Source organism: Eupeodes corollae, chromosome 2 (assembly GCF_945859685.1).
Source record: "Eupeodes corollae chromosome 2, idEupCoro1.1, whole genome shotgun sequence".
Taxonomy (NCBI): Eukaryota; Metazoa; Arthropoda; class Insecta; order Diptera; family Syrphidae; genus Eupeodes; species Eupeodes corollae.
This window is the reverse complement of record NC_079148.1, coordinates 116,376,003-116,520,181: the sequence shown is the minus strand read 5'-3', so window position 1 is coordinate 116,520,181 and position 144,179 is coordinate 116,376,003. Positions and strand designations below refer to the sequence as shown.

At 33.5% G+C, this 144,179-nt stretch overlaps 5 protein-coding genes across 6 annotated transcripts; 3 read left to right on the top strand and 2 right to left on the bottom strand.

Annotated features, from left to right (window-relative positions):
• Window positions 1–29,181: 29,181 nt before the first annotated feature.
• On the bottom strand, window positions 29,182–33,534 carry LOC129944272 (protein hairy). Its single transcript, XM_056053601.1, has 3 exons — window positions 32,943–33,534; window positions 31,543–31,638; window positions 29,182–31,354 (listed from the first exon to the last, which is right to left on the bottom strand). The coding sequence occupies exons 1-3, from the start codon at window positions 33,039–33,041 to the stop codon at window positions 30,482–30,484; spliced, it is 1,068 nt and encodes a 355-aa protein (XP_055909576.1). The 5' UTR covers window positions 33,042–33,534; the 3' UTR covers window positions 29,182–30,481.
• Window positions 33,535–33,761: 227 nt separating this feature from the next.
• On the top strand, window positions 33,762–128,438 carry LOC129944274 (uncharacterized). Of its 2 annotated transcripts, XM_056053603.1 has the most exons (4): window positions 60,829–60,953; window positions 121,060–121,745; window positions 121,820–121,937; window positions 128,188–128,438. In XM_056053603.1, the coding sequence occupies exons 2-4, from the start codon at window positions 121,108–121,110 to the stop codon at window positions 128,254–128,256; spliced, it is 825 nt and encodes a 274-aa protein (XP_055909578.1). In that variant the 5' UTR covers window positions 60,829–60,953; window positions 121,060–121,107; the 3' UTR covers window positions 128,257–128,438. The 2 variants fall into 2 exon arrangements, 1 of the variants encoding a protein (XP_055909578.1); XR_008781410.1 differs by lacking the exons at window positions 121,060–121,745; window positions 121,820–121,937 and adding an exon at window positions 33,762–34,372 and having other exon boundaries at window positions 60,705–60,953.
• On the bottom strand, window positions 110,292–120,429 carry LOC129944273 (peroxisomal targeting signal 2 receptor). Its single transcript, XM_056053602.1, has 3 exons — window positions 120,248–120,429; window positions 110,547–111,390; window positions 110,292–110,490 (listed from the first exon to the last, which is right to left on the bottom strand). Exons 2-3 carry the CDS (start codon window positions 111,350–111,352, stop codon window positions 110,316–110,318), a joined length of 981 nt encoding a protein of 326 aa, XP_055909577.1. The 5' UTR covers window positions 111,353–111,390; window positions 120,248–120,429; the 3' UTR covers window positions 110,292–110,315.
• On the top strand, window positions 117,092–118,888 carry LOC129944271 (phosrestin-1). The gene is made up of 3 exons (XM_056053600.1): window positions 117,092–118,145; window positions 118,214–118,408; window positions 118,473–118,888. Exons 1-3 carry the CDS (start codon window positions 117,290–117,292, stop codon window positions 118,625–118,627), a joined length of 1,206 nt encoding a protein of 401 aa, XP_055909575.1. The 5' UTR covers window positions 117,092–117,289; the 3' UTR covers window positions 118,628–118,888.
• A 5,292-nt stretch (window positions 128,439–133,730) lies between the features above and the next one.
• On the top strand, window positions 133,731–139,918 carry LOC129948357 (adenylate cyclase, terminal-differentiation specific). Its single transcript, XM_056059324.1, has 4 exons — window positions 133,731–134,168; window positions 134,247–134,342; window positions 134,466–134,603; window positions 139,318–139,918. Exons 1-4 carry the CDS (start codon window positions 133,923–133,925, stop codon window positions 139,651–139,653), a joined length of 816 nt encoding a protein of 271 aa, XP_055915299.1. The 5' UTR covers window positions 133,731–133,922; the 3' UTR covers window positions 139,654–139,918.
• The last annotated feature ends 4,261 nt before the right edge of the window (window positions 139,919–144,179 follow it).

Genomic DNA, 144,179 nt, shown 5'->3' with positions numbered 1-144,179 from the left:
CTCTATTTTTAATAACCCAATACTGTTAGCTGTCAAATTGCTTTTTTTCAGGGTTGCCAACACTTCACTGCACAAATGGCGGCAAATTCAAATCTTGCGTTAATTTTGGGACACCCTATATTGACAGAAAAGAGCATAATCTTCAGTTCTGGATCACATAGATTTCAAAGTTGTTTTAATGAAAAATTGGTTTACTCTATTTAAAGAGCTTCAATGAGAACTTATCAGTATGAGACGGGTCCTTGCCTTTTTTTATTTTAATCCAATTATTAGCAATTAAACAACAATTTTGTTGCTAAAAACATTTTTCTCTCATACAAAATATTTGAACCCCCAAAGGAAAAAACTTTTAACTATTTTTCAAGTACGTGCGTTTTATTTTTATCAAAAACAAAGTAGATAGCAATAAAAATAAAACGCATTTAAGTATATTTAATTTAAGAGCAAACAATTTTGTATTTTAAGTAAATATTTTTGTTATTGTTGCCAGGTAAGCGTCCGGTTTGGATTGTCAGAAAACCAAAGTTTGCAATTCCTGACCTCTCACTCTTTGCGCACAGCCAGGGCAGCCGACCTAGTTACAAATATTTATTGACATAAAGGAATGTGGGTTATATGACACCATCCATTTTTCTTCTTTTTGTTTTAAATGCCATAATAACAAAATACAAATAAAAATATTTTGTTTTTGTGACAACAACGTGTTGATATAACTCCGACGAATGGACGAATTGAGTTAAAACGGAAACTGTCCCGTGCTATAAACAAACCGTTCATATGAAAATATATCGAAATGCAAACGTTGTCAAAATTGAAAATATATAAAAAGAAAAATAAACTGTGATATGACAAGCATAGCGAAGCGACTAACACGCGCCAAAAATCAAAGTCCAAGACTATAAACAAAGCTCATGGAAGTGAACAACAAAACAATTATTGCAATTTCGACAGAATTTATAGGTTTGAAAAAATATAGCCAATGTCTCACTTCTTCTGTGAGTGAGAGGGTACAAAGATTGCTTATTTCATAACTTAATTTTAAAATCTGGCGAACGTTAAAAACCCAAACCCTCAACAAAGAAGAAGAAACTCTCAAGATTCTAATCATCGTCTTGAGTAAAAATGCCATTCTTTTCCTTCATTTAATAAACCATTTTTAATTGGGACATCTCACTTGACTTACGGACTCAAACTATTCTTTTTTTAATTTTTCAAATCTAATGATTGGTTATCGTTTTGAAAATCACAGCCACTGCACCACAACAAAGTCCACTCATATTATAAGGTCTGCTGATGCTGATATATCTTTATACCGCACCCGGTATCATCAGGGTCTGGCTTTGGCTCACTGGAATCTTTATAAGGCGCTCGGACCATCGCATCGCGTCGTCCAAGACCGACAGGGATTAATTGTTTGCATCCTCTCACATGTAAATTGTATCTTCTATACCACCGGCGAACATATTTTAATGGAGATCGCATAAATGCCAGGCATCGCGTCTTCATGCATCACTATATGTTATGTTGCCTTACCGTATAGCCATAGCCATGACTAAATCCACATGTTCCATTCTTTAATAACCACAAAAATCTTCTCTCTTTTCTAGAACCAAGGCGAACGCAACCAACACTGAAAGCAAATATTGACCAAGCTAACAAAAAAAAGCTATAACAAAGATCTGTATCGACAACAAAGCCAAAACGACACGACGACATACAACGACGACGGCGGTGACGGCGTCGACGACGACGACGCATGGTTCCTTAATTAGTCTGGTGCTGCTGATGCTTGCAAACATATAGAGGGGGCGAAGAAAGATGAAGACTGGCATCAGGGTGCAGAGCAGCAGAGTAGCAGACCAGATACCACCACATCACTTCAGTCTCCCCATATGCCGAAATTGAGCAATTTGAAATTCAATCAGTAGCCCCTCCAATAGGGGCAAATTATAGCAATTCACTTGGCCACCAACCGCACAGCAAGAACTGATCGTCGAACTCCACTCCATAACTCCATCAGCATACAGTTCCATGGACATACATAGATATGAATATATAGTGATAGTCGTGTCGGTCGTCAGTCGTTCGACCCTTCCCGGCTGTCCATGTATAGTATAAGTTTTGTTGATAAGAGGGTTTGTCGGTCGAATGGCCTGGTCTGGCCAACTGCAAAATGGAAATCACAGCCCACCACGCCTGCGCCTGTGAAGATCATTCAGAAGGTCCTCCTCGGTGGTCTCGCTGCGAAGCGCTGTTTGTGGTTTTAGAGCGAGAGAGATGTGGTGGTCTGGCTGAAGTCCTCGTCGTGAGTTATATATCAGTTAGGTTTTGGTACAATAAAATGATTAATAGTTGGCTCTAAAAATTTCATAATTTTGGGGGTCTCTCACTCAGCATATAGAATACGCGTGTAAATTCCCCCTCAAGCCTTCAATTTTTGATTTTTTTCTCGTGTTGGTAAAATTCGCACAATCGGGACAGATTTACATTTTACTTAGTGACGACGACGACGCACGGTGACGGTATAGTGGCGAGACGATGCATGGTATGACGACCTGAAAGAGACGCACGTTCCAACTCGTGTTCATATTTGATCAACCAATCCACGGACACGGCACGAAGCAGGCAGGAGTATATGGACTCTCTTGGTGGTCATCGTCATATTTAAACTAAAGTCTGCGTGTGTTCTCTTCTTAGCGTGAAAAGCTTAACGCTGCTGATGTCATTGCAATGTCTAGCCTAAGGGCTACAAGTATAAAGTATAAAGATACCAATCAATAACGGGTCTAAACCATCATCAGTGGTTCTCGTGATCATCAGTGGTGAAAACTGATAGTTTTGTCTGTTGATGATGTCTGCAATTGCAGCTCTGTACTGTACCTACATATTATTGGGTCAATCGAAATAAATTGATGTTTAATTAAGACATCATCTGGGAGTGGTATAGCTTTTGAAAGTAAAAAAGAAACAGGTAGCTATAAATGCATACAGATGTTTCGAAATTAAGAGAAACTTCATTAAAATGTCTTGAAAAATGGAAAAGCAAATATTAAATTGGGTGGAGCTTCAACACAGACATTCAATGAGGTTTTAGCATGAACTTAATAAAAATGAAGTTTTGAAACAGTTATTTTTTAAATCGTTGTTCAGATCTGTCAAAACAACAACTTTGACAATGTTGCTCAGGCATTATGCCATAAATGTTGCTTTTTGTTTTGCTTATAGGAAATCAGTTTGCAGATCTGGATATTTCGTTAGATTTGACACTTTTTCAATAAGACCATAATCATATGTATGTGAAAATATTTATATTCCGGAAACTATAGACAAAAAGTAACAATAAACAAAGGAATATCACTTTGATCGAAAAGAAAATTATTTTCATTTCCAAATCTGAATTTGAATTTGATCCTATTCGGATTCTTCATTCGTAGATTTTAATTTCAGATCAAAACTGGTTTTCATAGATTTTTTCGATGTAGTTGTCAAAACTTTGATTCAAATTTATTTTTCCTTAATCCATTTCAGAAGAAGCTGATAAGCTAAAGTTATTTATGTGAAACTGCGTAAGGTCATTAATGTAAAAATGCAGCAGTAACGCAAGATTTGCGTTCATAAATGTAAATACACATTATCGCAGTCGGTAACTCTGTTCAAAAAAAAACAATATGACAGCTGAAATGCGATCAAACCTGCAGTCATTTTATTTCTGTTGCCGCTCTGCAGGAAAATGTCAGAACAATGTCAGAGTAGGTAAAATAATTGAATATTTATTAAATATTTGTCCCAAAATAAAATAATTTCTTATTAATAAGTTGAAATATAATATTTATACTTAGAAATGTTTAATTTGTTCCATTCAAAACATTTTAAATAACTTCTTATAAATATTTGTATTGAACATTTTGAAAGAATTTTGTTAAGACACTAAAAAACCATAAACCGCGTAACTCAAAGAAAAAAACTTAATTATTTCTGTCATACTTCTTTATAGGCGCCTAATTTGATGACATTTATTAACTGGTTATGGGAATTGTATATCTGCCGTATTTTTGCAGTAGTTTTTCTGTTCATAAATGCATTGCATTAATTTTGTCGGCATGGCTTGTGCAACTAGTTGCATTTTGAACTCAGACACTGTCTTCATTGTAGCATATGAATATTTTAAACATCATAAATAATTACAATAATAATAATAAGTTTAAGAAACAATGAAAAGTGTTCAGTGACATCTTTTAAGATGATTTATGTTGACCTTGAAACTGGTTCATTCATTCCTAAATTTGTCCTATGTTTAGGATGGAAAAGAAAGTATTTACTCGTATCTCTCAATGGTCTAATCGGGGCATAAATTTAAATTAACGATAGAAGTAGGACACTTTATACGGTAACATAAAACATCTCGCACAAATATTATATCATTAATAGTTCTTCGAGATTTGAGATATTTCAGACCCAGAAGATTACGTCGAGCTTGAGAATCTGGACAGAAATTCCAGCGCATTTTACAAAACACATATTTTGTGAAACGATTCTGAACTTTCTCAATTCTATCGGTAAATGTTTGTTGGAAATGATTCCATATGGCATCAGCATACTCAAGTATGGATCTAACTAATGAGATATATAGAAATGTAAGCGTATTTGGATCCGAAAAGTCAGTTGACTTTAGCGATAATAGCATCCATGTGCGGAACAAATGTAAACTTGGAATCAAATCCTTTACTGTAGCAGTTCTCTGAAGAGGGATACGATCAAGAGAATACGCAAACTCATAAGTTGAAAGTTTCCTAGAGACAGAGATATCGAAACATTTCTTGACACTAAGTTTAAGATAGTTAACCAAACACCAGTTTGATAAATGATCGAGGTCTATTTGGAGATTATAGCAATCATAAATGGATTTCTCTATGAGACATTGGCTGAATTTTATGTTTTTGCAAATATCATCGATAAAGATTATAAATAAAAGTGGGCCAACTCTTGAGGTACATTTAATAGAATTCGAGGTTTAATTGTCAAGTTTTACTTTTTGTACACTATCAGTTAAAAAAGATCAAATCCATTGAAGGAGATTAGAGTGAACCCCAAAGTTATGAAGCTTACAAAGCAGTATGTTGTGGCATACAAAATCAAATGCCTTACTAAAATCCGTGTAGATATAGCGTCTACTTGATTTTGACCTTCTATACAATTAATAACGAAAGAGGAAAAACATGCGAGATTAGTGACAGTTGGTCTAACCTAATACAAACTCATGTTGGGCATCACTTACATGTTCTTTTACAAAAAAATCCAGTTTAGTCTTTTCTAAACTTTAGAGCAATTTAGGAATTGTGGACAGCTTACAAATGTCTCTGTAATTTTCAACATCATTTTTTGAACCAGACTTGTAAATTGGGATCAGAAAAGAAGATTTTTATTCGTCCAGAAATATTCCCGACGATAAAGATAAGTTTAATATAATTTGCAATGGAAAGCACACGGATCTAGAGCATTTTTTTTAAAGACAAGAGCAGGAATGCCATCGGCACCAGGAATGTGATTGGATTGAAGATTCTGAAGGTCATTTAATACTTCAGATAATTCTAAATGTATTGATCCAATATCTAATATATGTAATATATGAAAGAAAATCCTTACTTGTGTTTCCTTGTGAAGTAATAAACTGATTCAAAAAACTGAGCAAAAAGATCAAAGAGTTTTATTAATGGCTCTAAAATTCAACGTAGTTGGAATGCCAATTGATTTTCTTTTAGAATTAATAACACTCTAGAATCCTTTCAGATCACTTTTTAAATTAAGCTCCATATTCGAACCATGATTTTTTTACAAAGTTTACAAAATGAATGTTTGTCATCCAACACGTTTGACATTTTATACCTGGCAAATGATTTATTTTTTTTATTTTTTAAATGAGCTAGCCTCTTGTTATACCACGGAGGTTTTGAGATATTCTTTTCAATCCTATAAGGTAGAAATATGTTAAAAATAATTATCGAGTTCTATGAAGATTGATTTTAAGAAGTTAAATGATTTTGGATTGTTGTAGTTAAATTTTAAATATTTATGTAATTTTATTTCAATATATAATTGCTAATGGTGGATTGAATTGTTTAACAAACTATACGGAACAGTGTCTGCGATTGAAATTTTCAATTTATCTTGTGATGTAAAAACTAAATCAAGAATTGTATCTAAATTATTAATAATACTATTAATTTGATATAAGTTTAAAGCAAACAAAACATCAATAAAAGTTAATTCAGAATCTTTTTTTAAATAACATGGGAAAAGCATATTTTCAATTAAAGAATATGACCAATTTATATCGGATAAGTTCAAATCACGAATAATACAAATTTTGTGCAAATTATTGTTGAAATTATTAACAAAATCAATGTAAATAAGATGTTTTTCATAAAGTTCAATATTGATTTTTGGCGGTATATAACTAACGATGACGTACATTAACATACCAGGTTCAAGACTGATGGAAACACAAATTTGTTCAATAACGTCAAAAATGTCAGAATCATAAATACCACAATTAGGATTGGATGGAGAAACATTTGGGTCTTTACATTGTTACCTCGATCCAACACTTCAAAATTTTAAATTATTGTGCTTTAACTTCAAACTATATGAAATCGATTTAATTCCATCCAAGATGGCGCAACAGTCAAAACTCAATAAACACCCTATTTTTGCAAATGGCGGTAAATGTCAATTATAGTTTAACGTTTTTAACTCAATACGTAATGTATAAGGATACGTCAATAAAACGAATGATAAATCGCTATAAATTATGTACAAAAATAACTGCCATTTTTCAGAATTTCGTTGAAAATATGATATTATGAATTATATTGCCTAGACTAAAATTTGAAAACAAGTCGACTGAGATGAAGCTTTCCAAACAAAAATAATTTTAATATGGCAAACATATTAAAATATGATCGACTCAACAAAACGTCTTATGGCTTTTCTGTGCACGTTTTTAAAATGTGTGGCAGTAAATTCTTATCAGAGTAGAAGGTCAATTATATCTTTATCAAATTGCTAAATCATAAAAATAAAAACAACCAAACAAATTTCTTAACAAAAATAAACTCCTAAATTAAGTAAATCACAAAAATTCCACTTAATTTTTTCAATAAACAAAAAATAACCATAACTGATAAAACTTTTCCAATATCTAAAAATAAAACATTCATTTACCTATGGTACACAGGTTCAATATTATTTCCCAAAGGTATCGGTACTTGAGTTGTATGAGAAAAAACCCTACAATATATTTGATTTTTTAACTTTCGATACTGATAAAAACAAAAAACATGGAAAAACACACTTGAAATTCTTGTATCTTTTTATTTATCTTTCTTAAAAAATCTGATGTACAATGGTTGAAATAATCAAGTGCACGCGAAATAACGTGTACCTACCTTAACAAACAATTCTAAAAACTCCATTATCATCATGTGCTATCTTATAATATGAGTGTTCGAGTATTTCCGGTTCTTAAAATCATGATATGAGTATTTGAAAACAAAATTTAAGGACATTTAAAAAACCATCATGTCGTTGAGTTGCGTAGGTATATATTGTCAACAAGAGAGGAAGTAACTCAATTTTGTCACCCTGTTCCGATCCTCATTGGCAAACATTGGCACGTACAATGGCAAGGAATTGTTATCATCGGTTCCATCGATGCCGCACCGCCTGACGTGTGTGATCGCAAGCCACACGTTAGAAAAACGACTATAAATTCGTATATACACTTTGCTCAACAGGGTTGTTATTACTTTATGCTTACACTTATATTTCTAGTTAAGTTATGTTGCATTTAAAATTAACTGAGAAAGTTTACAAAAAAATTGACAGTGTTTCTCCTCAATAATGGATATTTCCAACAATTCATAATGCGATGCTTTTTGACGTTTCATCTTTATATCTATCTTTAAGTCACTTTACAAGCGTTTTTTTTAAGCTCAGAAAACAATTCTGAACAGAGTCTGATGATATCAAACATGCTCTGAAAATCCTCTGAACTTAGTCTGTTCTGAGCGATCAAAATAATTTTTGAAACACACCTGAACACTAAGCTTTCACTGTTTAACATTTGTTCATTTATTTTTTGTCATTTTCTTCTACAGAAACAAAAAGTAAGATTCAAAACTTGAATGAAAATGAAAAAAACACTTCTCATAATAAAACAATCACTTGTCAAATTCTTGTGTTCAGCATATAACTCGTTTTCTTCAGTTATTTAATTCTAAGCTCATAGAACGCACTCTGAAAACGTTCAGAATGATAACGCGAACAAATAAATACAAATTTGAAGGTCTGAACACAATTTTTTGTTTGACAGTTCAGGCTGTGTTCTAAAATAAAAAGTAATATGATATATATATGATGTTATTTTAATAATAAGATGAGCTGTCATCTGTCAGATTTGACATTTTCATATTCATGTGAAATTGCATTTCTATTACTACAGACTTTATTGATGAAGTTCCAAAAAAACCTTGACTCATTTCATAATTCAAAATTCTGCAAAATCTTTATACAAAAATAAATATTCAGCAAAATGGCCGCTCCTTGCCTCCGTTAGAAAAAAAAGTCAAGTGTCAAATACGACAAAACAATCAAAGTGACTCATCGCTCGGCCAATTAAATTCTAAGAATCACTACAATTCAGTCTCGTTTTTAGACACTGTTTTTTTTTTTGTTTTAAAGCTGATTATCACATTCCGTGACAAATAATGTTCATAAATGCCTAAAGTTGTTTTGATTGTCGCTGTCGTCAGTCTAATTTGATGGTGTTGTTGTTGAGTGATAAAACGAAAACGAACAAACGACGATCGATAATCATCTCGTGCGTCAGAGAATATTTTAGTGGACTTTGATTTTTATTAAGATCTTGCGGTTTTTTGCTGTCAAAAACTGTAAATTTTAATAATTTCTTATCGATTAGGGTTATTTTCCAAAACTTTACTGATACAATCGAACTGTGCTGTTCCCAAAAAAAAATCAGCTAAAAATAGGTATAAATAAAAACACCTGATACTTGAATCGCCTGTTTTTAAAAATAACAATGTCAACAAAAAAATAAAACACTTTACTATTTCAGAGATAAGCGGAAAAGTCTTTTTTAGGGGTAAACATAAGTACCTTACCCACCTATTCCTATTTGCGACTTGACACGTGCTTATTGCGCACCCCAGAGCTGTGCTATTTTTGAACCTTCAACGGATCGAATCGGCTTGGTGCTGCTATATAGACGATAAGATAAAGTTCACTGGAGTCAAACACTAATAGATAAGATTACCTTACTTCAAAAATAGGTACTTGTAACGCTACCTGTTTGATTTCAATTGAAACCAGACGGAATGCTGTATACAAACGCCAAACGCTAAACGCGTCTAATCGGAAATAACAAGATTATGTATATATGGTTTTTTAATAATCTCAATCTTGCAAGTGCAATTAAGTTGCTTGCAATCGGCGTTATATAGCAGAGGCAGAGGCAGAGGCAGCCGCAGTGAGTTTTTATTGTTTTTTTTTTATTTTTGTAATTTATTTGACGTCAAGAGCAGCAAGCCAGTATAGCTCGTGCAATTTATTGACATGATAATGAGCAAAGCTGACTGATAGCTCGATCGGTCCAAGCCGAGCTAAACAATATAAGTATATAGCCACCCGTCCGCTGGCTGGCCGGCTGGGGCGACTGCTTGTGCCGACGACGACGCTGGTTCTGGTACTGTGTTATAATGCTATTTTTATATTAATCGTCGCTCATCGTAGCTACTATAATGGAACAACGAACGGCACGAGAAGGCTAGAACTTTTGCAAAAAATTTCCATTCGATTATAGAAAAGATTGTCAGCGTTAGCGTCAGCGTCACGTTGTTGTGTGTTGCGGCTTTGCGTCTGAATGATTGATGTTTATCAGATTAATTATTAGACACACCACCGATTCACATTTATCATGACATGACTACCTTCCGCTGCTTCTGTGGTGATATGTACCAAACACGCGTCCGTCACTGCCCTTACCGCTGCCTCTGATGCTGACGCTGAGGATGAATGGAAATGTTTTCGTTTTTTTTTTTTTCTAAATTCCCAGCCCAGTTTTAAATAATAATATGATTATGTATTTTTTTTATAGAACATTTTTTTTCTCTCTATAAATGTCACACCAGTTTATTGGCTTTTAAAGCACTTGCCGGTTGCCGCCAGGCAGAGCCGCGTGCCGACAGCAGCGCCGCCACCGCTTCATCGCATAAACAATATGATATTAGCTGCAATAGAGCACGTAGTATTGTAATAATTATTGTTCTATTGTATGAAAAATAATGAACAACTTGATTTGGCTAGCCAACTGCTCTTAGATTTTTCTGTGGATCATTATAATCTGTTGTTGACGTTTTTGTTTATGTATTTTATAGAATTTGATGATTTTGTTTTTCATAAACATTTCATTTGCATTATTATCATAAGAAAAGTCAATAAAAGTCTGGTGCTTTGATTTTGATTGTTGCTAGGGGTGTTATTGTTGATTTAAATGATGATGTTTGTGTAATTTGAAGTATTTTTTATGAAATAGTTAAGTCTGTCAATAAAGGTTAGAAGCTTGAGGCACTTGAGGATAATAAACACATAACTTAAAAATGAAGAATCAGTTTGGTTAAAGCCTTTTTAAAGAGATTCTAAAAAACTTAAGGAAATTACTTTATAAGAAAGTGTTTCCTCAAATCAAAATGAAAGTCAAAATCAGACTATTCCAGTTTACGAGGCGAGTTGAAGCCGAATTGAATCAGGATTTAGGACCTTATATAATTGGATCTGATCGAAATAGGATTATTTGATCCAATACCAGAAAACGAGGTGCATTAAACTGAAATTGATTTGTAAACCTGAATCGGGGAATTGAGTTGTTGGTGTTTGAGGTTTTGCATGTCCGTGTCTTATGTTTAATCTTCCTTGTTTGTTTTCAGATCAGTTTATTTTTGTGCCCGTTTTTGTGTTGTAAGCATTATTTTATTTTCATTTTAAAACTACGCAAATTGTTATTTTTATCTATAAAAATAGAATTTCATTTCGATTCCAATTAGATTCGATTCCTGGATCCACTGACGACGTATACTTGGATTAAAATCTCAATTCAATTTCGATTCGATTCCTCTCGTATATTTTAGGAAACAAACAAATCTGCTTTTTGACATTTGATCTTGTTGGGATTAGACATTTGTATTTCAAGTAACACGTGAACTCATACGTTTTTGTCCAGAGATACTTGTTACATTATTGACTTAAAATATAAGACACATATAAAATTTAAAAAAGATTACTCCAAATTTGGAAATTTAGCATTTTGACATGGATTTTAACAAAAAAGTTGGAACATTTTCTCTACTGAATACAAGTTTTTATCTTAAATGTCTTATGTTTTTTGACCTGAATTCTGTAGTCTATTCAAAATAAATATCTAAATCTAACTAACCTCAATTTAAACGAGAACTGTCAGAGTAAACAGTGTTGCCAATTATTAAATAACTAAAATAAAATCAATAAATAAGCGAAATTATTTCCTGCACTTCCTGAGATATAATATACAGGAGGAGTTCTTTTTAGTTAAAGTTTCGTAGCTTTTCGCAAATTTCTTGGTTAAGTTAAGAAAAGAATGGTGTATGGAAAGAAAAGCAAGATCATTACCTATTACGTTTTTATGAGTATAAAATAGTATTTCGCCTTTATAGTAGTATTTGTAGTATTTAAAGTAGTATTTGTCAAAATTGGAAATAAAGTAAAAAAAATTCATCGGAATAGAAATTTCTATTCTTTTATTTCTTTGACATTTATGACAGAATAAGATGTACAATACATACATATAAAAAATACCAAAATTGTAATATGTACAAGCTAAAATGTCAAAACTAAATTAAAATCGATTAACATATACATAACTGAATTTCAATATACAAGGTCCTTTTTTTGGAAAATGCTATAAAAACATCGAATGTAGCTTCGGCTGTGTGGCGTAGTGCCGTCCTGTTGAAACCAAATGTTGCCAATACCTTCCACTTCAAATTTTTTGAACACAAATTTGTTCAAAATGGCCCGTTATCTCGTTGCTCATTTTTGAGCAATTATGATTCTGGACCAAAATCCGCAGCAGAAAGTGACTCGTTCTGGGTGCATCGGCTTTTCAGTGCATGCGTTCGGGTTTACTAAGCCGCAAAGATCAAAATGAGCTTCATCTGAAAAGATGATTTTTTTGGTAAAATCGGCATCTCCTCTAATTGTTGTTCCCAGCGCTGTTCAAGCGTAAACACAACTATGTAGATAAAACTAATCATCTATCAAATCAGACATGAACTAAGTGTTACCATTCACGAATTAAGCACTAGTTGACAAAAAAACCAAAACCAAAATGCGGCTATCTTTACAGGCTGTCCAAGCCATTAATTTGGACACATCCTCATCTAAATTGGTCCAGCAATGTCGAGCTTGCGAGCCTGAGTATTAATCTCGGTGTCACCCTGATCTGGGTTCTGGACCATAGTGGTATCGTGGGAAATGAACGGGCTAACTAGCTAGCCAGGCAAATATCGGCCCTTTATAGCTCACTTGCGGGAATGGTTAACATTCCTCTTGGTGCTATGAAGGCTAAATCTTTTCTATCTACCAAACTGAATCAAACCGAAAGTGGAGCCATTTACCCAACTGCATTTTATGTAGGAAGATATGGCCCACCTATAATAAAACCCGTACAAACGATCTTCTGTGCAGGCCAAGGCAAGACATAGCCAGGATTGTTGCGGTTTGTATCGGACATTAGGCCAATATAGAAGAGATCATGCGGAGAAGTTGGGTATCTCCTACAACATCTTTTGCTCGATAATCCATTTCCTCTGCAAATGTCCTGCTTTGGCAAACACTAGAATGAAATACTTTGGAAAAGCATTCTTTTATGAACTTGATGAGCTATCTGGGACAAAGGGAGACCTAATCTTTTTTCTTAATGCGACAAAATGGCTCTAACATAATCGCTATGAATCTTCTCTATAAATCTGTCCCTTTCAATCACAGGTCAAGCGAGTTTTTGGTATCAAAACGGCTAGGTTGCTTTGAGATCGCCATTTCTACCTACCTACAAAAAGACGTAAGGTGCGGACCCTATCCATTGGCTCCCATTACAAATCAGACACAAGCATTATAAATTTTCGCAATGCATATTTATTTATTAATTCAGCTTAATACATGCTATAACTTAAATTAACACTAGCTTAACATTTTTTATTTAAGTTCTTGTTATCAGTTTTCAATATTAACACATAAAAGCTCTTTAATGTACAAGAACTAACAATTTTGATTTTATAAGATTTAAAATTAAAAAGGACGAGGAATTCGGACTCAAAAAGGAAAAAGTAAAGGCTATCTTTCAGATGGGTTTTGGAAATGTTAAGGCAAATCGAACGAAAAGTCTTTGAACACTTTGAATTCTGAGTGAATCGTTTTCATAAAAGGGAAACCATACTTGGAATGCATATTCAAGATCAAGACGGACTGTTGAAATGTAAAGCGCTTTAGTTACATAGGGGTTGGAAAATTTTGTTGACCATCTTTTAATAAAACCGAGAGATAACCTTAAAAATATTTAATAATCATCCACAAATATTAGGATATCTGAGTTTTTTAATTTAAGACGCTACATCGTTAACAGATAAGACGAAGAGAAGGGGGCCTAGGTGACTACCTTGTGGGACTCCAGAAGTTGCATTTATAGGACTGGAGATAGGAGCTTATCCAGTTTATAAATATAAATGGAAAGCCTAGGGCTCTTAGTTTGAGATAAATTATCTTATGGGATATTTTATCAAGCCAACATCAACTTATTTGCCATTCTGGAGGGCTGACAAAACATTGGATATAAATTCAATTAAGTTAGTCGTAGTGGATCTACCTTTAAGAATACCATGCTGAGCGGGTGCGAATAAGGCTTGCAATAAAAATAAACGGAATCATAAACTAGGCTTTCAAAAAGTTTGGGGATGCATGAAAGTTTCGCAATTGGTCTATAATTGTTAATTTCAGTTTTATTGCCTTGTTTATGAATGGGAAATATAAATGAATCTTTCCATATATGAGGAAACACACCTTGGAAAGAGAGAGTTGAAAGAGTGCAGTCAGAGGCTTTGACAGAGAATGCATACATTTTCGAGACCTCTTTAAATTGATTTGGCAACGTTTAAATTAGCTGACAGTTTAGTGTCATTAAAAGTAGATTGTTTCTTCATTATTGAACAAAAATTCAAAATTAATAAAAGCTTAGCGGCCGCAGTTCGCAATAGTTTTTTAACATTATCAACTGCGATCAATTGAAAAAATATGGGAAACAAGGTTTGACTAGAGACACTCTAGGCATCAAAAAACTAGTAGTCCAAATATCAATATCGAAGCAATGTGTGAGAGTGAAATACTTCAAATACTGCGTGAAACATCTCTAGGTCAGATACTCTCTTGTTTGGGTTAATTTATAGATCTTGTGATTTAACACCTTTATGAATCTTTTATGGAAGATTCAAAATGAAAGTTAGCCATATTTACAACAAATTGTACATTCAGGTCCTAAAAAAATGTTGCCTAAAATTAAGGGCTAATTTCCAAGCAGTGACTTAGTGCTTATATACACGCCTCTTGTTAAGAGTCCACAAGAATGATTAATTGATATTTTATTAGAATAAAAATCCTTTCAGGCTTGAATCTGATAAAAAATCCTTAGAAGCTTATAAAGAAGAAAAACAAGTTGAATATGTTATAGTTTTTATCGCTAAGAGACATGTTACAAATTATTGATTTGTTCAAATTTTATTTAAAAAGTTTTGTTTTCAAAAGTTTCTAATTATGTTCATTTATTACGAAAATAAAGATATAAACAAGAGTTATGTGCGTTTATGTTTATCAAAATCATTATATCAATTCATGATTCAATACATTCAATAATAAATGAAAAAAATACCAAAATTACAACTACAAAAGATTAAAAGTTGTACTTTCTATTCAATTCAAAACTTGCCCTTTAGGGATTACCCTATAGTTTTGAAGGAATTAAATGATAAGGGCGTTCACTTAATTTTAGAGAATTATTGGTTTTCATTTTGCTTTTCTTTATTGCATACTTTTATTATTCTTTCTAAATATGCAAACATTTTCCAAAAGAAGCTTGAATCTTTTCTCAAAAATGATCAGTAATCAGTATCAGACTCTTGACATTAAAGCCACAGAGATTCCTACGTGATATTATAAGTTTGAAAAAAAACTTCGAACTTAAATTAAATTTAAGTAATTGTTACATCGAGTTATATTTACGTTCAATAAAGTTTGAACATTTTTTGACTCTAGAATTTATAGCAAACACAATAAAAAGATTCGCAACTCATGCATTTTTAACTGAAGTGTGGACACTATCATTAAGGTTTTTATGTGGCTCTATTTAATATTAATTTTCTTGGTACAAAACATGACAACATTTTGACCTTAAGGATTGGACTAGATCAACAATCAGTACATACAAAAAAATAAGTAGCTAGTTTGTGAAATACTCTTTACATTTTCGTAGATAAACTGTTTAATACATAATAAGTCATTTAAATGCATCTGAAAACATTCTACAAACGGATGCCTACCATCATAAAATAATTTAAAAAATTTAAATATCTCTTATCTGGTTAGAAAATTATGAATCTTGCGTCATATTTATTATTTATTAAATTATCACCGACAATTATGCATATAACATACAACTCGCATCACTGAACAAAACTCTCTATAAAAATTCAACAATTTAATAAAAAAAATGTTCATTCATGTTAAAAACAAACAATCATGTTTTGCAGTTGAATATAGTAATTTATTATTAAACTATTTATAAGGGGAATTTATATTCATTTGCGAACTTATCAATGAAGTGGGGAAATACCGTGCTCCCTTAGCGTGTTTAGTTATATAGTTACCCCAACATCAAAAGAAACCCCTTTGAAAATAAATTTATAATAATATTTTTAAATAAAAACAACCTACAATATAAGTCAGTTCCGGTCTGGCATATTTTACAAATGATTTACACACGATTTCTCTGAAGAATCTGCGTTTTTTCCTTTTTGACGTGATTCTAAAAAATTAATTATGACTTGTTCAAAATCCAAATTTATCTTATATTATAATTCACATGTTCTGTTCATTGTGATTTGTGTCTCATACAAAATATTGTTATTCGCCATTGTGGCGGATATTGTGAAAGTGACATTAGCAACTAAATCATCATATGGTAACTGCGTCATGTAAATTACTCCTAAGAAGTCCTTACCTATACATATTCTTAGTTGGAAATGAATTAAACTTAATTATTTATGACATTGAAGAAACGCCCCTGCATTACCCAGCAGCGTCTCAATATTAATGCCCATATACTATAAAAATCGGCAAATTGATAACGCGAGCATAATAATTGGAAGGCCGAAATTACCAAGATTATAAATATCATCGCGATTTAATTGAAATTCCCCAAATGAAATATTGTAAACGTTACGTTTCGCTTGTTCCTTTCTGTACGTATATTAAGTGAAAAGGTATTCGAATTTATATCAAAACTAAAGGGGAGCGAAACCACTTTAAATTGGAAGACATTTTATCGATTTATAAAAGATGCCAAAAGTAATTATGCTAACGCGATTTCACGTGATCGCTGTTCACCTGTTGCCAGTTATACTGTTGTACAGTACAGAAGCTAAAGCACCGCACGCAGTTAAGAAAATTAAATTTTGTTCACAATAAATCAGCATCAATTTCTTGAAGAGCGTGAATGGTGTGCCAGAGTGTTCCGCTGATGCTGTTGCTGGTGCGATCAAGTCAAAGAGCAAGCGTCATCATCAGGCCCGCCTGCAATATTCAATTATTATTATCATCGTACCGCTTCTGCCGCCTCACTTACCACACCTCTCACAACCAAACCACAACCGGACTCTAATCAGGTTTTATAAAAATGCATTTAGCAACAGCTTAAGACCTACGTGAAGCTATCACACATCATAATGACCAGTACGAGTGGTGTGAGTAACGACAGCGAGCGCGTGCGGCGCTAAATTAAAATATCATTTTTATAAATATACGAGTACCTACTTTATAGAGTATAGACTTTGTTATAGTAGCATAAGTATGATGAGTATTTGTTGAATTTTTGTTATTGAATGTTTGGTCTATGAGCTTCTATGTTGTAGCGTGTGGAGTGTGTTTGATATGATGATGAAAACTTTAATTAAATACATGAAAGTGTAACACTCTCTGGCGATAGCTTTATTCATTTTCATAAAATGAATAAACAGCGGTTAAAAAAAGGTCAGCTAAAAGTGTGGGAATTAATGATAAGTACATGTTGATAAGAATACCACTTGAACGGGACACTTTGGACATTGACACTTGCGTCAATGTCAATTGAATGAATTAGTTGTTTTTTATATGTACTTACATTTGAAGATGATGATATTAAAATATTATAGCTACTTGGATAATTAAAAGAGTCGGCTTTTTGGAAATGTTACTTTGTGTTTAGTTATAGAGATATCATAAATGTGGTTAAACGAGTACTTTCAAATTGGTTGTCAACTGATTCGATGATATGTTATGTTCTTTGTTCGAAAGCGAATATGACTAATTTTTTAAGTGCTTTTGGAGTATTACACTGAATAATTTCACTTCACACTCTAGGGCTTGCATTAAATATGTTTAACAATATAAATATTTTTCTTTAAGAATCACCTTTTAGTTTTTCGCAAAACCTGTTAAAAATAGTTTTTAATGCACTCTTAACTGACGAAAAAAAACATTTGTTGAATTTGAATTTGTTGATTGTAATACATGAGTCAAACGAAATCCATGTTTTCTTAACAGATTTTTCACGAAGACAGAGCTCCAGTACATTTTCTATTCATTAAAGAAAAAGAAGTGAGAAGGTGTCGATGGTATGTATATCCAACATAAGACTACGACATTTACCTCTGGAAGCTATTGACATTTATACAACTCTGTTTGAAAACATTCTGATTAATGCATATTATCCAATCCGTTGGAAAACAGCTGTGGTACATACTCTCCCGAAAAAGGGAAAGGACAAATCCAATCCGGCGAATCTCCGGTCGATAAATCTGCCGTGTGGGCTGAGAACAACAAAATAATTCCGGATAATCAGTTCGGCTTTAAGGCGGCGGAACATGACACTATTCATGCTGCGTCTAAGCTTGTTTCTGATATCCAGTGGAACAAATTTAAAAGACAAATTACAAGTGCTTGTCTGGTTGACTTGGAGAAGGCCTTTGACACCGTATGGTTAGAGGGTGTGTATTTAATGTATGTTGTATATGCTTTATGACATGCTTAATGGTAGACCGTTTATTGTCGAAATTGGCAATGTAACATCTACCAAAATCTTTGATATTAAAAATGGTCTTCAACAGAGAGCGTTAAACTCGCCGATCTTATTCAGCATTCACATCAGTGATTTTATAGCAAGTCTGACTCAGGCAATAGCCGACGACCTTGCCTACAGAACGGCCTAAAAATTGAGGTTATCAAGACACTTTTGCAGGGTGACTTCGACAAGATTAAGCAAATACTGCTTACCCCTCAAGGGGTACGAGAAAGAACTGAACAAATCTAGTGGACCAAATCGACAGCCACTGGCGAATGAAAGTGTAGTAAAGTACCTTGGCATCTGGTTGGAGCAGTACTTGTATTTCCACAGACATATGAATGCTGCTTTGGCCAGAGCTTGTGGTGCATTTGTCCTGACAAAACGATTGTTTTTTAGCAGCCGTCTTTACAGCAGGGTAAAGGTAATTTGCTACTTGGCCCTTATCCGGACTATGACTGCCTATGGGTGCCCGGTATGGTTTAACGTTGCCCCATCTCAAATGGAAGAGATTCGGGTGTTTGAGAGACAATTTCTGTGACGTTGCCTTTTAATACACAGAACACCACAGTCGGATTGCAAACATTACTTTTCAAACCAGGTTTTGTACAACAGAGCCAACATAAACAGAATAGATAATTTCTTGCTGAAGCTTGGTAGAGATCACATTTCGAAAGCGATGTTATCGACTAACAGCTTAATTTTTGGGGCTTACTACCCCAACAATGAGTACTACGGAAGTGCACGTTTAAGTGGCAACATTCCAGCCGCAGCTTTCCTCTTTTTAGACAATCGAGGACTGATACAGGATATTGAGGTGGTTCCGCTAATCTACCACGACAGCCGTAAAACTGTAGATAGGCGACTCCTTTATAGTCTAGACGACGGTTCAGTAGCACTGTTTCCGATAGGGACAGAAGCGATAGGGTGAGACAGGAGGACCAAATTTTTATCCTTAGGAATTTCACGTTAATTCTTAATGTTTTATTTCAACTTTCTTGCCTCATCTACTGCATCAGTGTGGGACGGAAATAAATTCTCTAAATGGTTTAAAATAATATCAGGTGTCCCAAAAGGGTGTATATTAAGCCCGATATTATTCGCCTTGTTTATTGATGACGTTTGTGATGTACTTCCGGTTGAAATACTCTCTGCATGCCGGTATAAATCAAAGTTTTGCTCTACGCCGAAGATTTAGTCTTACTGCCTGACAATCCATCTACCCTTGAGCTGCCAATCAACAAACTTAATATATTTTGTGAATCATGCAGTATCTTCTTCAATACTAACGAGACAAAATAATGATTTTTAAACCGCGTCAGAGAAGAAGACTCGCAGAAGAAAATTGGTCCCTAAACAATGCGCCTATTTATGTCGTTCATTAATTCAAATATCTTGGAGTTTTGCCATCTTACAATCTTAAAGTTTCGAAACACGTGAAAGAAAAAAGCGAAGCCAAAGTAGTTCTAAATTTGATGTGGCCTAAGTCTTACTCTAACCAAAAAAATCGTTCTTAAATCCAAATATCGTGTTTTTCAAGCAACTGTGAACTGCTGCATGTGCTACTGTACCCAAATGTTTGGATATTTACAATTGGAGGAGTTTGAAGCCGTGCAAAGATATTTCTTCAAAGGCTTTTTCCGATTGCCTTCTTAAACGCCCAATTTTGATTTATATGTCTGGCATAACACATCCTTACATTACAAACCTTTAAACCAACTTAGACCACATATTGAAAGTTATGAGGAGGGTTGAAAGAAGCCTTCACAAATTCATTATGACAACTCTTATGCAAGCAAATGCCTTTCCATTAAAGGAATGGAACCATATACGTTTTTCAAATGGCAATAATCTATTCTTTTTGGAGTCCAATTTGAATTAATGCCACCCCATGTGCAATGATCTGATCGCCAGAACTGATGATCATATCTTTAGTGAACATCTTTCAAGAGACTCAACAACATTATCAAGAAATGTGTAACCTCAACCACCAAATAACATCACAGGCTTATTATTTCAGTAACGTGTTTTCTTATGAGACTATTAGTTACATGCTTAGAGCCCGAGTCTAAATACTGAATATTAACTCTGCATCGAACTGATCTTCCAGAAATTTGTAGCCTTTTTAATACCGTTAGAGTCTTATAATCAATTAGTTAACAGTTATTTAAACAATTCAGAAGTTTTTATTTATAATATTTTCAGCGAGTCATTAATGTTAACTGTAAAAGTAAAATATCGATACAAAAATAATGAAGACAAAAGTACGTATACGCCTAGTATGCCAAAATGTTTTATTGCAGTTTTATGAGAGATTAGTTAATTTTGGAATAGAAGTTTGGCTTTTTATACAACAAGTCAGTGTTAACAAATATTTAGAAATTTGCGGCTCTAAGAGGTTCATGATAATTTTTCCCTTATGGCTCAAAAGCGTTAAGACAACATAAAAATATTATAGTTCACCTAGGCGACCTTAAGATTTCTCCGATCTGGCTGTATTTACAAAGCCTCCATTCGCAATGTTTCAGGCCTTTCGTTGTTCTACCGATATTTTTATAAACAGTCTTACGTGGAATTAACCAGTTGCGTTCCCACCTCAAACAATTCAGGTGTAATACTCGAACTTCTAGGTATGCACATCAGTTTAACATTGAGCTCAATTTCAGACTTACTGTTAAGTACAGAGATTCTTTTTTTAACATTACATCGAGAATGTGGAATGCTTTACCCAGCTCTGTTTTTCCCTATGATTTTGATATTCAAAACTTTGAGAACAATGTGCATCGGTATCTCCTCTTTAACCCTTTCCTATTTTCCTAAAGCTAACACTGTATTGCACCTTTAAACATGTTAATGGTATTAATAACCCCTTAAGAGCATGTTAATTATAAAAAAGACAGGGCACTTCAACACTACGAAAAATTGGTGCCTTAGCAGAATTATAACTGGCTTTTGCAATATTTAAAAATTTCTCTTTTGGTTTTATGACTCATCATCTAGCAAAAACAAATGGACAAAATTTACAAAAATGTTTAATATTAATTTGTTATTTTATTCAGTTAATTTCTTAATTACTAAAATAGTAAAAACAATCTTGCAACCGACAAGACGAATGAAGGCAACGCAACGTTTGGCAATAAGGTTCTAAAGATAATTATGCTTCAAGAGCGGAATTTTTTGTTTTTAAAAGACCATAGCTAGTGTTTTATATGCCCAATTAAATACCACCAAAAGCATACGCAGTGACTTTTACTTATTGATTTTTATAAGTTGTTTTGAAGACGCATTTAATCCTTTGCGTCATTAGGAACTTAAAAAAAAAAACAATTTGCGTCATTTTAAGATTTCTTTAACATATATAATTTACGTATGAATATTTATAATATTGTTATTGTTAACATAACCATATTTCATTAAGTTAACTTTTTATTAGAAGAGACTGGAGGAAAAAAGTAAATGATAAGGTTTTATGTCATAAGCCAAAATATTATGACTCAAAGATAATATTTTTTTTGTTCATTAGAAAATCTATAAGTTCTTAATTATTTTTACTGATTGAGAAAAGGGAATTAGCAAAATCTTTAATAATGGTTTAGACGTGCGTCAATGAAGAGGTTTTATATTTATTAAATATTTTTGGGGGCTTGGGAAGTAGTTATCGAAAAAGAAGTCCAACCATTAGCACAATAGTCCTTATAGGAAAGAGTTATTTCTTAATTCAAGATAAAAAAGGATATACAAGAACCTCGCAATAACATTTTTTATCACCCAGCCAAATCATTGAAATTTGAGTCTTATGCACTTACAAACATTAAATAAATAATAAATTTGGTGGCGCAACAGTCCTTTGAGAACCAGGTCCTAGTGACTTACAACTCTCAACCATTCCTGTGTATGAGTCCTTTTGTCATAGATAGATGCACTTACATGGCCGAAGTCTTTAAGTTCTTCTGTACTAGACTTGGACCATCATTTTAACCGATTCATCCCTAGTCTGTTGGTATAATTATGTAAATACAATCAATGGATAAATTTGCTATGAAAAATTTCTTACTGTTATTTTTAACAGAATATTGAAAACATAATTTTGACAAGTTCATCAATTATTTAAGTTCGAAAGTGAATCTAAATGAAACACAAATTGAGTTACATTTTTGATGGAAATTTTATTTTATTACAAAGTTTGGACTTCGCCATTGATTGTGAAAAAAGTATGCGAATTTGGAACCACTTTTTCGCACATTTTGGACGGTATCTCGCTGTCATAATTTGAATAATATCTTGTGTAGCCCCACAGAAAAATCTAACTGGGTCAAATCGCATTATCTTGGTGAACTATTCACTTCGCCATAACGTAAAATTACGTGACCAAGAAAATTCTCTCGCAATAGAGAAATAACTTTTCGTGTTGTGCGGATTGATACTGAAAAATGATAAATTTAAATCATCAGCAACATTTCCACGAAAAACTATTATATTCTCTTGAAAATAAGTCAAAATTAACTGTTAATTGCTGGAAAAGTCAACCGATTCTGCTTTATGCTCAAAAACTCTCTTAGTTGGAATCAGCATTTTTGTAGTAAGTTCTTATAATTTTTGACTGGTTAAGCGATGCATTATCGTTAATTGGAAACATTTAACTAATATAAGGACAATTTTAATGACACTTTATTTTGACAGGTAAAGAAGGATATACTAAAAACAAAGGCACTAGTTAACTAAGAGTTACACAAAATTTCATCGAGAGGAAATACATATATGGTTACACTTTTCAAAAGCACTAAAGAGAAGTTACTAGGACTGATTAAAAAGTGCTGGGACTTTCTTGACATACAAATTACAGAAATGTGATTTTTAATAGCCTCAAAAACGTGAAACCTTTCTCTTTCAATATATCATTTAGCTTCTGGGAACAAAAAAAAGTCTGATTGGAGTTAACCACTTGGGAAACATGAGCGTCGTCGTCAGTCAACCGTCTGCGATTAATGTCAGTCTTAGTTCAACCTTTTACATCATTGGTGCCACTTTTACCGACTGAAAAATATTAATTATCAGCTGCAAAAGCGTTGCTCTTCTTTCGCTTCGAAAACGATAAAAATCAATTTACTAAAATAATTGCCATTTCGCTTTAGAATACCTAACGAACTATGTTAAAAAGCTGTTCTGGGGAGTACTTCCTTTACACAGTGTAACCAACTGCTTTTTCCTAAGAAGATCTCGTATCAGTTAGGGTCGCACGCTCCCTATTTTTGCTTCCTTTTGTATATAAATACATCATAATCTATTTATGGTGTTATTCTTTAAATATGTGTAAGTCTTTCAAAAGTCTGACCTTGATGGATTTAATCAAAAAAGTATTTTAAATAATGAGTCACAATTCGAAACTCTTCAATTCATATGAAGATTTTGTGACCACAGAAACAATTTAAGAAAATGGTTCACTTTGGCGTATACGTAATTTTATTTGCTATTTTTGTTGAAATTAATCACAGAAGTAGATCTGTTTGAAGTGAAAAATTGATTCAAATTAAAAATCAACTTTATTTGGTACACCAAGGCTGAAATTTGACATCTGTCAATCTAAGTTGTTGAACCATTTTTATTGCAGTTGAAAGTATGACATTTACGACAGCGGATCGCACAACTCATACAATTTGTATTACATAAAAAAGAGATTATGGTTTACATAATCGTGCAACTAGGCAAGAAATTATTGAAATTGTGAAGAAGTTTGAGGAGAGTGGATTGGATACAGATTTTGTGAGGCCTGTGCCTCATAGTTTCGCTCGCATTACTGAAATATCGCTGCTGTGAGTGCTTTGTCGTTCTCAGGAATCAGGACTGCGTCTTATGGCATATTTTGCATTTGGATCTGCACCTACATACCAACATATAAAGCCCAGCTCACACAACAACAACTGAAGCCAGCAACGTCGTAGACATAAAGCACTGGGCGGCAATTTTTCGAACAAAATGTTTTTTAGTGACGAAGCTGAAGGGTATGTTAATAAACAATATTTTCGTATTTGGGGTTGGGGTTCTAAGAATCCTCAAGTAATTGAAGAGAGGCCGTTACATCCACAAAAAGCCACTGTTTCTTGCGCTTTTTAGTTTGAAGGTGGAATTGGATCTTACTTCTTTCAAAACGACGATAGAACGACAGTTACCGTGCATTTGGAGCATTATGGTCATGTGATAGTCGCCTTTTTCTTGAATGCTATTGAAGAATACGACTTAGAGAATATGTGGTTTTAACAAGACGGTGCCACATGCCACACAAATGCAGCGAATATGACTTTATTGCAAATATATATTTCCTGGTCACGTAATTTCTCGTCGTGGCGATATGAACTGACAAAAAAAATTAAGCGATTTGACAACCGCTTTACTTTTTGTAAAACTACGCGAAAACAGTACTTATGCCTATAAACCTTTAACGCTCAAGCACTTAAAAGCCAACATTCTTCAAATTATGGCTAAGATACCGCCCAATATGTTTTAAAAAGTTTTCGAAAATTACCTCAAAAGAATCGATGCTTGCAACAAATCGCGTAGTTTTCATTTAAATACTGTAGTGTTTCACACATAATTTCAACGTTCAAACTGTATGATAAAAAGAAATATTATAGAAATAAATATTTCGTATGTGTTTTATATACTTTTACTTTTGAAACCTCAAAATGGTTAACCCTGTCCAATACCCGGTTGAGCCCCCAACGATTGGAGATTTTGTGCCAAGAAGAGAACTTTTGGTATCAACGGTTGTCCAAGACGACATCATCCTTTGCTGCACCATTCAAGTTTGGACCACCTAGTGCTAAATGCAGCTGCCTATTCATTTGTCCCGGAGTCTCATATTCACTCTTCTCATATTGTTACAAATAATTCCGTAATACTTCCATTATTCCGATAAGACTTCATGGACGAGACAGTAAATTTGTTGATACGTTCGCTTTCCTTGACGATGGTTCGTCCTTGACAATGCTAGAAAAAGAATTGTTTGCTGATCTTGGCCTAGAAGGAGTTCCAGAAGATTTGACTCTGCAATGGACTAAAGGTGTAACTCGTTTGGAAAATTCTTTTCGAACAACTCTGGCAGTGTCTGGTACTAACAAGTCAAAGCGGCATTTTTTGAAAAACGTGTATGCAGTGAACGATTTGGATCTACCTAGTCAATCTGTTGATGTCTCCACCTTAAAGTTGAATTATCCGCACCTTCGTGGTTTACCATTGATGGATTTGGTAAATGCTAAGCCAAAAATTTTAATTGGACTGGATCAAGCTAAATTTCTCTTGTGTCATGGACAACGTCACGGAAAAGACGATGAACCTTGTGCCCTCAAAACTCTTCTTGGGTGTATGGTGTATGGAAGGGCTAAATGACTTCAAACTCAGGTTTTTCTTGTATTCACCAAGTTTGCAGACCTGCAATGGTTTTCCCTTTTTATGATGCTGTTAAACAAGAAGATGATTCACATAATTTGGTGAAACCTCACTTTCCCACTGAAGGGTTTAGTGTTTCGCCTCCTAGCAGTGTCTTGGCAAGTCCAGAAGTCAGTCGGACAATTGATATAATGGAAAATTATCTTATGTTAGTGGGCCAACAGTATGAAATTGGTCTTCTTTGGTGTGCTGATGATATCAACTTCTATTCAGTCATTCGATGTTACTTAACAGATTTGTGGGTTTAGAAAAATCAATGAAGAAAAAACCCCTTCTTATTGAATGGAAAAATAATTATGTTCAAGGTCTGTTAGCCAAAGGATATGCTAGAATCGCATCAGCAGAACAATTGACAAAGTCCTGGCTTTGTTTTTGGTACTATTAAACTTATGTAGCTTATGTAGCTGATAAGAAAAGTACAGACAACCTTGTGCATTACATGCTGGCTTGTTTAAATTTCGTGATAGAATGATAGCTGTGTTCCATTAAATCCGAATCAAGAAGAAGGATCAGCAATATCATAGATTAGATTTGTATGGAGAGATGGTGACAGTTCACGACAGCCTACGGTATACACAATGCAAGTAATGATGATTAGTTCCAGAGGTGCAACATTTTTAGTAAACATGCGAATTTGTTTAAAGAAGATAATCTGGAAGCAGTTGATGGACTTTCTAAAGAAACATACGTTGATGGTTATTTTATCAACGGTGCAAGAAAAAGTTTCTGTAACCAGAGATGCAATCTGAATCTGCAAATCTATGAACTTGGATTTGGTTTCTGTGCAATCTAATAGTCATGGCCTACTTAATATAATTCCGGATTGTCATATCAACACGAACGCGAAGCCTATGTTTTAACACTTCTTCCTGTGGACGCCGAAGACCCAAAACCACTGACACCAAATTTGGTGCCTTTTGGCGAAGACGATAGGGATATAACTGCTCCGGAAATTTTTACAGAGAGTGATCCATAATAGAAGGTCTCAACATTTGATGTTTCAACTTGTGAAGCGGTGGTATAAAGAGTATTTTCCAGATATCACGAGAGGGATAAAATTGAACCAGAGTACAAGCGAAATTTCAATTTTGACATTGTTGTTCTTGTTGAACCAAAATGAGATTCGATCAGCTTGGCAATTGGGACGTGTGGTTAAGGTATACCCAGGACCAGATGATATTGTTAGGATTGCTGAACAGAACTGAATTGCCCAACAGAAAAATCAAACTCAAGAGATCATCAGGAAGGCTTGCTGTTCTAGATTTAAAGTCTTCAACGTAGTTTTCAGACGGTCCCGGGAATGTCATCAAGCCATATTTTTTAAAATCATTTTTCGTTAGTTCTATATCTTTTGCTTATTAGTTTTTGAATCGTAACACTTGTTCTAAAAAGTACTTGTTATTTCAATTATATCTAATCGCTTTTTCTTTTACCTTTTTTTTTTTAATTTCTTCGAAATTTTCAGAAATAATTTTCATTCTGTTTTCAAATCTTGTGAAGGAGTGTTTAGAATTGAATTTTTAAATAGTTTTTTTAAGTTAAGTAAGTTTGTTTGTCTTTAAATATTTTCTATGTTTAATTCTTATTTGTTCTAAAAAATAAGATCTTACAATTTCAGAAAAAGTTGTTTGATTTTTTGGGCGTGATATTTCTTACTTGGAAAACGTAAAGCGGTGCAACAATAGTATGAATATTCATGCATCGTCTGATTCACTTCAATCATCAGCTTTTGAAATCCAATGCACTAAATTGTGAAATATAAATGACCTTTCCCACCCTCCACCATTTGATTGGTAATTTTTGTTTATTTCATTATTAAATCACAATATTTGTAGAACGCTTCATTGCTCACGTGCGCCATTCTTATCATAAATATATATTTCACTTTACACCCTAATCTGGTAAGTATCGTGCGTAATCAAAAACGAGAGAAAGCAAATAAAAAACACAATAAGATACCAAAACGATAATACATATAAATATGTAGGTACTCCTATTTGTCATTTTATTATAACTTTTCAATGGAAATGTTTTTAGAAACTCATATAATATTCCGATAAAGACAAACATATATAATTATTATTATTATCTAAAAATAGTTCATCAAAAAAACTTTCCGCCCATATACCTACCCACCCTATATATTTTGAACCCTGAACACTTTTAAAGACAAAGAACCAACTCTCACTCTCTCTGACGTCGATCAAAGTCCCGGATGGTAACACCACAACAGCAGATACTACATAAATCATCGGTAGGGTGTTTATTGGGTCACCCCTCCATATTATCTTATCATAAAACATTTGTTTGTTGCCAATATATTTTTAGAATAAACATTTAACCGTGTGCAATAAAAAAAAACTAAATTTATAAGCACACCGTTCATAAAGTGTCTCTGTCTTTCCCAAAAAAATGTTGTTTTCTAAATTATATAACGACCTTGTCTAGAATGAATTCCAAACATACTTGATTTGTCAGCTCGTACCATCATATAATAGACGTCATTGAGAATTTGTCTGAAGGTCGGAATTGTTACGTGTAAATCCAGATCGCATACAAAACAACAAAACAATTCTAAACAACACACGACCATCAACATGAACTCTCTGAACTCCACTTAAAAAATAATAAGCTATAAGCTAATATATTAAAGCAAAATAACACCACACCAGAGACCAGAGACCAGAGACCAGACCACAATCCACAACCTTCAACTCAATATAATTCGAATCGAAAATGAATCACGTGTCCCAAAAATAAGGTGAGCATGTCACGTCCAAAAAATAAATAAAACCAAACACAAAACGAGTATTTTTGGCACTCTGTTGTTTTCGAACCTCACCTACCAGTTTCTCACCTTAGATGATTTTAGATACCAAACGAATGTTTATCACAAATACCGTAATAAATAAATAAAACAGAAAAGTTTAAATATTTGGAAGTTAATTTTTTGATTTTTTATTATTTTTAGATTTTTTGTTTTTAATTAAATAACTTATTGTTAATTTCATACATACATTCATAAAAAAAATTTAATTAAATTAAAAAATTATTAATATAATTATTAAAATTAAAATTCATTATTTTATTTACAATTTTCTTTTCTTTTCTTTCAATATTTATAAATATTGATTGAGACCATATCAATATGAATTACGTCAATATATTAAATATTTGTTGTTTTTAATTTTAATTTTAGTGCTAGTGGAAGACTTGAGGGATTTCATTGTCAATATTATTTCTCATAAGTTCTTTTTTTATTTTTTAAATTATGTTTTAAACTTAAAGTTAAGGGATTTTCTTTAAATTTGTTGTTTTGTTTATGGTTTTTTTTAAATTTATTTACATGACTTGTGCATTAAATTCAATTTTAAATTGCATAATACATTCACAGCAATTTGTACCTTCAACATTGTATAATTCACAGAGCTTAACAATTATTAATATAATTTTTATTTTTTTATGTCTGAGGTAGTGATTCTTGATTTTCTGAAGAGTTCTTTGAGTGAGTTAGTGAATGAGTGAAGTTGAGATGAAAAGTGGAAAATTGAGTGATTTTTTGTTTTTGTTTTTGTTTTTAGTGCTGTGAAATAGAGACTCTTGTTTCGTTTGAGATTTGGTCTTATGAAGAATGAGTTTTTGAAAACAGTCTCAATTTTATGAGTGATATTCTAAATAAAAATGAGTGAGTGAAATCGATTATGAGTGAAAATTTCAAAGTTAAGTCTTTTTTTTTCCAAATAAAAATTCGCAAATATTCGTGAAATTAAATGATTTAAATATTTTTAAAAAATTAATGAAATATTGATTTTGTTTAATTTTTCACTCAAGAAAGTGACTCAAGTTTTTTCTTTCTTTTTGATGAGTACTTCGTTTATATTTTCCAAAGTTTAACAATTTTTATTTTGTTTTTTTGATGAAAATATAAGGAAGATGAATGATGTTGTTATTTTGATGAGAAAGATGAGAAGAAATGAACTTTTCATGAAAAACATTTTGATCGAAGAAAACGCGTCAGAAAATTCTACATAAATTCTAATAATTCTTTAAGTCTAATTATTATAATTATTATTATTTTTAAGCACAGAGGTATACTGCGGTTCTCACAATAATTTTGAACAATGAGTTTTTTGTTTCCTTTTTTTTTAGTTCTCGACTCATTTTCTTTTAAGTTCTTTGTAAAAGGTAGGTTGGTAGGAAGGTAGGTAGGTAGGTATGTGTTAGATGTCAGCATCCTGCTCCTCTGATTTTGTTTTTTTTTCTTTGCTTCCTCCTCCTATTCCTCCTTCCTGTTCTACTCTTTTCATGTCTTGTTTTTGCTGCTGCTTCTCCAAACACTAAGCGAACGCCAATCAAGCTCCTTATTTGATACGCCACCAACTCAATTTGGTATTCAAATGAGCTGCGTGACTCTCTTCGGTTTCAGTCTTATAAGTGTGTATTAGTGTTGTATATGTATGTATGTTTGTATAGAATGGTTTGTGCATCTTTTTAGCCACCTTATTTGGTTTGTGCATTTTTATTTCTGCTGAATGCCTGACCTCTGATGTGTAAGTCTTCACTTTTTATTCACCACGGTCTCCATGGTTGTTCTTCTTCTTTGATTTTTTTCACAACCAACGATAGGGGAGCCGCTTCGGGACTGTAATGCTGGGCGGCTTGTTGCTGGTACATTTGTTGCTGAAGGTGCTGTTGTTGTTGCTGTTGTTGGTGGTGGAGTTGAGCGTGTGCTGCAGCAGCAGAAGCAGCGGCAACACCACCATGATGAATGACAGAAGGCTTGCAGTCCATGGCTTCGTATGAGTTCGCCGGACTTGGTGGTGCATAGTGAATGTTGGTGGGTGGCGAGAGAGTGCGCTCATAGCTGGATGACGTATGCGATGAAGCCGATCCGGTGGATGCTGTGCGCGATGGAATGGGCACCAGCATGGGGGGCTGATTGTGGGTGTGGGGCATCGTTTGCGGGAGGACTAGGGCAATGCTGCCGTTGGGAAGTTTTGTTGGAATAACTTGGAGGCCATTGGGTAGGAAGTATCCACCATTGATGGAGTGAATGATTTGTGGTGGATTTGATGAGTGCATCGGCTGATCTTGTTGTTCTGGTGAGCTGGGTGGCGATGGCAGCATGTGGGATGGAGGTTGTTGCACCACCACAGTGGATTGCTGCTGTTGCTGTTGTTGCCGATGATGATGATGTAATTCTGATTTAACACCATTGATGCAATTGCTTAGATGTTGCAATAGACGACGTTTGACAACAGGATCGAGGCCGGGGAAACGACTTACTTCGTTGGCACAATCGGTGAAGCCGGCTTTGAATTTGTTTATCACTTTTGGATCGGCTGCCTGAGCTAGAGCGGCCTGTTGACGTTGAAGTTCTTGGAGGTGCTTGACGGTCTTTTCGAGGATGTCAGCTTTTTCCAATTTAGAATGACGCGCTGGCTGTAATTAGAGAGAAAGAAAAAAGTGGTGAGTATATTTTATTTTTAAATATGTGATAAGTTTTGATTAATGATTGATGGAAGGTTGGAGGTGGGAAGTAAGTTTGTCATGAGGAATAAATTAATTGAAACAAAAGGAGGTTATGATGGATGAATTATGATTATTTTGATCATTTGAAAAATACTTACGTCTTTTTTTGTGGCGTCGAGGATGAGAGTTTTCAACTCATTTAAGCAATTATTAATCCTTGCACGTCGTCTTTTTTCCATTATCGGTTTATTGGACTGTAAATAAATAAAAAAAGAAAATTTATTAGATTTGAATGGCTTCAATAATTCAAAGTATTAAACAAAAATTAAAAAGACATAAAAGATCATCACCGACACAGATTCGATTTGAAATTCTTTCTACAACCTACACACAACAAAATTTCTCAAAAACAAGAAGAAAAAACTCAAAAACCTACTTCATTAAACAAAAATAGAAAATAGCAAGGAAATGTTTGCGTTTTTCGGCCCAAACCGATAACATTCTAAAAATATTTCGCATAGTAAACTTTTCGACTCGAAATTTCCTTAAAATAGAACACACGCTTGCGTGTACCTATAATTAGATTATAGTTCAAAAGAATTTTTTTTGTATATATAGAAAGAAAAGCGTTTTGTGTGTTGTTCTGGTCTGTTTGAGGCAAGGTCATATCATATGAGAACGATCTTCGAAATGACCGCGAAATCACATATGAATGCAAAATAATGTAAAGCCACTGACCCGGGGTTGTGGGTAAGATCAATATTCCTAAAAAGAGAGTTGAAGTCAACCCACATTCACGCAACGCACCGGAAAGTTGCAATCCAAATACAGTACACGGGGTTACCTACGTAAAAAACGCCCTCACTATTGCCGCCGTCGCCAAAAAATATTACCCACATGATTGCGCTAAGCGGCGCGAAGCGGTGATCGCATCAGGTAAAAGCGCAATTTAGCTTAAATGGTGACACAGACATCGTCGACGTCGTATATTCGTTTTGGTTGCTGTTTTTGTCGTCGTCGTAGTAGTCGTCGGCGACCAGCAGCAGCGAGGCGGCTATTTAGAGACACATACTTGCCTCACCTCCGCGTCTTGCATACATAAATCTAATGCGGGGTATCCGCATCAAATTGAATTCAACTTGAATTTAAAATAAAAAAAATAATAAAAGCCAACCGATCGTGCCAAATTGGTTTAATTAGACAATGTAAAATATCCACGCGCGTCGATCACTTTGGGTCGGGGCGGGCGATTTGCGACGACCACGATAGTAAATATTGTCGTCGTCTGTCTGTGTTTCTACGCTATTTTGCCATTTTAGGGGCGCCCGGCTGTATTTGTAAAAAAAATTGTAGGTTGATAGTGAGCGATCAAAACTCATCAATGTGGGCCTCTGATTTCGTATTTGGCTGCACATGATTGCCCACCGACGCATTTGCAAAACTTAGAAATATAGGTTGTTATAGAATTATTAAAACTCCAAAATCGTTAAAAGCGCGGCGAGACGGCGAGAACGGATATTGTGGGCAAGGGTAGGTGGTTTTTGTCTAAAATACATACCCGACGATCACTTTTGACTGGTGCATCCTTGATTGTTGGTTGAGATCCGATTAAGTTGGCGGTCATTGTTGCGCTTGGTGCAATAACTCCAGTAACCATTAGGAATATATTTGTGTTGTTTTTGATTAGTTTTTGTTTTTTTTTACAAAACTTTTGTTTTGTTCACTAAACTTTTTATTTTATCCTTGATTCACTTAAGAATTCACTTTTTCTTATAATTTTTAAATAGTCACTTGTTTTTTTTTAAATTGATAAATAATATTGTTCACCAGTAATCAAAGTTACTAAAAGGTATAAAAGTATTTTTGTTTTGTTATATTCCGGTAGGACGTGTATATCACTCGGCGTCCGATAAGCGAATGAGAGCTCCACAGAATAAACTAAATGTTAAAAGCAAGAAGTATTCGATTTTATTTTTAGCCGGCGAAAGTATCTTCACCTACGCGATAAGTACGTACGGATTTGTTAGGTTCTTTCTTTTTTGTTTGTTAGTCTTGTAGATCTCTAGAGTTTAGAGCTCTTTACCGTTCGAAGTTCAGAATACGACTGAATGTTGTTGATCGACGAGTCGAGAAGTACATTTAGATTTTCGTCAAGACATAATCCAAAAGCCACACGACTGAAGGAAGACTGAACCTTAATCGAGTTTCGGCGAATTCGTTTATAATCAGCTGTATTGTTGCAAACACACATACACAAGCAGGTAGACGGTGTATGTCATTCTCTTTCTCACTCTATCTTTTTGTCTCCCTCACTTAATTCAATACTAAGACAGTTATGACGGTGACGGCGATTGTTGATAAACACTTTACCCGAACGGTGGCATTCCGTTTGCTTTTGCTGTCGGACGGACCGGACAGTAATCGTCGATCGGATCGTCGCGTCGTCGTCGTCCGGTGGAGCGTGATTCATGGAATACTACGTGATTGCATAGGGTGGGGACTGTCGAACCGTAGCGTAGCGTAGTACGGCAAGTGTGGAAGTACACAGGGCAAGGTTGTTCATCGATCGTGTATCTATGAGAGGATGATCGGCGTGATCGGTTTGGCAGTGTGTGTGTAAGCTAAGGGAGGTTGTTTTTTGCTGCTGATCGGTGGCAAGGCGATCAAGGCGACGGCTACGGCGATGATTTCAGGCAAAATGCGGCGACGAGCAGGGGTTGGAATTGGAATATTCGCATTCGCTGTGCAAACACACATAGCATCACAGGTTGTTCGTTGTTCGGTTTGCCGAACACCGTTTCGCATAGTGATCGTGTCGTGTGCGGCGGTAATTTTGATTTTCTTCTCAATAAAAATAAAATACGTTTGGAGTGGGGATGAGGTTTTTAATGATCATTATGAGCTCTCAGGTAGATAGGGGAAATCTTGGTCTACCTACAGTTGTGGTGTGGACTGTGGAGATGGAATAAAAGATCTACGTTTTAACAGGTAGGTAAAGTACCTAATTTCGTCATAAGATCTCAGGGAGAGAGCGAGAGTGAGTGAGAGTGCGGCGAGTGGAGAGGTGCGGCGAAAAAAAAAACAAAATCCCCGTCCCGTTGTCGCTGACGTCTGACGGCGTCGTATAGTAGTTTTTTGCCTGCCCCATTCCTGGGTTAATTTTTGTGGTTTTGTTTTGACTCTTCGTACATGGTCTATTTTTTGTAGTTGAGTAGCCTTTGTGTGCCATGCCGATGATGCCGTTTTGATGATCCATATAATTTTCTTAGATCTAGATGAAGGTCGTTTGGCTTGATATATAGTCAGAGCTATGAGTATGGTTATTATTGTATTTTTGCTTTGATATATATATCTATTTTCTATGAATCTATTTTCTATGAATGAATGTAATTGAGATGTCATTATAGAAATCCATAGCTAGGTACCTATATACACCTCGCTATAAATGTGAGAACTAAGTAAGTTAAAAAGTTTTAATATTCAAATAAAATCATTAGCCATTTACTTAGCAGCATACTGATACCTTTTTCTGATAGCCAGACTTACAACCAATACAAATGGCAAAAAAAAACTATCTAATGGTGTCGGTGTTTTTAAATTGTTATTTTATTTTTGTTTTATAAATAATTTAGCTTTGGTTGTTGTTTGCAATGCTAATGAGAATTATTAAACTCGTCTATTAAAAAAGAAAAAATAAAACTTTTTGACGCGACTTTGAGTGAGGCTCGTTTCGCATGCGACAGCACAAACGATTGGAGTGTGGCATTTTAACTTGCATAGCAATTAGATAGATAAAGGTATAGGAAGGTAGGTATAAAATATACATATCTATATGGTAGAGCGCCGCGCCGCCGATCATTTGTGCGTTAAATTAGAATGTAGAAAAGGAAGTGATATGCAGATTTATAGAAATCTACTTCGACGATATGGTTTTGACTCTATACCTACGAAGAAGTGAATGTTATGCTATGAGGCACCAAACTTACCTACCATCATGTGGTTTATTGGAATAAAATTATACGTACTATAGAAAAAATTGCATAAATTACGAAATTCAATAAAATTTATAGGCATTATAGTAGGTACATATGAAATCTTTCTAGCCGACTTTCCGATAAATGAACTGACTGATATCTTTTGAATTTTAAGATAAGATACAAATTGAATAGGTTAGAATATCAAAACAAAATTTGCAGGAGACGAAAATTGTTGATGAATCATCTACATTTCTTTGAGGTATTGTAAAATAGAAGATCTTTAAATGTTCTGACAATTTTATGTTTGGCTTATTGAATATGTGTTTATCATTTAAACAAATTTTCTAAAAATCACAAGTTTAATGTTTGAATATCTTAATAAGTCTGACAATACGCTATAATTTCGAAATTCCGTGTATTGAAATCTTTAAAGAAAAATTTGGTAAAAATAGTTATTGTGACAGACTGCCACTTCGATTGATGTAATCAAACAATCTTACTCTGGTTGATTTACCCAAACAAGAACCTGTTGAGCAAATTTGGAATCATAATCACTTTTACCAGTAAATGTGTTATTTTATTACCTCGCTGTCAGTGGACCATCCATTTTTAATGTCAAACACACTCCAATACACAACTATTTGCAAATAGCATCAAATGTCATTTTGTTTTGACATAATTTATGTTCTTGACAGCTAGAGATTTAGTTGACAATAGACAAAAACAATGCTTATTTGATCACACATTTTGAAATCTCACACTAACCAAGAGTCTTATTTCACGCAAACATTGGAGATTAAATTGTCAATTTGAACTGCTCTTTAAAACAATATGAGTACATAGTTGTCATTTAGCGTATGTTTGAACGTAGATATAAATTAACCTTTCCTGATTAAGAACTTTTCTCTTTATTTCTAACAAAGTGTAAGCAACCATGACATAGCACTGCTTCTAAGCTTATCCTACAATTATTTTCATTATTTAAATCGAAAGATAAGAAATGACATAGAGCGCTTTTTTAATGTTTTGTTTTTATGACTAGAATGTCACTTTAGATTCTGACGTAAGTCCAATGTTGAATCTCAGGTTCTCTTAAACAGCCATTTTGTATTTCTGCGAAAATTTTGAGTAATACAAAATTGTGCTTTATCTTCACATTAAATTAATTTTATTTCTGGTGTATTTGAAATTTTGAGAACTTCAATGACTCATGAAGTTAAATTGATAAACAATCAACTTTGCAGTAAGAATCCTAGATTGCACCAGAAACATATGTATATTTTTTAATTACACAAATTCCAAAATCAAATTTAAGTCATTCATTGTCACTGACTAATTTCGAATTTCATAAGAAAACCTAGACTTGTGTTCAGAGATATTGGAGATTTTCGAATTCAGATAATATTTATTTTACAAATGTCAAATCAAAACTGACAGTTCATGTTGTTGGTAAGAGCTGAATTATTCCATAGGATGTATGGCAATATCTGTTTTTACAAATGACCTTAGCGGTCACAATTGTCAGTCACAATTTGTTAACTTCACGTAAAATAATAATTGTAAGTGTTAGATCTTTTCAGTCCTTGGTGAAATATCTCTCAGCTCAGTAATGGCTGAAACACAAACACGATTCAGCTTTGGCTTCGCGTAAAGTTAACGAGTTCAGCCATAGGAATTTAATGCATGCTATCACAATGAAGCTTCGACGTCACGTTTCATTTAACAATCATAAAGAAATAACGTAATGTTACCTAATGTGACTCGAAACGGAAGGTCTAGTTCAAATTAGCTAAACATTAGGCGTTTTTCTTTTTTACTTCAGACCTAAGAACTGAGCAGAGTCTTAGCGAACAGAGTAGAGTTCTGAGCAGAATATGTTCAGAGCTCTCTGATTTAATTATGAAACAACTTGTGTTCAAAATTTTCTTTAATCAAATTAATTAATAAAACAGTCACAGAGTTGGTCCATTTGAAGCCTGAAATAAGTTTGATTCATAAAAATGCTATCCGCACTAAAACAACCAGCCTCTTCCGCCATTTTTATTGTTTTAACGATGATTTTTTTAATTTACCGGCTTTCAAATATCAAATTGTTGGTGTTAAGAATTTTACTCCGTTTACTCTGTTATTTTATTCTGAGCTCACAGAGCGCGCTCTGAACATGTTCAGTACTAAAAAAGAAACACGAATTTGAAGCTCTGAACGATCAGAACTTCAAAGAAACACAATTATTTTATTGACAGTTCGAGTTTTGCTCTGAACTAAAAAAGTAAAACGCCAATTTGCTTTGTCTGACAGCTCAACAGCTGTAAAAAAGTCAACAAACAAAATACATTCGTTTTAAAGGGATTACCATTGGTTATTGTAGGCTCTGTAAGCTACTTTTTTTTCGATTTCAAAACTTACATTTTTTGTATTTTGAGAAAAAATAACAGCTACTAATGACAGAAGTGTCATTTTAGAAATGTCATATTAGAAGTATCATTCAAAGCAACCGCGAAGCAGGCCCAACTTAACGTAGACGAAGCCGAAGCTGAAGCATAATTGTGTTTCAGCCATAAATGTTAAGAAAAGACAGAATGGCAAGGGTCAAACTTACTTCTAACCACATTTTCTTAAAGTTATGTTCTGTGGCAATTCTGACAGACACCGCCACATCCGGAATGAAACTCCCTGATTATTTGGATGAAAAAGATTTCGGTTAGCCTGGTTTTAAAATTAAAATACCATCCTAAACTTTCTAAGCTTGAAACCTTTTTTATTTCTCCATTAAAAAAATTTAATTACTATTTCAAAAAAACACCACCTTTATTTATTTTTAATTGCATAATCATCGACAGATAGTTATCAAACTGAAAACGAACGTACTTCACCACACTTTTTAATATCGTGTTTCTCTCGTGATGTATAATGATTAAATCAATACAAAAGTCATAAAGACTTCATCATAGTCAGGGTTAAGTGACATTTTGGAAATGGACCCACATAAACCTTCCTATATCAAACTTATCTTTTACTTCGTCACAAACTGCAGATAAAAAGTCGAACAAAGGTCGCCTATCTCGAATGTTCTGCTGAATGCGTTGACTTCGTCGTTGTAGCCGCTATTGTTGATTTGGTTTTCGCAAATATTGCATAACAACTGGAAAAACTGTCACGATAGGCTATAAGAAATTATCTATTTTATTTGATCGGCGTCATTCATTGTTGACGACCGTTCGTCGTCGTCGTAGCCGTAGTCGTCATAGTCACTCCATCAGAAAAAAACACCACCAACCAGCAATACAAATATCTATAAAGCCAAAGTAGCAAACGAAGTGACTAATGTGATTCACACTGACAACGTCAACAACGTTCACAACTTACGATCGCCAACGATATGATTCACAATGACTAATTCCATACTAGAAGCTAAGGCTATATTTATACTACACGCGGGGCATTAAATAAACCTTCTCTTTTTGAATATACATTTATTATTTCCCTGGAGTCCGGATCTTGGACTCGAATAGTTCTTATCAAAATCACATTTAAACCAAATAAGTATGACTCATCATAAAGCGGAAGAAGCACACACAAAAACTTAGATCTTTGAGATATTTTCACCGTAATAGATGCGATTCGATGCGACATACGATATGATGATAAAGGAAAGTACGTTATGTACATATTTCCCCCCAGATCCTATACCTATTAGACTACCTTGTGATCAAAAGCTTTTAAAAGAGTATAATTTTGTTCAAAGTATTTTTGGCAAAACGTAGGTATACTTATCGTGTAATGGCTATTTTAAGAAACACCACGAAAGGACTCCACTTGTGTCTGACTCTATTTTAATTCACCGCCACCGCATTCCTTGGCCCATCACCATCGCCATCGCTACACAAAAACAAACAACAACCAACCTACCTAATCACGAGAATCGCATCGTTGTTCGTGATAAACAACGACCGCGAATGTGCGATGCGATTAAAAATATCTCATTGAAGTGGGCTCTCACCACTGCGCCCCACCACCGACCGCCATGCCATGCCATGCCATACCACCCGCTGCCTACACCCTTTCCTCTAATACGCTGATGATGTGCGCTGTACGCTCTCAGATCAGTCCACTGCCATACACCATAAGGTGCTCCTTGATGGTGAAACGAGCAGCCATCAGCCAAATTGCGCGCATACACTATTTTGGTCACAACTTGGGCCAAAAACCAAAAGCTTAAACGGTGGACAACGAACGGTCGCTAAAAATAAGATTTCAAAAATAATTATATCAACAAAGACGACGACACGGTGAGTAAAACGCTCCGCGGATGGTAAGTTGGGCGATTTTAATCGCTATATCGCCATCGCCATTGATCGCCATAACTAAACTTGTGATGTGAGCTATATGGCAGCGACATAAGTGGCTAGTGGCAGCGTCCAGGTAACTCTATCGTAGCGATGGCAATGAATATTGGCTACAATAAAACGGATAAACGGGCAGATGGCCCGTTGCTGTTTTCGTTAGCGATGGCTATGGCGAAGGTGTAAATGGAAAACAAGTGTTGTACCTATAAGTGGTGCCAAAACGAAAAGACGTTGCCGCACTGCTTTATTTATAGACCCAGCCGCACAGTTTTCCTAAAGGTAAATATTTAAACAGTCAGATCTTACAGCTTATAGAGCACCAACCATAAGGAAAGAGCGAGAGCGAGAGAGTGCTGATAGTGTGTCTAAGTGTGATTTGTTTGGCGGCTGTCCAAAATGCTGTCGCTTCTCTGCTGCTGCTGCTTCTGCTGATGAGGATGCCCACGTGAGAAATATTTTAATTGTTATTATACCTTGAATTGTTGCCTCAATTTCTCACATTCGACGCCGTAACTGGTGCCGCCACCACAATAACCTAAAAATACCCCATTCCACCATAATTTCATTCTATATCCACCTTCAATTCGCCGCCGCCACCACCATCACCACCGCCACGGTCCGTCTCCGTTCACCCTTTCTCTCCTGTGTCAACGTTAACGTTGTCGTCTTCATCGCATCACAGTGCTGTGCCGTTGCGCCGCCACAGATCGCCACTAGCACAGCACAGCCAGAAGCGGCCGTTGCGTTGGTCGTCGAAAATTTTATATTGAAGAAATATTTTTTCTCACGAAAACAAGGTGAGATGAATCATGCTGCTTATTATACAAGCTGCTATAGGCAATCGGGCGCTGTGGCCAGCGCGGAGTAGAACAGCGTTGTTCGATGAGCAGAGAAGAAAGGGGCAATCTAAATCTTGACTAAATCGTTCCACACGCGACTCGAAAGTGGATAACATACCTTCATACATTTGAAGCAATTTGAAAAAAATGTTCGATTTTTAGCCCGAGGAATGTTTTTGTTTGAAAAAAATAAAAGTTTTTAAGTCGTTTTGAATTTGAGGTAGATTTGTATTATTGTTGTTTTTGTTTTCTTTTTTGGCTAAAATAAAAAAATAAAGGCTAAAACAACAATAATAATAATCGGAGGCGGAAGCCAATGATATGTTTATTTATACGGCAGTGTGTCGTGTAGGTGTATCTCTCTGTACTCAGTATTCAGAAAGGAATTTCGTCTTTATTTGTTTCGGAAATTCAAATAGGTAAATAGGTTTTGAAAATGCTGCTGACTTGACTGACCTTCGAATTTTCATTGTTTGTTTTTGAGCTTAAAGAAAAGGAGCTTATTTTGGTACAATAGTCCTTAAAATCAAACAACTTTAGCTATTACTTTTCTTGAACTATACTGTATAATGTAGTCAATTTGTAAGGCTTTACATCTTATAAAATGTAGACTTTTTCATCTTCCTCTTAGTTTTATTTAACAACCAGCTTCGCCCGAGTAATCACTCGTATGTTTTGTTTTGGAACAAAAATGGTTAAAGGACTTTTTTATTAAATAATTTTAGTGAAACAATTTTGTTATAATTATTCAATCAAAACTTTAACCGTTTCCTTCGTGCATATGTACGTAGTGGAAACTCTCTAAGGGGTAACAAATCCCCATACATTCATTATTGGTACACCGCTTGTATTAGCCTTAGCGTGATGTTTTATAATTTAAAGAAAGAAATTCTAAAATCGGACAAGTAGTTCCTGAGATTCGCACGTTCAAACAAAGAAACAAACAAACAAACTCTTCACCTTTATAATATCAGTATATAGATACATAAGAAAGGTGTAAGGGTTTTAACTTTTATTGACATAGAAACAATCGTATGTCTTTAAGTATATTGGAAGCTAAAGTTTTGGTAGCCCATTTCCAATCCTTGTTAACATGTCCAGGTGACTTGCACTAGTTTAATTATGCTTCTCTAGGTACATCCTATGATGCTCTTGACTCTATACACTAGAATTTGGAACGTGCTCTTTTTAAAAGAAAGATAATAAGTCCCCAGGAAATGTTTGCATTGCCGTTGAGTTTTAATTAAGTAATCTTTATAGAATAAAATAAATAATTTCTTATGCGATAAAGTTTTAATAAAGCTAATTCATTTTCAATATTTTAGAAGCGTGATGCTAGATTACTCCAAAATTTTAATGGTATTTCGATATTAAACACTACTAAAAAAAATTTGTTCTAAAATCTTATGCAATAATAATTTATCAAACAATCGCTTTGATATGTTTCAAGCTCGTTTTCGTGAAGGGTTTTCAATGGTTGACCATATTTTTGCTTCATCGAGTATAGCTAGCAAATGTATCCAAAAAAAAGAAGATGTATGTACGTTTGTAGTACCCGTGGCATGATGGTTAGTGCGTTGGACTGTCATGCAAGGGGTCTTGGGTTCAATCCCTGCCTGTGCCACCTTAATTTAAAAAAAATAATTTGCGCGGGTACTGCCTCTTGCGAGGAATTGACAAATCCTTCAAGAGTAAATCTTGTCATGAAAAAGTGCTTTCTCAAATTAGCCGTTCGGATTCGGCCTAAAATTGTAGGTCCCTTTCATTCTTGATAACAGTACTCGCACACAGGAATGGTTGAGAGTTGTAAGTCACTAGGCCCTGGTTCACAACGGACTGTTGCGCCACCCCATTTGATTTTTGATGTACGTTTGCTTCATCGACTTATAATCTGCATTTGATGACGTCAATTAACAAGCTCTGATCTATAAAAAAGCATCAATTGGAATATCTGGAAATTTTCTAACTTCGGCAACAGTTTGGGAAGTGTTCCCCAAGGATGTATCCTCGGACCAATCTTGTTTTGCTCTATGTATAAATGATTTTCTGATATAAGTACTTAAAAATTAACTTCTTCACTCGGATGTCTTTGTTTAGAGAAGAAATTTAGTTCCTTAACAACCAGTCAGTTGAAATAGCACAGGCATATAAATATTTGTGAGCGTTGATGTCTTCTAACAATAGCTTCAATATGAATAATCAGCATAAGTGTATAGAAAGCGGAAGTAGCTATCAACATTTTTCTGAAACCAACACATACTCTTATGTTCTATTGTTCTACGGTTTTCAAGTATTTGGTCAGACCTAATTCGAAGAGTTTGAGTTAACAGAACGCATTTTTTGTATTGACACCGATTCTGTTCTTCTTTGCTATTGATGATGTTATGACTGCTACGGTGGGTGAGAGACTGGGTATCCAATGGCGCCTGCCGGAAACATTAAGCCATTTGGACTATGCTGATGACATATGATTAATGGCAAATAGAAATGGAGGCATCAGTCAAATGTGCCACTCTCTTCAACAAAATGGGGAGGTGGCTGGCTTAAGGACTAAGTTAATGCACACCACCCGGAACCAACAACAACAGGTTATTGTGAGACAAGTGGCAGTAGAAGAGGTCACCCAGTTCAACTATCTGGGAAGCTTTTTGGCACTCCATGGTGAAACGGACCTGGATGTCACCAGTAGAATAAATAAAGAAGTGCTCTGCTGACATCTCGAGAAGGTTGCAAACTTTTGTCAACCGCTGTCTATGTTACATCCTCAACATCCAGTGGCCACAAACCATATCTCACGAAGAACTGTGCCTCAGGATTGGACAAATAAAAAGATGTAGACATCGCGCGGAAGGTGGCGCTGGATTGGCCATACATTGTGGAAGCCGGATGACAACATAGCAAAGCAGTGCTTTCAATGGAATCCTCAAGGTAGAAGGCAGCCTGGAAGACCAAGAGAAACATGGAGATCATCTGTCATGAAGGAAGCTCATTCCCAAAACTTGGAGACGTATGGTCCCAGCTGAGGTATCGTGCTAGTAATAGAGGGAGGTGGAAGGAACTGGTTGCCGCCCTATGATCCTGGTTAAAGTGCTGCTACCAGCAGCCGTAAACGAAGAAGAGACATTACAAGATACAAAATGAAGGTGGTGAAAACATTGCGCTAGAAAGCGAACCAAATAAAAATGAAATAGAACCCGATATAATAGAAAGGGCTGTAAGCTTGAATGAAGCCTATCAGAAAGAAACCAAATTGTCAACAGAATACAATTACATTTATTAAGTTAAGATATGTCCAGATTTATAAGTAAAAAAGCTTAAATAAAATTATAAAAAATAACACCAATGTTTTTTCAGAACAAAGAGGTTTTAAGATAGTTCTGAGTTCTTAAAGATAAAAAATAAACATTTAAGGACCTTGTTAGTAAATCTCGCAGTCCACTTCCCTTAAAGATATCGAGCTCTATTTCCTTCTGTTTTTAAAAGAATTTCCTCTAGTCGAATTCAAATCGACCAACTTACTCTAGTCGATATCAAATCACTTGAAAATCGCAAATATTGAAATGTAGAACACGGAAATTCACTTCGTTTTGAGGTCGAAAAATATAAAATCAATATCGATAAAAATGAATTTCAGAACTGCAATTTATATTTTGAACCGATTTCAATTTATTTTCAAGTGAAATGTAGAACCTAGCTGATAGCTTGCCCTTAATGGTGGTTTTGCGTTTTCGTTAACAGGAGAACTTTATAGGAGCTGACTTTAAGACCGTTCCAAAGAGTTCTTCTGCACATAAATTAAGAAGTGTTGCTCGCAAGGTGTTTCAACTGTAAATTTTGACGTTTTAAGAAATTCATTATGGTTATAGCTTGAACCTCAAAAAATTTATATCATTGGTAGTTTTATCTTTAGGGGATTAGAAAAAAATGCTCTATTATCACTAAAGTGCCAAGTGCCAAATCACAAATGCTTACATCTTTAGTAGATTCATTCTTTCAATATTAGCTTTTAAGATAGCTGGTTTAGAAATGTCTTATCTTTAGCTAAGCTTTTAAATACTTTCTTCGTAACCACATAATAAATGCACATTGTATAATTTTCACTGAAATGCTTACAAAAAAAAAAAAAAAAAAATCAAATGGGGTGTCGCAACAGTCCATTGTGAACCAGGGCCTAGTGACTTACAACTCTCAACCATTCCTGTGTGCGAGTACTGTTGTCAGGAATGGAAGGGACCTACAATTTAAGGCCGAATCCGAACGGCTAGTTTTGAGAAAGCACTTTTTCATGACAAGAATTACTCTTGAAGGAATTGTCAATTCCTCGCAAGAGGCAGTACCCGCGAAAATTATTTTTTTAAATTATGGTGGCACAGGCAGGGATTGAACCCAAGACCTCTTGCATGACAGTCCAACGCACTAACCATCATGCTACGGGTACTACAAAATGCTTACAAAGCAACATAAAAATTGCATCAGAAGCCGAAACGACACAAATTGTTAAATGCTGATTCATGAAACCAATTATGTCTTTAGTCAGCATTAAATGTTATTAACATTACTTTAACTTCTGCGTAACAACAATTTTGATGGCATCAAGTTGTGCGGACAAATTCAATAAATGGTGTGTTTTAGAAAATGGCTGTGGGGTCCAAAATGTTCTCATTTTATAACTTTTCACTTAGAAGATTGAGTGGCACCTGACTATGGCAATTTTGAAATTGAAATAATTACTTTTCATATTGTAGTTTTAAAACATGATAAACGCTATCCTCGTTTCTACACTAACTAAAGCAATTTCCTTATTATTCTGGACTAATAAAAATATAGGGAGGGCTTAAATTTTTATAAAAGCAAAACAGGCGTACCTATTTTTAATTTTAGATCATCAGGTGTCAAGCCAGCAGGATTAAGGGAATTTAAAAATTCCTGTGGGTAGTGCACTGTATCTTCGATGTTGCACACGGTGTCAATAATAATATTTTAATAATAATTTTGTTTATCTCATTTACTGAGTCGTTTCTGGGTAACAATATCGCTCTCAAACAGAGCCAATGGAAATTCCTTGCTATGAAGGATATTTATTTTAAATCAGAGAAATTAACAATAAACTAATAACTAAGAATAAACTAATAACAATAATAATAACAAATAAAGGATTCAAGTTCAAAGGGATAGTTCTGAAAAGAACTTTTACAAATATTATAAAAAAGTGTGATTAAAAATGTGTGAAAAAACTCTAAATATTCATTTCTATCAATTTGTTAAATGTAAAAAAGTAGTTATAGTGACGTAACTACAATAGTTATAGACATATGGTCCCGCGAAGTTTTTTGTAGATATTGATATTTTCTATAATATTGTCGAGCATTTTTTCGTCCTATAATTAATACTCTTCGCAGCGTATGCGATGAAAGACATTTTATGGCTAATTTTTTCACACCTTCGGTTGGTTTTAATAGGAATTTCTAAAGATTTCTATAGTAATCTAGTACTAAATATAGCCTATGTTACTCAGTGATAATGTAGCTTTCTAATGAAAAAATAATTATTAAAATCGGTCCAGATATTTTGTATTTTATAAGTAACATACAAAAATACAAATCTTTCCTCTTTATATTATTAGTGTAGATAAAAAGAAATATTTATTCAAATCGAGGCGTATAAAAAAGAACTTGGGTGGGCTTAAAAACCCGAGTGCTTATTATTCATACTTGATTACATACATATGTATAATTGTTTTATTTCTTTTTATCAAGGCATCTTTAAATAAATAGATAAGCCCAGACATCTACTAGTATTTAAATATAGGCTTTGAATATAAAAATAACGATTACTGTTTGGTATAATTAGGCCGTAAATGCTAATAGGCCTAAAATTTGCACTAATTTTTGTATTTTTCGTGTTATATTTATAGTGTTCTACAAATTTAAATAATCGGTTTTATGTTGTCCCCTTCACATAGCTAATAAATAAAACCAACAAAAATAAAAGAAATATGAATTTAAATTTGTCCATATCACACTTACTGCTATTATAAGTTAATAAAAGAGATTAAAATTTGCAATGTGGGGATATATCGTTTAGCTCGTCTGCAAACGTCAAACACTTTCTGTGTAGACTTGACAGATTCGTTAAATTTCTTATTTTGCTCTGTATTAATTTTCCTGTTTTCATTTTGGTGTATCCACATTCCACATATGTTATGAAGTTGGAACTTAGGCACCCATTTTTATTTTTAAATCTTTCAATTTTGACAAACTTAGTAACGTTTGTACATTATGTCAGATTTGTAAATGACGGATAACGTGAAACGTCAAAAATGAATCTAGATGACACCAAATTAAACAAATCCCTTGATGAAGTTAATTTTTAACGTCTCGTAATTGACTCAAAGAACTAATTACTAGACTTGTATTGATCAAGATAAATTAATCTCGATCTGATAGTTTTATTCTTCATACATACGTCAAAATTAACAACATTAAATTTTCCAGGAATTAAATTTAAGATTAAATCAAATTACTTGACCTGGTGTATAAAATTCTTTATAAGGATCATCTTAATTCCTGAAACTATAAATTCATCCAAAAGTCATCACTGTTTGCAAATATTTTCCTTAAGCTCTTCCAAAGACCTACTTTACTTTGAAATATTCTATTCGCACGCATATCCTTTATCCATATAATCGTCGCTTAACCCACAAGCGAAAGGATTGTAATTCGGAAAAATTAGCAAAACTGCTAATCACTTTAGATATGCTTCTGTCTGGTCAACACAAAATAAACTATCCTGATGGTCATCAACGTCCATATAACCCTATTTTTGCAATCTATACCTCTGTATGTATGTAGGTAACACCCCAAAAAGATTTAATCCTTTTCCTCACCTCAATTCATATAGAACAAAGGTAGTTTTCATTTTATTAGTTGGATGATCATGCGCATCAAAGGGCTTAAACCACACACCCATAAAAACGAGAAAATCATCTTTTTCTTCTTCGATGTTTGTTTGTCATAAAAGGATTAAAAGAAACATTATCCTTTCGGCCGACGACAACGACGATGGCACAGGTACATACCTCATATAGACTCTTTTATACAATCGCGGCTGATACACGTTGATGGTGTTATAACCCTTGCCATAAAAATGAATAGGAAACCGAAGAACCCTTCCACGCTCACAGCACATCAGGTAAACCCTTTTTTTTTTGGATGAAGATGACTACTCCTTTGACAAATATTCATGAATAACTCCTTCGGTGAATCAGTGTCTTTGCTTTGAAGATCATCATAGGAAAGAAAAGGATGTTTGAAACACTTACTTTTTTAGGTAGTTTTCAGTTTTTCCAAAATATTGTAGTTTTTTTCTGAAATTTGTAATTTGTATCCTTTTTCTAAGAAGGCGAGAATTCTTCGTCAAATTCCTGTTCCTCATAAAAAACGAATTATTTTTTACGCAATTTCGCAAGGATTCTGTTTTTTTTTTGCAAAATTTGCGAAAAAAAATAAAAGAAACAGTTATAAAAAGTTACGTAAAAAACGATCAAACTCTTAGCCTCTATTCGTAGAAACAGCATTTTCGAACAATATGCATTTTTCAAAATGCATAGTAAACCGTTTATTTCTAACGGGTAAACGCGCAACATCCTTGGCCGATCCTGTGATAACAATACACATTCATTTCGAATGGTTAATTAACCAAAAGACAACGCATCATGGAAAGAGTGAGAAAGAATCCTTATTTTGCCAAAATTGTCATAAAATGATAAACTGCACATATTTTCGCAAGACCAAAATAATACTTTAATGAGTGAGACAAGGCAAAAATTCCTAGCAATTCATATACGACAGCATTCAATGAATAGATTCGTGTTGTATGTATTGTATATCCTTTGGCAGGGACATGCTTATAGTTTAGGGAGTTAAAATTGAAGGATTTTATGGTTTTATTAAGGGTTAAGACGGCTTGGTTATATTGTAGCTACCTCTATCCCTTTTCTATAGAGTTTCAAAGAAAGAGTTTTTGAAGTGATGAAAGAGGTATATGATATGATACGCGTCAAGGTGAAATCAGGTACCTTAACTACCACCAACTCGTTTATTTTATTTCGGGAACGAAGATGGGTTATGGTGGTAAACGTGTGCTGCTTAGCTGCTAAACTGATGTGTTTGTAGAGAGTTGATGTTTTTATTGTTTTACGATTGACGCATGAATATAACATTTTGGAAACAGCAACAGAAAGGTATAAAGTCTCGGTTTTTCTTATTCAAAAGTTAAAGGAGAAAGGTTAAGCAAGTATATAAGATGGTAAACGGCGATTGGGTTAATGTTTGCAACTTTTCAACAAAGTGTAGGTACAAGTTGCAAAATAGAAAAGACAAATTCCTGAGAAGGTATAGAAATAGAAGAAAAAAAGGGGAAAACAAATTCCCATTTAGATTCTATGTTTCTATGTTTTTAGCGTCGGTAGAATAAAAATGGAATATTCCGAAATTTTATTCCGACAGATGGAGTTGTATGCACATACTCGTAAAGGAAAGTAATGACATGTTAGAGTACAGAAAATCCTATATACTTTTGTCTTATAGGCAATTACAGTGTGAATATGGACCAAAGTAACCCTTTTTTTTAACTTTTAGTATCACTTTTCTAAGTTTTACTGAGCCATAGTTGAACTTTAGATTTAGTAACTTCAAAAACAAGCCATGTCGTAGCTTGAAAGCAAATTTGCTAATTGGGAAGAAATGACTAAGAAAAAATGCGACCCACACTGTTATCTTCCAATTCGTGCCTGTCTCTCGATATATCTAAACATTTTATAAAATATTAATGGCAATATTTTGTGAAAGATTGAGAAAGTTTTTTCGTCAATTAAAAAAAAATTGACAGTTGTATTTTTCTAAAAAGAAAAATGTTTTAAAAATCAACAAACATGTTAAAATAAGTTTGGTTTCAATGTCTGTTTTTTTTTTCGGCGATTTTTAAGTCGAAACTCAATTTTTACCAATTTTCAGTAGCATTTCTTAAGAGATTTTATTTCGTATAAAAATGTAGAATTCGTTTTTCTGAGAAGAGAAAACATTTTTTCAAAATGTCATTGATTTATTCTCAAGATATTCGAGCTGCAATTCAGTATTGACCAAATTTTAGTGTTTTTTTTAATTTTTGCTCCGATATTTCGATAAATTTTACAAGATGTCAAAAACTTTATTCTTTGATACTTTAAAGCATCGTTTTAAATATTCTAGGTTGCAAATATTTTTTTTTCAGGTCTCTTTGTTTATAAAACGAACCGATAGTAAATTTTTGAAGTACCCGCGGTATGATGTTTAGTGCGTTGGACTGTCATGCCAAAGGTCTTGGATTGAATTCCTTCCTGTGTCATCTAAAGTTTTTTTTTAACGGGTACTGCCTCTTTTGAGGAATTGATAAATTATTCAAGTGTAATTCTTGTCATAAAAAGTGCTTTTTCAACTCGCACATAGGAATGGTTGCGAGTTGAAGGTTACTAGGCCCTAGTTCTCAACGGATTGTTGCACAACCTAATTTATTTTATGGTAGATAATTTTTTGTCCTAACTTATTTCAATTCGGTATAACGGTATTGGTCCATGTGAAATTTTGAATCAACCAAATTCTTCTTTTGTTTCTTTTGTTTGTCTTTTTGCGTTGTTACCTGTAAAAGAATGTACATATTTCGAGTTGATATCTCCTCGAGATATGTCAAACCAAAAGAGACATCCCTTTCAAACCTTTTATTTAAATTTAAGGGACGTCGAGAAATGTCTATATTTTCATTACAAGATCTTCCTATGGAAAGTTAATAATTTGAAATTATAAACGATAGAATTTTTTTGGAATTAAAAAAACTTTGACTCCCAGAAAATCCTCCCAGAAGATTCTGTTTTTATTTTAAACGTTTTTCACAACTGTCATTTCAGAAACAATGCTAAAGAATTTAATTCGATTTGATAGAAAAAATATTAAAAACTTTATCAACGGCATTGGTCAGTTATTGTCCAAAATGAATCAACTGGACAAACAAACTTAAATAAAACAAAAATACATTGCAACAATTTCTTCAAGGAAAAATCGTGTATTGATTTAACTCATGATTTCCTGTTTAGAGTTTCGTTTTTGATTCGACCAGACGCGACGATGATCACGAAGAACGTCCATTCCATTATACTTAAGTACATAATATATATAGGTATATTGACAGACATATAACACGAAGCACGCCATTAGTTCAAACTCCAACAGACTTGGACTTGGGTCTTTCTGGAATACTACATCATCAGGCTTGCTTTAAAAATGGGAATAGGATGACCAGTCGTCTAGAGAGAGGGCTTAATCGTGTAGTGTTATCTTACACCAACAAGTCCGTTGTCCAATAATCGTGACCCACCAAAAAGAGCACTCTCGTCTGGTAGTCTGTGAGAATTTAAAAGGAAAACAAAGTGACAAACAAACAAAACCAACAAAAGTAAAGACAAACAAAAAGTTGCTTATAATCCAACCAAAGTGACGATGATCGGGACATCTCACGACTGACATCGATCCGAGTCAAAATAAGCGTGCCAACGGGCAGAAAGATACGCGTTGCTTACTAACTATTCTTATACACTACAGACTACACCATACGACATACAAACATTTATATGCCGGTAGAAGTATATACAATCTACAAGCCTGCCTATCTGGCTACTGAGTCTGAAGGAAGAGTCAAGACACTTCCATGGATAATAATTTATGCAGCAATTCTATTTTTTTTTGCTGTGTCTTCTGTTTTGAGTTTAATCCGCGACAGCTTGAATGGAAGCATTGCGTAGATATTGGATAATGTGGAATGGAATGATTGGTTCATCCAAGATTATCAAGACCAATTTTTATCAGGGTTAGGAGGCATATACCATTATATAAAAGTACCATCACTTTACTACGTATGTTTGCCATAAGTTGCATCGTTTTGTACCTATGGCATTCTCTGTGTGAAGACGTGAAGACAGCAGCGTGATGGTGATCTGCTATATGGCCAATTCGATTAGCAAAGGGGTATTGTGTGCATCCAAGCTGAATACACTATGGTCACGATTCTCTAAATGGACATACCATATACTCGTATAGTAGATGACTAAAGCTGTATAGTCGTAGTATGTAAGATTCTCTTTATAAACCAAGGCTAAATCATTTAGAGAACTGCATGTCGGAATTATATCCATGGGGAATAGAGTCTCTGTATAATGTAATGCAATATGCATCGTCATCATCATCATCGTCATCAGTGGAGTCTTGATTGAGTTAACCTTGAAAACAGTCTAATGAGAACTTATACTGATGGGGGTTGACATGAAGAAGTCGAATTAAAGAATATTACATCGATGGGACTATAAACAAGTTATTGAAGTTCTTTCGGGTTGAATCACACTATTGGAATTTAACCAACAATTTTAGCCAAACTTTAGAACAGATCTTAAATTTTGTATTCAGTTTGAATGTTTGAAGAAGATTTTTTCCAATAAATGTTATCAATCATAATGTAGTCTTAAAAAATAAGGCAATTCTAAACCAGAAAAATTCAAGATTTAATTTCATCAATAAAACCTTTCAAAAATGTCTTCATAGACGTAGTAATCAAGATAAGTGTTTTAGACAAGTAGAATTAGAATAATTCTTCCTTCGTTGGATTATAAATTACGTTTAATACCTGATTTATTGGATGAGTTCAATTGTGAAAATTACAAATGGTGTGCCTCAGGGCTCTGTTTTGTCTCCGTCACTCTTTTAATGATCACCTGTCTGCAATTTATAATATAATTAACTTTATCGCTGAAGATATTACTCTTAATTTTTTGTATTCGTTTTCAAGTAACATCCCTTATCTTGGCATGTGGAACAGTTTATTAAACTCCCACCTAAAACCAAATACTCTCCTTTATTGTTAAATCAAGATATACCACCCTTGGCAAAGCATTTTTCTCTCATTCTGATCTATGTACAATTTAAAAACCGTTTATAAGACTAAAACTTGAGTATAACTCCCATGTCAAGGTTGGTGCTACAAAAACGTTTACTTTAACTTGTTCGTAAGTGTTTAACGAATAGTTATTCGTTATTTAGCCGCACGACATGAATGTGGAATGCCTTACCAAACTCTATCTTTTAATGTCAGTACAGTGTTTAAGAATTTAAAAGAAATCTTTACCTCCTTCACCCCTCCTTTTTTTCCTAGTTCTCATCTGTGTCTGTCACAAAATTCTTTAAAAGTGTTTTCTCGAAAGAAAAATCATAATTTTTAGTGTATGGCAACTTTGATGACTTTAATCAAATTCGTATCAGTAATGCCCGAAATAATTTTAAACATTTTTGTATTTGGAACTTATACAAATTTGAGTTAGATCACAATTTACCAAATGGCTCGATTAAGCACATGTTTAATTCAATCCAGAGAAAGGATCTATTAAAACATGATTCGACCAGACTCCATAGTGATCCCCTACTTGCCTCCTCCAAGTTACAGCACTTCATCAAAGTGTGTTGAAACTTGACTTCTTTTTTGAATATATTTCAAAATAGAAGATTTTGTCATTGTCCAACTAGATTATGGTTTTCTTATATAAAAGTTATTTACTGGTTCCAAAGCCGAAAGTTAACCTATTTTTGATCAACAAATATTTTTAACGTCTTCGTTTTAAAAAAGAAACGTTTTTTTTTTGCTATAAACTGTGAAATTCTTTTGAAGGATGGCTTCGATGTCGTTTAATTAAAAAACTTCTACAAAATCAGACAATAAGAAAAGCCTTTATCCATTTTCTTGTAAAGTATTATTTACTTCTTCATTTTCACAGCCTTTCATTAATTTTTAAATTAGTTTTCGAAAATTTTTCATAACAAACTTATATTTGCTAATGAAAACTTCTCTTTGCATATTACTGAAAAGGTTTTCAAAATTCTAAATTAAATTTGCAGAGTTTATTCTTTCTGGAAACACAAAGAGCAAAAACTTATCAAAACCACAAAATTTTTCACTTGTCTAAAAAGACTTTGCACTTTGCAAAATTTGAGTTTGGTAAACCGTATTTTGCAAAAAGGAAACCTTTTCATATCAATATTTTCGTCTTTTTAATTTCGTTTATGGGAAAAGTAACTGTCTAAAGTTGCAAAGTAAATAGTTTTTCCTGAAATAGAACACAGGTTTTTGGTCTTGTCACTATATAAATTAAAATGTGTAGCTAAGCTGAAAACTCGAGATTTATCGAACCGATTCGGCTTTAATAACGTTGACTAAACATCGTGGAATTCGGCATAGCGAAATAAATAAAAATTAAAATAAATCAAAACAAAACCCAGGGGTCGTTTTTATGCAAAATTATGGACACATTGGTCTTATTTCTCAAAATAATTTGGCCTTATTTCACTTTGTCAAAGCAACCAACTATGTACTGATAACTGGATTTATTTGATGGTTCTTACTCATGGCTAACTACTTTGCAGTGTTTCTAAAAGGATTTTATTAGTATATGTCCTGGTGTATTAGTCTTTTAATGCTTTCCAAAAGGTTAGTTTAAATGGGATTTAAAGCAGAGTGTTAAATTGGTCAACAATATTACAATAAGAATTCAACTCCTGAATTTCTCGAGCGTGTGAGCTACTTTCGTTTGACTACAATATTTCCTATATTTGAAAAGGATAGTACGCGTTCACCAGAAAATTATAGAGGCGTTTCAGTTCTGAGCTCACTAAGAGAACCGTTTGCACAAATGTTGTACTATAGGCTTGTGAATTGGATTGAAAGATAATTTGATAAGTCAATCAGGCTGGTTTATGGGCGGGCCTTTCAACGATTGATCAAATTTTTGCTCTCACGGGCATTGCCAGGTGGTTAATCGACAAAAAGAAGCTCTTATACACTTTTTTCATCGACTTTAAAGCTGCTTTCAATACCATCAACAGAAGATCACTTTTATATAAGTTAGCAGTTATTGGTCTTTCAACCAAATTTATTCGGATTTATGAACTACCTTTATTAAACACGTCTGCAATGGTTTGTAATGGTATATCTATGTCAAAATCCTGTAAAACCAAAACAAGTGTTCCACAAGGCTGAATATTCAGTCCGCTGATGATCGTTCTTTGTATTAATGATGTTGAAAATAAATTACCGGGAGACGTCAACTATGGCGATTTATCTTTCAAGATTGTGCTCTATGCTGATGACCTGGTGGTGTTCTCTGATAACCCATTGAATTTGCAGCTTCAGATAAATAAACTTCAACAATATTACGATCCGTGGGATCTCCAAATCAACATTTCTAAATCTAAAATAATGATTTTTAAACCTCAAAACCATTCAGATAATAATGTACGAAATTGGACATTAGTTGGCACCACTCTTGAAGTTATCAGCGAGTATAAATATCATGGTTTTACTATCACTTATAATTTGAACATCAAAAATCATATTAAAGAGAAACTGGTACTAGCTAAATCAGCTATAAACTCGATGTGGCCACATTTGTTTTTCAAGAAGCTTCGTGGATCCTACATCGAAATTTAAGGTTTTTGAGGCTACCGAAAATAGTTGCTTTTGTTATGGGAATCAAGTGTATGGATACACTTGGAAGTATATAGAAGTTATTCAAAGACACTTTTTCAAAAGAATCTTCCGGCTTATTACGCCATATATGTTGAGCCCGGGCTTCCGAAAATATATGTTAGAAACAGAAAGGCCAAGGTTAAACCTGATAGTAATCTGCACAAGCAAATCCTGCTTATATCACTCCATTGTAGATATTCCAAAACAACAAAAAAAGAGTGGAGAAATACTTTTTACCACAGTATTTCAATGGTTGATAAAGAAATGTACAAAACTGATCTCGAAATTGCTAGGGAATCACCTTCTGGTGATTATAATTATTTCTGTGAGGACCTTTCTGCTTTTGATATAACTTCGGTATTCAAAATACGGACTGAAACTCTTGAGCTCAACTACAGGCCACATAGAAGTGACATAAATGGAATTTGTTCACTCTGCAACTCAAACTGAAAGGAAGACGTTTACCATTTTTTAGCAACTTATCCTATTTTATAAGAAATCCGTAGACTTCGTTTTGCTAAAAGCTTCTTTTCGTCGAAAGAATGTTTACGTGTTTTGAAAGGGGAGTATGGTTGAAAATAGCTGGTATGCTATGTCTCCCATGCAAATAATTACAGAAATTCTTATTTTAGTCTGTTTTGAAGTATCTACTTAAATAAAAAAAGAAAAAAAGTTTTGCCTTTTTCCGTTTTAACTAAACTAAAAGTCTATATTCTGCAAAACATTTACATATTTTCGCCATCTTCGGTTTTTTAGTTAATAAAAAAATTAAACTTGAATATTTTGAACAATCAGTTAAAGTACCTAATTGTTAATTGTTTTCTTTGTTCATAGTAAGACATTTATTGTTAAGTATTCTTTTTCTTCTTTAAATTACTTTGCCACTTTAACAAAACAACATTTAAAAAGTTGATCAAATTTTTGTAATATTATTTAAAAATGTTCTTTATTTTATATTCCAAAACCATAAACACTTTTTTCTCAATGTAAATGTTTTGATAATATTCGGCAGGACACGGCACTTAAGCCATGCTTGTAAGTTTTTTGTTTCAATTGTAAATTATTATTATGTATCGTTTTTAATATCTAAATTGGTCTACAATATTGTCATTTCATGAGTTTGGGCTATGATAACACAAATTATTATTATTATTTACTGAAAGTACGAAGTTGTGAAGCTCTCGTATTTTTTAATTAATTTAAATAACATCTAGCGAAGTTGGCTTGTTTTATAAAACCTTAAAACATTTTTGGACATTTACTATCCTGGGGCTTAAATCACGTTGTTGACAATTTGTTTTGCTTTTATAATAATTTTAAATGAAAGAACATTTGAGAACATCTTTTATCTTCTCAAAATCATAAATTGCAAAAATATTGAAAATCTGGACTTCTTGTTTATATCCTTTCTCCTTTATATATATTCCATGACACAACTGATGTTTTTAACCAGAAAGCCAAAAAAAACTAAACGATGTAAACCAACCCTTCTCTAATAAGGACGTATAAATGAACCAACCAAAGGTGGTTAATTTAAAAGACGTTAACGAATTTCACATTAACTCGTTTACAGTTCGTCTAAAGAAGTGCCAACAGATCGTTTCAATAATAACTACCTTTCAACCTTAAAGGGTTCAAAATTTCTTTTGTGCTTCTGATTCATATACCGACCTACCTACCGACCAACATAATAACACTTTCAAAACCTTACAATTTGGCTCCAATGCATCAATGAAGAAAAAATAAAAATTAGTATGCAAAATTGTAAGTACATGAATGAGTTATTTGGACCGCATTTGGAAATAAGACGAAACTACCAATTTTCTCACTTGAAGTGTTAAATCGATACCTCTACGTTGTCATTTAAGAATACAAAATCTTCATAACTGTACCCACCTTTATAAGAGTAACCAGAATTTAAGAAGACCAGTTTTGCGGCGAATTCAGAAAAAAGGAGCATTTCTCCTTCGTCGGAGTTGCTTTCGTGAAAATACACAAAAAGAGGACACACTTTTTAAAACGCATAGAAATATGTTATTTACAAGAAGTTCATAAAATATAGGTTACTATATTCTTACAACAAAAGTCTCATAACAGATCCTCATAGATATAGAAAATTCCATAGTTAAGCGTTATTGGAATATTTTTGTTCCATAATGGCAAAAGACTCAGAAAAAAGAAGAATTCTAATTTTTTGTTTCATTGAAAATTCCAAGGAAACGTGCGATTATTGCATAAGTACATTATCTAGAACTATGGATCGATAGATGGACGGTAATTGTGGCCAACCTAGATAAGTGTCCTGCCCAGAGGAAAAAAAATCATAGTAATAATTCCTTTTTGTAAATGCGATGTCCTATATTTCCGACCTTATTGTTCTGATTTTTGCGAAAATATGTTTCAAGGTAAACCAAACTATATGCGGACCTTACGTAAGAATGCGTAAGAATCGTTTTATGATCGAAATTGGATGTGATATATTGTAATATTTTATTGCAGACCATCAGTGCGAGGTAAACAAAAATTTAGACAAAGCGAAAAAATACAAAAACATTGATTTTTTCTCAAAAAATCGCGTCACGCTAAAAACAGCATGTGATCCTCGCCCTTCTTAGAAGTCATATCTAAATTCGTGCCTAAACTGCCTGCTCTCGAAAAACTCGAAGAAAAAAGTCGGGATTTCTATCGATATTTAGTGCTCTCATTTTTTGGCCTAATTATTTTTTACAAGCTGGACAATTGATCTATAGGTAAATTTTGGAACTCTCCCTCAGATGGAAAGACTCGACCCATGCAAATATTTGTTTTTTCTGTTTGTTTTTTGTTTGTTCCTTTTTTGTCGAATGTTAGTTTTTAATGACCAAAGGTTGGTGGTTTGTAATTTTTAGGGCAATTTTCTGTGATAATGGGGTCATTTTTTGGTTCCATTCAAATGTGGTTTACTTATTTTTTGTTTGAATAAGAAGAAAAATGTATGCAAAATTTCGATTTTAAGTTCTAGGTAAAAAGAAATTGAAAGTTTCAAAAATATCCTTGACGAAAACCTTGAAACCTTGGAAAATAACCCTTAAATACTTTATTTAGATTCCTTTTTTTACCCTTTCTTCTAAGGATTTTTAGCAAGAAAATTTGCAAATCATAAAGAGTTAAACGAAAGGCTTGAATCCTCCTTTGCACTACCAAGAATTCCAAAGGTGCAATAAACCAATTTATCATTATTTGCTGAATTTATATAACCACCGACTTATTACCTAATACAAAAGAATCTAACGATGTCTTAACAACGTCTTCGTTGTTGCATTTCAAAAAAGGGAACATAAAACCCTAAAATGCTACCACAACATAATTTTTTGCCATTCTCTAAAAAAAGGACTCATCTTGCTAAACAACTACCAACCCATAAGTGCCAAACAATCGACTTCATATACAAGAATGAATCCTTTTCACAAGGACAAGGGGTCTTTAAAAAAATAACCATAAAACCAAAGTTGTAATTCTTTTTATTATTTTTTGTCTATCCTTTGCAAAATATCCTTAAAAAAAGGACGACAACGATGACGATGAAAACGAGATGACGAAAAAACACATTCATTATTACCTCCTTTCATGGCATAACCTTGCAGTGTTTTGTTTTGCAATGTTTTAGTTGCATCCTTCGTTATAATCGTTGAATTTCAGAGGAATTTTGAACTATCCGCGACTATACACAGCATTTGTGTCATAAAATCCTTAGTTTGAAGACTGCTTATACCATATTCTCTTTTGTAATATTATTTCAAGGTATCATCAATGCAAATATCCTTTATTGCCAAAAAGATGAAGGAGGATTTTAACGTTTGTCGTTCGATATTTTTCGAAATGGGATTGCCAATATTTTGATTTTTACGATAAACACCACGCCTCGAAGCCAAACAAATGTAAACATATCGTCCGACGGCGGTGGCGGCGATGTGCGAGTTGAGTATCCTTGAAAAGGATTAAGCGAGACGGGATTGTTACAGATATACCTGCAAAATGGATCGTGTAATCCTTTTGATTTGAAATTAACTGGAAACAAGAAAATCACATCCGACTGATGCGATGGATCAAAGGCTTAGTTATATTTAGGTATGTTGTTATCCTTTCGTCCTTAGAGTTGAATTGCAATGAGTTTAACCATAATTAGAGAAAACAAGCAATAAAGCTATTAAGAGCGAAGAGTTTATGGTATATTTTCGAGTTAAACAACAACACTTTCTCCGTAAATGATCCTCACATTCAACAAAGACTCTCAAGGACACGTTCTAATTGCAAATGGATGTGTTTCACTTCGAATTTTTTTGAACGTGTTTATAAGTGCTGAGGTTTATATGGATGGTGAAAGTATGTATGTTAATTTTCACTCTAGATCATTCCTTAAACCGAAAAAAGGGTTAGAAAGTGAAAATTTAAATACAATTTTTATTGAAGTGTGAAATATTCCCTGTTTTTGAAATCCTTGTGATCATATAATATTTGTCCTTAAAATTTTAATATAATATCGGAAGGCTTCACTTTCAACCCTTTTGTTCTATTTACTTGACTTAATATATGCGCGCAGTGATAGAGCACCACACCGTGTCTAATAAATATAACTCTTTCGGTTTCCTTGTCTTGAGTTTGGTGTCACTTTCTCTGAATGGTGACATTTCATTAAAAGGGTTAACGAGTTCATAATAACATTTCGCGTAGTAATAAACAGATAAATGATTTTATGACAAAAACAGCGACGACAACAACGAACGGACGCGAACTTTTAAAAGACTTCATACGAAAGTATATTTTGTTCAATGGAAAAAGTAGAGCAATTTTTACAAAAGGATATTTGTTTATGCATTTTATTTTTTTAATTTTATGTTTTATGAGTGTTTTTTTGTTTTTTTTTTGTCCATTCGTTTGCCTTAGTTTGTTTTTGAGAATTATTGTTTTTAAAGTCTTTTTGTTTGTAAAAAGAAGAATTCGTAGAATTTTTTTTAAAGAATGAAAAGGGTTGAGTTGTGCTGCGAAAAACTAGATCAAATTTTGTAGCAATAGCCTTGACTAGTTTTTAGGAAAAAAACATACATTTTTAGGGTTTTGAGCCTGTTAGAGGAGTGTTCTTAGAATGTTTAACATAAAAATAGAGTTAAAGAAATATTTTATGAGCTCCAAAAAAATGTCGGCATCTGTTTTGCTTTTAAGCGTTCGTCTAAAATATATGATACACTAACAAAATGGACATTTAAATTTAACTACGCATAATGGTTTCCTTATACCAGCAGGTATTTTTTTAGTTCTAGAACAGCCTTTAAAATAATCAATTGCACCTTTCAGAATAAAAGTTTATATTTCAAAGGATCTACAAAAGTACTATTTCTTATCTTTTGGCTCTGCACACATTATGTGTTCCAAAAGCTGCGAGGGATTTCAATACTCTTGAGAAAAGAATAACATACTTAAATCAAATGAAAGGTTTAACATAGTTCTAAACATTTATCAAGCTACAGATTGAACGATATAAACCGAAGGGAGTTTTAAAGAACATAATTTATATTTTTATTTTCAGATAATTCTTGTTGCAACTGGAGCACTGAATTACATAATAGCTGGAGATCCTCCAGGCTCCAGACTTTGACTCTTTTTGTTAAAAATATTTAGTGTTATCAGCTCATAATTTCCAACTTGACACTTCCTCAATCAACAGCCAATTAGACATACAAATTATATAGATTGCTTTCTTAAGGATAATATGGATGGAAAGTGAGTGACTGAAGTTGGAACTTGTAAGAAGCATCACTCTAAAACACCTAGAATTGTAAGTTTCTTGAAAAAAAAAACGAGAAAGTAATATCAATAAAAAAAAGAACTCACGCTTGGTTTGATGTCTTTTATTATAATATTATTATATTTACCACGTTACGTTTCGTAAAGTTTTGTGTTTAGGTTTTAACTTAATATACCCCCGTTATTCACCATACGTTTTTGGCTCTTAAGATAATATGGTGTTTATAAATCATTTATTTTAATTGTGAAAACAGGGCAAAATTGATATTCTTAAATTTGTTTTTTTTTTGTAATTTATAGAGTTGCTTTTGTAAGCCCAAAATTATTCGGTATTAGACAACACACAAATTTATATCCATAAGCTATGAAAATTCAAAACACGTTTTTGGAAGTAGAACTAAAAAGCGACAAACTTTATTTGTTTTAGAACTATTTTTTTTTTTTCATTTGAATTAAAGATTTCCTTTTCAATATTAATATTTAAAGTATTTATTAAACAAATTATTTGAACAATAAATTCGACACAAACATGTTAGGTTAGGTTAGTTTTAAGTGGTTGTCCGGGATGGGTAGGACACTGCCAGTTTATTGGACCATTGTGCTACCACATGAATCTTGAGGCTTTCTTCTGAGCTCAATGAAACCAATTTGAATCCCTTACGAAACGTGAAAGACTGATTTTGTTAATGTGATTGAGATTGCTTAGGTCGTTAGGTAGGCCTTGCGTATATGCACAGAGGAGGTGAAGAACTGTTTCCTTTTCTTCATCATGCTCATCATTTGAGAATACACCTAACCGCTTGGCGTGCTTTTCTATTAGTCATTGCCCGGTTATATGGCATCGATTAACGAGCTTTTAAGCGACCTGCTAAGAGATACCAAGCACCTTGAGTGGTTTAAGTGTGGTGTACACCAGATGTTTTTCGGTTTATAGCTTTTTTTAAAGCAAAACTCCATACTGCCATACCGTACAGTAAAATCAGTCTGATTACCGATGTGAAATTGCCCCTCTGTAGACGAGTCTCCTAGCAGAAGAGTCACTAAGTTTTGAGTAAACTATTCTGGTAGTCAGAATTATATGACCTTCTACGTTCAGAGATGTGAGTGCAAATGTGATTACAGACATTTCCACGTAATTGTATCAAGAAAAGCAACCTAGTGTACCCTTTATGGTGGAGGGAGTTTTCGATGGTGCGTACTAAGGTGTAACATAGAAAGAAGTCTTGTATCAATACTTGCTCTTGATATCCATTATAAATCAGTATTTCTTTGGTCTTAAGAAGGAATGATAGGCTTTTAGGTCTTACATGTTTAGGGTTGACTTGAGAGCATTTTCCTGCTTTAGGTGTGTAAACAACTTTCACTTTTCTCCATACCGAAGAAAATTGGACCATATGTATATAATTATTATTATTATTATTTATTTATTCATCAAGCAGATTAATATAATATAATTAACAAATAAAATATAATCTTACAGACTACAGAAACAAGGTTTTAACTTTAGTAATAAAGAATTCACTTCTTAAATAAATAAAAATATCAAATTATGTAAGGCTAAAACTTGAACCACCAGTGTAGGAATTAAGAAATAAATATAATAAATATTTTTTAAAAGATTCTCGACTTTGGTAGGAAAAGAAGTCAACATGATTACAAATGATATTAGATTCTCTAATGCATCGAGTTAGAGGCTCATTGAAACCATAGTTTACTCTATGATAGGGTTCATGAAATAGAGTAGAAGATCGCGTTTGCCTATACGGAGCATATATATCGACTAAGGACAAAAGTAAAGGGCAGTTTATATGAGAAGTAATAATATCACGTATGAACACCACTGAAAAATACCGACGGCGAATATCAAGTGGTGTTAGACCAAGCAGTTTACATCTGGTTTCATAAGAAGGCATTTCAATGTTCCAATTTAGCCGATGAACTACAATTCGCGAAAACTTTTTCTGAATCCTTTCAATTCTTAAACAATGAGTTTTATAAAAAGGATTCCAAATTACTGAGCAGTATTCTAGGGAAGATCTCACATAAGCATAAAATAATGACCGAAGGGTAAATGGATCTTTAAACTCTTTTGAGTTGCGAACCACAAACCCTAGCATAGTATTTGCTTTAGCAACAACAAAATCAATATGGGAGTTGAAGTTTAGTTTGTAATCAAATATTACACCTAGGTCTTTCTTTTCTTTAAGCTTAGTAAGTTTTGTTTTATTTATTTCGTATTCGAAGCAAATTGGACTAAGACTACGAGAGAAAGATAAAGATTGGCATTTAGACACATTTAAGAAAAGCTGGTTAGCAGTGCACCATACAGATAAGCGCTCAAGGTCACTTTGAAGTAAAAGACAATCGTCCAAGGATTTGATACAGCGGAAAATTTTAATATCATCCGCAAACATTAGGCAGTGAGAATTGTAGATAACCGTTGGTATGTCATTGATTAATATCAGGAATAGAAGGGGTCCTAAGTGACTTCCTTGAGGAACACCAGAAGTTACATGAATCACTTCAGAAAGTAAATCATTAACGCGGACAAACTGTGTAATAATACATATGTACATATATTTTTAAATTGTTTGCAAACATTAGACAATTTTTAAACTCAATGAGATCCGGGATGTCATTAAAAGGTTCAAAAGTAGGGGCCCAGATGATTACCTTGCGGAAGACCCTTAAATACATTTATAAAAATAGACAAATCATTTCACATTCCAACAATCTGCTTTCGATTAGAAAAATAAGATTCCAAAAATTACAAAAAATTAAGATTGACCCCTAATTTATTAAACGCTTTTAAAAAGCATATGTACATATATAAAGAACATCTCTGCCTGTATTGAGCTGCAAGGATTTGAGGCAAACATGAAAAAGTAAAAAATTTGTATTAGTTAATTGAAAACTACCCAAAAACAACTAAAAACTAAGTTGTAGAGGTACACAATTTAATCCAAATAATACAAAAAACATATCTTGTTTCAAGCTAAATTTGTACAAAATAAAATACAATTTTGAATCTAAAAATTTGCTTAGATTCTAAAAGATATCATCATAGAAAAGCCTGGAAATGTTCTATTCAAAACTTCTCTACTTATATAAATTTAAGTTTAGACAAGAAAAAACAAAACAAAATAACCTTATGAATCTATCTAAAAATATTTTGCTTATTGTTATTAATGTTAATTCAAATTTAAAATGTTCAATACTGATATCGCCTTAAAAAACTTCTTTAAAGATGTATTTTCGGTAAGAGATAACATCAATTACGGCTTAAGGTTCAGTCTGTGACAGTGTATTAAGCACAATGGTCAATCTCCTGTAAGTATACACTTTGTATAAAGAAGAACATGTTCAAACTACTTATCGACACCAAAATCAAGCTATAGTTTTCAAATTTCATAAAAACCCTGAAAACAATTTAAATTTGATTATAAACACATATAATAAGTCACATAATGATAGCAAATTTCCACCTCATCTGATGGCTACATTGTCGTTTTTATCTTCAAAAAATGGCAACATTGTATATAATATTGTTCGCGTGTTCTTAACGTTTTTAGATCAAATCTTATTTTGATTGCCAGATAAATTGCGGCAGCACGTCCACCATAATAAAAAAAGGATTAATGGTCCTAACTTCTTGGCAAAGATTGCCTCTGTTGTTGTTGCGTATATTCATCATGATGCACTTACATCTAAGCATATATAAATTAAAAGTAAAGTGTAGATTATGTATATGTATAATATGCCCCACCTTAGGGGCATCTTTCATCAGCAACCATCTGCGCGTTAAGCAGAGCGCAATTTCAGTGTAAACTCTCTTATGAACAGATTTGATGCTGATGCTGAAGCTGATGCTAATTCTGGCTTAAACAGCTCCTTTGGAAGTGATGCGCAAAGTATCAAACCAACTTCTACCAATATACCCTTCAAAAGCCCCTCGGGGGCAGGGCAATCTAGAGTCCTGCGTTCTCAATTTGCTACCAAATTACAGGTAAATGTGTCCGCAGTTGGTAATCGCATTCTAATTACGCTTTATGACTGTGATACGAATTAATCATACAAGGTCCGGCCAATTACTGTCTTTTTCATGCGCGGAATATGTTTTTAAGCATCGGTGTGGCAGAGCGCGTAATTAAGTACGAGTGCGCGGTGTGATTTTTCACATCTCTACCAACGACGTGACTGTCTCCGGCTTCAATCACAGTTGAATGCATTGCATATGCAATAGAAGTCGGGGAGTGCCTAGAGGCATCGCAGTTGTTGCGGCCGCGAGAAGCTTTAACAAAAAACAAAAACTTTAAACACAGCCGTAGCAACCTCACACTTGCCTTGTTAAGTCAGGGACAAGGCAGGCAAGCGAAATAAAGACGCTACACGCGTAATAAACAGGTTCATCATTGGGCAAGTGATACGTGCTTATGTTGATGCTTGGCATGGATTGTTAATAAAGCATCATGGATGGCATCGCATATCAGGAATCCATTCCAAACAAGGTGCCGAAATTCTCCACGAAATTACGTTCGGCAATCAAAATTACGTATCATTAGGACTAAATCAGGCTCCGCAAGGCTATAATTTTCATATTCCTAATTATACCTTCATATAGTTAGTTATATATATGGTCCATCAGGAGCTTAGATGAAATTGCAAAAAAAAACTAGCCTGATTGAATGTTCCCTGAACTGACCGGGAAGGAGTCTATATTAATAATATTGTATAAGAGAAAGCCTCATGATAAACAGATCAAGAACTCGTTTGTAGGCTTAAGCGACTTATACTTGGAATATGTTCTCTGTTAATTGCCTTCAACTATACATAAACGAGTGTTTTTGTACTTGTGGCCCACCCTCAATTTAAGATATAAAAAAGGCTACAAAAAAGTAAAGACTTATATCTACCTACAAAAAGAAAAGTCGAACAAAAAATATTCATCTATATATATTACAAATTGATGACCTCCTTCAAGATGAAGGCAGGTGCATCTTGCCAATCGTAATCTCGACGTGAACTTAAGTGCGAAGAACATTAATTTCTTTCTTCTGTCTTCTGGTGGCTTACGGACCCATACCGTTCCCAGGCAGCATCAGAAATACCTTCACTCGTACTTAACGGACTTTTTGCCAGCAGTGGTCGCCCCGCCGTCCAATCATCCATGTTGCACGCGAAAGGGTCGGATAATTGCGCATGCGTTCCATTTATACATACCTTACGTACATATATGTGGGCAGATTGTTGGATACCTTCTTTTGATCGCAAAAAGGTGCTGATCAACAGTGTTGTTATACCAGAAGCTTCAAATTTCATGTTGCCATAATTTTTAAGCAGTTTATTTTATAGAAAAAGTTGACAAACTTACTTTAAACATTTCAACGCATCCTTCAGTAGTGACAAGCAATCATCAATACTTTTTCAGAACCATGATTTAAGACCAAGTTAAAGAACAAGGTGAACAAAAGGCAAACATTCCATGGAAATAAAATAACAACCCTGGTAGCGTGTCCAATTTAGCGGTGAAAACAACGCACGACAAAGAACCTCCGCTGTAATCATTTATCGCATTTATTTTGAAGGTTAATCGCAAGCGACGTGGTGGCTTACGCGGTTTGAGCTCGCAGGCTGTAGAGCACCTTTATAACTTATAAAACAAAATAAAAACCAACCTCCCTTCTTCAACCCGCTTACTGCGCCAGGTGAGTATTTGTTCCATAAAAATAAAACAAACCGGAATCCTATTCGAATGGAATTTCACTGCTTCTTTGCACTTATGCCCTGCGCTCCACTGTGGCTGTAACTGCGCTGCTGCACGAACCATTATACGTGCATTGTCCTTTGACGAGCTAACGATGAGCCGCGTGCTTTATGCGAAAATTTATTGTCCCATATGTGCCGATGTGGAAGCCGCAACTGGTTTACCCCAAGTCTCAAGTTTTCGCAACTGAGTGATGAGCGAGAGTGCATTATACCATCAGCATCAGCATCAGCATCAGGCTCCAACTTCAAGTAGGAAGGTATATATCTTAGGAGTTGTTAAGATGAGTTTGAAGTGCATACATTATTGCTTTTGGTGGCTGGTTGCCTGAGAGCTCGAAAGATCTTGATGTTAATTTAGTTCACAAATATATATATATCCATTGAGCCATAAGAAAAAAAAACAACAACAAACACACATAAAGTCAAATTGAAGGCATGTGGAACATAAATTGTTCAGGGTGATCAGACATTCGGACGTAACCATGAAAAGTAACGTTCACTATTTATTATATTGAAAGCAAGTTGAAATGAAATCAAGAAAGTAGGTAATACAATCTGGATGATATTTAACGTATGTACATATGAACATATACATATATATGCTATTTAATGTGGTATAGTACAAAAAGGTGCATCCAGAAGCATGTAGATCTTATCATTTCAAGATATGTCATCGTCAATGAAAAAACGAAACTGGGTTTTTCTGCAGGTGACATTTGCACTGAAATTTCGCGGTCCTGAAAATAGTTTTATTAAAATTTTTATAAAACTCAGCAAGAACGGTATTTCGATTGTTGATTACATACGAAATTGCATCATTAAGATAAAATTAGCTTGAAGGTTATTGGATCATCAAATGCCAAACAAAAGAGCTGAGAAACAAACTTGTCTTTGACAGAAAACGAATTATTTTGGTCGAGTAATTAAAATGATGGATTTATTTCTTTTTTTTTCTAGCGGAGATAATATGTTTAAGAAAACAAAATGTAAATGAATCAAGACTAATGTTTTTATACTTTTGGGAGGCTTCAACAGAAACACAAAAGTTTTGGATGTAAAATCAAAATGCATATGACAATGAAAATTTCTAAATAGGCGTATCAAATAAATATGAAATAAATTGCTTTTTGCATAATAAAAAGTAAATGTAGTAAATTGTTTTGAAACTCAATTAAATATAATGTCGGTATCATCATTCTTCAATAAGCTGTATTTTTTTGGTAACACATAATTAGTGCATTAATACAAGTACCAATAGGACGCTTTACTTACTTTTAACTTAATTTTACATTTGGTGTCATTGCCATTTTAATAAAGCACATGATACTTCAAATGTCAATTTTGGAAGGATGTGTTCAGTAGGTGTGTTTGTCGGTCAAATTGACATATTCATGTTTTGTACGTGAACGACACTTGTGCTTAAAATTAAACCACTTGACATTAATTAATTCTCTAAAATTAAAAGTATTTAATATTAGCAAATAAACTCTTTTTAATACCCTAAATAATTAAGTGTAAGTAAAAGTACCAAATTGAAAAGTAAATTTCGATGGAGCCGAAATAATTTTGAAACTTTGGTGTCTATTTATTTTCAACATACGGTAATAAAAGTCTTGCCAAAACCATCAAAATTAACACAAAATAAATATCCACAAAAATACACTTCATCTTTATTTTTTTATTGGTTCCACCTTACTGCCTCCTCAAATTCACAATCCAAAACTCTATCTTCACTAAAATATTTGTACTAACTTCTGCTTTATATTTTTTCACAAGTCCATAAGGTTTTGATTACCGTCTTAAAGTTTCCGATAACTTTTTAAATTCCTATTTAAAATTGGTTATTCCAATTAGTGATATTTGTAAATAAACAGAACAAAAGTGAAATAAAGCTTGTACATATATACAACGTCCACAAAAATTAACTCTTACGTCAAATCAATTGATTTAAGTGAAAAGTCTGCATTCAAACGACAAATTGAATTTTAAAATTGACTTAAATAACTTTATAATATCAAAACGACTGAATTCAAATTGATTTTGAGACCATTGACATCAAGTCATGAGTTTTAAAAATGCATTTTAACTGGAATTTTAATAGGCAAATCCAAAGTTTTAACTTTAAGTGAAACATTTCAGTTATTTGACATTAACTTAACTAACTCCACTAACTAAAAGACTTAAGTCCTCGATGTAAACATTTAAAAGGAGCATGTCAAAATGCTGTTATTTTAAATACTGTAAAGTCAAAATTCTGAACTATGCTGTATGATACTGTATGGTTAATATTCTGTATTTCAAAGTACTGTAAATTAAAAATAATTTATCTGAAAATACTGTATTGTCAAAATACTGTATCTCATAAAACTGTTTGATACTGGATGATTTTGACAGGGAAATTATTTGGTGTTTATGCAATAGTTGATTATGATAAGAACAATTCATGTTAAAATCCGATGAAAACTTGGGGCTTGTGACTAACAACTCTCAACCATTTCTGTGTGCGAGCACTATTGTCAGGGATCGAGGGGACCTTCAGTTTTAAGCCGAAATTTAAGAAAGCACTTTTCATGACAAGAATTACTCTTGGAGAATTTGTCAGTTCCTCGTTAGATGCAGTACCCGTGAAAAAACTTTAGATGGCATAGCCAGGGATCAAACCCAATATCTCTGGCATTACAGTACATTGCACTAACCATCATGCTGGTACTACGGTAGTAGTATTTTAAAATACAGTATTTAAAATTCAGTATTATGATCCACGCAATATTTTACCCTAACTCACATTTAAAAGCTCTCCAAAAACCAGGCCTACAAAAATGATAAGACACTATGCATTTTGCTTGCAACTGACGAGAGTTTTGTATGTCCTGAACAATGAAAATGGATTAAAATAAGCGACCAACAAATGGGAAAAACAATATGCAATTTCAAATAAACAAAGACGAAATTTTAAATGTTTTATAATCCTCTATGAATGTTTCATCAACAATTAAATTGTTCACATTCAGCACAACGTATTTAGATTTTTTTATGTTGGGCCTACCTTAACGACCACATGGATCTTGATTTTATGTTTGATTGTATCAGGCTACGACATCTTGTTGCAGTTTAACACTAAAATTATCTTCCATAATTCCATTTCATTATGTGTCCATATTCAAAAATGATGCTCTCAAACTAAGCTTTTTAACGTTGTATGTCCCATTTGTGGGCACCAGATACACAATTATTCCCATTTATTTAAACAACTGAATCGAACAAATTAAAAACTAGAATTTGCATGCTACTAAGCGAATTATCGGAAATTATTATAACATTCCATTTATTTTAGGGTTCGAAGAATCTAACCAATAATTTCAACTTAATTTTGGTGGTACACTATTCCAATAGAATTTTCCTCTAGTGTCCTATTAGGTTACATCTTTGTTTTCATACAAAAATATGACGTACTAGCTTTAAGCTACGTACAGGCTGTACAGCTATGGACAGAAAAATGGCACACTCTTTGTTTACATTCAAAAAATGATGTAGTTCTTAAAGTTCTTGCACATGAGCTGTGAACTGTCTGATCGGATATTTTGACTTTTCTTTCACATGAGCTTTATTTCTATTTGCAGACATCGACGAAAACAACAAGAGTGGTATAATTTTGAGGTTAAGTTGAGCGCGAACAATTTATTCGTTGCAGTTTTACAGTTCGTAGCAACCACACTGCAATTTGTAGTACCAAATTGTTTTTACAAAATTGTCTACTTTTAGAGAACAAAATGCAAATTTTATTATCCTAACATAAGTGTCAATTAGTTTCTTATAATTAAAATGTGTTTTTGTTTGAAATTGAATCTTTGAAATGTGTAAAATCACGTTTGTTCGTCCATTCGTTGTTCCCTCTCATGTTCAAGGCCCTTTATTTAAAAATTAAATAATTTAATATACGCACATACATATATAATGCGAACCAAAAGGGCAAATCCAAACTTATAAAAGAATACAATTAAAGTAATTTTCTTTGTAGTTATTTGGAAACCCAAAAAAACTCTATGATGACGTATTTTCTCCTGGACGTGCATATAAGTAGAACAAATTTAAATAACTGTTGAAAAAGTATACAGTTTGGGGGAAAATAAATACTTAGAAAAGAATTCCACTCAAAAGTTCCTCTAATTTTTTGAATTTTTTCTGCTGGATCTTAACCTTAACATAATTCCATAGATTTTCTATAGGGATACAATCGGGATCATTGGTAAGCCATTTCTTCATGAGTCCAGTTAACTGGCATTGACTCAAATGTAAAGGGTTCCATATTGTTTCTTAATTTCCCATAGGTGACGCAAATTTGACTTTGATAAATGGTAAAGATTTTTCGACATGTGTTACAAATATTTCACTCATAGATCTTAAAAGTCTCATGCTCAAAAGCAGGACAATAATTTCTAACATGAGAAGTTTTACTACCACCAGATCGGTGAATCGAGGCACTCCCCAAGGTGCAGTCCTTTCGCCTCTTCTATGGAACATGGTAGTAAACGACCTACTTACGTTGCGATATCCGTATCTGGGAAGCACCCCCAAGTTCTCTCGGAACTCCTACAAAATGACCTAAACAGGCTAACTAAATGGGCTAAGCAATGTGGATTGGATGTCAACCCACACAAAACAGAATTAATACTCTTTTCGAGAAGATATAAAATTCCTCAGATTAGCCCACCCAAGATGAATACCATTAAGCTTTTCCGATCAAGCTAAATATTTGGGCCTCATTTTAGACAAAAAACTAAATTTTAAGGCAAATGTTGATGAAAGAGTCAAAAAGGCTACTGTAGCGCTTTTTACTTGTAAAAAGGCCATAGGATCAAAATGGGGCTTCTCCCCAAAAATAACCCACTGGCTATACACTTCGGTAATCAGGCCGATACTCATTTATGGAGCCGTCGTATGGTCTACCGCACTGGACAAGATGGTAAATCTAAATAAGCTCATCAAAGGCCAGCGGTCAGTAGGTATGTGCATCACAGGAGCACTTCGCTCAACACCAACCGCAGCACTGGAAGTGCTTTTAAACCTAACACCACTTGACATCTTCTCTAAAAAGGTGGCAGCCAACTCATGTGTAAGACTAAGAGCCACCTCTCAATGGACCAGTAACAATACTGGACATACTACTATTCTAGACAATTTCAGATCTATCCCAGATCGCTTAGACTATACCACCCCAAAAATGGTATTTGGTAAAAGATTCCATGTGTCCATCCCTTCAAGATCCTCCTGGGAAGAAGAGAGACCCCTGAAAGACGATGCGGTACACTTCTATACTGACGGTTCAAAGACAGATCACGGAATTGTAAGTGGTTTCTTTTCAGAACAACTGAATCTCAGTCTATCCTATAGACTTCCCAATCAATGTAGTGTATTCCAGGCAGAAGTAATGGCGATTAAAGAAGCACTATCCTGGCTCAAAGAAAACGTTATATCTTGTAAGGATATACAAATCTTCTCAGACAGCCAAGCCGCTCTTAAATCTCTCGCGTCTGTCTTCACAAACTGTCAAACAGTCCACGATTGTCGATCATCTCTGAATGAGATGACGGAACAGTTTAACATTCACCTCATTTGGGTGCCGGGCCACAGAGACATTCCGGGAAATTATGTTAATCAAAAACATAACATAGGAACACAACTTGCTACATGCAAATATCTTCTCAAGCAATATGCTCTAGAAACAACAAATGCTAGATGATCACAAAGTACCACCGGCCTAGCAACCAAGCAAATATGTCCAAGTATTGACTTAAAACGGTCAAAAAGCTTGATATCACTGAGCAGACAAAGTATAAGCTCTACAATTGGGGTAATAATGGGACACTGCCTCATAGAAAGACATGCTCTGAGGCAAGGGGTCTACACAAATGACTTCTGTAGAAGCTGCATGGACGAGGAGGAAGAAGAAACGGTCCAACACCTTCTATGTACATGTCCAGCACTCTCCATTAGAAGGAATTACTTTCTCGGTAATCCCTTCTTCGATAACACCAGTGAACTGGCAACGATTGACACAAAACGTCTCTCTAACTTTATTAAAAGTACAAAATGGTTTGTTTAAATTCATTACTCTCCCATGAGTAACCTCATAAGTGGTATCACAATGGACCCTTGAGGTCTACGTGCGTCAATGACATCTGGACAGCCACTCCTACCTAACCTAACCTAACCTAACCTACAAATATTTCGTTTTTTTTTTTTAAATATATGCTCTTTGACAATGAAACAATGACATTAAATCAGAGGAAGCTCTTTAACACAAATTCAAATTCAACAAAAAACAATAGCGAAGAAGAAAGTTATTTGCAATTTTTCGCACATACGGTCACACAGACCAGTTGGTCACCATTGGCGGGTTAATACGTTTAAATATGAAAATATATTCATTGTACCATTCAACGGACCCACACCAAACCAAGAAAACCCTCTCGAAACTATCAGGCTGCCTCGTCCGTGTTTGACCGTCTTCAAAATTACATTTTTATTATAGGCTTGACCTCTAGGGCTATGTACACACGTTTTTTCGTCAGGTATCTTAGTTTCATTGGTCCATAGAAGTTTTACGGAGAGGGGCTTCGAATAGTCTTCTTATTTTAATTTTCACTGGGCGTCAGCTTGAACGGAATTAATTGCATTGTACACAATTTTCCTTGAACATTTCAACAATTGCGAAATTTGAGTTGGAATTTTACCTTGTTCACTAATATCGAAAGTTAAACTCCTTTTTTTCTGAAGGGCAATGTTGGTTTCGGCCCATATTTTGTATCAAAATTTGTATTATTCTTAAAGCAATAAAAGTGAACAAGTTTTTTGAGTAACTAATGAAAATGTATGTATGACATAAGAAATATCTTTGCTGTTTTGCTTTCCATATCTTACTAAGCTGTAAAAGACATAAAAAGGCAATAACTAATACCCGTAGGTGATATAGTCTTAAATTAAATTTATAATTGTTGTTTCAATTGCTACCAACATAAAACCACAACAAAATATTTTAAAAAAAACCTTTACTGTGACGACTTTAAATTTTTGTTTCAGTGTTTGTTCCATTACATGTGCTATTTATCTGTCCATGGCTGTATCACAATCGTTAGCTTGGTCGAAGTGTCTAAAATATAGCTCTTATGCAGGCAACCTTAGCAAACGAACCAAATCATTCTCATTCGTTCTTAAGAAGTGGTCATCGCTCGAGCACATATTGTAGTATTTTGTATAAGGATCTTAATTAACACCCATACAAGATTAAACTGCAACATTTGTAGCAAAGACGTACGTTCTCCGATTGGCAAGTTGTCAAGTCCTTATTGGAAACACTTTTACTAGAGATGTTGAAAACACAATCGATGAGATTCATTTGTACTCGTTGTATTCAGAAACGTAAAGTAAGTATAAAAATACACTACAAACCGAAACAAACCGACGTATTTTGGAGGTGAGTGCTTCTTTTTTAAGCTTTCAGAGCAGTTTTGAAGGCGGTATAAGTTGTTTCAGGATTTTCTATTATTTACTGGATTATGTATGCTTAAGTGATTTGATAGCTTACACATTTCCGTGCACTTCCTTCTTTATTAAATGTATCATCCCATACAGGCCTACACACATTCTAGGCCTTAAAATCGACTTTGAACTATTTAGGTTTTGCTTAAATGAAAAACAAAACTTTCTTTAAAAGATAAACTTCAAATTCAAATGTATTATTGTATATTTATCTGAAAAATTACGACCACAAAGTTGATGTCAATTAGTTTATTAAAGAATAAAGTTTTCATTTTATTAAAGCCAAGCAATTACACATTTCCACTTGCAAACGACCCTCAATTATAGCAAATACTTAATTTTCCTATGAATAGTCACACTTCTTCAGAGGAAATTATTTATGTGGCAATATTGATAAATGGCAAATGACTAAGGACGTACACGTTTCCAAGTCAAGTTTGTTTCTTGTTGCTTCATTCAAAAATGCACATCCGCTCTGTTATGCTAATATCGCCCGGGTGACTGTAACTCTTTTGACTGGTAGTGCGATCGACCTCATGCGTTATGATATAGACATCAGCGCACAAATATTTCTTGGAATTTCTCGAATGGCATTAAGCTAGCAGTTAGTACCCAGTATATGGCCAAATTCTAAACACCTCATTCATTTCTCTTCTTCCGCAGCAGCAACGGCTAACCAAGACGATGACTATGGCGTATCATCATCATCATACCTCAAGTCTTCAAACATACTTATATATATACGTATCATTCATTTAAAACGACGACGACGCGACGGACGACAACAGCGACACACCAAGTCTCTTCCATCAGCACATCCAACATACAACATGAAATGAATGCAAAATCAGGCTCTTATTCAATAGAAGAATGCTTTGTTCCAACCAAAAAATAAAAGAAAAAATGTGGGGCCCGTGCGATGTAGATGGTGTCTACAAACCTTAATAGCCTGCGATGATGGAGCTCTTGGATATAATCTTAAAAAGGAAGACTTTTAGGTTTTTGTTTCGTGGAGAGGTGGAGCGACGGCAAGCACACCGACAGGCACACTTGTCTGTCGCACGACACATCATGAGCGCCTCGCTAGAATAGGATTTGCATATAAATGTCTTCAGACATCAAATCATGATGTGGAAGAAGCTATATTTTCTCCATTTCTATAGATACGAGTATTTGGTTGTTTTATTTTATTTTGCGGCAGCACAGTCTGTCTCCATTGACAGCTATTCCATCCATGGCTTGTCATTTGCGATTTGCATAAACATCAAACAATGTTTGGTCAATGATATCTCAACAAAAAGACAGCTGCAGCATTTGAAAGCACCAAGGAATTTCATTCAAAATGATGAAACCGTTGTAACACACGTGGTTCCTCAGGCAGGTTTAACCAACAAAAGGATTTAATGATTCTCATTTTAAGATCTAAAAGGGTGAATTTCAAACCAAAAACAAACCCCGGTTAGATTTCTTAAATCTCGATCACAACAATGAGTCTCCTCAAATTGTCATTCCATATCTATAAGTCGCTGTCAATGCGCAATGTATCAATTTGGAAGCTGTCATAATGAACTGGTAGGTCAGCAGCCACTGAAATCGCCTTCTGCATCAGTTCCATATCATCTCGAATTGGACAGACGTCATGTTGCTAAAATGAGTTTTGCTAAAAAATTACTTAAAACCTTTTGTTAATAACCTGTAGTACCCAAATCAACTCAAAACAACAACAACAAAAATATCCTGAAGAACTTTATCCTCAATTGAAAACACCCGAGTATAGAGTAGGTATAGAGTACCTATGTGATCTGAATGACCATCATCACAACCGGTCGGTCGGGTGTAATTTGCCATGCGCTGCTGGACCTCAACCCATCAGTAAGAAGCAAGGGTATAAGGCTGGATGGATGCTGAATACCTTTTGCTCTATACAATCTTTTAGATAAATATGTACAAAAACAAAATACATATAAATTTGCTAAGAGGATTACTGCGGTAAGGAAATTGATTGTATGATTGCGAATTTGTTGTTCCTGATGTAGCCAGCGCTATAGAAGGTACGTATACATATAGAGGAGGTATGGGCTTACAAACTTTTGTTAATAAGATAAAAATGATCTGCCGCCATGGAGTGGTTTAGCATCCTTGACCAGAACACACCACACACCCATGCCGTAGTCATTTAATGTTTAATTTGCAGTAATCCTTTCACATCATCGTTACGTCTTTTTCGATCTTGTCGTTTTTGTAACTCAATGTTTTGGTCAGCCAGCCCTTTAATAAAGTTATTCTGTGTCCATTTGATCATATTAAAATGTACATAAGGGCTAGGGCGCTTGAATCTTGAATGAATATGGATTTAAGTGACATATTTGACCTTGCCTATTTATTGGCATACACAGATCGGGAAAAGATCTAACTTAAAGCTGGCAAAACGAGTTGCAATCAATTATATCTACTTTGCATAAATTGACAAGTAAAAAGATGGATTTTCAACATAAACAAAATTAGGTATGACAAGTTGACAGGAACCCCGTCATTTTTAGCAAACACCAACCACCCTTTGGTGATTGATGTCATTCTTCAAACCTTTGATGAATAAAGTGATAGTTTCCCCTAAATGTATGACAAATAAAAAATATGTAAATAAGATCGTTTATAGGGTAAACAAATCTTATTCGTTATAAGAGATCAAAGCATCGTCAACATCGTCATCATCATTATCATCACCATTGTTTGTGGTTCCGCAGCAGCATCATCTCAATAGGGGTGACTTTTTTTTGGTTGGAAAAGGTATTAATAAATTTATTACAATTAATCGTTTGATCGTCTGGGAAAGGAAAAAAGGTTATTTAAGGAAAGAAAAAATATTTAAATGTAATCAAATTACCAGACAGTAATAAAAATCAATAAAAGGAATTCTATTTAAATTAAAGCTTCAACTGTTTTTAAGCGGAAAATCCATCTTGCGTTAGATTTAAAATTATGATTGGTTTATGGTGTGTATTATGGTTAAAAAAGAGGCGCTGACTACAAAAACGTACCTACACTTTATATTTTTTGCAAAATGCCAAATTGTTAAAAAAAGAATTTCACAAACTTAAATTGAAGAATCAAGATATTCAAAACGAATTAGACAGGTGTCAATTACATTTTTCTTAAAATTTAACAAAATTTTAATCAAAGGGTCTTTAAAGGCACAGGGCCTTACCAATAATCAAATTTAGTGACGACTTAAATATTTAAGTGGACTCTAAATAATGAACCATACCAATAATCAATTTAATAGTCAGCTTAACGCTAAACGTCACTCTAAAATTTAGAGTAGAGAAACGCGCGTTTAACTTCGTGATTAAGTGTAAACGTCATGTTTGTGCTGTCATTCCGACAGGTAGCAAAAGAAATTTTTCGTTTTTCTTTTATCTGTTTCAAATTTATTTTTGGCCAATGTGACCGTGGGTTCATAAAAATAAACAAAATTAAAAAAAGGTAATTAAAATAAACAAATAGATTAATTTCTTTATTTAAATATATGTATATGTAAGTAACATTTCAATTTATTTCAGAGTAAATTGTTATGGCAACGAAGCGAAGTCGGTCCGTTAACTGGACACCAGCAATGAAGGAGTTGCTGGTTGAAGCAGTAAAGCCCTTTTCAATAACAGTGGAGAGTAAAATAAATGATCTCAAAGCCAAATTTGAAGCTTGGCAGAGCATTCAAGAAATGTTCAATGCCACTGGCTATTGCTTTACAGCAAAGCAAATAAGGAAACAATGGAATCGGCTGAAAACGCAAGCAAGGAGCAAAATAAGTGCTCAGTCGGTCGGTCTCAGAAGGAAACTGGTGGGGGAACACCCCCCAAAGAACCTTCTGAGATCGACATTGAAATATCTGCAATGTCGTCGGTCGATTTCCAATTGGATAGTGCGGAATTTGATAGTGATGCAATTCAGGCAATTCAGTCGGAACTCATAATTAATTTGTAGGTACTTTTAATAGTTTCACTTAAAAACTTTTATGCTGACATTTCATAAATAAAACAAATGTCATTTCGACAGCAGCTGTCTGTTTGGCAACAAATGTAGTAGATAATGTAATAGAGCACAGTTTAGTTAAAGACGTGTTTAATTTGGTTATTGGTTAACACACAAATAAACTCGTCTCTAAAGTTTAACGTGGCGTTTATCTAAACGCTTGTTTAGTCAATAATTATTGGTAAGGCGCACAGTGTAAGCACATATATTTCATATATTTCTTTTGAGTTGGTGGACTTTGAAATGATAGGGAAAGAGAGACGGTGGTGGTAAGGCTCACTTTGAATACTATCCATAAGAGGCTCGAGTAAGTTCTTGGAGCACCAGCCAAGAATTGAGAGTAATATTTAAGTTTTGAACGTATGTAGGTTTTGTATGTTGTAGTTAAAAATGAAGAAGGGACACATTTCTCATAAGAACCCAAACGTATTGAGGCATTTTTGGTGACATTTCGTACTTGATCTTTTAATAAGGATGGTTGCTTATGCACATACATACGGAGAACATAAAGATTTTAAGTTTTATTAATTTTGGTCGGAATTTAATAAGATTATCGTATTTTAAATCTGAAAAGAAGATATGCACATTAAAATGATAAAACTTTATTATCAAAATGAGTGTTCGTTAACGAAAACGTTGCGCCCATTTCGACAATTTTACGGTAGACTTGGTGGCCCTTCACAGTTGACTCTTTAATGTTAAGTGGCCTAATTTGAGATGATCGGTTTAGTAAAAAATTAGGCAACACCCGAACTCAAGATCCACCGAGAACATGGCCACGGTCCGTGAAAGTGTACAGCAGAACCCGAGGCAGTCTATTCCTCGCCCTGCACAAGAACTCAGCCTTTCGCAGACTTCAAGTTGGCGTATTTTGCATCAAGACTTAGGCTTACACCCGTACAAGATCCAACTGCCCTAGGAGCTCAAAGTTCATAGTCATAGACAACGCCGTTTGTTCGCTGACTTTGCTTGGAAGCATTTGAAAGAGAAACCCGATTTTGTTCAAAAAATCGTCCTTAGTGACGAGGCGCATTTTTGGATGAATGGCTGTGTATGGGACGACACCAACCCAAACGAGGTTCACCAGGTGATAATACATCCTCAAAAAGTAACCGTTTGATGTGGATTTTGGGCCGGGCGGCGCGCGGCCTTATTCCTCCGTATTTTTTTGAAAACGACGCACGTTAGTGAGGCGGTCACCGCTATCAGCGATCGCTTCATAAAGATGATAACTAATTTCTTATATCCAAAATTGAACCTGGACGACATGTGGCTCAGCAGGATGGGGCTAAGTGCCACAGAGCAAAGGCCACGACATCTACACACAACATTTACCCGCCCTTATTGAAAAACCCTACATATACAATGTAAAGCTAAAATTACTATCGTCAGCAAAACAATTACCTAGTTTTAAAATTTCAAACAGGCGATCATTTATAAAAATAAGGAAGATGTTCGGAGACAAAACGGAACCCTTGCGTAGACCAGCATTTATAACACGCATTTTCAATAAGAGAGCAAGATCCTAAACTTCAATCAAATGCCATCGAAATATCAAATACAATAATTTAACTTTCTACAAAACATTTTAAAGTTTTGTTTCACTGATTGTTAATATGAACTGTGAGATCACCAGTGCGCACCAATTGAAGGGCTTCAGAATAAAAGCGGGAATACCATTCGTTTTAGGACTCTCAACACAGTATGACTACGAAAAAATATTGGTTCCATAGAAACATTAACTCACTCAAGAAATGGGGAACTATGACACTATTATGGGCATGATGAAATCTGTTAAAAACTTCGTAACAAATAAGTTAGCTTTCAAAATGAAGCTAACTATAGGAGTATCATTGATAATAAGCAGGGTGACGGAGCAACAACGCCTTATGTTTTATTCGAATGACCAAAAATTATTTCTGGCTTTGCAATACTGCTGTATAATTTTTTTGTCATGCAAAATTTTGGTTCTAGGCAAATGGGCGTTGCAGGTTTTTCCGGTTTTCCTCAGTTGGGATTGTTCTTTAACCCATAAACTCACCATTTTGTCCTGAATTACCTGTTCGTACAATACATACAATACAATTTTCTACTCTAAATGTTAACAACAACATTTCTTTATTTGTTTCTAAGATATTTGAAGTAAGAAACATTTGACTACAAATGTGGACGTTTTTATTAAAACAATTCAAATTTCCTTAAATGTTATCACAAGTCAACAACGTCATTTTACATAATTCTTGAGATATGGAAGCCGACAAACGACATTCCGAACGAATGGTCGGAATTCCGTGTAGCAGTACAAGCATACGTACATATGTATATTTTACGGCCCTTGAAACGTAGGGAAAGTTCAAAATTTTCAATTAGACAAATCACACCGATTTCAAAAACTTCCTATCAGAAAAGACCAAATTCAGTGGCGCAACAGCTTTAATAGAACTAAATGCATCTACGTACAAATCTCAGCCAATTATGTGTGAATGCTTTTTCTCCAGAAGTATTTAATACATTTGCAGATTTTTTTATTTCTATAAAGGCATCAATTCCTCGTGTTCATAAGTAAAAACTTTTTGGTGGTGGTACACGATGAGATTCAGATCATGCCTGTAAAAGAGTCATTACTAAAAAAGTCACTTAAAAGCTTTAGGTAATACAGTTCCATTCAATTCAACAAAGCAAAACAAAAATCCTTCTGTCAGTGTCAAAAATTACTATTGAACATCTGCTGTTTGGAGAACACACAGATTTCTGTCAGATTATCCCAATATTGATGTAAAAGTTCACCACAATTGATCACTAAGTGCCCACGTTTAACACACGATATGTGGTTTGTAAACGATGCGATGGGAGGAGTAAAAGTATTCCTAAATATTGAATCCTTTTTGTAAATCTGCAACTTACTATGCTTGGACAAGTTGTTTCCTTTTTTTCTTTAATTTGAACAGCAACAAAAATTTTGCATAGCTAGGTTTATCCATATGCGTTCAAGGTCTTTTCATTGAGATTAAATAATACAATATATGATTAAATCTCGATTTCTGTCTTTTAAAGACTGTGATCTTACCGATCGAAGTTAACATTTTGTACAAAAGTTTAAAAGATTTCTCACGCAATATAAGCGCAATGTGGTGAGATTACGTTATCATGACGACTGAGACATGATGAGAGTTTAAAGTTTACAAGACTTATCCAAGGAACACACATCACGCATCATACGTGATGGAGGCAGATGGTCAATTATTATTATTATTGTTATTATTATTTGGTTTTGGAAAATGGTTTTGAGTTAATAGTTTATTTAAGGACAACATGACGCCAAATGCACTTTAAATAGGCATAAAATAGCTTCTCATACCTCTCTCATCATTGTACATGATAATGTAGACATTAAATTCGGTAGTTTATATTTATTTTAAGTCGAGAAGTGCCAATGCTAAGGCTGGGTTTTGGTTTGGTTTGAGAATGCAAATATGTGGAAAGGTCGCCGCCACCATGCCACGCTACGCCATTCACGCCGCACACATGTTTTCTAGTCGGGAGAGCAAATTTATATAAATATTTACAAAAAGGATATACTATGGAAGACCTACGCGACGTGCTTCTGTAGATCTACAAGAGGATCATCTTGACTTTTATCCTTTAGAATAATACTTGAAAAAAGGACTGCACATGCAGTCGAGTCGAAAATTTGTTTACTTGGCGGCAGACAGCAGTAAGTGTGGACAATGTTGTTAGGGATGTCTGATGCTGATGTGATGGTGTGATGTCGATGTAGGAGCAAATTATTGAAGGCATAGATAGTTCTGTAATAGATGATAGGATTTAAGAATTTTGTTATTTTTAGTAGATTTGAAAAAAAAACTACATTAAGGACACACTTGTAAGAATTCTAATTTACGACTTGGTAATCATGAAAAAGTCTTATCATTAAATTTTTTGGTTGTGATTCAAGTTGTTGGAGTTTCAAAGTTTAAATTTAATGTTACTAATTTGTACGTATTCCAAAAGACCGGTGGTTCAATATTTCACAGAATGTTCCTAATTTTTGTATTGTTTTTTTGGGTAGATTCATCCAGAAATGTACTCATGATTTCAATTTACTACCACTTGTCTTGACAACAATAAACAAAACAAAACACTGACAGCTGACAGTCAATACCCGTGTTTTGTTGGAAAATCTCTCAATAGTATAGTAGGATTTTACACGAATAACACGCAGTATGAATACTACCGATAAAAGTTAAAGTCGAATCTAACTACGGATGGGTTTTTGACATTTATACGAGTCTCGAACGGTTCTTATGTGATTTAGATAACAAATGTTGGTACGATTGATATTGCATTAGTATCTCGATGGCAGTGTTCGTTGAGTAGTTGTGCATTTGGAATCACGTGTTTTCCATTGGCGAAAAAAAATCAATCTGTTACTGTTGATATTATTTAGTTTTGTTAATGAAAATGGGACTAACTGGGAAAAAATAAATAATTAATAAATGTTTTCTATGTTTCCACCACTCAGTTTAGATAAAATAAATCTTTTTTGGTTTTTTCACAGGACAAGAAGATTTAGAAATGATTAAGTTTGACAGCACTTTCTAAAATGTAAATGGTGTTTCGATGTTTTTATGAAGTGCAAAAGAGATACTTTGATTCGTGTTAAGCAATGAAGAACTGAATAGATAGAACACAACCATATAAGAATATGCTACCTATTCCATGTGCAATATTTTTTTAAGTTGATTAAAACAAAACTATATTGCATGCAAATAAACAGACCATAATGCATTATCTGTAAAACCAACTCCTCCACACAGGTTTTTCTTCACAAGTTTTGACTCGACTCCGATCCCCGAACGGAATCGAGTCGAATCAAGCTCATTTCAACTCGATTCCGGTATATAAAGAATTGAGGCGAGCTTCAACACCACATGTTGATATAGTAGTCTACGAACAAACCCGCTTTTTGAAGTTTTTATTTTATGTCAAATTGTTTGTCAAAGCTGCAATTATTTTGTTTAGAGAATCTCAATCTGTTTTCTTACCATATCTTCTTGAAAATTGTTCATTTTATTAGTTTTAGTTAGTTTGTTTTGCTAAAGTTAATTTCAGCTATTGATTTTCACAAAACTTTCTCCTATTTGTGTTTTTTTTTTAAGTTTTATTTTGACTGGTCTTCTTTCAGTTGTACCAATATTTAAACATACAAATCTGGCTACTGCCGATGGGTTTTCTTGGGAATGTTCTATTATACTATTTATAGACTGCCAAAAAACAATGGTAATGGCGGTGTTCATATTACAATCTTGAATCGTGACTCAGTTTTACATTTTATGATTTTTTCTCGCTTCCATTCACTTTCTTGGTTCTACATAAAGGATATAAGGTTGCGATGTGTCAAAAAGTTACCTTTTTATAGATTCTAATCTGAACACTAAGTTTATGTGATTTTTTGCTGTGTTTTGTCTAAAATCCTATCAAGTTTTATTTAAAAGAAGTTGAGACTAAAAATCAAATAAATTTAAAAGAAAAGTACAGACCAAATAAGTTCTCTAAACAACACATTTTGAACTTAAAAACTTTGATAGCAGTTTTCATAAAAAGTTTTTTAAATGACAGGGCACAGGAGTGTTATTGAAACATACATAGCTTACCCCCGTTGCACACGTACGTCATTTAATTTTTTGTGACGCAGTGGAACTGTATTTGCACACAATTAATTTAAGGTGCCCACACACTTGCAGTTACACTGCGTTGACACGGGAAAAACACAAGGAAGTTTCTGGAAGATCGCTGTGACACCGCCCACGTAGTTGTCAATAACGTTGTTTTTTTGGAAGTACGCTAAAATTATTTTTTTTTCTGTAAGCCGCCATTGCTGTAAATCAAATATGAAGTGCAAATTGATTTCTGTAAGAAAAACTGCATAAACTATTATGTCATCGTAGCGTCACCACAGCGTTAAAAGGGCACAAGTGTGCACCGGTACCTAGAGTAGAAAATTAGGATTGTATTTAATACTCAAATTTGATTTGAAATTCACTTTCTCCCTCTTTCTAATGGCAAGATTTTAAATAATATTTCTGAAATCCTTTGATAGTTTTCTGTAAAGTTTAAAAATTCAACATCTGTTTCACTATTTGATTTTATTTACTTTTCTTAATGAAATTTCCATCAAAATTGCATTTGTCTTCATCACAGATTTTAAAAATAATATATTCACTTATTTTGTACCTTTTGTGTCACTCAAAACAGCCATACCTACCGATTTCATCAAACCACGTGTATGATTGATATCTGTCAAATCTTTCAAATGATTAAATTTAAAATTAATTGACAAAATCTGTACTCAACGCCGCAGGATCAAAATCATTATCATCTTTCTTTCTTTCTGTCTTTTGTTTGTGTTGATTCTTTCTTGACAAATATTACAATTCATTATCACGATGTCATAAATGTGGCAAAATTTAATTTGCATGACAAGTCAAAGCAAATAAACACACAAAAAAAGCCAAAGACGCGTCATATAAGACTGCGTTACGTTCTTTCCAACGCTGGTGTCGATCCCGGTGAAATGCGATTTAAATTTGCATAAAATTGCGCCAGATCAATATCACAGTGCCCAGGATAGCATGTATGTAAATATTCTCACATACGCACCCTGCCAACATAATATTAAATTGATTAATGACGAAAATACGTCGAGGTGACGTTAAAGAATAAAGAAAGGGTATGATATTCAATAAGACTATCATCCGACAAAAAACAAAAAACGCAACGTGAATGCGGGAACTGATAGAAATTGCTTTCTCAGCCGGTTTAGGTTTTTTTTTTTTTTTTTGAAAATTCGACACAAAAATCAGAATTTAAAAAAAACGCGGAAAAGAGTTTTATTTTTTTGTTTTTGAACGCTTGAATCGCTACCAAATGGCAGAGTTTTTGATGATAAATTGCTTAACCTAATAATTTACATCAAGAAAATCTTGTTCGAGCTCATTGGAAGTAACACAGCAGGAAATGAGGTCTCACGAAGAAGATCAACGACAGGCTTTTTTTATTTTTGTCCGAACAGTGGGAAAACTGTTAAGAATTTGAGATTGAATTAATCGATAAAGATAAGGAAGTGCAAATTATCGTCAAGTTTTGTTCAAACAAAATTTAATGTTTCATGATTAGTGAGTCTGTGGTAGAAGCTTTCAACCATCAGTCAACCAATATTTTCTTTTGAAGCTGGTATTTTAAGTTTAAACAGAAAACTTAATTAAAGAATCGGTCCAGAGATTAAGAAAGCTTAGTTCAAAAATAAGATAATTTGATTTAAAGTTATGTGAAATTTTGGGACCAAGACTTTCTACGGAAGTTGTGAAAATTACAAAATTACCAAGTTTAATCAAAATCGCAAAAAACCATTTATGAGAATCTTGGCAAAAGTGGCAAAACTTTGATCTTACGAATTGGAATTTACATTCTTCAAGTGAACCTTTTTAAGTATGGGCTTCAGCTCAAATAATAGTGCACTCACAAACCGACTTTTAAAATTCAAAGCGTTCTTTTCTGCAGTTCAAATTTAGTTGATCTTCTCAATTTCTCCATAACTTTTTCTACCATTACTTCACTTAAGTTCTTCCGATATCTTATCTAAACTATCCCACTGTACGAAGATTGGTTAATCGTGCGTATATAGTTTATTTATTATTATTTTTTTATCTTTTACAAATTTTTTCTTTAATCTTAACGAAATCCTCTACACATTATAATAATGCCGGTTGCTGGTCGTGTCGCTGCTGATTCTGAGATGCGGTGTAATGTCTCGAAGCCCGCGTGCGTCGTCGTCGGTTGATCAGACATCAGAAAAAGAGAGGCCAACAAAAACTAAAAGAAAAAAGTCAAGATATGATGATGTGGACTTTAGGGCGGTAGTGTATCTTTATTAAATTTTAATTAATATACGGGCATATTTGAGGTGCAAGGTTATTAAATGTGAAGTATAATTAATACTCTTTAAGACAGAATCTTAATTGTAGGCTAAACGTGTCCAGATTTTTTAACGAAGATGTTGGTTGCTTAAATTTAATATAAACCTTGTCATGCAAAATGAAAACTGAACAAAAAAATCATGTAACGAGATCGTAGGATTGGTTGTTTAAAACATTCATTATATGATTTTTGGTGTTTGTGTATATTTTTCTTAATTCGCAAGTTAATTAAAATACGACACATGCGATTATTGAATATAAGAAAAATTGAAGATAAATTACCTATTTACTTCACGAACGTTGCGTGTTCCATTTATTTTTTTTTAACTTAAGGCTTGGCAAAAGAAAATTATAATTTTGTCTTTTTTAAGTATAAATACATTTGAAAAAGAAACTGCACTGCATAACTGAATTTTTGGAGATATTTATTTCGCATACATTTTTGAACGTTTTTATTTGCAAAATGCACATTTGATTGAATGAACAAATATTTTTGATAGATGTGTTAAGTACCTATCTGAGCGCGTTAAGAATATAAATAACAGGTTATCCAGTTTGCGGTTTCAAAAGTATAGGAATGGAATTTGACATCTATTAAAATAAGTTGTTAAACCAATTGTTTTTTCATGAAAGTCTGGCATTTACGAAAATAGATTGCTTAACTACGCACATCGAACATAAATTGTTAAAACCTACTACAACAATATTGGTTACAGATATTGTAAGCCTTGTGCATCAACGTTTCCCTCGTACCACTAAAAATATCGCTGCTGTAAGTATAAGTGTTGCCTAAGACCCAAATGTTTCATTCCTACTTTGTTCTCAGGAATAACTGTCTTACGGAACAATATGGGTATTTTCATAAAGTCCAGCTTACATAACAACTGAAGCCAGCTGACCATTCACGACGTCGAAGATACGTCAAATGAGTGCTTGAACAACTGGCGGTGGACGCCGATTTTTGGAACACAATTTTCTTCAGAGACGAAGCAAATAATTGAAGAGAGGCCATTACATCCTCAAAAAGTGACTGTTTGGTACGCTCTTAGGTCCGTAGGTGTCATTGGAGCTTACTTCTTTGAAAACTATGATGAAACGACTAACACTTCGACTGTCAATTCGGAGCGTTAAAGTCATATGATAAAAGACTTTTTCTTGCCTACTATTAAATAATACCACTTGGAAAATTTGTAGTTTCAACAAGAGGGTGCCACATGCCACACAACTCGAGCGACTATTTCTTTATTCCAAGAGACATTTTTTGGCCCCGTAATTTCTCATCCATCCTGGCGATATCAACTGGCCACCAAGATCATGCAATTTGACACCGCTGGACTTTTTTCTGTGGGGCTACGTGAAAGACCGCGTTTATATAGATAAACCTTAATCTTTTGAGCACTTAAAAACCAACGTTCGTCAGAATATGTCTAAATATATGTAAAACATTAGTCAAAAGAATTGATGCTTGTAACAATTCGCGTGCTGGTTAATTAAATAATGTATAGTGTTTCACACATAACGTCAACGTTCAAACTTAATAATGAAAAAGAAATATCACGAACAAAAAATACTTTGTAAATGTTTTATTTACGTTTACTTTTGAAACCGCAAAATGGATAACCCTGTATATAGTCATGCCTTCTTCATTACGATAAGCTCAACGAATGTCGGTTAAATATTCGCGTTAAAATAACTCAAATGTTTTAACAGAGATTAATTGTGTGTTTGAATGATCAACTAACTTTACTTCTACAGTCCTAGTTTAAAATTTTTGGAAATTGACATCTGTCAAAATATTAATGGTTGTCAAAATAATTCTACACTTCTCCAAACAGAGTTTGCGCCGCATAAATTATTTTTTAATGTTTCCTTTTATCGCATAACCTTATTTTTCTAACAAAAGCTCAAAAGTTGATATTTTCTATGTTTTGTTTTTTTTTTAAATTCACATTTTGACAGAACTATTCTTTTGAATTAATTGCTTGGAGAGTTTACATTTTTACAAACAGACCTAATACGATCGCTATTAGATTGTAGAGAATGGGAAAGAAATAAGTTTCTGGATGTCGATTTATTGTTCTTTTCGTACGTCAAATTGAATCAACCATTTATAAAGAGAAAGATGTGTTTATTTCTTATTTCTTAAAATTTAAAACGAAAGGAAAAGAACCATCACATATTTTTTTTAAAGATAAATTCAAGCGTGACCAAACCAACCTAACACTTCAATTCTCCACAAAACCAAATTGGTGAAATATCTGATGAGACACCATTACATATCCTCTCTTTCAACAAAACCAATTCCAAGATTTTTAACTATGTAAATCCAATTATAATCTTCAAATACCCAGTAAGTAAATGCACCGTGAAAACGGTGATCCTATTTTCCTATCTGTATAGGTATACACCTAAATATGCGGCTGGAATTGTTTTGTGAAAATTGTCTGGTTTACACATTTCTGTTGGATGACCTTGAATGTTCATTTAGATTTTTAACACACAAAAACATTATCTCTTCTATAATGTATGTGGCCAATTTGTTGGTTACGCAGCAGGAACTTATTTTCTTCGTCTTCTTTTTTGGAATTGAGTGTTTGTGTGAAGGTTCTGGGATGGATAACTAATGGTTCGCGGTGTAAAGTATGACAATGAATGTTTTCGAAGTGATTTTTAACAGAAATCGGTAGATATTTTTCGAAATACATGCATACATACATATTTGAGTACATATTTTATAAATACTGTGCCACTATGTACTAAGGTTTATCTTCAAATTGGTATACTTTTTTATATATAGAAACAAAAATTCAAATAGTATCCGTATAAAAAGAAAGAGAAGAATACGAAATTGTTTTGCAAACAGATACTCATGCACATGGTTGAGATTTTGTATACCTATAGGTCACTAGGTTTTAAAGTCCTCTTATAGATGTTGTGAAACTAATTATCTGTACCTTTGACAAATATATAAATAAACACTTTAATGCAAAGATCGTATTCATCACATGTGTTCATAAATGACACAGTTGGTTAAGTTGAAATTCTTAAGATATTAGATGATTATTTTTTAAGCTATGAAAAAGTGCATAGTTTCATTCAAAACCCTTTGACGCAATTATTGAAATGTACTTTTGTTAACCAATCTAAAGTATTAATACTTTGCTAACTTGTAGTTTTGAAGCAAAGGAACAAAGCTTTGATTTTCTTTATCCAATGTACTAAAAAAATACAAGTTTTTTCACCATATCCATAATCTTTCTAAATATCTATGTATATAAAATGTTCTGACATCAAATGGGCAATTATTTCACAGAAACAAAATTTAAAAAAAAAAATCGAAATATGGTAAAATAGGCGAAACACAAACACTTGTAGAAATACAGTCATTTCCACAGAACTAGATAGTGGAATTCTTCAGGGGTTGGAGTCGAAATACTATGTGGATCATAATACTGCATTTAAGATACTGTATGTCAAAATTCTGTATTGCAAAATTCTGTATAAAGAAAATTCGCAAGACAAAATTTTTCATTTCTAAATTTTGTATTTGAAAATGCTAATAAATAGTCTGACAAAAAAAAATAATTTTGATTATGAAACCAGTTTTCTTTTTAGGCCAATTACAGCATTTGAAAACACAGAGTTTTAAAAACAAAATGATTATAAGTTTTCATTGACTCTAGTTTACAAAACATTTTAAGACTCTAGTTTGAACTATTATTCTTTAAATAAACATGAATTGTTTGTGTTTCTTCAAAACTGTTACTTTTCGGTTTTAAATGATTTATTTTTCATAAGTAATCAATATTTCGACTTTTCGTTTCTTTAGATGGTGTTTTTGTACATAAACTTTCTGAACACAGTTAATCTTCATATTTATAGGATAGTAGTTATCGAAAATGTCTTGATACGTTTTGGTTTGGCTTTTATTTAAACTCACTCGCTATTAATTTGTACCCCACCTTGTTAGAGTTATTTCATCTATAGTGAAACATAATAAAGTTGTTGTAACCGATACACAATACACTACAACAAAGGTTTTTAAATGCCAATGGTTTGCCACAGGGCACTGTTTCAGCACCTCACTTGTTTAGTTTATACGTTCCTGACGTATTAAGGGAAATCTATAGCTTTTCCTGACGACATCACTTGTTATGCAATTGGATCAAGAATTGCGGATATTTAAACAGAACTGAAAAGAAAATTTGATAAGCTACAATTTTTCTGCTCGGAGTGGAAGCTTAAAATAAACACCACTAAGTGTGAAACCATACTGTTCCGCAGCCCAATTAGACGCGGAAATTCAGATTTGAGACAAAATTGTAAAAACCTAAAAATACTTAACTCGGAGGTTCTCCCCATATCGGTTCAAAGACTAACATTTGGACAAATGTTTGTACTATCAGAGCGGCATTTATATCGCTTAAACGCCTTTTTTCTCCAACTATCTAAGATCCGCTAACTAACGCGAGTGCAGTGTGGTGGAATATTAATGAGTTGTATATATGGAAAAGCTTCGAATGTTCAAGAGAAAATGTCTTAGAGTTCCATGCAAATGTACAGAAGCTCACATTCTGACTTTCGTCAATACGTTTCTAACAAGAAACTTATAAACAATTGGATGCTTTCAATGTGTCGAACCATATAGCAAGAAGAGCTACAGATAAAAGAATACGATATGAACCTACTGCATTATTAAATGGAAATTAGGACCTACGATACTGGGTATAAGAATACCTTAAAGAGATGATCAAAATTTCGATCGTTATAATCGCGAAAGATGTCGGTGGCTTGACTTGGTCGTTGCAGACACGTAATCCTTTTTACCATAACTCCCTGATATATGGGTGGAGAAAGCAGGTTAGTTATTTGAAAACAATTGTCGATCATGCTTATATTCCAAAGGTAAGGGATCATATACCAGAACACCTACTAGGTTATTTTAGTTTAGATTGAGTTAGTTTCTTTTTTAAATATTTGTAACAAGTAGTTTTAAGAAAAAAAAGAAAAAAATATAGATTTCAAAAGATTTTTTAAATCACATCATACTAATATATTGATAATATTATAATTGCGAAAGTAACTCTGTCTGTCTGTATGTTTCTCAATCACGCCTAAACTACTTAACCAATTTGCATGAATTTTGGTATCGAGGTATACCCGAGAAGGATATATAGGCTATTTTTTACCCAGGGAAAATGCAGATCGGTTTACGCCTAAAATACTGAATAGATTTAAATGAAATTTGCAAAGGAGATAGTTTGAGACTTAAAAAACAACATGAGTTACTCAGAAAAACAACGCTTTCACTACTAAATTACCAAAGATTTGAAAAATATTTGGATAAAATTGGTATTACGGGAAAACAAGGCATTCGCAACCCTCATGAAATACATTGTTGACCATGTTAAGCTTATCATACACGCCTCAAGCATTCAACGTTAGACGCAAACTGTGGCGCTCACCATAAGTTTCACAAATAATAATTTTAAACCAAAACTTTGCCATGCTGAACCTTTCATTGCCTTAAAATGGTTAAATTCCCCGCATTCCCATAATTCCAGTGCAGTTTATTCTGAAAGCAGCGTTTGCAATAACAATTAATAAAGCTCAGGGGCAAACGCTAAAAGTTGCAGGAGTAAATTTGGGAAAAAAAACAACAATTTTTCCCATGAACAATTATAGCGTGCTCACGAGTCTTAAACCCACAAAATCTTTACGTTCTGACCAAGGAAAGAAAAACAAAAAACTTAGTATATAAAAATGTATTGTAGTAACCTATCTTTTTCTTTAAATGTATTAACCTAACCTAACCTAATCTAACCTATGACAATCACACTTAGTATTGCCTCATTCCATCTCGGCATAATTTAAACATATGTTCAAAAAAGTACAGCTCAGGTTTTTTCATATTACTATCCAAAAAAAAACTATCTATTGCGGACAAAGTCGCCGGTTAAAGCTAGTATTCTATAAAAACTGAATTTTTCATTTAAAAATTCAAGAAATTTATGTAGAAGTTATATCAAATAAACAAACACTATTTTTGAGTTACTCATCATACATATTACGTTGAATGAATTTTTACTCATCATACATATACCTTACAATACTTCACTACTTTTTGGATAAATAAACGTTTGAAATTTAATTTGTTTAACAATTGTCCGTGCTTATAGTATTAAAACATTAATTTTATCATAAAAATAAAATTATAATTTGTCGCCCTTCTATTAAAATTCTTAAGTCTATTTTGTCTTTTGAGAAACTTGCACGTCAAGATTTATAAAAATGTATAATTTATCACATTTCAGGAGTTTTAGTTCTTTATAATTTAACACTAAGGAAACGCAAAGTTTAAGGAGTCTTGACGGAAAATCAATTTTTCAATTTGCCATAAACTTGGCGTATTTATCTCATTTTTGCTAAAACTGAACTCGGGCGGTGCTTTTTTAGCTATTATCTATTTGGTAACACTGGTTTAAACAGCTGACGCACGTTTCGAGTTTTGTTTCACTGTCAAACATCTTCAGTTTGGTCTATAATTTAACCATGAATCGTCTTACAAACGAACAAAGTTTGCAAATTATTATATCTTCCAGCGAGCGACGATGCTCATTTTTGGCTCAATGGGTACGTAAATAAGCAAAATTGTCGCTTTTGGAGTGAATGTCCGCCAGAAGCATTAAGCAAGATCTACCAATGCATCCAGCAAAAATCACAGTTTGGTGCTGTTTATGGGCTGGTGGTATCATTGGACCGTACTTTTTTAAAGATGATGCGAATTGTTACGTAACTGTGTATGGTGAGCGGTACCGTGAGATGATATCCAACTTTTTTTGCTCAAAATGCAAGAGCTTGACTTGCATGGTTTCAACAAGAAGATGCCATATGCCACAAAGCACGTGCAACAATAGATTTATTGAGAGGCGAGTTCGGCGAAGAAGGTGAAGGCCATCTAGATTGTGCGATTTTACGCCTTTAGACTATTGTTTGTGTAGCTATGTTAAAGCTCATGTCTATACAATTGACGCATAGGAAGATAACATTGAAGCATTTATTACTGAGATACCGGCCGAAATGTTGGAAAGAGTATGCTAAAAATTTAACTAAACGGGTGGACTATTTGTCAACATTTGCATGAAATAATCTTCAAACATTTAATTATAAGATTTCATGCATTTTTCTGAATTGTATCTGTTTTTTTTTTTGAAAAACTTTCCTATAGCTTTAAAAAACCCACCCTTAATAACCACGTTTTATTCCTCTTACAAATAACTGAGTACCTAACATTAAATAAAATTAAAATACAAATTGATATTACAGCTTAAATTAAGTTAATTTTCATTCGAATGCTTCGTACAACAAGTTTAGATACGTTTTTCTTTGGCACTTAGTTCATCCTGAATTAATCATTTTCAATTGCATTTGTTGTTCAAAGCAATCAGATAAATTTGAAACAAAGTTATTATTTTGCCTCACATTTAAAAAAAATCTGCTATCATTGTACTTCCTGAACACGAATAGTGTCGTAATTGGTTCTGTACACCAATTTCTCTGTTTATGGAAATAGTTTTATTATTTTTCTTTTATATTCTTTAAATGAAGAATGTTATTACCATTTCTAAGTATTAATTACTACTCGCTTATATTCACAAATAACATTTTTTCTTCAACCAATAAATGAATAGATGCTGCCTTACCGCTATATGAATATACCTACCTGTGAGTGGAGGATTTATAGTTTTTCGCGTCTTTATCAAACAGAGGGATATTTATTATTGCTTAACTGCTATGCAATAAAATTCAATTGTTCAAACTTACGTAACGCTGATCGGTATTTTATTTTTTTCTAAAATTATATTGAATATAAGAATATGACCCTGTATAAGCTACCTTCATACATACTTATATCTTTAGCTTCTCTCATTAATGGGAATTTTTGCAAAAAAAAGACAAACAAAAATCATACCTCAAGGATCTGCGAGGATACACATATTACATAGGTTTTTACAACTTTTTTGTTACTTAAAAACCTGCAAAACAAAATATCTATCCTGCAAGAAAAAAAATTGAATTATGACCTTTAAAAGTGGACAATCAAAACTGCGACAATAAACTATGAACCTCTGGTTTATTCGTAGAATTAAATTAGGAAAAAACAACAAAAAGCGTCCATACTAATTTGGACACGTTTTATTAGAGCTCGGACTATGTGTTTTTATTTTTGTGGGCGTTTTGAAAAAATATTGATTTTTTACTTTGTTCGAATGTTGTTTTTCTTTTCGAGAATGAAAAACAATATTTGCCTATGCTTTTATGGTAGGTCCGTGTATTTGTTTGTGTGCCATAAGTAGGTAACTAATTAAGTTACGCATAAATATTTACATGACTGCAGAAAATTTACAAAAAGAAAAACAAAAAAATAAATCAATTCCCTCAAAAAATCTTAATTTTACACACGCAAAAAGCTGCTACAAATATGAATGTACGTCATTAACTTTGCCATCTTCGGAATGCGAGGCACAATAATAAACATCACACTTTCAGAAACAAATTACGCGAACACCCAAAAATAGTCTGCTTTATAAAAGAGGCCCTGCCTGCCTGAATGCATAAGCGAAATGTGCGCGGCACTAACTATATACAAAAATATAGGTACCTTGCCACAAAAGCCCCCCAGTTCACCACCAGCAGTGTTATGCCCGATCACATGCCGAGCCAAAAATACCCCCGCGCGTCTAAATTTAACGCGCACTCCAAGAATTAAACTAGATACATTTCATTCATGACACAAATTGCCCATGAGATTCCCAAAAATACCATCCAATATTATCCGAGAGGCATTTTCTAATAATAGATTAGCGTAATAGTACGACCGAGCGACTCGACGCGACGCGACGATGTTTAGCTTGTCGAAGTTCTATACGACGACGATAACAACGATATAAGCATGAGGAAGGAAGACCAAAGCGACGAAGACACAGCAGTAGCGCGACAACGGACGCGGTAGCCGACCGACGACACGACGCGGACGAACGGTTCGAGATGGGATGGGGATGAAGATGGAGATGGAGGTGCGTCAATGCGATGAGCCTCGTGCTCTGCGCGACACATAGGTGGGTAGGTGGTACTGACGCTGCTGGTTTTCGGTTTTGTTATTGTTTTATTTGTTGCTTGTTGGTTGGAGGCGGATTTCAATTCAGAAAATGCGCATTTAACTTATATTTTATTATTAATATTCTTGTGGAAAATGAAAAATACAATCACCCACGAATTCTTTTGAATTTTCACAGTTCACAGATGTCGATACGGTAACGGTTGGTAGGTGGGTAAAAATTGTTTTTTGTATTTTTAAAGTAGCATGAGTTAAAATTGCCCCCACGCTTCAAATAAATTTTGAAGATGCTCAAACGTTTTATTAACTTGCCGACGATTGATATGATCTTTCGATGCGATGAGTTGGTATAGGTACTAATTTTAAATTGGATGGATTTCAGGTGGAATTCAAATTCATCGTTGATTTATCATAATCGTATGACATCGACAGGTTGAATAGGATGTTACTCCGTTGCTCAAGTCATCAATAAAAGGTTTTTAGAAATAAGCCATAACACATTCTATAATCCTTATAGACGGTATAAATTGATAACCTCACTGATAAAAGACTTCCGACCCAAATTGGTCTGACATTCCAAAAATTCATAGCAGATATTTATGTAAGTCAAAGTGTGCTATCTTGAAGCAACATTATTCAAAAAAACAAAGCTCCTTAAGTCCATTAAGGGGCAATTAGAGCTATAATTAGTTTTGGCAGGTCGTTTATAACGATCTTTAAAAATGTCCTGATTGAAATCCACCGAAGAAGCTTTTACTGAAAAAGAAATTCATTAGAATTCCGTCAAATCGGAACACAAATCAGTGAAACGATGCTTTCCTTTTTGAACATAAAAGTATCAGCTTTTCAAGAAAATAGGAAATAGAAAAAAACATTTTTTTCAAAACAAATTCTTTTGATGAATTCTGATCGATTAATATTTTCATTTTTTTTTTTTCATATCTAATCAAAAGGAAAACCTCGTCAAATATCCAGTCAAAAAAGAGGCTGGGATGCGACCCTCACTGATAACTTCCCATCCCGTCTGTCGATTTGTCTTGCTTAAAAGTTTGTATGGTTTCGTGTTGGGTTTAAAAAGTTGTTAGTTTAATATTATTCTTAAAAATTTTAAAATTACCAACAATATTTTTCATATAAGAAAATAGTTTAGTTTGAAAACCTAGTTTTGTTAAATAGATTTTTTTTGCAGCATTTCTTAAATTTTTACAAATTGGATGAATGAAATTAATTTTAGAGGTATCAAGAACCGCACATCAATTTTTAACAAATTTGAGTACTATTTTTTGTAGATTTAATTTTTTGATGAAAAAACGGACTGCTGGATTTTTGAAAATGCTACTGAATATCGAAAACAATATTTTCTGTGAAATAAAAAGAGTTTGAAGACAATATTTTTGATTTTTAAAAGCTTTTTGAGTCGTAAGTAAATTTTCACCAAGTCTTAGCACTGTTTTTTTTGTTAGGTTTTTATTTTTTGTAAAAAAAATAGATTTTCCTCGAAATTTTACTGAATGTAGACAACTATATCCGATATCTCATAGTTTTCAAAAAATATTTGAATCGAAAAACAGTTTTTACAAACTTTTTTAATTTGCTTGGTTAGGTTTTTATTTTTTGTAAAAAAAACTGTCAATTCCATTTTCCTCAAAATTTTTCCAAATGTTGGAAACAATATTTCTTATACGTTCAAATTAGTTGAAAGCTATAATCTTAAATCTTTGAAAAGATATTTGAGTCGAACATCAATTGTTACGAACTTTGAGTATTTTTTTTTTTTATTAAAAAAAACTGTCACTGCGATTTTTCTCAAAATTTTACCAGATGTCAAAAACATTGTTTTAGTTGCACCAAATTGTTTGGAGATAAAAGTCATTTTGTATTCGTAAAGTTTTTGAGGTGAAAAATTTTTGTTTTTTCAGTTTTTTTGATTTAAAAAAAAGCGTTGATTGGATTTTTTTTAAATATATTTGTTTGGTATCACGTTACAATATATTTTATAAAATTTAATTCAAGTCTCTAGACTTTTTGGTTCGTAAGATATTTAGGGTTAAACAAAATGTTCACATTTTTTTAACCTGTTATGGTAAAAAAAACGTCCATGCAATTTTCTTGAGAGCCCTTTCTGCATCTTTCTGCCTTATTATTTGTATAACAACATTAATTTGAAGTCTATATCTCTTCTGGTTCTTGAGCTATGGGCGATGAAAAAAACGTCGCGAACGTACACACGCACGCACAGACATCTTTCTAAAAATCTTTTATTTCGACTCTAGGGACCTTGAAACGTCGAGAAATGTCAAAACTTTCAATTTGAAAAATCGGACACATTAAAATAACTTCCTATGGGAAGTTTAAAATGTCCGGATTGATTTAAATGATAACTATAACTGGTCCCTTAGGTTGTGCCTTTTTAACGTCCTATACTAACTAAATTGTTCGAAGGTGTAGACGACACGCGACTTGGAAGTTTATAGGGTTTCTATAGAATCCCATCATTTGGTTGCTAAATTAAATGCCAATTTATACATCCTTGCAATAAGATGTTTTTCTCTTTAAGTTTACAGCAAAGCAATAAGCAGAGCTTAAACGTCGAATATGATCTGAACTGTGTTTGATCAGATGTCTATAATTTATTTTTGAAACTAACTAGAGAACTTAAAAACCTTTTATTATTTTCGATCTGGTCTCTGTCATACCACGAAACAAACTTGAAGTTAATGAAGTGCGTAGCGATCAGCATTTATTAACTCTATTAGATCAATTATTTTATGCAGAGATCATAACTCTTCTTGGAAAAGAAACACAAACCGAGCGCTCTAATATTCCTGAGCTCAAAGAGAAATGCAGATCTTTTTCTATGTTCTTTGCTTGAAAACAAGAAAAAAACCACCTAAAATGTCAAAAAAATGTACTCGGAATCGATTTGTAACTCATTCAGCGATTGATTTAGATAATTTCCTTCCGATTAACCAGGAAAGTTATATTTATGCCATATGCATCTAGAATAATCTCTTCCAGAAATAAAATATTAATTCGAAAAAGTCTTAACTATCGATGGCGTTCAATAATTTGGTGTTTACCTTCACTTTTGGATACAATCAACTTAAATTCCAGTGTGAACCGAGTTCAGTTAAAGTTTTTTTTTTAACAATCAAATGATATCTGAGTTGACAGAATAATAATATATTGTTGATACGAATGTCAAAGTGACAGTATGTAATTCTGTACTATATAAACTTGAACTGCGATCTTATAGTTAAACTTTAACGGAGAAATTACTCGACAAGAAAAACACTCTTAATATGTTGTTGAGTATAATAAAGTTTCTAATTTATTTAGAATCCGAATCTTCCTCGTTTTTGTTAGTATTTCGATCTCCACAATGACACTTTGCATTCACTAATTTAAGCACCGTGCACATTATGCCCTCTGTGACTGAAGAAAAAGAAAACACTTTATGTATTTACAAACAAAATATACATACAATTTATTATTTTAACTCCCGTGTTTAGGAAAACTACACCTTGAAATAAGAATTTTCCGAACTCAAACTAAAGTTTCCATTTATGTCCGGAATATTTGTATTCCATTGTGTAGTTTTCATAAAAACTTGATCTGAAATAATTAATTTTAGTTTTGTTTTCTTAATAAATACGGGTTTTACTTTTTGACAATTTAAATATGCTGTATACTATTTGAAGTTTGACATTTAAGACTGTAGTTCACTTTTTCATTGTGAGGGGATTCATTTGTTTACTTCAACTGTTATGTCAAATAATTCGCTGTCAAACGTACTGTCATTGAATGTAGTGTTGGCAGCTCAAAAATCTATACTTAATGGCGTAGCAATGGCGTTTTTGCAGGTTAGAAACCTTCATTTATTATAAACCTAATTTACTTTCGGAAACCAAAATAGCCTTTTTTTGTGAAATCTATGTATTCCAATTTATAATAATTCTTTGGGTATAGTTTACCACCACAAACACGCTCGTTCCCTTGTTTTGGCAATGATTTATCCTTATTCTTTAGCACGCGAGAAACTTTGTGCAATCTTGAAAAATAATACCTTATCCCCAACCTAACAACCCTGCAGAGATTTTTATCGAATTCTGAAATGTGAATGGGGTTCACAGATTTATCTTATGGTACAAAAATACTCTTTTACACCTCCCCGGATCTACATATGTATAAGAGATCTATCTACGAATCTGCGCGAGAGACAACCATAAGAGTTTAGGTAAGCAGGTAAAGGTATAGCTATAAGAAGGTTGGTTTAAGTGTTATAAATAAAATATCTCAACATTAAGCCGATTAAGTACGTTTCCATGATGATGATGATCATGATACGATCAGACATGCCGCTCACATGATGATAACGATGTTTTCTTGTGGATCGCCAAAAAAAGGACTCTATTCAGATTCAGATACCCACATACACTTGGACTTCGTTCTATCTGGGCTTCTTTCTTCGCGGCTTCAAGTTTATCTTATATTTTCAATCGAACTTGGACGCATTTTACACAAACACTTGTCTTTCCATTTATACATACATACATTTATACCTGTATACAAGTATATCCTTAGACAAGTAGAAGCATTCATTCCGCTTTTGAGACTTAGAAACCCGATACCCTCATATGGCTCTGGCAGATCGCTTAAATATTACGCCTTTCGAATTAATTTCTAGATCCTTACTAAAAAAGAGAGCAAGGTGTGACATTTGAACCGTCCACAATCGCTCGTGATACGTTTTCATTTTATAACGGGAATCTTTTATTTAATTAGCGAGTTTTATGTAAACTGACATTGATTTTATTTAATTTCTCTTTTTTTTTTAATTTTGTTTTCTTAAAAAAAAACAACATAAAATATCATCTTTCTTATCCGGCCATAGCTTCCTTTTTTCTTCTCTTCCTTTTTAATAAAGATTTTGTTTAAAATTGCCTTTTGTATGTCTCATCACACATAAGCCTTACAAAACATAAATTGAAAAACAATTAAGAGGCGTTACGCCTTATGCATAAAAATTATTCAGCAAGGATGTTCCGTTTTTAAAACATCACAAGCGGCGGCATCTTTGCGTATTGTATTTTAAGGGTTCGAACTCGAACGAAGAGGCCATCCAGAGATTCTAAAATCCACACTCGCATTTACAGGTTCTGCAAAATACTCGCACATGCCGGCCGGCCGGTCGGTCGCATTGAAATCCTGCTGTGTCCGATGGCCCACAGCCACAAACACAATATGAGTCATGTCTGATGCGCAAGTGCACTTTTGACTTTGAGTACGTGTTAGATACTTAAATCCTAGAAATATAGAAATTCGAGGAGTGGGCGATATGTGAGACATTTGCTACGGTAAACCCTAAGCAGGGAATAAGATGGCAGTCTTATAACAAATTTACCGACGACCGATCGACACTAACATTGTTACAGAGTTGAGCTTAGAGGAATGTGTGAAGGTCTTTAAGACAAGAAAAAGGCAATAAGGACACAAAAATCAAATCAATACCCGAAAAGATACTTTGAATGTTGACGTTGTGTTTCTTACATGTGCATTGAAATAAACGTAGTCTGGGAAGCTAGGTTGTTTACTGGATAAACCTTTAAACTATTCCATTTATTAAATATCCTATTTCTATTCTTATTCAAATACATATGCTTTTTTCCAAAACGTCAGATTGATAACAATTCTATCGTCGAATGATGAAATATTTTTTAGCATCATAACGTAAGATCCTTTGCCTTATGACGAAATCTGTTTAAACGACGAACTTTAAGTCTTTTTCACGTTAACGTCACTTTACTCTATTTTGTTATGCAGTTACATATATTTGGAACATTAACATAACTTCGCTGACTATACCTATAAGAATTTTTATTTGAAATTAGAGATTTTACGCACGCAAGGTTTTAGGTTTTGAAGCACGTGCTCTTTTTTTACGAAAGAAAAGTAAATTACAAGTTTTTAACATGAAAATTTGGTCGAAAATGCATAGTTTTTGAAACCACTTGATATTTTTTGTATTGACAAGAATAAAAATGAAAACATCTTCATATGATTATGAACCTTTAAAATTTTAAAATCATAGATGTTCTGAATATTTCAACTGGATCCTCGTATATGTAGCAATTACGTTGTACATGTGTACTTTCTATTCAAGCAAATTTCGAAGAAGTTAAATTCTTGTTGTCCCCAGTCTTCTGGAAAAAAAAGTTGTACGATGTTTTCCTCAAATTGTGTTAAATAATTTCGCAAAATTAGTCTCCCGAAAGTGAAAGATTTTTGTGTCAAAACTTGTTTTGTATTAAATAACTAATTGCGAAGGTTGGATCTTTAAGGCTGATTCCGTTTTCATGATGTTTAAGCTGAATACTTAATTGGATTTACTATTTTCTGTTTTTAATCTACCAAATCCATTCACAAAAATGAACATTTCCAAAGTATATTAACTAATGAATCATTGTAATAAACATTTAGCTGATCACATATTTTGAGACTTTATAAATCTTTAAAAACCTTTAATGCATAAAACTAAAAAAAGTTTTCTCGAAATTATCGGTTTTAGCCAAAAACCTACTCGTACATCGGAAATTCAAGTTTTCCCATACATTTTAGTAAGCCACAAGTTTTCGTAAACAACAAGTTTTATACAAAAACATGTCGAAAACTAGTAGCAATTTAAAGATAAAACAAACAATCAAACCTTTCGAAATATTCAGCGCTCAAATAAACGTTAACAAAACAGCTGGCGGCCGCTGTCGAAAGAAATATTTCACTTTGATATTTTGAATGTTTGTCCACAACTCCAGTTTCGAATTTAATTAAACTTTGTTGTTATCCATTTTGCGGTTTCAAAAGTATAAAAGTAGAATTCGACATATGTCAATCTAAATTGTTAAAACAATTTTTTTTCTGTCGAAAGTCTGGCGTATACGAAAATGGATGTTAGAACGTTGTAAAATGGTGATTCTACCACAGCCACATATTGTGCTTAAAGAGGAGATTATGGTTTACATAATATTGCAACTACGCAACCAATATTAAAATTGTGAAAAAATTTGAAGAGACTGGATTGGTTACAAATATTGTGAAGCCTGTGCATCATTGTATTGCTCATCAAACTGAAAGTATTGCAGCTATAAGGGAAGTGTTGCCGAAGTGTTTCTCGTCGTTCTCAGGAATTAGTGCTGTCTTACGGCACATTATGGAGTCCAGCTCACACAACAACTGAAACAAAATTATCTTCAGGGCTGAAGGACATTTCTCACTCGGTAGATATATTAATAGACAAAATTTTCGTATTTGGGGGTTTGAGAATTATCAATCGATTGAAGAGACCCTATAAATCCACAAAAAGTCAATGTTTGGTGCGCTCCTTGGTTTGGAGGTGTGATTGGAGCTTACTTCTTCGAAAACGATGATGAACAACTTACTTACTTACTTAAGGTGGCGCTACAGTCCTATGTGAACCAACAAACTTCTCCATCTAGCTCGGTCCCTAGCTAGATGTCTCCAGATTTGCGCTCCAAGTTGGGCGAGTTGAGTGGTGTGGATTCGAAGGTTTTTCGGGCCGGAGCGTTGGTTTTCATGCACTCTAGATGTCCCAGCCATCTTAGTCGTTAGCCTTTTACCTTTCCGGCTAAGTCTACGTCGCTGTACAGCCCGTTAAGCTCGTCGTTCCATCTTCTCCTCCACTCCCCTTCGATGCATACGGGACAGTAGATCACACGCAGAACTTTTCTCTCGAACTGATCCAAGGTGCTTTCATCCGCTTTTGTCATAGCCCAAGCTTCTACACAGTATAGCAGGAAAGGGATGATAGAGACACTTTGGTCCCTCGATAGAGGACTTTACCACTCAATTGCTTTCTTAGTCCAAAGAAACAGCGGTTAGCAAGAGTTATTCTGCATTTGATGTCAGCGCTGGTGTTGTTTTCTGCGTTTACAGTGGAGCCTAGGTAGACGAAGTCCTTGACTACCTCAAAGTTACGTCTGTTGATGGTGACGTTTTGACCTAGACGTCGTTGTTGTACATATGTCCTTTCTTGACTACAGCATGTACTTTGTTTTGTCCTCATTATCCGTTAAACCCATTTTTGCCCCCTCTGCCTCAATACTCACAAAAGCCACATTGACATCACGCTGAGTTAATGTCATCAGCATATGCTAGTAATTGGACAGACTTTTGAAAGATAGTTGACGTGTGAGCTCTGCACTATTCTTTCAAGAACGATTAGACAGCGCATCACCTTGTCTAAAACCTTTTTTGACATCGAAAGGTTGTGTTAAGTTGTTTCCAACCTTTATGGAGGAGCGTGAATTCTCCATGGCCATCCTGCACAAACGAACAACTAGACATGGATGCTGTCATATGCGGCCTTGAAATCGATGAAAAGATGGTGGGTGTCGATTTGGTGCTCTTGGGTTTTTTTCCAAGATCTGCTGTAATGTGAATATTTGATCAACTGTGGTCTAAAACCACACTGATAAGGACCTATCAGGTTGTTGACGATGGACTTAAGATGTTCACATATTGATGTGTACGATGGACAACTATCACTGTTTATTCGGAGCATTATGGTCATATGACAACCGGCTTTTATCAAAATATCAAAAAGTGGTAGAAAATAACTTCAAAAGAATCGATGCTTGTAACAATTCACCTGGTGGTCATTTAAATAATGTAAATAAATAATTTAATATCAACGTTCAAAGTTTACAATAAAAAAGATTTACGTTTATATTATTGGATATTATTGCACAACTTGTGTGGAGTTTAGTATATTTTTCATCTTTATCTTTGAATATAATATTCCAAACCTGACTTAGAAATCCAATTTACTAAGCAGCTCCCAATGTAGGTCTTATAGTTAAGTAGTTATAAGGTCAGCAATTACATAGTTTCAATTAATAAGATGTTTACCAAGAGTTAATATTTTATAAAAATATACGAAATTTGGGTCCTTTTTAACCGATCAATTCTCCCTTAAAGCTAATCCTTATTCGGTTATTCTTATTTCAATGAATTGAGGCACTAATATAGAAAATATAAAAAATAAAATAAAAACAAAACCCAATTTTGGTCTCATTTTGTTTGTGTCTTATAATAATAATTTCAGTACAAAACACCATTTGCCACTGTTGTCTTTTTAATGTAAACACTAAACAAATAATTTAGCCTCCAAGCTATATTTTTCAGTAAAGAAGAAATTCGGAAACTTCCTGACATCCAAAATTTAAAATTGAATTTAAAAGTATTTCAAGGTAGTATAATGAAAAAATGATTTTTGCTTAGAAAACGGCCGTGAATTCCAATGTGATTTTGTTTGCTGTGTGGCACGTAGCGCCGTCCTGATTGAACCACATATCGCCTAGGTCCATATGATTCAATTTGGGCCGCAAGAAATTAGTTATCGTCGTTATGTAGCGCTCGCTGTTGACGGTGACCGCCTCGTTTACGTCGTTTTCAAAAAAGTTAGAAACCCCGCCGTCCCAAAATCCACACCAAACGGAAACTTTTTGAGGATGCATTATCACCTGCAATACGGCAATTTTGCTTGTTAACACACAAGATGATTTTTAGTTCAAAATTGGGGACGATTCGAAGCCCCGTTAGCGAACAAACGGCGTTGTCTATGGTCATGAACTTTGAGCTCCTGGGTCAGTTGGATCTTGTACGGGTGAAGGCCTAAGTTCCGACGCAAAATTCGCCAAGTTGAAGTCTGCGAAAGGCCGAGTTCTTGTGCACGGCGAGGAATAGACTGCTTCGGGTTCTGCTGAACACTTTCACGGATCGTGGCGATGTTTTCGGCCAATCTTGCGCTCCTTGAACATACGGGTGTTTGCTAATTTTTTACTGAACCGGTCGTCTCAAATTTGGCCACCAAACGTTGAAGAGTCTACTCTGAAGGGCCTCCACGTCTACCTAAAATGGGCGGCATGCGCGCAACGTTTGCCTTAACGAACACTCATTTTGATGATAAAGTAATAATCGTTTGAACGTACTGTTCAATCGTGTAACTTGCCATGATGATTTGCCATAAGCAACTGAATAATAAACAAAAGATTCGACAGTTGTCACTAAAACAAACTGGCCGCCAAGGGGCGCCAAAATCTACCCACGCCAATTGAAAAACTCATTATAAATGCTAGTCTTTATTTAGTTTCAGTAGTTTTTCAATCATGTGTGACTTGTGACAATCAAAATCAAATGGGGTGGCGCAACAGTCCGTTGTGAACCAGGGCCTAGTGACTTATAACTCTCAACCATTCCTGTGTGCGAGTACTGTTGTCAGGAATGGAAGGGACCTACAATTTAAGGCCGAATCCGAACGGCTAATTTGAGAAAGCACTTTTTCATGACAAGAATTACTCTTGAAGAAATTGTCAATTCCTCTCAAGAGGCAGTACCCGCGAAAATTAATTTTTTTTTAAATTAAGGTGGCACAGGCAGGGATTGAACCCAAGCCCCTTGCATGACAGTCCAACGCACTAACCATCATGCCACGGGCACTACAACAATGACAATAAGTATTGTAAAAATGATGATTTCAATTTTCCACTTTAACTTTAAGTTGAGTTTTCGCTAACAATTCAATCTATTTGTTTATAATAAGGAAGCACACAACGCAACTAACTAAAATATCTGAAATTTGCTTGAGAAATTTCGATGACGGTATTTATAAGTTTAAGCTTTCTCTTATTATGTTTTTAACTTCAAATGTTTAATTTCCTTTTAAGACTTTTGATTTTTGTCTCCTTTTTAATGGCTTCTAGATCAAAAAGTTTTGCTTTCTTAACACCCTTGCTGTTACCAAAGCCAATTAGTCAAATTACTAGACAGTTTGATAGATCTATTTACAAATTGCTTAATCTGTCTCTCAAAACTATCATGAACTGTCAAATGTTCTTTGATAGAAATTTAAGCTACCAATTTTGTGTTTTAACAAGGAAAGGAACTTATTATAAAATACTACTTCTCTATGGAAATAAGCAGAAAACTACATTTCAAAAACGTAACGGACATATTCTTGCTCAGTTTTCCCTTTTTCTAAATGATTTTAAGGTTTGATCCTCCTCAATTTCACATCGAAATCAGAATATTAAATACATACATACATATGTATGTGTAATCATCGATTCAAAAATATTTTCTTTTCCTTTAAAAAAAACGTAAATTTCTAATTTACTGTTAACACCGGAAATAATTTCCTACCTCACGTAACTCGGTGGTTCATCATATTGATGGTTGTTTTTTTTTTCAATCTTGGTTAAGAAGAAAAAGGTCCTACCTGTCGTCCATCCAACTTTAATCAATACAATTTATCCCATTTGCTTTCAATTTCACGCTGTGCATGGGAACTCAAATTAATAGAGAAAGTGATTGTATCCAATCCATCCCCTAAGTCGCATAGGTTAGATACGCAATATGGTCAACAAGTGGTCATCCCATAACAACGGAAGTAGATAAAGAGGAAATCTTTAGAAATCAAGTGGATATACTGTTTCATCTGTAACAATAGTTGTTGTTGAGATTCTTTACAAAAAAAAGTGATTGATTTTTGTGAAAACAATAACACTCAAAGGAAAACCAAAATTTTCCGATTGAAGGACAGCGGATGTGGTAGATCAATTCCACGGTGGTGATTCTCTTTAAGAAAATGGTGCGTAGATAATTTTTAGCATTAATCAAGTAAGTAATTAAAATTCGAGACTCAAATCTTTAGCAAATCAGGAATTCAAATATTTTCTATCGAAGCTACTGAAAATTAGGAAACACATGATTTGTTTTACTTGTTCTATAACTACATACCTAACTAATAAAGGGTGTTTTATTGAGGAAATAGAACTTTTAAATGGAATAAAACAAAGGTTGATTTTTTAAATTGTCACTGACTTTTCTTTATTGGAAAGATAAATTTGCACAATTTGAAAGCGTTGTTCAGCTGACAGTCTTTTCAGGTTCAAATGTCAAAATATATCAAATACCTCTGAAAAAACACCCGTTACATAATTCAATCTGAAAACATCTCCGCTTGAATTAAGAATTAGGTACAAATTGAAGTCCTTGATTAAACAAGGTTTGATTACAGACATAGTTAGTTAAAATAGGTATAGGTAATCATAATTTGCTAGCTCCTAATGAGGGGCTTGGTCACACAACTGGGCCCCACGTTAAAATGTGTATATCGATAACTTGTTCTTTATTTAACTTAACAAAAGAATCTTCCTCAACTCCAATAAAAGAATCATAACTGCAAGAGAAGTAGCCACTAAAGCCATTTGAATTAAGAATCAAAGGCGGCAAAATCTAAGATCCGACATCGGTGGCGGTGCCGGGACTGGGACTGCGAATGATGCCACTCCAACAAGGCCAAACCAAAAAGAAAATAACAAAACAAAACAACACCAAATCACTTCACAATATTTTCTCATATCATCTAATTTTAATCGCCTTACAGTTCGGCCTCCACGATGATGAGTTCCATAGAAGCTCCGGCGGAAAGACGGCGCATCGGATCATTGCCATTATGAATCGACAATTTTGTTTTGTTAAACGAAACGAATTATAGCCTCATACGCACGCCTCTCTCACTGGATCGAGCATTGATGGCAATTTGAGTTGCCGCGAGGGGAAGTTTCCACAGCATCCGAACATCAGGATTTAAAAAACAAAAAAAGGACAATAACGAAAACGACCGTCATGATCATCAGTAACGATCATCAAAGTCAAGGCTCTCAAGATCTGCTAAAATGGCAATCATTTTTGTTTCTTTTTTTTTTTGTTCGTTTTTTTATATTTCTGTGCGGCTCCTCCTGGATGCCAGGTTCCATTGTCTGAACTGAATGAGGAGACTAAGCGCGCGTGTAGAATCATTAACAGTTTTTGGCACTTAGCAACGCCAAATATGTGGAAGTTTTGGCTTAAAGGGGTTATTAAAACCACGGATGTGCACACCAGATTAAATGAGCATCCATCGCGCTTAACCCATCAGAGAACATAGACTGTCCGTGTCCGGGTGTCGGAGACGCGACGCGACGGAGACGACCTTTCACGGATTTCGCGGAAACTCGTTCAAGTATCGAAAAGAGAACAAAGCCATAACCTAAAGCCGTCGAAGCAACAGACAAGACAAGACGTCGCGTCTTGTTGTGTCGGTCAATCTTTCGGTCAAGTGGGCTGGCATTGAGTGCGGCCGGTGCGGAGTCGGGGAACAGAGTCATAAAGTCGGAATTTTAATAAGACCTTAAAATATTATCCCACACCACAAACACAAATGGAGTGTGTAAGCAAATCAATATAGCTGCTGCCATTTAGTTACCAAGTTCCCAGTTATGGCAATTGCCATTATATGCGCCTCTTGCCTGATGCCTGATGGGTGATGGCTGATGCCAATGCCAGTTGGAAGCTGAACAACACACAACAGGAGCTAATAATATTTGTTGTTTTGTAAATTTGCTTAAAACGCCAGCGGGTGAATTATTGCCAAGCTACCTTAAATCTCATGAAACCGCGCCTCAGCGTTAAGCATTCATTTATGTGGTTCTTCAGAAACTTACCACCTCTTACCTATACTTTTACCTTCACATACATTAACTCCTCTAACTCCGAGCGGATTGGATTGAGGTGAGGCCGATTTGCGCGATAAACTTCATGACGCGTCAGTTAAAGTTGTTAGTGCACAGCTCAGCGGACCGTGCTGGTAATAAAATGTTCTCAATTAATTATGACTTTCGACTGCAAAATTACCGAGTAGCTCTGCGCAATTATATTGTAAATTCTGCATTCTATGAGAGAGTAGCCTTAAGATGCACGAGAGTGATTTAATAAAGGAGGCGCGAACTTAAGTCAAAGTTAAAAAAAAACATTAAGCCTCTCAACGAATTACACAAAGTGAAGGAAGTCTAAATTTGTTTAAGGTCTCACTGTATCCGTCTCAGTCTCAGTCTTAGTCTTAGCTTTCGCATCTTTTGACCGAAATTACAAGGTAAATTTTTGTGACTGGTTGTCGGCTTGAAGTTGATATACATTCTTTTTTTTATATAAACATGTTTATATACAAAGCTACTATACATGTATACTGGTTGTATATCCTGGGTGGATTATAGCAATTTTTATTTTTGACGAAACCTTCAATTAGATGTGTTGAATCTCCCACTTTCCTGTCAGGTATTATCCAATCCCAAAACAAATATTTATTTTGGATACTAAGTATACTCGTATAGTATATATTTGGTCCAGCAACACTCTGACATTAAATTTGAGCTAACAGAAGGAGCAACCGCGCATCATCAGAGATCAGAATGGATGTTTGCTTTTTAAGTGACGGTGTGGGATTTACTTATGTAGGTATAAAGTCTCATCTTCTTAACACAATTCATCCAGTTCCAGGTGCAAACAAATAAGGAATTTCTGAGAAACACTTTTGGGAACTGTGAAGATTCGCACCAAAATTGGTAGTTAGATTTGATGTTTTTTCACAGATTTGAAGGCCTTGAGAGTGTTCTTTGAGGATGTCCATCCTGTTGTTTGATTTGTTTCTATTTTTTTCGTTAAGTGACTTCTTGGGTTTTAGTTCCTTCCCAGATTGTTAGTTTTCAGTATGGAATTGGAGCAACACTTAAACCTTTACAGAAAAAGGTGCACTTTTAATGCTGAGTATTCTGTTGATAAAGTTGTGATTCTAAGCCAAAAGGAATGATTTTTTGAGGCTAGTGAAGCAAAGTTAATCACAATTTGCCACAAAAATTCAAAAACTTTGAAAACTCTTCAAAAATGAGGTTCGGTTATTATTGTTGTTTATACTTATTGGTATCTATAACTTATCAGACTAAACAATTTTATTGATTTACTACTTTAACTATTTTCATTTTCATATCACAATAAATCTTTTTACAAAAACCACATTTTTAAAACTATAAACTTCTAACATAATATATCACATTTCTTTAATTAATTTAACTTAATGACTAATCTTATCCTTGAGTGAGTCTGGTGTGTAGACATTCAAAACCGAATCCCAACCGCAATCGGCAATTTGATTAGGATTATTAGCATTCCAATCAAGGCCATAGACAAACTCTGAGTGTTTTGCTATCGTTTCGATGGCATCATGCTTCATGCTAAGATCCCAAATCCTGAGGAAATTTTGTGTTAGTCAAATTGTTTATGTTCTCTCCTTAAGCCTATTTACCTTGTTGTGAAATCATAATTAGCTGCAGCTAAAAGTGTGGAGGAACATGGAGAAAAAGCCAAACGTCTCACTGCAAACTCCCCACTATACAACTCAAAGGTATGTTGTCTCAAGTTCCTCAAATCCCAGCCGCGTACAACACCGTCTGAGCCTCCAGTCACCAGAACATTCCTATCGAATTTACTCCAGTCACAGTTGAGCACCTCACCAGCGTGTGCTGGCACACTTATCAATGGTTTACCTGAAAAATCTAAAGAATTCCATAAGTTCAAGTGTCCATCAGTACTTACGCTTGCAAATATATTCGCTAGAAGGGGAGAAAATTTAGCACAATAAATCAAATCGGAATGACCCACAAATGTAGCCACCGAACTCAGCCGATTCGAGTCCCACAGCTTCATCGATCCGTCCCAACTGGCACTTAAGATGTGATGATTGTTCCACTGTTCACCCCAATCAATGCAGTAGACTTCGTTCTTGTGTTCTTGCATGATTGCCATGGGTTTGGTAGACTTTTCATTCTCTTCGAGATTCCAAATTTGAAGGCTTCCATCACCGGATGCTGTTGCTGCTACGCTATCCGCATAGGGACACCATGCAACATCGAACAATCCATCTGACCATTCATATTTACGAATTTCTTCAATTTCACAATCGGATCGTAGTTCCAAATGAAACAAACTTCCACCACCTGCAAGTCCATAGAGCTGACTTGTGGCCAGGAGAAGATGATTACCATCGAATGGAGACCATTTCACATTGTAACCATGACGATCGGGAGTGACAAATGTGGCAGAAGAAGACATTCTGTAGGTAAAAGAAATGTTGTGCTAGAAATAAAAACCTGTAAATAAAAGAAAATAGCATATGGTTTGAGTATTTGCTTAAACGGTTATCGGAATCGGTTTGGAATATAAACTACTAAAAGTATGCAACTGAAACATGCAATAATAAAAATAGTTCATCCAGTATCTAAACTAGTGTTACTATAAACGGTTTGGGTCCAAGGTGGATATGTCAGAAATTTGCGGCGAATTGGTAAATTTAAATTAAATTTCAAATTAATAATTTTCGGTAGCGCGTTAACCTTTCTTTTCTAGTGGTTTCGCTATGGAACCACAAAATTGATATGTTCCTAGAGGTTTCATGACACAAAAACAAATCCATTTATGCAAAATTTCATTAAAAATATATTAAGATCGAAAATATTAAGAATTAGCAAATTTATCTCCTATTTTAATAGCAAACAACTTCGCCTTAATGGCTGAAACACAAACATGCTTTCGTGATAAAATTTAATTCTTTCGATTTCAAAACTCATATTTTTCTTGAATTCTAAGAAAAAATAACAGCTGCTAGTGCCAGAAGTGCCTATTTAGAATTGTCATATTGGAAGTGTCATTCATTCGAAGCTGTCCCAACGTAACGCAGACGAAGCCGAAGCTAAAGCGTGTTTGTTTTTCATCCATAATGGTTCTGTTGTTTTTACACAAGAACGATCTTACCTAGTTAATTTTCATTTTTAAGAATTTTGTTTCAAGATTAAAAAGCGATTAAGAGAGTCAAAATGAAGATCAGTTGTAAATTCTTTCTACTAAAAAATACATTATTTAATCATTTCCAATGAACTGCAGATTGTTAAATCCACATTTTGGAATAAAATCATTCCACTGAAAGCTTTCCATTTGCTTTATGTTGGGAAGGTCCATACGACGTTAGAGACTTGAAAGTAAGGTAAGTTTCTAGCATCTGATTGGAAAGCTGCCAAAAAAATTGCCTTCCAATTAAGGCAACTTTATTGGAAAGTTGACTTGAAAGTTAGTCAAGAAAAATCTCCCTCAAGTCAAAGGGCAGGTTCAGACAACTTTAGGGACTTCATTTGCAGTCAACTGCATAATCTTGACGTACATTTTGAATAAGGCAACTAGTTTGTTTTTCAACATCAAAATGCCATAATCTTCAAACTTGGCACTTTACTTTACTAAACTCTACCTTCAGTTCATTGTACAAAAACTATCAAACACATTTTTGTCTACAAAACACTCCTCAGGCAAGCTACAATTCTATCACGATTTGTATTTTGTGTTGTAGAGAAATATTACTTATTTCTCTTCCAATTTGACAAGGAACCCTTTTACAAAAAAGATTAAATTAAATTGTGCAGAAAATAAATAATTGATAGATTAATAAAATTCAGCTTTTAGTTGAATTGAAAAACATCATTAATTGTCATTATGACATAAGTTTACTTGACTTGATAGTTAGGGAGATTTTTCTTGGCTAAGTTTTCAGTCAACTTTCCAATAAAGTTGTCTAATTGGAAGGCAATTTTTTGGCAGCTGGCTAATCAGATACTAGAAACTTACTTTTAAGTCCCTTATATGTCGCCTGAACCTACCTAATTTCACTTATGTCAAAATGACAGCTAATCATAATTTTTAATTCAACTGAGAGCTGAACTTTTTTACCCTGCGATTTATTCATGTTTTGCACAATTCTATTTGATGTTTTATGTTAAAGGGTTCTTTGTTAAATTGAAGAAGGAATACGTAACATTTCCTTTAAATGCAAAATTCAGGTGAGATAAAATAGCAGCTTGCCTGAGAGGACTTTTGTAGACAATTAATTTGTTGTACGGTCAACTGAAGTTGGTGAAGTAAAGTTCCTAGTTTGAAGGTTATGATACTTGCAGAACTAACAAGAATTACCCTAGGATTTTTTTTAAATTCCTCCCAAAAGGCAGTACTAGTTAAAAAAAAAATTTTTTAAGATGGCACAGGCGGTGATTGAACTCAAGCCCTCTGACATGACGGCCCTATGCACCTTTTTTTAAATTAATTAATTTTATTGATTGAAACATCTTAAAGCAATACAAAAATTCATAAAACTAGCCTTATTAATCATAACTTACTTTCTGACCCCGTACGGACACTCTACGTTTAACCATAATACCTGATACCTTTCGGTCCTAATCCCTAATTATCACGACTCGGGTAGTTCAAATATACTTTGATGTTATTTGCTTGATTTGTTAGAATTTATATTCAATTTCAAACTGTCAAATTAGTATAGAAGACATTTTTTCAATAAAAGGTTAATTTTAAAAAGCCTCCTATTTTGACAGCTGTTACTTTCAAAGCTGTCAACTTTTGACAATTAACAAGTAATAATAATCAATACTAAACGTAGTGAAAATATTCAGTCACTGTTCTCAGTTTTGCAAGAAAAGTTTCCTAGCTATGTTATTTATCAAAGAGATCATACAAATTGGAAAATGAGGATTCAACACTTTGGACCATGTCGAAGCTCCATCATTGATTTAAGATCTTAAAAATAGAATTCATGGAGTTATCAAGGAGATTCTGTTACATAAATGTCAGTAAAGATTTTTGTTTGTTTAATTTTTATTAAAAAACCTGAATGGGGCTAAATAAGTCGGTTAGAAATTGAAATGAACTATATTATAATAAATTTTCATCAATAAAATAAATGACAGTTATGTATGACATCCACACTATGTTTGGTTTCCCATATACCTATCATAATGTCGATCAAAATAAGTATCAAATCTCTCGTATGAGTATTAAATATAGTTTTTTGTATTTTGAAACCTAAACAACAAATCGAAGGTTGTCTATTAAAAACCACACATCCAATCAATCAAATATGGTAACTTAAAGTACGTTCAAAATAAAACTTTTTTGATGGTTTAAGTTTGGCGTTATATCGATTTTTTATCGAATTTTTAATTGAAATGAAGAGACAAAACAAAAACAAAGAAAATAAAAAAGAATATTTTGCATACGTTAAAGAAGCCATTGATGTGGTAATTGTAGGTAGGTGTAAGGTGTATCTTTTGTATCTTTTGACTCAAGTGCAATTCGCAAATAAAATTAATTACATACATGTTCGTGCGTTTGTTTTTTTTTTTAAGGAGAAAAGAAAATAAGAATAAATTAAAAACAAAAAGAATGTTATAAAACAAAACACGGAAATATGTTTTATTAACCACCACATTAAGGGGTGGATAAACAACAATTCGATTACAAGTATTAAGTAGTTTTAAATAAGATTAAAGGTTCCTTCAAGCCTGTTTATTCAATGACTTAAAAAAAACCACATGATTCACGCTTTTATCGAAGGACGATCTAATTGTCCTTCGTTAAAGACGAAGGGTAAATTATTGAAATAAAGAATTTGACTGCCAGCGAAAAGTAACTGCTAGCAATTTACAGAACTTTGACATTTCTCTAAGGTTGTGAGTTTGACATCAGTGCTTAGTAAGTCCTAATTTCGGTCATTAGCAACGTAAGGTTAATCGCCTGAGAAATTTAAAGTTGCTCACTGTTTAATTTCATCGGCTTATAACCTAGGAGACCTTTCACTGTGCCGATATACTTTTGATCTTACCCACTAAACAATTCTTCATATTAAAATGGTTCATTCATCTCTTGCTCTAGTCATGGTTTTTCGCCTCTTAAGCCTCTTTCACACGAGACGGTTTCGTCCGTACTGTCAAAATTCGTACGGTTTTAATCCGTGAGCCATTGATAGAAAATAATAAATTAAATCACACTAAACGGTTTTGACCGTACGGCAAAGAACCGAACGGCATAAACCAAATCAATGGCTAATTACACATTATACTGTTTTAACCGTACGGTAAAACACGATATATGCAGGGTTCCTGTACTTAGTATACTTTATACGCCACTAAGCTTATCGCGCCGCGCCGCGCCACGGCTGTCCGGCTGCCGTATACTGTATTGGCAGTAGACGATTGCGACATGTCGTGGGGGCGCCGGCATTTTGCCGTGACCGTATAATATGAAAGTGTATATGCTCTTCTTCGCGCCTCTAACAAAATGCCGCCGTCCGGTTTTTTGCCGTACGGTCAAAACCGTGTAGTGTGAAACGAACCTAAAGTCTATTTATGTCAAAATATCAGCTAATCATGTTTATTTTTATTTTATTGAAAGCTATAATTTTGTAGTACGATAGCTTTTGCGTTGGACTGTCATGCCAGGGTCTTGGGTTCTCAATCCCTGCCTGTGCCATCTAAATATTTTTTCACGGGTATTTCCTCTTGCGAAATTTCTAAAAACTGAACTTCTTATCTGTGTGATTTATTATTTAATACTTATCGGCAAAGGAAGAACCACAACTTATGATGTGACCTGTTTAAGGACTTGTAACTTGGGTAAGGTTCCAATTTGGAAATTAATGAGATATCAAAAAGATCGAAATGGTTGGAAATGAAATCCCATATGTAGTATGAGGCTGCCCAACTATAATAACCCGTGAATGAAAAGTGACAGCTATTACTTTGGATGACAGAAAAGATCAATGTTATGTTAAAAGATTGCAAACTAAATGGCTGCGTTCAATCTTGTGTTGGATAGGATAATTTTTAGAAACCTTAGTAAAGGAGTCGGAAAGCTTAATAGCTGTATAGCTAGCAAAAAGTAACAACAACATTTAGATTTCTACCTCCCAAATTATTATAAAATTAAATTTTCAATGGATAATGTTAATAATTCACAACACTTTAACCAAAAAAGTTTAAATCAATTATTTGGTTCCTTCAAAATCAACTTAGTATTGAATCAGCTGTTCTGTCAGATTTGGATTTTCTTAACCAGCTGTTCTTTTCCATATGAAACACTAACAAAAAGGTATCCGGATAACATAAATATCTAATATTGAACTCAACTAATGACACACCAAATGAAAACGTCATTTCTCTTTAGGTTACAGGTTTTATATTTGCGCCACAAGCTGAATACAGGATATAGAAACCTATTTTATGAAATTAACATTTAAGTCAATCGCTATTATTTCGTAAAGGTTATGTTAAATAAAAATTGATTACGGAATAAAAATTAAATTAGAACCTACATTTCAATGATTCGATGAAATTTAAAGCCAAATAATTATTGATTATCTCGTTTGGGAAACTTTACCTAGGAGCCTACTATTCGAACACAAGTTCAAGAATATTACCAAAGAGCTTAAAAAAACAATGAGATAAACAAGTAGTCATAATAACAAATTGTGCATTACGAAAATAAACCCTGTTTCTTTTTAGCAAATTTTGCTAAATGACGTATTTTTTGTTTTCGTTCAAATTTAATATTTGTACTTTGTTCTTATATCAACATGTTATACCGACAATTTTGTTTCTTTTACGAAATCTTTAATAAAATAAACTACCCACTTTGTTATGCTACCTGTACACTCTACTACTTAACTCAAACCCTAGAAAAATATATTTTTTTTGTTGTATTTGTTTTAATAAACAATTTGACACCACAAATAGGGTATTAGCATTTCAACTACGTTTCTTATGTTGGTGGCTTGATGGTATTCTAGCCTATTTGTTCGTTGGTGTGTGTATTTGTATGTTACATTGTTCGAACATCTCTTACGCCAACACTAAATCCACTTAGCCTTAATTTACGTTGTCCCGTTTTATCCCCTCAACGACGGGGAAAGAAACCCTTTCAGTGGGCGAAGGTATATAAGGAAGTGTCCAACCCTGATGTCGCTGCATTGCTGGTTTGCTGTCTTTTGATAAAGTTTGGACCGACAATAGCATAGAAAATAAAAGCGAGGAAAAAATATCGTGCGCAGGTTTTTCGTTTGGCTTTAATTCCGTCCGTAATCCAATTACCGTACCAAGACAATAGCTTCTTGGTTTTAAGTGAAATTTTAGTTCATTAGAGTCGAAGACACCTAGCAAAATGGTTGTATCAGTGAAAGTATTCAAGAAGGCAACTCCTAACGGAAAAGTTTGCTTCTATTTGGGTCGCCGTGATTTCATCGATCATTTGGATTACGTCGATCCTGTTGATGGAGTTATCGTAGTGGATCCTGATTATTTGAAAAATCGTAAAGTCTTCGGCCAATTGGTAACAACTTATCGATATGGACGGGAGGAAGATGAAGTTATGGGTGTTAAATTTTCGAAAGAAATGATTCTCTGCCGTGACCAAATTGTCCCGGTGGTCAATACCAACATGGAAATGACCCCAATGCAGGAAAAACTTGTGCGAAAGTTGGGTGCTAACGCCTATCCATTCACATTCCATTTTCCACCCTGCTCACCAAGCTCGGTAACATTGCAGCAGGAAGGTGACGACAATGGCAAACCTCTGGGAGTCGAATACACAATCCGTGCCTATGTGGCTGACTCCGAGGATGATCGCCAGCATAAGAGGAGCATGGTCAGCTTGGTGATCAAGAAACTACAATATGCTCCACCAACTCGTGGACAGCGGCTACCAAGTTCCTTGGTCAGCAAGGGTTTCACCTTTTCGAATGGAAAAATAAGCTTGGAAGTGACTTTGGACAGGGAAATCTACTATCACGGTGAGAAAGTGGCAGCAACAATGCAAGTCAACAATAACTCGAAAAAGAAGGTGCAAAACATCAAAGTATTCGTTATTCAACATACCGAGATCACAATGGTTAACGCTCAGTTCAGCAAACATGTTGCTTCTCTTGAGACTAAGGAGGGTTGTCCTATTACTCCTGGAGCAAATTTGACTAAGACATTCTATTTGGTTCCATTGGCTTCAAGCAACAAAGACCGTCATGGTGAGTATATAAGGAAGTTGCTCTGTCTTTGGATAAAGTTGAACTTCTTTCTTCTTTCCTGGTCAAAGGTATTGCACTCGATGGACATTTGAAGGACGAGGATGTGAACTTGGCTTCTGCGACCATGGTTCAGGAGGGCAAGTCAACTGGTGATGCAATCGGTATTGTGATATCTTATTCAGTACGAGTAAAACTCAATTTGGGAACATTGGGTGGTGAAATTCAGACAGACGTTCCATTTAAACTTTTGACACCAGCACCAGGTAATTTTTAATTTTTTTTTCCATTTTTCAAGATTTAAATATGAAATTTTTTGAATGCAAATAGGAACTGTCGAAAAGAAACGCGTCAACGCCATGAAGAAAATGAAGTCAATTGAACAACATCGTTATGACAAAGGACATTATCAGGACGATGATGATAACATCGTATTTGAGGACTTTGCTAAAATGCGCATGAATAATGCGGACATGAATGATTAGTGCGATAACTAATAATAATAGTAATTTTATTTATTTAATAAATATTTTATTTATTATTATTATTGTCGTGTAAAGAAGTAAATAGAAAAAAATAACAGTTCTTCAAGAAAAGTGATATAAATGCAAAGATATTGAGTGAATATTTATTTAAAAATTATATATATCTTAAAAAAGTACAAGAATAATAAAATAAATTATTATATGCGAAACGAAAAATAAAAAATGATATTTCATATAAATAAATGAATACAAAAAAATGAATATCGGAATTTTTCAATTTAATTTGATTACCTAAATATATTGTCGATGAAGCCATACTAGCGAGTAAATCGAGTTAAGCGAGTGCCCAACATTACAAACAACGAGTGAAAAGTGAGAGGCAAAATATTTGACATTTGGACTTACGTATGCTTATAAATACGAGCTGTCAGATAACTCTCTGCTAAAAGAACTACCTCGCTGTTTTTTTGGTTCGTTGTGTTTTGCGAGTTTTTCAATCGGTTGATTTTAAGAAACCTTACTGAAATTCGTAACTAATCAATATTTTCGTGCCCTTAAAGTTAAAAAAATCGAATAAAAGGCTTAAAATGACTCATAGTTAAAATTTAGAGCACATCGCCAAAATCAAAATATAAAATGTATTAAATGTATTTTAGACAAACAAAACACAGAATAAACTTGCGTTAATCCTTTCGTTTTGTGAAATTTTTCATATTCTACATCAACATGTTTGAGGTGCTATTTTTAAAAAGTATAGTAATGAAAGAATTTGATTAAAAATTTAACACACTCAATAAAAAATGAATGCCAATAAAAAATTTGTAGTATAAAATAAATGTCCCATCTTAAATAACAAAGTTGAGTTTTTGGAAAAAATCAAAATTAAAGTTTAAAAGTGATCTATAAAACTCCGATTACATCTATTACAATTTGTACTTTGTAAAATGTTGCCAGTGTCACTTGCACTTTCATTCAACGCTTTGACAGCTGTCAATGACCAAATTTTGTAAATGTGATTCACATTTGTTTAACCCAACAAAAACAAATTAAATATCAATGTGCTCGTAAATATTCAATTTGACATTGAGAAAAGACAGCAAAAAAAAGATAATTTTTAGGACAACATCAACTGAGAAACTGATGCCAACGGTCAATGCTCTGACATAAGCTGTCAGCGGTGGTGAAGTACACACAATTTTATATGAAAACATTATTATGAAGTCACCCGAAATGCATTGATACACGACCACTTTTAAAACGTCAAATAATTATTTTACGCGTCATAGCGTCATTGACATGTGTCACAAGTCGTCTTAGTTGTTGCTATAAAAGGATGTTTCGTTTTTGCAATTCTGAAGAGTTTGAAGCTTAGAGGGATTAAAGTATTTTTTAACTGTTTGACAATTTCTTAAATAAGTGATAGAATTTATTCTCTGAAGTAACGAATACAGATTCACAACATTTATTAATTTTTTGGTAACTTAATAAATTTGAATACAATTGTAAACCAAATCAAATACTTAATTTTGAAACAAATACATTTTTGAAAAGTACAAACAAATACCAATTTTATATTTCTTACTAAACAACAAATTTTTACAAAGCACAAGTTACACTTACCTATAAAAATTAACTAAACACTCAAAATTAATTTTAAAACAAAACTAAACACAAAATTATGAAAAAATATCTAAAAAAAATAAAAATAAAATTAATATTAATAATTATTGTTTATTAAAGTATCTTTTTTGTAGAAAATTCAAATAAATCAAATCTTTGCAATATTTAAAAAATATTATGTGAAATGGTTATTCTTGTATCAACTTCAAAAGTTGAATGAGAATTAAAATGTCTTCAAGATACAAATTTGGATTTCTATCAAAAATATAATTAGGTCTACCTATGTATGGAACTTATAAGGGTTGTGTTTTGCTTACAGTTGTTGCTCCTTACAAGAAAATACCTTTACATAGGGTTGTAAGGTAAAATTAGTTCTTAAAAAAGATTCAATCGCACCCAAATTCTTGACCAATCAGAGCTCGGTGTGATTCCTTAAGAAGCGTGAAAGAGGGGTGAGGCAATTTCTTATACGTCCATAATATTGTACCTATTTTAAAATTTCAGTTTATGTACGACTTTATATTGAAATATAAAACTTCTTATTCAAAGCGGGATTAGGGATGACCGCAATCGGGTTATTATGTGATAAAAAAAAATGTAGATATCCGTTAAAATGCAGATTTAATAAGTGGTTTGCAAATTCAATATGGCAGTTATACGACCGTGACCATGCGGAAATTGAACAAAAACTGTGACTCTATTCTACCATGGACCATTGACTTGTTGGTTTTTTCTTTTTGTAACCGCTTATTTACGACTTTTTTGCAATGGTATCCTATATATAGTAAATTGAAGATAATTATTCTTTTCAGTTGGACATTTGTCATTGTGATCCGCGCAACATAAAAAAGTTTACAATTATGAATTTTAAAGTGCAAATAGTTTTAGTTTTGTTTTTCTATACCAAAGTTTCAACAACTTCAAATTTACCGCGTTTAAATCAATTCCCAAAAGTGCCTCCAAATTTATCCTTGTACAAATACGAGGGGAATTTTTATCCTTCCTACGCCTCCTCGAAGATAATCCATCCTAGAAATGTACTAAAAGAAACAGAAACTTGGAGACCTATGCAATTTACAAGATACCTTAATCCAGTGCATCTAAGTCAAGAAATCTATCATGATGACGACGAAGTAGAAAATGCTAAACACCATCCTCATCAACAACAGACACCGAGAAGTAATATTGCTGATGATGATGCAACAGGTAGTGAATATCAAGTGGCAATGAAAGTGCAACCTTTGGTGCAACAAGTTATTTCAAGTGGAAAGCCCCATAACATCATAGAAGAAAGTGGTAAGTCCCACCAGTCTAAGAGGCAACTAAAACTAGGTATCATGTCACCGGAGACCAAGAAGAAGTTGCAATTGCAATCGTTTCATAATAATCATAACCAAAATGGTTTGTACACTCATAAAAATAATGAATTACCATCTTTGGCATCACCTGTAAAAAGTGTCCCGAATAAAATTATCCCAGGTGTTAGCCGACATTATCAGTAAGTGTTTTGTGTGTGTTTTTAAATTTTATTATGTGGTAAGTTTTGATGTATGAAATTTATTTTTTTCTTAGTGACATTTTGTTGAAGTACAAATCTCCGGAGGAATTGGTTTTTGGTCATGTATTAAGCTGGCCAGAAATGGCACAGAAAAGGATCGAGAAAAAAGATAACAATCATTTCAAAGGTCAGGTAAGTTGGTACAAACATGAATTTCGAAATAATCATTCAACGTTAAAATTTTGAGTTCAGCCAAAAAATGTATCGACATAATCTTTGGCTTAGTAAATGATTCTTAGATCTCTTTCACAATAAACTGTTGGTTCAAATGGTTAGAATATTTTTTCTCAATGGCTTTGTTATTTGAATTATTCTGTTCCCTTGACTCTGACGTCTCAGCACTTTATTTAACACGCGCAAATGTACACACCCAAATTAAACTAAGAATAAGGGTTTGACAATGTTGTCAAGTTTGTCATGTATCAGTACTCAAAAGACTTCAACAAGAAGCAAATGTTCTGATAAACATTTTTGTTGATTATACACAAATAGGTATCCGAAGAAGTTTTTCAATTTCAATAAAGTAAAATATTATAATTTCATTCAAAACCAGATGAAGTCGAACGATAAAATAGAAACAAAAAACAGACTTACTCATATTTGTAAAATTAGTGATTTAAAAGCAAGTACAAAAATAAACAGTAAGTTTGAAAATAAATCTTTCCAAGCTCCTGTGTAAACAGGACATCAATCATAATACTACTCAAGATTTGTTGTCAAATTCTTTACTATTGAAAAATTTGGCGCAGTATTTAAATTGGTTTAGTAAAATCACTGGCGAACATTTATCAGACCTGATAAAGCCTACCAAAGCCATCAAATAAAACTAAGATCGAGAATCGGTTCCATTCAAGTTGTGCATCGCCACGTTATATACTATTTAATCATTTCTCAAGCAAAAACATTGAACCCAAAATGTATGTACCTATATAGAATTTCAAGGAAGCGTTTTATTCTTATCCTTTTAGTATACCAAACTTTTATTAATTTAAGGCTCAAAATAATCATAAAATAAAAACTAATCTATGCATAAAATTTCAACCGATGAGTTGTTAACCAACTCGTTGAAAATCTTCGTGGTCAAAGTACCATTTGTTACTTTGTTAAATTCAGACAGGTTTTCTAGTTGAACCTTCAAAACTAGCAGTATATAAGAAAGTGTTTAGTGCATGTTTGGTATTGGATTATATGGATCACCTTTTTTTAACTAATATAATAAAATGTACAGATTGCAGATTGCAAGTATTTCACTAATTTGTTAGCCTTAAGTTTTTATTTCTTTTACCTAAAGGCTTTTGATCATCTCATTGAAATGTTTCAATTCAATTATTTACTGCTCAGTAATTTTAAGTTAATTTATTTTGAGTTTTTTTCTGTGATTTTTAAAATTTTATTATTGTGCAAGTTTGTATTAAGTAAGCAGAGTCCAGCCCTTTTTTGCGAAAATGTAACATACTCAAATTTGAATTGCTAATTAATTTGATGTTTATGAGTAATGTTTATTATAATTGATTTGTATATATGTAAATACTAAACAAAACCATTTATTTTTAGAATTGGTTTTGGATTGGATTGGATTGCAATAATAAATAAATTTGTAGACGGAAACAACAAAATTTGTATTTTTTTTTTCAAATAATCATATTTTAATCATGTAAGTTCTTCTTACTACACTCAGATATTAATGTTTTTATATTTTGATTATTGTTAGATCGTTTTTTTTTATTTTCAAAATACCAAAACCATTTTAAACTTCCCATTAGAAGTTATTGTAATTTCTCCGATTTGTCAAATTGAAAATTTTGACATTTTTCGACGTTTCAAGGTCCCTAGAGTCGAAATAAAAGATTTTTAGAGAGATGTTTGTGTGTGCGTGTGTACGTACGTTCGTACGTCCGTCCGTTCGCGACGTTTGTGCGTCCGTACGTACGTATGTCCGTACGTTCGCAACGTTTTTTTCAAGACCGTTCAAGAACCAGAAGAGATATCAACTTCAAATAAATGTTGTTATACGGTTTTTTTTTTACCATAGCAGTTTAAAGAAAAGGTGAACATTTTGGTTAATCCTTAATATCTTACGAACTAAAAACGGTAGAGAGTTGAATTAAATTTTATAAAAGAGGCTGGGATGCGACAAACACTGATAACTTCCCATCCCGTCTGTCTATTTCTCTTACTTAAAAGTTTGTAGGTTTCCGTGTTATGAATTATTATTATTATCTATGAAATAAAAAAAGGTTTTTATTTTTTGATATTTGAGTCGAAAGTAAATTTTTACCAACTGTGAGTAATGTTTTTTTATAAAAATCAAAAAATAAAAAAACTGACAAAAAAAACTAAAACTTGGTAAAAAGGTACTTTCAACTCAAATAGCTTTTTAAAAATTCAAAATTATTTTCTTCAAATTCTTTTTATTTCAATGAAAATATTGTTTTCGATATTCAGTAGTTTGTTTTATAAAAATCCAACAGTTTGTTTTTTTATAAAAAAAAATAAAACCCGCAAAAAATAGTACGCAAATTCAATAAAAATTGATGTTCGGTTCTTGATATCTCTCAAATTAATCCAATCCAATTTGTAAAAATTTAAAAAATGCTACTAAATTGGTAAAAATTTGTATTCGACTAAAATCTTTTTTACAAAACTAGATTTTCAAACTAAACTATTTATTTACATGAAGAATATTGTTATAATTATCAATTTTTTAAGAATAATTCAACTAACAACTTTTTTAATCCAACAAGAAAAGCTACAGACTTTTAAGCAAGATAAATCGACAGACGGGATGCGAAGTTATCAATGTGGGTCCGATCCCAGCCTCTTTTTCTTATAGTATTATTCCTTGGGAACTCAACCAAATTTTACCCAAAAAATCATTCAAACTTTCCACTCTTAAACCACAAGGAACCATTAGAATCTCGTTTTAATGAAAACGACTTAATTTTAAACTTTACCATATCCGAAATAATGTTGAATACTCACAAAAGGTAGGACTCGCTTTCACTTTTAAAAGTTCTTGAAAACTAATTTCTTTTTTTGGCTCGAGGGCAAATTTTATTGATTCTAAATTTTTTTTATTATTATTAAAACGTTATACAAATAAACCTTTATTAACGCTTACAATCAATGCAACGAAACTGTTTCTAAGGCTGTAGCCAAATCAGTAATAGAAATAAAGTTATTGATAATACAAAACTTAAACTAATAGACTGATCAAATTGAGATTGGGACGTTAAATTTTGTAATTACTAATCATTTTACGAGAATGCTAGGACCTCAAACAAATTGAATCGAATGACCTCAAATGAATGGAAATGATTGCAACCAATTGATTGAAATCGTATTAAAGTCAAATGGTAGGTGAACGCAATTTGCAATTCAACTAAATTTGTACAAGGATTTTCAAAAATACTTTGTAATTATTTTCCAAGAATTGCTGTTTTTTGTATCATCTATTGATGCTAACTACACCCTTAAGATGTTAAGAAAAAAATGTCAGAACAAAATTATCCAAATAAAACTGCAAGTCATGTTTTCGCCAATTAAAAAGAGTTTCATACGGCAATTTAATCGTTGTTTATGTGCGTTTTCAAGTACCAGATAGTTAAAATCATCAATTTTAGTGTGAAATTCAATTCTTGATCTAAAATTTCAAGACCTATGGGTAGATCTACATGCCTTAGCAGTTTTTCAAAAGCTAAAATGGATTTGCCCAGACACCAAGATCTAGCCGGAAGTGCAGCAGTTGATGATGAAAGTTTTATTGCCTTTTATTCTTACTTAAAAAAATAAAAATTCGTTAAAAAAAAATAAAAAGACAGTTTAACAAACCGCAAAAATAGCAGCTTAAAGACGAGCAATTTTAGGATGTGCTTCAGATTCTTCTTATTCTCGGACAAAAATTAAACAAAAAATTGGCGTAAACGTAAGTCGCCAACAGTTTTAAAAGTTTTTTTATTTGAGCCATTCTAAACGAATTAAACTTATTAAAACCCGTTACTTGACGAACAACAAAAAGTTATACGAATAGTGTTTTTTTGCAGACATAAAACCATTCAATTTCGATGGACGATTTTCACGATTTGAGTGAAAAAAATTGTTTCCAAACTTCATCATATCCGTAAAGGATGTGTTGTGATATAAAGAGCTGTCAGTTACTATGGAAGAGTTGATATTTATTACGTTACATCAAAACGTACCGCAGCTGGGTAATAGGGAATCTTAGAAAGAAATTCTAATAAATGTCCTAATATTTTCGATCCATAAACTTGGCCTTCCAATATGAGAACGCTCCTATTCACTCGGTGTTCATAATAAAAGCTTAGACGGTTGAGCAAGATTTGCACTTCCTTCAATGGCTGCCGTACTCATTTGCTCGATATTAAATAAACTTAAGAATGGTGTTGAGGGTGATCGTCAATTTGAAGACAAAGAATCCTTAGTTTCTGCAAATAAGTAAGCAAGGAGCAAAATTTCATTCGACAACATCAAAAGATTTTAGAATTCATACCGAAACTAATTTACGAAATGGGTGAAAGAGAAAACCGTTGTTGTTTCTGGATAATTCTTTTTAAAATCTTTTCTTAACATCTTAATTGACAAGTTTTCGGAAAAATTTTTCGAAAACCCGAAAATCGTTCACACTAAACGTTTTTGTTTGACATTTAAATTTATGCAACATCCACTGTCAAATTTTGTACTGATGCAAAAATTTATCAGTAGTTTAGTTCTTCAATTATTATTTGTAAAATAAAATGTATTGTGACCAATTCAAATTGATTTCAATTCATAAAAAGGAAATTAAACAAAATATGAAGATTCGTCGTTTTCTTTCGCAAATTCTGAGATTGTGTATTTTTATTCCTTCTGAAGTGTGCTGGAAATATTTCTTTTGGCTGCAGTCATTAGCAATTAATTGAGCGCTGAATGTTTCGAAAGGTTTGTTTGTTAAGTTTATCTTTGAAATGCTCCTAGTTTTCGACAGGTTTAACATAAAACTTGTGGCTTACAAATAATGTGTTTTCGATGTAGGTTTTCAGCCAAAACCCGATAATTTCGCGAAAACCGGGTTTTGGGTTTGGTGTGAAAAGGGAGTAGTTATCATCAAGCGATTACACAAAAACCAGCAATATTTATAACGAATTTATAAAGCATTTACATAATAATTGTGCGTATTCAGTTCAAGCGGAGTGTATGTACTTCCAAAAATTTCAAATAAATATGAATTTAAAATATATTATAATAAATAAAAATATTTAATCAAGCAATTAAAGATAAAGCCATTAAAGAAATACATTTATGTGCAGTCTTGCATTTTATTTTCTACTTTTAACTATTTTTTAACCTTTTTTGAAAGCTTATACAATTCATTTACCCCTTAATAATAATCCAATAAGTTTAAACACCAACATTAATAATCATTAACTCTAGTTGACTTTCCGACTGAAATTAACCAATATTGTCTTTAATTATATTCAATAAAGTCCACAATAAACTATATTTTTTTTATTTTTATTTGTTTCTAAGTGTTCCTTCTTCTTATTTCTTTATAAACTAATGATATGTAGGTAATATAAATTATGTATTTATTTATTATACAAAATGTTGGTATACAATAAAATTGACTCTTCCCTGTAGGCGTTTTCATAAATCGTTCCAAATTTATTAAGACATACGAGTACAATATAATACAAAAAAAAATAACAATAAAAAGGTAGGTACACAAATAAATAATAATAAAACCGGATGATTAATCGTTGATTAGTTCTTCCATTACTTAACTATAAGACGCGACGAAGACGACGATGCTAACGCTGGCGCTGGCGCGGCTGTGGTCATATAACATATAACCATGGCAATTAAATGTTCATTTTATGTAACAAATTTCACGGAAGTTTTTATTTTTTCGTATATTATTTCTGCACTTTAAAGTAGCTCTTTTCCATCAATTGCTTTTTATAGGTACGTTGTTGGCTTTAAAAATATGCACTTGCTTTGGTTAATGCAATTAAAATAAGTTAAACAAAACTGCACGCAATTATAAGTTCAATGGCGGAGAAAATTAAACTCAACGAAAGTCATTGGGAAAAAATGTAGAGCCGCATGTTATTAACTTTCATGTTTTTTATTACCTTTCTATAACGTGTCGACGTTAAAAAGGACCAAGTAACATTTTTTCATATCCATAAATTACGAGTATAAAAATTAGCATACACGGAAACTAGGTTGGTACTTGAAAAATTCACTTTTTAATATTGTGTATGGTATTGGGTCTTCAACCCACTCAAAGTATCTAGACATATCCAAGATCAATTAATAACTTTGTAACTTCCAACTGAAAAAAAAAAACAAAATTAATGATTCATATTTTCTCTTTATTTAGGTAATTTGGGCTGATAAGACAGGAGGTTACGGTGAGCATTATTGGGACCTTGCTCAAGGAGCTCTGTGAAATAAATGAAAAAGGCGCTTACGTTCTTTGGTGGCAGCGCTATTAAATATGCATATTCTTATGACGAACGTGACTTTCAACAATTTTTGAATATTATATCTCAGCAAAATTTTGAAATGTACTATTGCACAACTCTGAAATGAAGAAAGATAATAAACATCATTCGGAAGAAGACACGAACAACAAAAAGGATTAAACTTTTATATGCAATTCCATTAATATACAACCCTTAAAATTCTTAAGACCATCAAACGAAAGGTCACACACTAAATTTGGAATTCTACAAACCATCGAAACCTTTGCTAAGCAAAATCTTTGACTTGAAAATATATTCCCACGAAAAACTGGCCAGTCCGGTTTTTTAAGAAAACACAAAACACAAATCCTCACTTCCACCCCTTAAAGGTCATCGTTGGCACAAAGAAAGTCTTGTTTCGAAGACATTTCCGAAGATCCGATCCTTACTAATGAAACCAGTTGTGATGATGACCGAAGATGTCCTTGTCCATAATTCTATTAAAAATTAAGTGTCAAGACGACCTTCGCATCCACGAAGACGATAGTTCGGTGCGGTGCGGTGCAGAGTGAAGAAGGGTTGTTTGCTTTAAGATTGTAAGTCTTTTCTGTATGAGGATAAAGGGTTGAGAGACATGCATTGTAGGTCATTACATTATACGATGATTTGCATATGCATCAATGAATGTCCAAAAAACCGGACTTGCCTCGCATCAAAAAAGCCTCATGCACCCATTTATAGGGATATTTTGTTGTGTCTGAGTTTTATGACCGATATAAGGAAATAAATTGTGCAACATCTTTTTTGAATAATGTCCTTGCAGGTCATTCACAATTAAGAATGTCCAGAACCGGTTTAAGGTTAGGATTTGTCTTTTTTGTCTTTCAAGAAAAGGGTCACTTGTGTTTTGGAAGACACATCGCATACTCGTAACATCTTAGATAAGGCCCTCATATGAGATGTGTCTCTGATGAAGTTAACCCCTTTTTCCCATACAACAAACAAAATACAAAGATTACAATAAAGGATATGAGGTCCTTCAAATGTGTCTTTGCTGGGCACGATATACGAGTATAAAGAATATTATTCCCATTGCTCGGACTTTGATTTCTTGTTTCTTTTCTTAATATTAAATTTATGCAAAATTATATGATGGTTATAGTGTTATTTGGTGTTTGTTAAATTTTATATGGAACCGGTTTGACCGGTCGCGTCGGTCGGTGTGTTGACCAAAGATCTATGCCCAGATAGGTGAGAAGGATCTTTTTCGATCTATAGTGTCTATCTGACATTCGAAACAGAGTGTGAGAAGTTCTGAAGCAAAGGAATCCTTTCAGGAAGTTTCCAAGGTAAGTGAAGGATATTTTATTTGTATGGAGACACACAGAAAAAGAAGGATTATAGTTGGATTTGATTATAGACGAAGTAGATAAGGGAGAACAATCTTGCACAGATCTATTAATTAATGTTGTATATGTTGTTAAAGGTATTGTTAAAGTTTTTTATCACATTACTCAATCTGAACTTAATAATTATAATTAATAATTAAAGCTGAATCAGGTACATATTTACTAATTAATATTTTATTGTATTTTATTCAATATTTTATTGTTTCAATTATTAAAAATAACACCTACAACAAAATAAAATAAACAATTTGAACTGTGTTGTTCATTTACATATTTGGTCATAAGTTATATTATAATCCTACCTTGCCAAAAGCTAAACATTTAAGAAATTATTGATGTCGTAGACAAAAATACTTTGTAAAGATATAATATGCCAATAATAATAAGCTTCTAATTATATGGCGCTTATTTTAACTAAGTTAATTTATAGCATTTCGCTTAAAACCTTTTATTTAGAAATATTATTTAAAACTACCTTATAGCTTATGGTAACTTGTATTTTGTTGCCCTGAATTTTTGTTGATTACGCATACCTATCATTTGGGAATGCTTAAGGCATTATGTTATTGATATAATAGTTCAGTACTGCTGTGCTGGAAAACAGAGCAAGAGAGCCGCTTTTAGGTTCTTAATAAGTTGGCAAAATTATAAGCCCAAAAGGGTACAGTACAGTTGCCGCTGAGTTTAATATCATCGAAAGTTTTTCATTCGTATTTTTATCAAACAAAAATGCTTTCTTAATTTAAAGTGTTTGGTTTATTCCTTTGCTGTGAAAAATATTTTTGAAAAGACATCAATGCAAATCTATCGTAAACCGAAAATGATATCAGCCAAATTATAACGTCTGCAGCAATATATGCTTTTCATGAATTGATGTGGCTGTATGTACTCGATATCTTCACAAGGTCTTAAATCGATTGTGGAGCGTCATCATATTCCATTTGTCTGAAACAAATGTTCTTAAGTTGTTAATTTATAAGATCTCTATGGATAGGGGTGATTACCTCTTCGAGAAATCGAGATTTTTAAAAAGATTTCTGTGCGTGCGTGAGTACGTACGTTCGCGATGTTTTTTTCATCATCCATAGCTCAAGAACCAGAAGAGATATCGACTTCAAATAAATTTTGTTATACAGATAATAAGGCAGAGAGATGCAGAAAGGGCTCTCCAGAAAATGGTGTGGGTGGTTTTTTTACCGCAGCAGTTTAAAAAAAAGTTCAACATTTTGGTAAACCGAAACAAGTATATTTTTTGAAAAAAATCCAATAACCGATTTTTTTATAAATCAAGAAATCTAAAAAAAAATTTTCAACTCGAAAATTTTACGAATACAGAATGATTTTATCTCCAAAATAATTTTGTGCAACCAAAAAAAACGTTTTTAACTTCGAGTAAAATTTTAAGAAAAACCAAATTCAGTCTTCTATAAAAAATAAAAACCTAAACAAAAATTACTCAAAGCTGGTAAAATTAAATTTCGACTTAAATATCTTTTCAAAAATTTGAGGTTATGGCTTTTAACTCATTTTTACTCACAAGAAATATTATTTTCAACATTCGGTAAAATTTTGAGAATAATCGAATTGACAGTTTTTTATGCTGACATTATTAAGACTATTTAATAACTTGTACAGAAAAACAAATTACTGAAATCGGTTAATAAATTCTTGAAAAAACTTAAAAACAAAATAACGGTTCTATGAGGAGAACCCTTCTGGAGAAATAAAAAATATTTTTTTTATATTGAAGCCAAATTAAGAAACAAAATCTAAGCAAAATTTTCGGTTTATTTTTTAGAAAATTCGAGTTTTCGATTTTTGACATTTCTGACCAAAGAATTTTGGTGGGTACTACTTTTATTTTAAGTCTTAAAAAGAGGACAAAAATGCTTAAAGCGAATTGGATCAAAACCTTAATATTTAAATATGAAGTCAACCGACCCAATAAATTGGGCTGTAGGGGGGCCAGGCCAGAAAGACAAACGGAGGGAATATTAAGGAAACCAAATTCTTTTCGATTTCTCTACCATCGTCATGTCATGTTTGATTAAAATCTCGATTCAGTTTTTTTAAGGGACCGTTATTAAAATCATCTTCAGTGTAAAAATTACAACTATTTTATATGGAAAAGCTTTGTTGGTTTAAAAATAACGCACAAATAATAACCTTTATCATACGAAAGAAAACAATGTCACTCAAAGATTCTAATGTCGTTTTTACAATCATACTTCGGTCAACGCCGAAGGAACAATGTCCAAAATCTTTTTGTGCTCTTTTCTTTTTACTTTTTAATATGTTTATTAATTTTATTTTATAAAATCAAAATAACTACACAAGTCAAATCCAAATGAGAAAGAAGAGGCTGGGATGCGAACCACACTGATAACTTCCCATCCCGTCTGTCGATTTGCCTTGCTAAAAGTTTGTAGTTTTTTGGTTAAAAAAGTTGTTAGTTGATATATTCTTAAAAATTATAAAATTACCAACAATATTTTTCATCAACTACTGAATATCGAAAAAAATATTTTCTGTAACATACAAAATTTGAAGACAATATTTTTAATCTTTGAAAAGCTATTTGAGTCGAAAGTAAATTTTTACCAACTTTTGCTAAATTTTTCTTTTAAGTTTTTTTTTTTTTTTAAAACCCACAATTCGATTTTTTCTCAAAATTAAAATAACTGCCTATTTGAAGTTAATAAAATACTTTTCGTATATTTGGAGTATTATTGATAAATGTTGCCAATGAAATTTACCACTTTTGTATTTGCCAAAACTATAACAACATTTTTTACTTTCATAAAATTACCCTGAACTTAAATTTCCTATAAAAGCATTGATTACATTTATCTCATTTTTAAATGGAATCTATTCTTTATCAGATTTTGTGGGTTTGGAAAAGGATTTCTTTTTATTAAAGACTCCTTGTCTACAAAATAAGAGATATTGATCTCCGTTGATCTTATTTTGAACAAAATTATTTTATGACTACGAGTATTTATTGTTTATACTGCATAATCTAGTTTTTCAACCTTATTGTTATTATCATTTTATTATACTTGCATATGTTATATGTCTGCATAATCAACTCTTAGAGCTGATAATTGCTACTGTTTTTTAATCGTTTTATTTTATAATATTTTATTATGGTTTATTGAACAATTAAACTATTTTGGATGCGTGTGATTTGCAATTGAAATGCATCATATACCATTACAAAAATAAAACACAGGTTGCCTTTCAACTGATGTAACACCATTTACCATATAATACTCTTCATGCTATGCCTACATAACAACCAAATAAGTTCAAATTCAAAAACCCAAAAGTCACGCTAACTCAATAAAGACATTTATCTACATACGTAAGAGACGAAGTCTAAAAAAGAGTTAAGGTTGGTACACAATACAATACATCCATCGGGTACACGTTTTACCTGAATTATTCAATAAACGTCAAAAATAAAAGATCATCGGGAAAAAAAAACAAAAACAACAACGAAAAATGAATCCAATGCCGTAAGCAAATAAATTTATCATAAAATCTAATCTTCATCAGATTATCAATAATAAAGCCACAAATCATTCAGCGTCAGAATAGAGATACATTTTATTGTAAAATAATTTGTATCTCTATTAAAGATAGAACACAGAACAAAACTAAACCTCTACCTCAAGGTCCCTCATAAAGAGGTAGTTGATTAAATGAGGAGAACACTTACCACCTACCACCTCTCATTTCACTCCATTCAAAGACTGACGTCATGTCAGTTGGAGCAATATTTTAAACCTTCTGCAACAAAATGAAATACCTCGTCGCTAACTCCGCGTCGCGTCCGTCGCTGGCTTGCAGATAAAACGAAAGTATATGTAACTAGATTGAATAAAAAATAAAAAAAAAGATACATACATATATCTTGTGGGTTTATTACCCCCTACTCAAGGCATGGTACTTACCACCACTCAAGACTGTAAGACTGGTGGTACTACAAACTGGGGGGCTTTTCGCTAAGCCGATCCAAACCCTCATATAAAAGGCCAATACCCAAGCGGCAGATCACATCTGAGTGGCTTTCGGTCGGTTGAAATATTCAATATTGTGCGCTTGGCTTATAGAAAGTCTTTTTCTTTTTTAACCTATTTTGTACCCTCTATTTAAATAGAGGCCCTATTTTGTTGAACTGTTATTGTGATCGTGGGTGAAGTGAACAGTTAACGAAGAAAATCAAAAATAAATACAAAATGCGTTCGTTCCAAAAAGTGATTGTTGTGTTAAGCGCCCTTTTGGGGGTTAGTAGTGTAATTGCCCAACAACAACAGCAAGCTGTTGATCCTGCATATCTACGACAATACTATCAGCAATTATCCTCTCAAGCATCTGGTGGGAATCCAGAAGCCACTCCTATTTATGAACAAAACGAACAACAACAGCAACAATACGTTAGTCCTGGACAACAAATCAGGGTTAAGGATAATGTACAAGAACAGGTATGAAAATACAAAAATTCATTAACAAAAAAGGGGATGAAATTCATGTACAACTTATGTGTATACAATAAATGTTAGATAAGGGCACAACAGCAACAACGTAATTCACAAGCTTATGTGGCGCCATCCGTAAGGGATTACTTGCAACAACCACAACAACAACAACAGCAACAAGTAAGTCTAATTTTTGTGTGTGATGTATTTTTGCTTTCTATATCAAAAAAACAAAAGAAAAATAATAATAATCAATGCCAAGAAAGTTTTTCCAATGATTGCCAAAATTTTATTTATTTAAAGTATCAACAGCCTCAACAAGTGGTCTATAGGCAGCAACAGCAACCAGCTCCAGCCCCCCGTCCACGTCCACAGCCAATTCAATATCAAAATTCAGCTGCAAAACTTAAGCAGCAAACCGAGGATGAAGAATACGATGATGTGAGTCAATATCATTAATTATTACTTTTATCTATATGCATTTTAGAGGAAGAAGTTTGGGTAATTTTTTAGACTTTGATGGACATTAAATATACAGGAAACCGTATAAAAAGAAGTCTTTTTTGGCATATTGAAAGCCGAAAAAGGTCAATCTAAAGCCAAATGGCGACTAGTTTATAATGGATTTGCAGCAACCTTTGCTTCTTTTAATTGAAGTTTAATTAAAGTGATTTTGCTTTAGAGGAATTTATTGGTATTAAAAACTCCTTCCGACATTTTTCAAATTTTTATAAGCATACATCGATCGATTCAAGTATTATTAAGTATTATTAAACAAATCTTTGAATGGAGTTTGACACTTTAAAAAAAACAGCAATTTATGTTTTTGACATTTACGTTTTGTCTGATGAGAAAATCTATAGGCTGGAGTAACACCATAACAAATTCCATGAGTCTATTTTCTTCATCATCTAATTACTTAGTTTATTCCACCTTTAGTCAAAAAATACCTACCCAATACAGAAACTTGAACTTCTAACGATAAGCAGTAACTCAATTTAGAAGTCGATACCCCAGCCAATACAGTACAGAAGTCACGAGATCAATCCAGTACAAACGAAGTATCATTGTTTTTTATCACTTGCATTGATCCGGCTTATTCGACTATTTAAACTAACCTGTTTGTTATATTATATGGATTTGGAAAGCAACAGAGGTTGCTAAGAAATCAATTAAAACAGACTGATACGGCCACGATAGTATATGATCATCATCTCAGCTGTCTTAAATAAGCGTAATTTAATAGTTTAAGACCAATACCAAGGAGTTTGATGGCATATTTATCGTCAATTTAATAGTTTTTTTCTGGTAAGGTTTTCGTACAGAGCCCACGACATCTGTCAAATAAACTGTCACTTAAAACTGTGCTGCCAGCATATATCTTGCCAGAGACTTTCCTCACGTATCAAACTGTGAAAAATTGATAAATTTATCGACAATTAAATAGTTTTTTAGAGTTTTTTTTCTGATAAACTCTTCGTACTTAGACATCTGTCAAATAAACCCTCACTTAAAACAGTGCTGCCAACATATTTGTTGCCAGAGACTTTCCTCACGTACCAAACTGTGAATGAAATTTTGAAAACATTGAGATAACCAAAAGCAATAAAGATTTTAAATTATTCGAAAGCCCTCAAAGAGTGCACAAACGTTTCTAAAGATCATCCTAATCTTGTATAACAATTTATGTGGCTTTAAAGGTCGTATCCAATGAACATTACACAATCGTTAGCATCATGTATAATGCATCCAAGTATATGACCAATAGACACAAAATTCCAAATCATTCGGAACACAAATCACATCGATCAATTTGTTGAAACAAAAAACCGAAAACAAGCACCAACAACAACAACGACAAAACTAACCAACAATATCGCTGTTTAACATTTTAAAGTTACAAAAGCTGCATTATTATTATATTGAAGAAGGAATGAAGTTTAAGTCCAATCGCAAATCTTCATTGAATCTCAATCTCAGATAGGTTAAATTCGAAGTAGAGACAAGCCATTAATGCGCGCAACGAAGAAAAAACTTCGATGGTATTAAATGGATTTTTTTGTTTTATCTTTAATGCGCGGCAACTAAAGGCCAAACTTTAAGAGACGCCGCTGGCTGCACCGGGCCGCGAAATACAAACCGGGCAGTTTTACCACGACCGCGACACGATGCACGGCAAACGGCAGCAATAAGCGCGTACAATACGTATATCAAAAATATCGTAACGAATCGAATGACTCCCAATAAGATGAAAAATATGTTTAAAGTTTCCTTCCGGAAATTTGAATTTGTTTATTGCTGTTGCATGCATGTGAAATGCATGCATTGGCTTTGGCTTCGTCTTCGGCTTACTCTGGACCAGGCCAGTACACACTGGTATCGAACGATTAAAGAAAGTCGATGCAAGGTTAATAAACCCAACAATTCAATATGATGCAATGTTGTAAAGTGTAGACTAGTGGAAATTGCAAAGTAGATTGCTGTTTAAAAATTTACATAATCCAGACAAATGTGAAGAAAAGTTAGATCACTCTTTGTGGGAGGTTTTGAGAAGGTTTTCATGTACCATCAACATGGATCTAAAATAGATGAGGAGATACTTCCTTGAAACATAAATTAAAAGTCAGACGTAAGGTTTTGACAGTTAACTGCAACTTTTCTTATAGTTGCTACCGGTTTAAAATCCGAGTTAGTTGACCGTGGACAACAGATCGTCATCAACTTTGTTGCTACTAAGTGTTGCAGACTGTTTTCACAAGTCTGCTTTAAAACTACACTATTTTTGTTGTCAAAAATCATTTTGAATAATCATCATTTTACTACCGAAGAGTCTCAAGTTGCTGTCAAAGTATTAGTATCTTCATGTTTATATGCATGTACAGACTATTGACAGATCTGCAAAAAAGCCTAAAATAGCCAAATAACTTTCAGTGACAAATTTGAAGAGGTAATAATTGTTTGCAGATTTTCTCAAAAAGTCCATCAAATTCATTATCAAATGGTTTGCAGAATTGATGAGTTAAATTGTAAACAACTGTCAAATACCTTAAACAACGACATCTGACAAATTCAAAAGTCATCTGACAATGGCTGACGGTGAGGTTTCTCCAATTTTAAGATTAATTTGACAATATTGTAAGATTTGACAATGACCGTATACGTAGCTTGAAAAATATGTTGGCAATCATTTTTGCCTTGTAGTTTTTCAATGTTTCCTGCAACATTTCACTATCGATGATTCCTATTCAAATGGACAATTTTAAAACAACAAATGATAATATAATTTTGTGTAAACGTGTTTGTTTTTTAATGATGAGAGATTTTTAGTCTCAAAAATAGACTTAATCAATGAAAACCTGGTTCCCAAATATCAAATCTTACATCTCGAGACTGCTTTAAATTGTGGACCAATTAAACTTGTACAAAAATATTTAAGTACTCCCACGATAATAAAACTGCTAACGAAACGTTCCCGATTTGGATTTTGTAACGTAATAGGCATTTAAATATATTTTGACAAGTGATAGTTGTATGACAAGGATTCAAAAACCCTTGAGAGACTTGAATTATATATGTTTAAGATCTATAGACATCAAGTTTTTTTTTTATAGATCAATATTTTTTCCATAAAAACCATTCATTTTATTTTTTTTGTAAAATATTTCAAGCACCCATTTCAGCTTTAAGTAGGCAAAGCTAAACAATATCCAATTAAAGGTACGACTACATATACTTACAATTTAACACATTCCTTCTCCTGTCAAGTTGGTTCATAACCAAAAAGTCCACTCATAACGAGTTTGTTGAACTTAATCATGTGTACCGATCTCGAAGGCATGTTACACAACAAATCTCGCGTGCGTAAAGATACATGTATGTACCTAGGTAGGTTACACTTCACGTTGCGTATATCTATCTACATGTAGCCTATACCTTATAATAAACGCAGACGAATAGAGCGACAACGACGACGGAGACGGAGACGAAAATTGATCGCATTAATTATGAAAGTGGAGTTCAATTGCAAATGTCCATAGTTTGAATATATGTACATAGTTGGTGGTTTGGTAGCACCAGTCCATATTTGTTGAAAATTCAAAAGCACTAAACTTGCATTTAGGCGAGGAAACAAAATTGCACAATCACCAAACCGCATACAGTTGCGCGTCACGTCATTCGTCGTCATCGTCGCGTCGTAGAGACGTAGATGGATGAAATCAAGAAAAATTTAAGAAGTAAGAAAGAAAAATAAAACCTCAATAATCAACATAGTTTCAATTCACTTTTTGTACCTTCCCCCCCCCCTGGCCCCTCCTGCCTGCATCACTCTTTGGAGGGATAGTGAATGAGCCCAACCCAAAGAACTGCCTTAACCTACTTTCAGAGCAGACACTCATAATTGTTGTTGTATGTTAAGCCGCCCTCAAGACTCGTCGCAACCTTTCGAAATACCAACCATATAAGCAAATGAAAATGATTGAAATGCAATTGCTGAAGTGTCTGTTGCCCGCTTATGTATGACCTTCTTCCAGAGTGACTGGTTTTCAAATTGAATTGGTGGGTGTGATTTTTGTATTTATATGCCTATATGGTTATAATGTACCCTGGCCGATAAGTTCCTTAAACTTTTGCATCTCGATAAGAAAGTGCCAACTTGGCAAAGCCATAAATAAACATAATAGCCGGTAATTTGAAACGCTTCCAGGTGGTGTGTCTTTCAAAACTCAACTTAAACCTCACGTCCACGGATCGAATTTAAATTCACAATGCGTACTGGGTATTAGGTTGCGATTGCATAACGATCATGACTGACGACAACAGCGCCATATTTCTATATGGATAAACTCCGTACCTAAATAAAATAAAAGTATAAAATTTGATCTGATTTACTTTCACTTGAAACCAGTTAGACGTGCATCGTAAATTGCAACTCTAACAAGCCACCACAGTCAGCTAACCTATAGCTAAACATGATGCTTACGCGTTAGGCACCTTTTTTGTTCAGGACACTATTGAACCGGTCTTTATTAGTTGTTAGCAAAAGAAATACAATATTCCTAAAAAAGCGCAAAACTGATGAAATAAATGGTTCAAATTCACAATCGTGTTACTGACCACATTTTTCTTTACTTTTTGTCTTCCATACTCTACTTAGCAAAACTCATCATACCAATTTGGATTCGATGTTAAGGATGACGAGTTCACCAACTATCAAAACCGTAAGGAAGTTCGTGATGGTTCTGTCATAAAGGGAAGTTACTCGGTTGTTGATTCGGATGGTTTCATTCGAACTGTCAAATACACTGCTGATCCTAAAGAAGGTTTCAAGGCTGAAGTTATCCGAGAGCCAACTGATATTGTTGTTAAAATACCAACTCCTGCCCCACAACAATTATTACGTCAACCTCAAGGACAAGGTGGACTTAAGCCACAAGAATACACCAAGGCACAACAATATCAGCCTCAACAATTCCATCAATATCAACAGTAAGCTGCCAAATTAGAGAAAAATAAACACAATACAAAAATTTGCTGAATGCTTTAGACATCATCATTTAAGTCGGTCTATGGTCTATTCAAATGTAAATTATGCGAAAAATTAGTCTGACAAAAAAATAAACTTTTCGAATTTGGTTAATTTATGTGTGATTAACCATATAACTTTTTTACTATTTGTTAATGTGTGTGTAAATTTAGTTTAAATAAATTATAAACAAAAACCAATAGAATAAAAAATAAAATTAAATAAAAATAAGTGTGTTGACTTATCCTTTTATTTTGCAGTGGTTTAATTTTAGAACAATTGTAATACTAATGGAAAATACTTTATAGGCGGACCGAGAAAGCAGTCGGTTTGATAACTTTCAGCATCCTACAAGTTCACTGAACATTGCTTGACTTGTAAAAATTGATTTCCAACAAGAAGACTTCAATATCTTTACTTTGAATACTCCAAACGATAAGCCATGTTGTTGGAAATTTGTTTTCTAAACTAGAAGTTTTTAAATACAGCCACATTATCTATTATTATTTTTTTTTAACACTAGAAGACCAACATTTTTGAGGTACGAGACTGTTTACCACTGCCGGTTTACCTCTGCCAGTTTACCACCCCCTTTTTTACCCCTGCACGGTTTACCTCCAGAGAAGGTAAGGTAGTTTGAAATGCGGCTTATTTCGCTTATAGGGTCCTTTTTTAGTAATGCGATCTATCTGTTTTTGGCGTTTTAAATTACAGGTCCACTCGGCCACTCAGTCCACTCATGAATGTTTTGTATGGTTAATTTTAAGTAAGAAGTGTCATAATTCATTTTATAAAGAATGAGAATAAAAAATAGCACGAAACTAAATGTCAAAAGTTTTCAATTACAAGGTAGTTTTGAAAATAATGAACTACCTTACCTGCTCTGGAGGTAAACCGTGCGGAGGTAAACTGGCAGAGGATAGCCGGCGGCGGAGGTAAACTGGCAGAGGTAAACCGGTGCGGCGGTGGCAAACTGGCAGATGTAAACCGGCGCGGCCGGCGGTGGTAAACTGGCAGAGGTAAACCTGCGGAGGTGAGCTGTCCAGCTTCGACCTTTTTGTAGGCAGCCAAAATTATCCATTTATTAACATCCCATAGGAAGTTATTGTAAGGGGTCCAATTTGTCAAATTGAAAATTTTGACATTTCTCAACGTTTCAAGGTAACTAGAGTCAAAATAAAAGATTTTCAGAAAGATGTCTGTGTGCGTGTGTACGTACGTTCGTACGTCCGTACGTTCGCGACGTTTTTTTCGTTGTCCATAGATCAAGAACCAGAAGACATATCGACTTCAAATAAACTTTGTTATACAGATAATAAGGCTGAAAGATGCAGAAAGGGCTCTCAAGAAAATTGAAATGATAGAGACTTGAATACAATTTTATATCATATATTGTAACGTGATACTAAACAATTTTTTTTTTGAAAAAATCTAATCAACGGTTTTTTATAAATCAAAAAAACTGAAAAAAAAAATTTGTCACCTCGAAAATTTTTCGAATACAAAACGATTTTATCTCCAAAACAAATTTGTGCAACGAAAAATAAAGTTTTTAACATCTGATAAAATTTTGAGAAAAATCGAATTGACAGGTTTTCTTATACAAAATAAAAACCTAACAAAAAAAACTCAAAGTTGGTAAAAATTGAATTTCGACTCAAATACCTTTTCAAAAATTTGAGATTTTGGCTTCCAACTAATTTTAACTTATAAGAAACTAGCGGCTCGGTACGTGCTTCGCTACGTATGAGGCATGGTAATAAAAAAAAAAATGATCATTAATTCAAACAAAAAAATATTTTAAATTACTAGCTATTTAAAAGTCCGAATGATATATTGTTTATATTATATTTATCAGCAAAGTGTAAAAACTAAAAAATAGAAAAGAATTGGGGACTATTACTATGGTGGGTCTATATGGGTTAGTCTAAAACAGTTGGATAAACAATATTTTTGTTTTTTTTTTTAATTTTGAGCATGAATAAATAAACTGTTACTGGTCTGGTACCGACTCTGGAACAGGCAACATACAGTTGGCCATGTAAAAAACATGATTCCTCCAAATTGACACCACAAACGTGAAGTGTTTGCCCTTGGGCTTTATTTATGAACATTGCAAATGATAAACGCACAGGATATTGTAAACTTTTGAATTCAAATGGCTTATCAGTTGGAATCATAGTGATCCTCAGGATCAAACAGACTTCTCCTTTTGATTTACCAGGTGAGATTGTAGCTTCAAAATAATTTGGCAACAACTTTTTTACTGCCAATCTGGTGCCATTAATATATAATATAATCTAAAAACCAATTTTTAGATTCAAGCAATGCGGTAGTATACCAGCCAGTTCCAATGAATTTAAAAATTCAATTGGATAATTCATTGCCTCATCTTGATTCATAACACTGTCAATTGATTTATATGTCGTGACTACACCTGGCAGTTTCGATTGCATTTGAAAATTAATGGCATTAATATGATTGCTTTTCGGTATTTAAATGGTGCGATCTCTCAACTCAACTCATCTATAGATTAATTGTACAAAAATTGTTCGGTAAAGTGATCAATCAATTGGAATTGTCGATTGGTATTTTGCCATCACCAATTTCTAACAATGCAGGCAATGTTTGACGAAATTCACCTGACAGCAATATCAGAGCCCCACAAAAACAGCTGTTAATTACCACGTAAATCTTGCATTGTTCAATTAAATACTTCTATTGATATTTTATTCCCCATTGTGCACTCATCCCATAAAATAATTGACATTAATCGCAGAACTTTTGCCGTTGCGGAATTTCTCGAAATAAAGCAAGTTGGAGTTTCAATCAGCCGTACATTCAATGGCAATTTTAATGCAAAGTGTGTATTAGACCACCTTCTAATAATGTAGCAGCAATTCAAAAAGATGCAAGTGCCAATGCAATTTTCTGTTACGATCGAGTAGTCGCTAAAATCGATGATACAATGAAATGTTTGCCTGTACCACCAGGTGCATCCAAGAAATATAATCCACCTGTATCATTTCAAAACGGCTTGCATGATTGTGTCCTACACATGTTTTTGTTCAATATTTAATTTGTTTATATTCGATTGTACAAATAGACGATAGAAATAGTTCAGCTGACGTTGCAATTCTGACGATTTGGTGCGGTAATACCCAACTGTTCTAATGCTTTATTTACAATCGTTAGACACATTTCTTCAATTAATAGCTACATTTCCAAAGTAATAAACAAATCGGGATTTCTTTAAGTATAAATACAAATTGTTTGTATATGGAAGTATAGAAAGATGTTGATTTTACACCTTTTCAACATTTTTTTTAAATTTTCTCTACGTACAAACCTTCTCTAAACTTTCACAAATAATTCAAAACCAAAATTTGGCAAATCGGTAAAGGCATTGTAGAGCTATAACATTACAACGAAAAGTGGCATTGATTTTTATATATATAGATATTGCTTTCAACATTCGGAAAAAAAAATTGAGAAAAATCAAATTGACAGTTTTCTTACAAAAAATTAATAAAAATTGGTAAATATTGATTTTTGGATCAAATATCTTTTCAAACCTTTGAGATATTGGCTTTAAACTACTTTTATCTATTTAAATATATTTTTGTCATTATTAAGTAAAATTTTGAGAAAAATCTAATTAATAGTTTTTTTATAAAAAATAAAAACTTAACAAAAAGAACAATACTAAAACTTGGTAAAAAATTACTTTCGACTCAAATAGCTTTTCAAAAATGAAAAATATTTTCTTCAAACTTTTTTTTTTCATTTCACGGAAAATATTGTTTTCGATATTCAATAGTTTTTTTTATAAATAAATCCAACAGTCCGTTTTTTCATAAAAAAAAATAAGATCCACAAAAAATAGTACGCAAATTTGGTCAAAATTGGTGTTCGGTTCTTGATATCTCTCAAATTAATTTCGTTCATCCAATCGAGTAACCATTTTTTTCGAATACAAATCTCGTTAACAAAACTAAATTTTCAAATTTAACTATTTCTTTATATGAGAAAAACATTTGGTAATTTTAAAATTTGTTAGAATAATTCAACTGTTAACTTTTTTAAACCAACATGAAAACCTACAAACTTTTAAGCAAGACAAATATACAGTCGGGATAGGAAGTTATCAGTGTGAATCCCATCCCAGCCTTTTTTTTATAGAATCTACTCAAAACCTTAAGCCCGAAGTCTTTTGAAACAAGTTTCAATATCAACTTCTTGCCGTCCTATATTGTGTTTTTCAACTTTTTGATAGTTGTTGGGTTAACAGTTGAACATGTCAAACTGTGTTGACATGTTCCGTTGAATGGCCCCTCTTTTGTAGGATTTAATGCCTATGTTAAGTCAATTGATTATGCCGACATACCAGCAACTTTTGAATCAATCAAAACCTATACGTACACCGCTATTGACGCTATACTGTCAGATTTATTGAGAAAAGTAGTGAATAATTGCACTGATCAAATTATGGC

Coding starts and splice junctions, on each gene's coding strand:
- LOC129944272 (XM_056053601.1), bottom strand. CDS start 33,041: ATGGTTACTGGAGTTATTGCACCAAGCGCAACAATGACCGCCAACTTA. Junction 31,639..32,942: donor CAGTCAAAAGTGATCGTCGG/GTATGTATTTTA, acceptor ATTTATTTACAG/TCCAATAAACCGATAATGGA. Junction 31,355..31,542: donor TCGACGCCACAAAAAAAGAC/GTAAGTATTTTT, acceptor CTCTAATTACAG/CCAGCGCGTCATTCTAAATT.
- LOC129944273 (XM_056053602.1), bottom strand. CDS start 111,352: ATGTCTTCTTCTGCCACATTTGTCACTCCCGATCGTCATGGTTACAAT. Junction 110,491..110,546: donor AATTATGATTTCACAACAAG/GTAAATAGGCTT, acceptor AAATTTCCTCAG/GATTTGGGATCTTAGCATGA.
- LOC129944271 (XM_056053600.1), top strand. CDS start 117,290: ATGGTTGTATCAGTGAAAGTATTCAAGAAGGCAACTCCTAACGGAAAA. Junction 118,146..118,213: donor AAGCAACAAAGACCGTCATG/GTGAGTATATAA, acceptor TCCTGGTCAAAG/GTATTGCACTCGATGGACAT. Junction 118,409..118,472: donor ACTTTTGACACCAGCACCAG/GTAATTTTTAAT, acceptor GAATGCAAATAG/GAACTGTCGAAAAGAAACGC.
- LOC129944274 (XM_056053603.1), top strand. CDS start 121,108: ATGAATTTTAAAGTGCAAATAGTTTTAGTTTTGTTTTTCTATACCAAA. Junction 121,746..121,819: donor GGTGTTAGCCGACATTATCA/GTAAGTGTTTTG, acceptor TTTTTTTCTTAG/TGACATTTTGTTGAAGTACA. Junction 121,938..128,187: donor ACAATCATTTCAAAGGTCAG/GTAAGTTGGTAC, acceptor CTCTTTATTTAG/GTAATTTGGGCTGATAAGAC.
- LOC129948357 (XM_056059324.1), top strand. CDS start 133,923: ATGCGTTCGTTCCAAAAAGTGATTGTTGTGTTAAGCGCCCTTTTGGGG. Junction 134,169..134,246: donor AGGATAATGTACAAGAACAG/GTATGAAAATAC, acceptor AATAAATGTTAG/ATAAGGGCACAACAGCAACA. Junction 134,343..134,465: donor AACAACAACAACAGCAACAA/GTAAGTCTAATT, acceptor ATTTATTTAAAG/TATCAACAGCCTCAACAAGT.